The sequence below is a fragment of the Ursus arctos genome, unplaced genomic scaffold (genome assembly GCF_023065955.2).
Source record: "Ursus arctos isolate Adak ecotype North America unplaced genomic scaffold, UrsArc2.0 scaffold_6, whole genome shotgun sequence".
NCBI lineage: Eukaryota > Metazoa > Chordata > Mammalia > Carnivora > Ursidae > Ursus > Ursus arctos.
The window spans coordinates 46,160,092-46,304,270 of record NW_026623078.1 but is presented as its reverse complement, the minus strand read 5'-3'; the positions used below and the strand labels follow the sequence as shown (position 1 = coordinate 46,304,270).

Genomic DNA, 144,179 nt, shown 5'->3' with positions numbered 1-144,179 from the left:
TGAGAGCTTCTGGAGGGACGCTTTGTCATTAATGGTCCAGGGAGCAAATGACTGTGAGCACAGGAGACAGAGGGCAAGGGGACACTCAGGCGAGGGTCATTTCCCTACTTGTCGTTATCAGGGAGGAGGATCTCTCTGTGTAGGAAACCACCTGTCAGAGACATTTGTGTTTTGGTTTTCGATTTTTCATTTTAACAAGTGCCAATTGATCCGATTTGGCTTTTTTGTCTGGAATGCCGGGACCCGAGGCATGTCTCCTGCTCTGGACCACGTGGTATACTGATGCAAGACCTGGAAGTGGGGTAGGCATTTCGGCTCTTGAGGGGGAAATCAGCCCGAAGAGAAGCTGGCAGATAATGCAGGGTAGTGAAAGAGCCTGGCAGAGAACCAGAGCCACAGCCCGATGACAGAGAGGACATGCGAGCCCACCTACGTGGGTGAAGCGCTCTCACCCACATTCTTGAAGCGCCGCCTGGTAATGGGTTAGAAATGCAATGTCTCAGTTATCGCCCTAGACCTGCAGAATCAGAAACTACGGGGTGGGGTCCAGCAGCCTGTGTTTTAACAAGAACTGCGAGTGATTCTGATGTTTATTAAAGTCTGAGAACCAGGTGACACAATAAATCTGCTTCCTACTTTAAGTCAGTCTGAGTGGGATTTTTCTGGTACTTGTGTCACCTGCACTTTGAACCAGTAGGATTCCGGTGGTGTAAAGACAAATGTGACTTCATCTGTGGCCCTCAGTGCCTTGGAAACCTGCTCAGGTCTGGTCAGTCCTTTTGCTAGCTGGGGAAAATTTGGACAAGCCCCATAACTTTTCCATCCCTTTATCTCCTCCCTGGATTTTGTATATTGTGGTAAAATAGGCATAACATAAAATATGCCATTTTAATGATTTGTAGCTGTACAGCTCCGTGGAATTAAGTACATTCACATGGTTGTGCAGCCATCACCACCATATCCCTTCAGAACCTTTCAATTTTCCCATACTGAAACCACATACTCATTAAACACTAACTGTCCAGTCTTTCCACCCCTCCACCCCTGGCAAACACCGTTTTACTTTCTGCTCTGTGATCTGACTACTCTAGGAACCTCATATAGATGGAGTCATACATTTGCCCTTTATGACTGGCTCATTTGTCATTAGCGAAATATCTCAAAGTGTCCCCCATGTGGTAGCATGTGTTAGAATTTTAACTTCCTTTATAAGGTTGAACGATATTTCATTGTATGTATTGGTCACATTTGATTTGTCTGTTCATTGGTCAACAGACACTGGGGTTGCTTCCACCTCTTGACTATTGTGAATAATGCTGCCACAGACCCAGGGTACGAATACCTGTTGGAGTCTCTGCTTTCACTTCAGAGAAATCCTTATCGCAAATCCACTTCGCACATCCTCTCTTACTCTTTACTCTGTCCCATTGGAATGAGGGGATTTTAGTGTCCTGAAATTAGTTTTGGATATTTGGAATGCTTTCTCTTGTATCTCAAAGTCTCAGTGAAAATGTGCAACTCAACCTTCCGTTGTACAATCGAAGACACATGAGCTGTTGCTAATCTCTTGCGAGAGTTCTTTAAATAGGAGTCCTAGCCCAACCCTCAAAGAGAAGACAAAACTCACAAGCATTTAGAGACCACAGCGTGCTGGGCCTCCGGTAGGGCTTTACGTTTTTTTGGTGTTGTTTAATCTGTGTAATAACAACCCTGCCAAATGAGGGGTCTTATCTTCTTTTCAGACGAGGAAGCCCGCTTCAGAGAAGACAGCATGTCTGAGGTCCCAAGGCCAAAAAATGGGGACATAGGTCTGTTGGTCTCCTAGGCGCTTCCATAACGTGTGTATCCTCTAGTTTTACATGTAACTGGAGAAACAAAACTGTGAAGGAGTAAATTATAGAGCACAGATCCTACGTTTAAATTTCAGGAAAGGGAAATAACAGTTCAGGCTATCAGTCTTCAGAGTGGTCTATGTTGAAGATTGAACATGACCAGGACCTTGAAGAATGAGTAACATGTAGACAGACAGAAATTAGAAGGGAGGGCATTCCCGGGGTGAGGACTGTTAGGCAAAGGTGGGGAGGAGGGAGTCAGTGTGGAATATGTGAGGGGCAGAGATGAGACTTTCCTAACTGAGCAGAGGGCTCTGCTGCAGAGCCGGAGGAGGCAAGCTCAGATCTGAAGGGTCCGTGCACATCAGAACAGAACTGGAAACCCAAGCGAGTTTTCAAAAGCAGTATGGCATAACACCTACAGCATGGAGTTAAACTTGGACTTGAATCTCTGCTTTGTCCTCACGTGTAAAATTTTGGGCCATTTAAGTCATTAAAGCACACTGATCCTCAGTTTCCATTCTTGTACAAGGGGGATGATAATACGTCGTTGGTTCAGCCGTCGTAAGAATTAGTGATGCTGTATGTACAGGGTTGGTCCCAGGCCCGGCACAGAGTACACGCTCAGTGTAAGCAGTGGTGCTCATTGCCACACCAGCGCAGCTCTCCTCATCAGTGCGTTAGACAGCAGGCAAGTGCTGGGAGTCCCTGAGCACTGTTGTGGCCGCCGTGCTATTTTAGGGGCTAGTCTAGGAAGACTTGTCCAGCGACAGCATGCAGTCTGGATTGTGGAGGGTCATGCTGGAGGCCAAGAGACTCTAAAAGGTCCCTCTGGTTCCTGGCGTGTGAAACCAGGGGGTAGAGCAGGGTGGGAGGAACTGGAAGGGAGACGGAAGAGTCACCGAGAGGCCCTTTGAAGGAAGAGACGGAAGAGCTTGCAGAAGCTCAGGAGTGAAGTACCAACACCAAGCTGTCTAGTAAGAGTGAGGAGGAGGAGGAAGGGAACACTGGTGTCGTGGACTAAAAATAAGAAGGGGAGCTGACTGGGAATGGAAATGCCAGAGGGAAGCTGCTTACGTCAATGCTGGGTATGCGGAGTTTGAGGTGATGATAGACACTAAAGTAAGACCAAACTATTGGGTTTCCATACATGGACTGAGTGGGACCTAAGACCAGAGAAAGTGGGAAAAACCCAGAATGCCTGAGAGAAAGAGCAAAACAAGAGTAGATTTGGATTGAATGAACTGGCAACAGTAGACTACATACATAGAACTCTTGTTGCCTGGAGCTAGTAACAGAAAAACAGTGTACTTGTTTTCCTGTGGAGGCCGCCACAAACACCCCGGAACCATGAGACCCTGCGTGGCGGTCCTTTGCTTTCCGAGCTTATGGATCCCACAGCTCTGGGCAAGTGCCAAGTGGTCAGCACTTACGGCAGAAGGAGGGAAGACCGTGTCATGGAAATTCGGGCATGCCCACCATGGCGGAACTCTGATCAATGGTCCACGTGTACCTCGTTTCAGTCAGTACAACATAGAGTTAATGCAACAGGACAGACCCTATGGATAGCATCCTGACAGTCAACACATAGTCAATTGGAAATTCCCTTTACACTTCTAGGCTGCTAGGTTATTATTTAGAACCCCTCCAGCACATGTTTCTTAAAAATGTTAATGTGGGTTCCCAATACTTTCACTGTGGCCCATTAGTTTTAGAAACTAAAATGGAATTAACGTAATTTAGCAATGGTCACAAGGTTTTATCCTTCTTAGCTTTTTTTTTTAATCTTATTTTGGCAAAAATTACTTAATGCAAGAGTTGTTCTTGGAGTGAAGGGTTTCTTTTTATTTCAAATTATGTCTGATTTTTTTCTGTATAAATCAGTGTTGATCATTTCTCCAAAGGACAAGAGCATCAGAATGTAGGCATATTTAGTGTTTTCTTGAAACAGCATGAGTCATTAGTTGAATCCTTGATACGGTGCCATCTTATTGCTCTTCTGCATTCAAGCAGATTATAGAAGAAAGTCTTTAAACTTGACAAAAGCAATACAAAGTGCCTTCTGGGTAGGAAGGAGAGCGGAAGGAGATTTTATTCTCGCTTTTGTTGCAGGATTCTCCAGATGCCCCAGGCCAACTTGAGAGTTTCGATGTGCGATGTGCAAAACGGGCAGCAAACCTCAAACGGGAAATTCTCACGCCCCTGGCTTTTCTATTCGGCACAGGTCACATTACCGTGAGCTGGCGGCCCAGGTAACATAGAACACCAACCATACAGAGGAATGTTTTGATTTTTATTTCTAGAATTTAAATAATTAAGATTCACAGATGATGTCCCTCCTTTGTGTCCCCATTTTTCTCCAACATTCTCTAACATAGAAATATTGTGTTGTGTTTATTTAGCTCCTCTTCCATTAAATTGTTGGTTCCATGAGGAAGAGACCACATCCGCCTTGCTCACCAGTATAACCCCAGTGTAATTCCCATGTCAAATTGGAAGATGTGTGCAGTGCTTATTTGAATATCTCAATCCATGAATGATGGTGATAAGCTGGTTCGTTCAGCTAATTATAGGAAATGCTGATATATTTCTAGATTATATTCGAAAAATCTTTTACATAACCTATCGTTTTATCTTCAAATCAGAAACTTATCATTATAAAGACCTTGTGAGTCATTTAGAAGCACATTGGAATCACCTGGGAGCTTCACGAAATACTGAGGCTTGGGTCCCACTCCCAGAGATTCTGACAGGACTGGTCTGGGGTGTGGCCCAAGCGCTGGGAGTCTTACAGTCTCTTCACATGGTTCCACTGCGTAGCCAAACTGAGAAGCACTGATGTATTGCAACGTTTTGTGAAAGTTGAGACCTAGAGAGGTTAATTGACTTGCCACATGTCACACAGCTGGTTAGTGACAACGGACAGAAACCAGCGTTCTGGCTCTCAGACCAGTGTTCTTCCCACCCTACCAGTGTTTTTCAATCTTGACTCATTCACAAACCATTTGCCCTATCATTCAATATTTTCCTTTAAAGTGACTCCCTTTTTAGGATTTTAATTATTGATTTTAAAAGAAAATTTTCTATTAGTTGATAACTGACAAATATTTGACTTGCTATCCACAGACAAGAACTAAAACTAAGAACAATGGTATTAAAACATGACTAAGTTTTAGCTAGATAAAATTGCCCGCTGTAGGGGCGCCAGGTGGTTCAGTCAGTTAAGTGTCTACCTTCCGCTCAGGTCATGATCTCAGGGTCCTGGGATCGAGCCCCACGTCGGGCTTCTTGCTCAGCAGGGAGTCTGCTTCTCCCTCTCCCTCTGTGTGTGTGTCTCTCTGTCAAATAAATACACAAAATCTTTTTTAAAAAATTGTCCACTGAAGATTCTCAGCCTGAAACATGTTCTCTCCTTAAAAAGAACAGAAAGTAATAAAGAAGAATAAACATGTAACTATCATTAAGTTGAGACTTTCTCCTTCACAAGAAGATTGAAAAAGAACTGAAGTGGAGGGACTGTTTCACTATCTGAGTCAAATAATAAATTCTGGAGAAATTAATAAATTATGTTATTGATTCATAAACTCGGTGTGCACATACACGTGTAATTGCCTTGAACGTCACAGCGGTCCGCATCGCGAACTCTAAATACCATGGGGCACACATCGTTGGATTCACTGCCTTCTCTGCGACAGCATCCAATCAGAATGGTTAGAGACCAAAATACGTTAAGGGTAGAATTCTGGCATCAAAAGAACTGTATATCATGGCGAAGCAAAGACAAACACAGAACTTTCTTCTGGTCCACCTTAAGGAAAAGCTCACCAAGAGCTTTCTTTATTGAGTTCACTGCTCTCTACCAATGATTAAGTTACCAGTTTCTGCCGCTGGTGGTAAACAAGTCCACCTTTACTAAGTGCTCTCTCTAGGCCGAAAAGCTCAAACACCAGGCGGAAAAAAGGCAGCGGTTAAGAAGGGGATGGAAGACCCTGCTGGGACTCTGAGCCAAGTCACATTTGATTAGACCACCGTTCCTAATACAGATGTGTATTTTCTGAGACAGACCATGTCAGACATTTCTCCGTGGCCTGGAGCAGGGGTACAGGGCAAATTAGGGGGCACACGAGCCTGATGTGTGTTTACTTCAGCACTATCCCATAACGAGAAAACACTTACTGGAACAATCCTTATACTTTCCGTAACATGCGAACTCACTGGCACTCACTCAGCTTCTTTCTTGGAGGCAATGTTTTTGTCTACTTGGTGCCGTTGAAAAGTCGTCTCATCCATGTTGGCCTGATGCTCCTGTCCTTCCTGCAAAAAAGCCAGCTGGGATCTTTGGTTCTGTCAGGGGGCAAGTTATAACACAGCCACTTTCCTTTCGACACATTGACGAGGAGATCTCCCCTGCCAGGAACTAAAAGGCTTTAATGTTATGAATCATCAAAGCTTTTTTCTATGCATGATGTAGAAAAACCTTTTCTTCAGAAAGTCTAATCCAACAGCCTCCCAGGCCCAGGATGTCACCAAGTGGCATGTGCGTGGTGTGCAGGGAGAACAAAGGAGAAAAGTATTCAGAGCTGAGCTGTATATTGCATAACACCCTGTATGAGAAAATCTCGACCCATAAAACGCTTACCTACTTTGGAGTTTAAATAAAGCAGAATGGTGTTCCTTTTTAAAGAACTGCTTTACAGTTATCTTCCTGTCAGAATTCCAATTATTCTATGACTCAGTGGGTATATGTCTAGCTTTTTAAAAATTCTTTTTTCGGGTAAGAATGTGAAGAAGTTTCTATGAGAAGTTTGTAAAGGAAGGGCTTATATAATAATGCTGAGCCGCAACAAATACAAACGCATTTTATTCCATTACTTGAAATACCGTGTTTCGAAAATAGCGCTTTCAGAATTGAGCCTTACCTGGAAAAGTGATAAACGTTTTCTTTGGTGCCTTTGCAAACGTGGTAATTAACTTCGGCTTAGGAATTAACTGATATTTCTGGCAGGGTTGAGGGGATTCGATATTCACCTCTGTCTGTCTTTTGGAGTAAGACTTTCATCAAAGAAGAAGCAGCAGACTGGAATGTTGTGTGCGAGGGATTAATTTTGCCTGATTTTCACAAAACCTGAGCACAGGCACTTCTACGGCACCTGTCGCAGAGAGCGGCTAGCTGCCTCCGTCCTGCGCACGCGCACAGCTCGGCCGCCCTCCCCAGCCCCTCCCGCGGCCCGGCGCGGCCTCCGGACTGGCTCCGGCCATGGAACGTGCAGGGCGGTGGTGCCCGCGCCTTCAGGCCTGGCCCCCACCACTCTCCACGCCACTCCCATCCCCGGATGGCGACGGTCCGGGCGAGGACGCTGAGGCCACTCGCCAGCCATAAACACCCACAACAGTGAACTTCGAATAAGAAAGAAATAAACGTTCATCGTAGTAAATCACGGAGACTTGAGAGTGTTTGCAATTTGTGTTGTCGCTGTTTTTCCCAGGTGACACTAAACACGTCACTCGTTGTCCTTTCTTCTCTTTCTCAGGCTCCGTCTGCTCGCCTCATTTCCTTCCTCGTATTGTCTCTGTGTATCGTGCGATGAGGTCTTTCTGACTTAACCACCAAACCAAACTGCTTTTACTGGATTCGGGGTGAAGGCCTTCGCAGCGTGGACGTCATAAGCAGACCCAATTCGTGTAATTAGGAGGAAACGTTCGATCGATTCAACTTTTTAAAAAGCTTACCTGTTAGGATAACTTTTATTCAACAACGCTGAGTAAAGAGTCACACTTAGCGAGTTTAGAGGTCACATTAGAGTCTCCCGGTAACTGTGACAAATGTGATTACCTCCGTGGCGGGACCCAGCAGATGTGTACCCAACAACCACCTCTGAGGAGGAAAACCAAGGTGCGTGGACTTGAAAACAGACATTAGTCTAAGCTCTCAGGCAGCTCTCTTGACTCGCATGGCACCACGGCTTCCAGGAGGCAAGTACAGACATTGTACAGTGTCAGGCATCTGTAAGAGCAGGCCAGAAAAAATATTAGTGTTGCATGTGACTGGGTGAGGCTTCCAAAAGAATTAGAGTCTCAAAGTGGCTTTTTACAAAATCCAAAATGAAAATTCCAATCTGATTTTGTATCAGCTGCTTTCTTTCAGACTCAATATGGCGATTCATCCTCTTCCTTCTCTTCCTGCTCTGAGTTGGTGGTTCTCAAGCTGGGCTCGGCTTGAGAGGCCCATTCAGAGGCTGTCTCACGAAGTGGGCTCCAGGCAACTCGCTCCAGATTTGAGAAGAAAAGCTTTCTTTTGATCCGTTTTTGCAATTTGGGCTTCTGCAGAAGCATTTATTTTGGGGTGTGAGTTGGGAAGTTTCCCTCGCTTTATAGGGTTACAAGCCATAGCTTTAGATGTTCGGCCTGGACATCACACCTACTCGAATAGTTTTAGTAACGCAAGTACTCAGTGAGGTCCAAATCTGAGTCTACAGCGCACGTCTTTTCTGGGCCCCCCACTCACAGTCCCACTCGTATTTCACCACCTCCACTCGCTGGATGCCTCATCGCCACCTCTTCACAATATTCCTGAAATAGAATGCATTATCCTGCCTACCCTTCCTCCTGCACTGATGACATCACCATCCACCTGGTGATTCAGAGAAAACTCTGAATCATCCTGACCCTCTTTCCCTTCCATCCCCAAATCCAATCATTTAGTCCAGTTTGTAAACTGTCTTAATTGGCCATTAAATATGTCCTTCCTCCCCACGCTCACTGTCACCGCCTTAGCCGATACCCTTGTCACACTCCTTCATCCAGACCATTACAATCAACCCCAGTGGCTCCCCCACCACTCTATCCCTGACTGCCTTGCTTTTTCTGAAATACAGTAGATATCATAAACATTAATATTTATTTTTAGTTTGACAGTTAACAAGTTGCTTTCATGTACATTTTCATATTTAAGTATCCTAGCATTCCAGCAAGAAGACACTGTTATTCTTAATTTAGAATAGGAATTTGAGGCCTGAGAAATTATCGTGATCAAGGATTCTCAAAAAGTCAAAAAGCAGTTGTTCAAACCTGAGGACTCGAAAGTTTATGCTGATGATGTTAAACCACACTCCCAAACACATGTCAGTCCTTGGTTTTAACACCTTCAGTTCCTCACCACTGGCTACAAGAGAAAGCCCAGACCTTTTCTCACATTGAAAAGGTTCACTGTAATTGTGCCCCCGGGAGCTTTAGGGGTTAATAGTAATAGTTAGCAGTCCAGCTCTGGAGTTAGAACCCACATTCCAGTCTAAACTCATGGATAAGTTACATAATCTCTCTAAACCTCAGTTCCTAACGTGCACACTGAAGCTAATAACCGTTTACCCCACAATGTTGTTGTGGGGCTCAAACAAGATGGCGCACATAATGTGCTTCGCACACGGCTTGTCTAATAGAAAGTGCCTGGTGAATGTCAGCTATGGGCCCTGACTTACCAGCCTCATCTGCAGCATTTGTTTTCCTATCCTTCCACTCTTCAAGCAGCCCACCCACACTCTCTGTTACTTCCTCTATGAAATCCTGAAGATCCTAGTTGGTGATTTCCCTACCACTTTGTACACACCTCTAGAGTTAGATACTCAGTTGGGTTGTACGGCCCTTAAGACCAGCAGTGAAATGTCTCCTGGGAGGGAGGGGTTAGTAGATCTTGGAGAAAGTCTCCACTAGTGAATGCTCTTGCCCCAGCTCTCCCAGGTCTCCTGCCTTAGATCTCTTGTTCCCTTGCTCTGCCTCTCCCGTAACCCCTGCCACGTCTGATGTCACATCTGTCCTCCAGGCTTGCGCTTGCCCTAACTTGACAGCCCTGCTGAAGGCATCTGACCTCAGCTCCATGCCAGCGCTGTGTTCCACTTAAGGGCAAGGTTTTGGCAACTTGTCTGTCTCTCTCTGGCATCTGACCTTGGTCTGTCTCCTGTTTCCAGCTTTTCTGAAGCTGATGGCTCGCAGCGACTGACCAACAACCATTCAGATGGGATGATCACGGATCTTACCAGACTGTTTTGTGTTGTCTTTCTCATCCATCAGACGGCACTCTTCCAAGACGGAGACGTCTTGTCTTTGATCTCAGTAGATCCTCTGTAGTATCTGGTTCAGAATAAACCCTTAATAATTGCTTGTTGATCGAATATTGTTCCCCAAACAAGTGGCTGTGAGTCTTGGGGGCTCCTGCTGTATAAGTTCTTAAGACCACACAGAGGTATCTCACAGTGCACTCAATCTTCTGAAACTCCTCTAATATAACCAGATTCAAGTCAATGAAAAGTACACATTAGCTACATCATCTGGAGGGTTTTTCCCACCAAAATATGGAAGTATTTCACCTATAAAGTGTTTTTTTCTTATTTTTTGCCATTACTTGCTGACAGCATTCTATAAATTTGACTATGTCATCAACAATCTATTTAGCTTCGTCCTATGCATTTTCAAGGTTAACTGTTTGCTCTTTGCTGCATACCCTTACGATTGTACATAAATTTCTTGAAAGAAATCTTGATATAGTTTTTGTTTTTTGGTGGTACCTTGTTGAACAACCTTATACAAAGTGCGTACCACAAAATATTGCTTACATTGAAATATACTGCTGTTTTTGAAGTTTTGCTGCTGAAAAATGATCTCATTTTTGTTTAATTCAACTACCATGGCTTTCATTGGATACATTTTTCTTTAACCACAGGGCTTTATTTTTGTTTTTATCTGTAAAACAACAAGATTGCCTAGATGATCACTGTTTCTTTTCACTTCCAGCCATAGGTACTGTAGAGTTCTGAAATACAATAAAAAACCCTGGTGTCTCCAGGGGCGCCTGGTGGCTCAGTCGGTTAAGCCTCTGCCATCGGGCTCTCTGCTCAGCGGGGAGCCTGCTTCTCCCTCTCGCTCTGCCTGCCACTCTCTCTCTCTTTCTCTGTGTGTGTGTGAAATAAATAAATAAAATCTTTAAAAAACAAAAAAAACCCTGGTGTCTTGTTGTCTCAAATGATCTCAGAATTAATAGACAAAAAAACCTTAAAAATCTATTGATTTACTAGAAAGAAAAATACACTTTGAAATTATTAAAATTTTGAAACACATACCTTAGGGAAATGCAAATTAATGCAACCATGAGAGACCACAAATTGCCTACCAAAGAGAATTGATTATCCCAATGCTTGGGGCATAATTGGACAGCACTGGTGGAAATGTAATTTTGTATAACCTTTATACCAAAAGGGCAATTTGGCAATATTTATATCACCAGACTTAAAAATGCATATTTTAAAATGCATTTGAACCAGAAATTATTCTTCTAGAAGGTTCTCCTAAAGAAATAATCAAGGATAGATGCAAAGCTTCAGCTAAATGGTGGTTCTCAGCATTTAGATTGGAAAAGAAACTCATTAAATGTTTGTGAATTTTAGGAAGTGTCATTTCCCAAACAAGCTGCGCAGTGCTTCAAGGCTCTGTAAAAATTGTGGACTGGGCACACAACAGGGAAGAAACGTCTCATCACTTCTTTCTGGGGCTCCAGTCTTGCAGCTGAATCATTCCGGGATCAAACCAGGCGGGGCGACCTTCCTTTATCTCCTGACAGCTTCAGTACGGGACAAATCAGGGGGAATTGAGCAACTCAAAATCGGAGTCAGAGACAGGAGGAACGAGTAGCTGAACGGGGCAAAGGGGCGGAGGAGAGGTAAAGGCTAGAAGGGAGAAGACAGGGGGCCGTGGGGAGCTCCAGGGCTGGGGGCGGGGTGGGGTCCGAAACACAAGTTGACGGCGGGGGATGAAATAGGAAAGCGCTCTCTTGCGTCACCTTCTGGTATGTGCACCAGATAGACCTTTCCTTCTGCTCCTAAACTCGGCTTCTTTGCTCTTCTAAGTGGTTAGGACATAGTGTTCACGATAGATAATAACCAAAAGGTCTAACAATAGGAGATGGATTAAAAAAATGTTTATAGAAGATTATTGTAAGGGAGGAAAAACAATTTTCCCCTCTCCTCTTTTAAGTTCTTAGCTGAGACCCCGTGATAAAAGACAGATTAACAAGAGAAAAACAATTTTATTAACATTATACCTCATGTATACATGGTAGATACCCAGGGGAAAAAAATGAGTAACTTCCCAAGATGGCTTAGGATTCAGGCTTAATATCAATTTCTGAAGAATATTTAATCACAGGGGAATATGCTTATTCTGTGTACTTTTTTTAAAAAAGCGGGCTACAAAACAATGCACATCCCAGTATGGAAAAAAAAGTGTAAGTATGGTATATATCATCGAAGATGCAAAGAAAAATGTCTGGGGTGACGAGCCAATGCCAAGATAGATTGTGTGGTTATTTCCAGTGATGGAATTACAGATAGCATTTATTTTATTTTCTTCATACTATTCTGTATTGTCCAAAATTTCTACAACGAATGTCTATTATTTTTGTGAAAAAAGGTTTAAATATGTAAGAAGTGTGTGTTAGAGACAGAGAACAGTGTCCTAAGGGTCAGAGGTCACAAAGCATCCTAATAATGTGAAAGAGATACAAGCAGCTATTTGGTAGGCAAAACCCAGATTCAACTCTGAAGCCTGGTTGGGACTCAAGGGCCCATGAGGTTTTACTGTTATTTTTCTATAGCAATTTAAATTGTAATCTTCAGAGCCGTAAAGAAAGCTCTGTTTATCTTTTGATAATACAAACACAAATTTCCCTATTGGCAGATAAGTGTCCCGCATGTAGCTAATAGATATGTGCATATTTTGCATGTCTAATTGTGTCGTTTGCATATAATTGAAACCCATAAGTCATGTTTATAAGAATTCTGAGCCACACTCTTTGCATTCGGCAAGGAGGGTGAACAAATTATGTCCTGTCTCTATTAAACTATGATCATAGCAGCAGTGGAGGAGGTTTTAATCCCAGCTCTCTAGTGAGGGGCTTACCAGTGACCTTGGGCCCACCACAGAACTTCTTAGGGCCTTAATTTTGTGATTCACTAATGAGGGAGGTAAGCTGCTAGTGCTCAGGCCCAGTAACGTCTAGGATTTGAGGATTTCTTTTTCCCCGTCGTAAAACCTGACAGCATCCTAGAAACACAATGAAGACTGAACACTCTTTGAATACTAATAATCCTTATTCCACGTATTTTACTGAAAAGGAACAATTGCTATTTTAAAAAGAAACATCTAAGGCTGCTTCTGCATTCTGGAAGGTGGAAGAGACAAAGCTGGTCTTTTGTTTGAGAAATACCTGGAGGGGGCTTTTGGTTTTAAAAGGTAATTTCTGGGGTGCCTGGGTGGCTCCGACGGTTAAGCATCTGCCTTCGGTTCAGGTCATGATCCCAGGGTTCTGGGATTGAGCCCCACATCCGGCTCCTTGCTCAGCAGGGAGCCTGCTTCTCTCTCTTTCTCTCTATGGCAAATAAGAAATAAAATCTTAAAAAAAAGAAAAAGAAAAAGAAAAGGTGATTTCTGCAAGGCATATTCCAGAAAGAGGTATTTTGATAGAGAGCCAAATTGTTCCGTAGGTAAAAAAGAGAGATTGTATGTTTGCCGTGGTAAAATGAGGGGTGGCCATACCAGTTGAAGTGGCTTTAGCCCTTTCCTCTACCCTGCATTAGACCCCCAACCCACTCCAAGTAACATACGATCCAAGTCAAAGCAGCGTGCTTTCAAACAAAGGAGACTTTGAAATAATGCCTTTACTCCTAACTTCCAATCAGATTGTTCTCCCCAAGACTCTTCATCCATATAAGACGTTTGAGACTCACGCCTGGCAAGAGAACTGTTTGGAAATGCTGAGGACTTCTCAAGAGGAGGCTGGAAGAGAGAAGGGTCAGAGCAGAGGGGAAGGCAGGTCCCAGCTGCGCACAGCAGCCAAGGTGACAGGAAAGACAACGATGTAAATTCCTCACGGGGGACAGTGGGCTGAAGGGCTCCCACAACAGCAAGGCCTGGTATTCACCTTGAAGTTGTTTTCCACCTGTGCCAGGCTGGAGCCCGTCCTCTGTTATTCCGGACCTTCCGCGAAAGCTGACAACATTTCATTGTCTAGTGCTACTCGTTCTTTGAGGGAATGAAGGGGTCCTTTAGGGCCAAAAAGGTAAGAGCAAGAACTGTAGCTGTAGGAGGCGAGACGAGAAACAGAAATATGGCAGAATCAGAGTGAGAGGCCACTTGAAGAGCGTAAGCCACCTCGCCTCCCAAACACTCTGGTCCTCTGCCGTGACATGTGAGCACACACATGCTCGTGCACACGCACACACACACGCGTGCACCCCCAACCAGGAATCTTTAGAAATACTGGAAGGAGGCAGGACTTCTCATAATATACGGGGTGGGGGCTGGAAGTTCATCATTTCTTCTGAATATTAAAGGACAGGGTATTCTCAGAACACTGGAACATTGGTGAATGGTTTTCATTTGAATGTGTGATTTTTTTTTTTTAAGATTTTATTTATTTATCTTCATGCACGCAGGAGCGAGAGAACACCCACATGCAGTGGGAAGGAGCAGAGGGGAGGGAGGGGAAAGGGAGAGAATCCTAAGCAGACTCCCCGCTGAGAGCAAAGCCCCATGTGGGGCTCCATCTCAGGACCCTGAGATTATGACCTGAGCTGAAATCACAAGTTGGACACTTAACCAAACGAGCCATCCAGGCACCCCTTGAATGTGTAATCCTTTTTTTTTTTAAGATTTTATTTTTATTTATTTGACAGAGAGAGTATAAGCAGGGAGTGAAGCAGAGGGAAAGGGAGAAGCAGACTCCCGGCTGAGCAGGGAGCTGGCTCCCAGGACCTGGGATCATGACCTGAGCCCAAGGAAGACACTTAACCGACTGAGCCACCCAGGCAACCCTGAATGTGTAATTCTCAACAGGGAACACATTTTTGTAATATTAGCAAAGTTTAGCCTCAGTTGGCTCAATTTTTTTCTTTAAAAGAGAGTAGCAACCTCCATTGTAGTAGAAATCCCTTCTCCAATTGTTGGCAACATTTTCAGTGTTTGGTTCTATTTTAACCTCTTGCTTAGTCAGCTGAGCTCACTTCACATCTTGTACTTACAAAGGTTCCTTAACCTGGCCATTCCTTCAGCCTCGGGGGCCTCTGTTTCTCCTGGTCCTTCCTGAGATCCTTGCACTTCAGGGACCCGAAGAAGTGCCTGATCCACCCACTCGGGACATCTTCTCTTGTCACTTGGGTTTTTTTCATCTCAGTGACTGAGTTTCAGTAGCAGATGCCGTGTATCTGATATGATTTGGAGTATGTAAAACTAGGGACACTTAACATGTGACCGTAACAGAAGTAAATCTGCCAGATGCGGCTTGGGCTTCGAGCATCTGTTTTTATCCTGATTTACTGTCAGCTTCTGTGGCCACCACAAATTGAAGGAAGGTCCCGACCCTCTGTTTGTATACTCTTACTGCACTATCACTTGTAAAAACAAAGTTTAAAGTCCGAGGTCATGCAATGATTCTGCGAGCCAGAACTTGTTCTAGTTATTCATGAAAATATGCAAGCAAAGGCTTTTGGGGTGTGACGGTAAGTGAAAGAAGATGGCAGACACCTATCCGATTAGCAACTGGTACAAGAATTCCTCCCAGGGAGAGCTTGCCTTCATGAGGAAACACCCTGCCTGCCTGGGGTACAAGCTGGGTCTGCAGAAGCTGGAGTTCGGCTTGTCACACCACAAGGAGCCCCTGGGTGAATCTGGGGGAAGGGGGAGGAGGAGAGAGGGAGAAAGAAAGAGACAAAGTGAGAGAGGAGATGTTGGGAGCTGTGCCATGACTGGGGCCTCCTGAATCTTCAGAAAGTTAAAAATAAAAAATGACAGAATGTTTGGTGTGATTGCCCTCCTTGTGGAAACCTGAAGAGATTCCGAGGAGCCAACCAGCTGGCTAGCTACCTGTACAGTCAGAGAGAGAAGCAGCCTGGGGCTGCACTGGAGGGACCCGGGGAGCTCGGGGGGAGACTGAGGAATGTGAGCCTGAGTCCTCGGAAGTGAACGGGATGGTTAGTGGAGGGTACACACGGAAAGAACAGACAGAGGGGCTCTCACGATTTGGAGGGCAGGCTTGAGTGAGAGAGATCCAAGAAGGCAGCTTGTTTTCTCCAACAGGGACAAAGGAGCCAAATCCTTGCAGGAAAAAGAGAAATATGCTGATGGTCTATTCTTAAATAGAGTGCAGGCATTCCTGGAAACTGCTTCACTAAGGGCACTGCTACAAAATAGAACCAATTCTCCCCCTAGGGAAATTATTATAATGGCATAGCATCCGGACCAAGGACTCAGCATTGCATAAACCATAAATACAACCAACCACATGACATTGAAACAAAGTCGGTATGCACTCATAGGACCACTTACAACTGTGAAAGTATCCATGAGTTCTAGAAAACAGGCATAAATGAAATACGCTCATAATTTTACAAGAGACTCCATCCACTATGCTATAAAGTAAATAGTTGTAAAAGCTAGAGTAATGCATTTAACATGAAATGTGTTAGTTAAGAATTAATTAAACAATTAGTAATATTTTCTTTGTCTTCTTAGCACTGAAATGTAGTTTTATGGGATTAGTATAACTTAAGGGGTTATGCAAGAAACTTTGAGTGAATGCTTTCTTTGCTCTTGTAAAATGTGTCTGAATTAAGCAATGCTGCTGGAAGTCAGTCAATGAATCAAAAGTTGCTCAGGGAACATGGCTGATGCTAACCACCTGTTATTCTTGCTGTCGTTGAGGGTGTTGATAATAATTCTGACACTGAATAGCGTATTTACAAGAAAGAAGCCGAGAGGAAGATACAAGAGGAGGACCCTCTACCATGTCATTGAATCACATCTGGTTACATAGGCAACTACCTCTTATCAGGCAGAACATTCTGGAGGGTATCAAGCAAAATTCACACTCTGGTGTAAACGATGTGGGCTTACTGGGAAGGAGTTGTTTAGGAGTATTTTGTTAGTCAGGGTTGCATTAGGCTGCATGTAATAGATACCTGTCTACAAGTAAGGGTTTATAGTTTCCAGTAATAAGAAGCAGAAGCAGCCCTGGGCTGATAGAGCTGCTTAAGGTAGTCATCAAGGACCCAGTCTTTTGGGGCACCTGGCTAGCTCAGTCGGTAGAGCCTGCGACTCCTGATCTTGATGGGGTTGTAAGTTTGAGCCCTACAGTGGGTGTAGAGATTACTTCAAAACAAAATCTTAAAAAAAAAAAAAAAAAAAAAGGACCCAGTCTTCCATACTGTCCTGCTCTGCATCCTCACGCCCGAGCTCAAGATGGTTTTGCACCTCCAGGTATCATGACCACATTTCAGGAAGAGGGGAAGGACCAAAAGCATGTGCCAGCTAAGTTTTTATGAGGAAGTCAGTAGTCTTTTCAGAAGCCCCGTCTAGTGGACTTCTGCTTGTCATTCACCGACCACCATGAAACATGGCCACTACACAATGGAAGTTGAACACATTCCATCCATCCCAAATGAAACCAGCGTTCTGTGGAAAAGGAGAGGAGAATGGATAGTCTACAAGTGGCTGGCAATGTTCTTCTGAAAGTTGACTTATTTTAGGGTAGTAATTCAGAGCTTTGTGATGGTACACTCTATATTACAGGTCATGTTCAAATGTCAAGGTCATTAACATTTTTTTCACCTGGGTTGTCTGAGTTCAAACTGCTATACTTCTTATAAATCCTGACCACCTGTCCTCTCAAGGTTACTATCTATCATTTAAAAATACACAGATCTCAACTTTAGGTGAAATGACTTGTCCAAGGACAAGTGGACTCAATATGAACATTGTCTTCATCCAACATTTCACGTGTAGAAAGTTATCAACTGTGGATCTTGGAATCAGAGACAGAAGAGGCCCAAGAGATCATTGGGACAGCAAATGATGGGGCAGAAGCCCAGGAACCATACCTGCTTTAGCCAAGGTCTCATTACCAACAGAGATAGGACTAACGCCCAACCTTTTGGCTTCCAGTCCAGTATACTTTCCACTCCTTTCTCAAATCTGCCTAGTAAATATATATCTAAACTTGGACCTCGTTTCTTTCAGGGGGAAGAAGAGTCACAGAGGTTTCACTTGTTCTGCCTGTATTTCAGATTCTTTCCTAAATCACTTCTTATTTACAGGACCCCTCGGGGCAAACCTAATCACAAGGTTTGTCACTTATGGACTTAGACACATACATCATGGAATAAATTGTATTTGCCAAAATGGTAGAACTATATAACTGGAAGCCTGGTATGATTCAGCTGGTCTCTGACACTTGAGTTTATGCTGTGTGCAAGGCAACTTGCTTGAATTATTCTCGTATTTCAGTTCTTAAGGCTCGCCAAAAAGACACCCTTCTTTGATGGCAGATTTTGGCTGGAAAGGTCTTGTGTGCGCACCCAAGTGGCAGACAGGGAAGGAACACATGGAATACATGGAATACATGTATACCCCAAGGCAGGTAACCCACCTCTGTATCCCACACTTATTGCCGTAAGGCATCTGTAGGAAGACCTGAAGGACAAGGAACCACTATTATTTAGGCAGCTCTAAAATACCATAAAGCTCTTCCCTCTCCTAAGCTGAAATCCACTGTTCCTTAGCTTCCATTTATTGATCCTAGTTTGTACATCAGAGCTACATGGATGTTAACTCCATCTTCCATAGGACAAATATTTGAAGAAAGCTGTCATGGTCCTGCTTTATCTTTTCTCCAGTTCCTTCTATTATTCTGCCTGGGGCATCTCTAGATCCTTTACCATCCTGATCACCACCCTCCAAAAACTCCAATTTATCAGGCTCCTTAAAACCAGGTACATCGAGAACTAGACACAATACCATGGATAAGATGTGAGCAGCACATAACAGGGCCATTTCCTCCTTTATTTTGGATACTCAACTAACGGGGCCATAAATTGCATGAACAACCTCATTCCGATGTTGTTCCATATTGAGCTTGTTGGCCAGTTGAAACTATTACTCTTCCTCTGGGACATTATGTTGGGTCAGTTCTCCTCCTCTGGATTTTCCTGTCTACACGTGCCTTGGGTATACTACAGAAGCATTCAAATAAGTAAACATGTCACGTTAAATTGTTTTGTGGTTGTCAAAGTGATAATTCAATCACAATGATGTACTACACTCATTGTACACTTACCTATTCCAGGGAACTGACCAGCATTGTCTCCTTGGAGCCTTCAGTGACCCTCCTGAGACAGATATTGCCCGGGTTTTAGAGATGAAGAACAGGCTCATAGAGGTTGAAGCATCTGGTTACAGTCACACACAAAGGAAATGGAGAATTCATAACCAGATCCCTCAATATTCAAAGCTTCTGCTCTGAGATACAATTCCACTCTGCCTCTTTATCTAATCATGCAAAACAGCAAACAAGCCATTAAATGAAGGCTCTTCCCAGATTGATAATAATTGAGAGCAGACAGACTTGGAAAAATGGGTTTGGGGTTCTGATTTGGTTAGTGTCTAAGATAAATACTCTGGAGCATAAAATCTCATAATCCTTTACCTTCTGAGGGTTAGAGCGAACGTGATCTCGTAACTTACAAAAGTGTCATCGAAAATGCCCAGGTAATGAGTCTCTCTGGCAGCTGGCATTGCTGGGCTCATGATAGAGACAGCTAAAAAGAATACTATGGAATGAAAGGGGATCCCTCCTACATTGTTGGTGGGAATGCAAGTTGGTACAGCCACTCTGGAAAACAGTGTGGAGGTCCCTTAAAAAGTTAAAAATTCAGCTACCCTATGACCCAGCCATTGCACTACTGGGTATTTACCCCAAAGATACAGACGTAGTGAAGAGAAGGGCCATATGCACCCCAATGTTTAGCAGCATTGTCCACAATAGCTAAATCGTGGAAGGAGCCGAGATGCCCTTCAACAGTTGACTGGATTAAGAAGTTGTGGTCCAGGGGCACCTGGGTGGCGCAGTCGTTAAGCGTCTGCCTTCGGCTCAGGGCATGATCCCGGTGCTCTGGGATCGAGCCCCACATCGGGCTCCTCTGCTAAGAGCCTGCTTCTTCCTCTCCCACTCCCCATGCTTCTGTTCCCTCTCTCGCTGGCTGTCTCTGTCAAATAAATAAATAAAATATTAAAAAAAAAAAGAAGTTGTGGTCCATATATACAATGGAATATTACTCAGCTATCAGAAAGAACGAATTCTCAACATTTGCTGCAACATGGACGACACTGGAGGAGATAATGCTAAGTGAAATAAGCCAAGCAGAGATAGACAACTATCATATGATTTCTCTCATCTATGGAACATAAGAACTAGGATGATCGGTAGGGGAAGAAAGGGATAAAGAAAGGGGGGGTAATCAGAAGGGGGAATGAAACATGAGAGACTATGGACTATGAGAAACAAACTGAGGACTTCAGAGGGGAGGGGGGTGGGGGAATGGGATAGACCGGTGATGGGTAGTAAGGAGGGCACGTATTGCATGCTGCACTGGGTGTTATACGCAACTAATGAATCATCAAACTTTACATCGGAAACCGGGGATGTACTATATGGTGACTAACATAATAAAAAATCATAAAAAAAAAAGAATACTATGGAATGACACCCAAATATTTATTAAAATATTCGGAATCAAAGTGCCATGCAAACACTAGGCTACAATTATTTCTGGTCAGAGCAGGCTTGAGGAAAAAGCTCAATAGTGACTGATATAAGGGGGAAAAGAGCTCGATGATTTTTTTTTTTTTACTAATTTTTTTTAATGCCCTGGTCTGCGAACAGCTGTTCTTTCCTGCTGCGTCAGTTCTGCCTCTCAGCAACTCACAACATGAGTGGCTGCGAAAGAAAACTGCCAATGTGAAAACACGATCAGAGTAATGGCCAGCCCCCAGCAAGGAGCAGCCCTTGCCCAAACAGGATGAGGGCATTGGCCTTGGCTTTGTCTTCTGAGCTTGGTGTCTCCTCCGCCTTCTAGGTAACAATCCTTTGAAACTATATGTAACGATGACTTTGAGAGAGACTCCAGAAAATGAGGAATGCTCATTGCATGGAACCAAATTTAGCTAGCTGAAACTAAACACAAAATCTTGCTCTGGTTGCTGCCAAGGGGAAGGCGAAAAATAGGAATTAGACAAAGCAAGCACTTAGCTTTTTTCTTGCTTTGAAATTGTACTTTTTACTCTCAGAAATCCTTTCTTTACAGTCGCTCAGTTCTGTGAAATGGCTGTCCCAGGACCTCTGTAAATGAGGTTGTTCCCACCACAGGACCTTTGAAGATGTTGTTTCTTCTATATGGAAATCTTCATCCTCATTCCCGCCCCATCATCCTGGCTGACTTCTGCTTCTCTCTTATGTCTTGGCTGAAATGTCCTTTCCACAAGGCCTTTCCAGACGACTCAAACTATTTCAGGTATTTTAGGTTTTATATTCCTGTACCCTGTAGATTTTCTTTTTAGTGCTTGTGACAAAATAATGGCCCCCTAAAGATGTCCACATCCTAATTCCCAGAACTTGTAAATACAAAAATCCCTTACACAGTAAAGGGAACTTGGAAGATATGATTAAGGGTTTTGAGTTGGGGATCATCTGGTGGGCCCAGCATAATTACAGGAATCCTCATAAATGAAAGAGAAAGGTATGTATGTAAAGAAAATGTCCCATAGAGTCCCCATTTGGGGAGATTTGTAAAGGGGTATTACATACTCTGGATAGTTTGATTTTTTTAAAAGGATTTTAATATAACTATGTATTTCATTAACATGAGGAGAGGAGGATCCCATAATCATTCAGTAATTAGCTTTTTTTCCCCTTCTTAGGCATGACCTGTTTTGTGACCCTCTCTTTAGGAGACAGATGAAAGTGTATTTCCATTTTCAGCATTCCGTTCCTAAGCCTGAGCTGAAAACCGGAGGCCTCCATCTAGAGCAGTACACGAGATGATCCGCGCTGCCCCACCCTCTGCTGGGACAATGGAAGTGAGGAGTGAAGGGAGGGGAGTGGGAGCAGGGTAGTCTCTGGGCTCCGCAGAAAACCCGCGAAGGTTTAGGGTGCCCTCTGCTGCCATCTGCCGTCACTCTGGCTTCACACACAGAGCAGAGCTGTTTTCATGGTTGACGATACAAAGAAATCCAGTGGAAAGTTACAGATTAAGACTGATGGCCTCCACTTTATATAATAAACGTAGCTCTGAAAGTTCATTTGCTCCATATCCTTAGCAACAATTGGTATTTTAGGTTTTTCAATTGTAGCCATTTTGGTGGTTCTGTGGTGAGGGGTGTCTCCTTGATTTTATTTTGCACTCTCATGATGACTAAGGTGGAGCGCTTTTAAAAATTATTAATTTTTATTAAATACAGGAACTAATCCCCCGTTGGCCTGTTTGGGGATCAAATCTACAGCGTTGGTGCTGTTAGTGGCAACTCTATCCCACTGAGATAACCAGCCACCCAACGGAACACTTTCCATCTGTGCTTAATGACCATTTGGAAATCCTCTTTTCAGAGATGCATTCTTCAGGCTTTTGCCCGTTTTTGTATTGGGTTTGTCTGACTTTTCATTATTGACTTGGTGCGTTCTTTATTCTGGGTGGCAGTGCTTTGTCAGATAACACGTTTCTAAATATTTTTTTTATACTGAGGCTTGCCTTTTCATTCTTACAATGGTATCTTTTGATGAACGGAGTTCATGTAAATTTCAAGTTTACACTTACATTTAATGGAAATAGACATAGTGTAAATTTAATGTAAATTGTAAAGTCCAACTTATCGGTGTTTTCCTTTAAGGTTAGTGTTTTTTGGGTCTTAAGATATCTTGGCCTACCCCAAAGTCATAAATATATTTTCCTGTGTTATCTTCTAGAGCCTTTACTGTTTAACCTTTCACATTTTTATTTACCATTGACCTGAAATTGATATTTGGGTGAGTGCGACATAGGGATTAGGATTCTATTTTTTTCTGTCGTGATATTCAGCTGACCAGTGAAAAACCACACTGTCCTCGCTGCACTGCCTATCACAGATCAAGTAACTGCAGATCTGTGGATCTGTTTCTAGACTTCGTTCCAGTGGTCATTGGTTTAACTTGGGCAGATCCACAGCCATGTCCTTTTTTGTAATGATAATAGATGCAAAGTTTTTTTTTAAGCCCATAGATTGCTTTGTGGTGAGTTTATCCACTCCTACTTCCAGCACTCCCAGCAATGTGACATTGTCTTACGGCTGGCCCCAGAGAGACTAATCTGGGTCTTTCTTTCAGAATTAAATATTAATAGGACTTACTACCGTTACTTCTACTACGGTAACACTTGCATAGTACTAGCTACGTGCCAGGCATTCCTCTAAGCACTGTATGCTCATGAACTCATTCAATCTTCCCCAAAACTCTAAGAGGTAGGTACTACTACTCCCTTTTACAAAGGGGGGAATGTAGTCACAGAGAGCTAAGTAACTTGCTCCGAATCACTCAGCGAGCAAGAGCTGGGAGTTGAATACACCGAGTCTGGCTCCAGATTCTGTATTGCCAACCACCACCCTTTGCTGCCTGTCTTATAGGCAATGCATTTTTTTAAAAAATTTTTTATGAACCATGATACGAAGCCCGGCAACAGAGGGCGGAAGCACCAGTCTCCTATTCCATAGACCACCAATTATTCCAGGGTGATCTGATTGTGGAAGATCCCTTCTTGCCTCCTCTGTCCATTCACTCCCTCTTTGGGGTATTAGTCAGCTGGTACACTTCCCTTGGTTAAACTCTGTATACTCTATGGCTTGATGTAAAAATCTTTAATGATGAAACTCTTTATTTTCCTTTCCAACCTCCTCTCCCTCCAAATCCCCAAATGAACTGTTCTGTGTTCTTTTATGTGACGGTCAGGTGGGGCCACCCAGAGACACAGGAGAGGCTCAGGAAAACAGATGTTTATGATACTCACAGGGTCTAGAAACAAGAGGCAGGCCACGCAGGCACCCACATCACACGGAGCCGCGGGGAAGCACCCAGTGTGGTCAGGAGGCAGAACAGGAGCCAGGGGAGAGCCTAGGTCCCCGCCTTTATAAGTTTCTGCATTTCTGCAGGAAAGGCAAGGCAGGCCAGGGGAAATAGCACTGGCTAGCTTGAATAATGACAGGGGGCTTGAAGCTACAGTGAGCTCTAAGGCGTGGTCCTTAGTTGCCTGGTACCTGGTCCTGGGATGATTTTAAGGCAGAGGGATACGGCTTCCTGGCATGTACGGGCCAGACAGACATATGGATCTGGATCGTTGGTTTGCACGTCAAAAGCATGCTCCTGGCTATGCCCTCTGCTGAAATTCCAATCCCAGCAAAAATGTTTTAAGTCTCCCTAGCCAGAAAAAAATTTTAAGATGTCAAAACATCATAACATACAGCAAATTTTAAAAATCTAAAGAATACATGTTTTCCGTATTCAAACTACCGGTAGTGCCCAACTGCTATATGCTTCGTCTCAGAGTACAGACCGTTTCTTGCTTTGATTGCCCTTGTCTTGTTTATTTATTTTTTAAAAGATTTTATTTATTTGACAGAGAGAGCATACCAGACAGCACAAGCAGGGGGAGGGGCGGAGGGAAAGGGAGAAGCAGGCTCCCCGCTGAGCAGACAGCCTGACAGGGGGCTCAATCCCAGGACCCTGAGATCATGATCTGACCCAAAGGCCAACGCTTAACCGACTGAGCCCCCCAGGCATCCCTGGCCTTGTCTTGTTTAGATCAAATACCACCTTTCTCAGGTCGAAGTCCTAGTGACTGCGCATACACAGTTAAGAGCTTTCCCATCACACGCTGACGGCTGTAGCACTTCTCAGATCGCTGTAATTACTGGTTAATACATCCGCTTCCTCTACCAATCGTAAGACCCTTCTGATAGGCTGTGGAGCGGAAAGAGGTAGAAATACTGTTCGAATGAACAAATGCATGAGTAAATGAAACTCGCCCTTCCAAAGACAATATTCCATTCTCTCCCTTTTTCCTAATTTGTACCACAAACCATGTCTACAACAGCTCCTTCTTGCCTCCTGTCACCGACGGCTGTGACATCTACCAGGGAGGGCCTCTTCCTGGTGAGGATGGGTGGCTGAAGTAGGAGTAAGGCTCAGATTTTTGTTGGTCCGTTAATGAGATCAGTAATCTGGGTTTTAATATTATGGAATTAATTTATTACCAAGATAGAAAATAGATTTGGAGGCAGATGTTTTAAAGTAAAAATTATAAAAATTTTAGTGTTCATAGTTTACTCACTGCTATAAGTTTATCTTCATGAATTAATCCTTATAACAAGTGGTAAACAAAGGGTATTATTTCCATTGTAGAGATGCAGACTAAAGCTCAAAGATGTCGAATGACTTGTTTTAAGGTCCCAAAGCTAGTAAATGACAGGGGCAAAATTCTAATTTGAATCCAGGGCTCCTGTTACTAAATCTGGAGCATTTTCCATTAAGCCACACAGCTCCTTGCCTTATATTTATTTCCCCTCAGCTTTTATTTGTCAATATTTGCAGACAACAAAAAGGATACATATTTCATGCCTGCAAGCACTGAGTTAGTCATTTTGAATGCTTCCCAATCTGGGTAACCAGCGGAGCCTTCTCCAAAGGGGGTGTTAGGACAGCAGTGCCAGAGAAAGAAGCAAATATAAACATCTCATAACACAGACTGATCTGCCAGAATTGTGTTAGGGGCCTATGCATTTCTATGGGGGGCACTAAACACACACCAGCTTATAAACAACCTCTAGGTGAACCGAGAGTTTGCTTCATTATGAAATGATGAGGAGACTTATCAAATGTTTCTAGGTCATCAGTAAAATTGGGGGTATAAGATGCAAAGTACAGTAAATTGGCTCTACAGAAAGACAAAAGATTATGGATCTAATGGAAAATTAGGCACCTGATCATAGAATTTAAATTGTAGCAATGTGAACAAAGGAATCAACAGTGTATGAAAATCTGAACACATTTTTATGTATCTAACCAAAATAAAAGGTGATATTGTAAAAAACTCATGTAGAAGGATTTTTAAAAATGACTTTTCTGTGTGAATTTATTAGGTGAGCCAACTGATCCGATTTTTTGAAAATGCCATTTTCAAACATTCACACTAATATTAACTTCTCATGTGTGGAATGAGGGTTGAATTTCTTTCATATGCTTCTGAGCAAGTGGTTTTATTTTTTTTTTTTTTTTTTTTTTTTTTTTTTTTTTAAAGATTTTATTTATTTATTCGACAGAGAGACAGCCAGCGAGAGAGGGAACACAGCAGGGGGAGTGGGAGAGGAAGAAGCAGGCTCCTAGCGGAGGAGCCTGATGTGGGACCCGATCCCAGAACGCCGGGATCACGCCCTGAGCCGAAGGCAGACGCTTTAACGACTGCGCTACCCAGGCGCCCTGAGCAAGTGGTTTTAAAATCCATACTATTACATTTATTTCTCTTTGCAGCTTTTATAAAGGCATTCCTGTAGTTTGACCCTTCAGAAACTGTAGTTTCAAATACTTGACTTCTTAGCCCTACTTCCTTCTCAGTTATCCTTAAGATTCAAAGAAATGTAAAAGATTCAATTTTGGCAAAGACTGGGGACCCCTGCCGCAATGGTGTTGTTCATTCCTAAATGTTATTTCATGAAATACATATTAATCAAACAGGAAACAGAGACATCAAATGTTTTACTCCATATTTTCAATTCAAAAATATAAACAATGTATTTACATAGCATTACATTTAAGTATTTACACAAGGTTAACAGAAAAGGCAGTAAGAAATGATGGTTTGGGGGTTAATGATCATTATACTTGAAATAGAAGATGCCTTTCAAGTCCATGGTATACAGTGAAAATCATATCATGGAAAATTATTAACTACATGGCTCAGAATTTACACTTTGGATCCTAATATTTTTTCCTTATTTAAAAAAATACAAGGCTACTGACTTATGAGGCCTAAGTTTGTTTTCAGTAAGTCACCTTGTCAATTTAACACAATAAATTTACAGTTCATTATTTATAATTTTTAAACATAACTAAAGAGCAAAACTTTGGGAGTGTTCTTAAAATGTTAAGTAACTTAAAATGTTTGAAAAACTATATTGGGGAAAATGTCATACATTATGGCTTTTTTTTAAATGTAAGTGATATTTAAGATAAATACATGCTTGATGGGAAGGACATATTGACCTAACAATACAGGTATACAAAGGAGTGAATATATACCATTTCAGGAAATGCCTATTAATCCAACAGGGAATTAGTCCATTGCCAAACAGGATGAGCAATTAAAATGAGGCAAATTGAGTTAGCAATATACAATTTCAAATTTCTACGTACTTGAAAACATTTTCCAACATTTATTTATCATAACATATGTAAAAACTAGAAAATACCAGGCTTGAACTTGGAATTAAATAATTTTGTCAATGTGAGAAAATGTAGGCAAATCCCAGTTTATAAAATTATCTACAGAGACCAATGATGGGGACTGTTTTATCATTAAAAAGTGTTCTGCTGGCAGCAACGCTTAGACTTCTTTTGCCCCATTGTCAGTGTATCTAATTTATGAGTTGGTGAATTAAATACCAAAACAAATGGGAAAACAAGATTCTTCATTATATCACATTATATATTCACAAAGAAGTTATGTACCCACAAGTTATAAAAATAAATCTTTCTTTAGATTAGAAAACAAATAAAAATAGAAAAATTTGTATTAAAAGTTTTAAAAACTACGGCAAACTAACCTGATGACTGTTTTTGCCACAACTATATTATCTTTAGGTTATCCGCTCAAAAAATTATATCAAAAATCTTTGATCCACCAATGTTTTGGATGCCAAATTCTTCTGTCCTACTGTATTACGTATAAATCTAAAAATCTGGAAAAAAAGTTAAAACAATTCAGAATGAAAAATAGAGAAAGAAAATTAAATATGCACATCAATTAAAAGATCTAAATTAAACTAGCTAATTCTCTCAGCTATTTACTTTCATGTATCAGGCATCTGTATTCCATGGTGATACACAAAATTATTGCAAGAGTATTTACCAACTTTCATGATATCAAAGAAGTGCATATTCCTATTTAGAATATATTTTGATGAATTAATAATACAAATCCTCTCATGTTCACAGGAATACATTATCAAATATTTTGCAAGGCAACTTACCTCTAGCTCTAAAAGCTATGGAAACATCAAAAGAACTGTTAGGGATAGAATTTGTTTATAATTTTAGATCCCTGTCAAAGACTGATAAATTATATATTACTAATTCATATACTTCCTTGACATAATGGGGGAATATCTGAGTGATATTAATAACATTTCCAGAACAAATTTGTCGTTTTTAAAAAATCTCCACTTCAGTCTCCATCCCCATCCAGCAAGTGTTTTTTATCCACACAGGTAGAAAATGTGCGACAGTTCCAATAAAGGGGCTTCTCTGTGGCTGAGTCCTGAGCTAGAGAGATCTCCCGTGCTCTCTGGAGCTTGCCTTTTTGTTACACTAACATCTGGTGCAGAGGGCGGAGGGAACTCTAATTACTGCTACTTTTTTAAAATTTCAACTTTTTTTTAAGTCTTAGTAAACATATACGGTAAAATTGGTTTCAGTTCTAATCGCTGCTACTTCTGGTATCTAGGAGATCAGCACTTTAAATATCTTCCTACTGGATTCCTTTCACGTTTGCTTAAGCAACGTACGCCCTCCACAATACCCCAGTACTTCAGACCCTGAAGGAGTGTAATTGGTTGAAATGTTTCTTCTTTTGTTCGGTGGGAATAATCATATTCTAAATCTTAACAAATTCCTAGTGAAAGCACATACTGTTATTCTCTGCTATAAAATACCGACCTCCAAAGTATTTTTTTTTTTTAAATCCAGTAAAAATTTTTAAACTTACCTCTTGTTGTAGGTACGTAAGGAAGGCTGCTAGAACAAAATTTTGGCAAGCCAAATCCACAACACAGAAGAACAACAGATCAAAAATAAGAAGAGTGGCTTCATTCCCATAATACAGAACACTGCTGAAAGAATATCCTTCATCTGTTTTTTTAAAAAAGTGATTTATAAGATATAAGTCAGAAATTTTGAAATAGAACAAACTTCTGATAAATTTCCAGTGATAAAATTTGGATATTTAAAAATAGCATAACAGAAACTATTACTTATGATACTTCATGGCTTTCAAAAAAAATAAACAAAGGGGATTAAAATTTGCTAATCTCAAAAGTTAGTCAAGGAATTCTGCTCATAAAAAGTAATTTTAACATTTGTACCAACGGTTGGTAATTGCTAGTAGTGTAAGTATATAGTCAATACCTTTCAAAGACCAGGTAAAATGAATACCCCTTATTTGTTTATATAACTAAAGGCCAAAGAATCTTAGAAAGATTCTCTAAGATAAAGTTAAAAAAAAAAACAAAACCAAGGACTGAAGAGTGCACAGTGAGCTATAATTTGTGTCTTAAATAGTCCTCTACGGTTAATTTCATATTTTGTTTTTTGTTTCCCTTGCCTTAAGAGATGTATCTAGAAACAATGTTGTTCTGTACAAATGTCTTTGCCTCTCTTCCCTTGACCCTCCTGCTTGACAACAGCAACGTTTTTTAAGATGCCGTTCAAACTTTTCCATGCCAACTTTTCCACTTCTTCCCGCTTGACTCTGTGTCTGGTTAGATTTTTCACTCACTATTCTGTACCGAGCCTGTGCCTGCACAGACTTCTACCCCAGCATCACCCCCTCATACATTCAAGATGCCCACTAGTCTGTGCTGTGTGTCCTGGGCCTGGCACGACACACGACACCCAATAATGCAAGAATAGGTGATATGTAGGCCAGGACATAGCTTACATCATTTCCATTCTTACCGACCCATGTAAGAGATTATCAGCCACATTAAAAGTGACATATATACTACCTTTTTAATGATAAGAAACCAGGTTTAGTCACTATTCCTATCACAGATATCTGCAATTTTTAAGGATTTGGATAAAATGAAAAACAGAATGTTAAAGATTAATCACAAATGTTATTCTTCCTTAAGTATTTTATTAGTTTTCCACTGACTGCACATTCCCATAAAATCTGAATTTTATGTTCACTCTCACCCCTTTTATTTAACATACTACTGGACATCCTAGCCACAGCACTCAGACAAGAGAAAGAAATAAAAGGCATCTAAATTGAAAAGGAAGAAGTTAAATGGTCACTATCTGCAGATGACATGATACCATACATAGAAAACCCTAAAGATGCCACCAAAAAACTACCAGAATAAATGAATTCAGTAAAGTTGTAGGATACAAACTTAATACCGAGAAATTAGAAGCATTTCTATACACTAATAACAAAGTAGCAGAAAGAGAAATTAGGAAAACAAGTCCACTTACGATTATACCCCAAATAATAAAATACCTAGGAATTAAATAACCAAGGAAGTGAAAGACCTGTGCTCTGAAAGCAGTAAAACACTGATGAAAGAAACTGAAGATGCCACACACAAATGGCAAGGTATTTCATGCTCCTGGACTGGAAGAATTAATACTATTAAAATGTTCACACTGCCCAAAGTAATCTACAGATTTGACGTAGTCCCTATCAAAATACTAACAGCAATTTTCATAGAACTGGAACAAATAATACTAAAATTTGTTATGGAACCACAAATAGCCAAAGTAATCTTGACAAAGAAAAAACAAAGCTGGAGGTACCACAGCTCCAGATTTTAAGATACACTACAAAACAGTATGGTACTAGTACAAAAACAGACACATAGATCAACAGAACAGACAGTCTAGAAATAAACCTACACTTAAATGGTCAATTAATCTATGACAAAGAAGGCAAGAATATACAATGAGGAAAAGACAATCTCCAATAAATGATGCTGGGAAAACCGGACAGCTACATGCAAAGAATGGAACTGGACCACTTCCTTACACCAAACACAAAAATAAACTCAAAATGTATCAAAGACCTAAATGTGAGACCTGAAATCATAAAACTCCTAGACATACACAGAAATTTCTTTGACATCGGCCATAGCAACATTTTTTCTAGATAGGTCTCTTAAGGCAAGGGAAACAAAAACAAAAATAAACTGTTGGGACTACATCAAAATAAAAAGCTTTACACAGTGAAGGGAACCATCAACAAACCAAAAAGGCAACCTACTGAATGGGAGAAGATATTTGCAAATGATATATCAGAAAAGGGGTTAACATTCAAAATGCATAAAGAACTTACACAACACCAAAAAACAAACAATCCCATTTAAAAATGGACAGAGGACCTGAGAGATATTTTCCCAAAAAAGACATATAATCAAGGCCAAAAGACACAAGAAAAGGTGCCCAACATCACTAATCATCAGGGAACTGCAAATCAAAACCACAATGAAAACCTTAAACCTGTCTGAGTGGCTAAAATAAAAGAGACAAGAAATAACAAGCATTTATGAGGATATGGAGAAAAGGGAACCCTTGTGCATTGTTGGTAGGAATATAAACCGGCACAGCTACTGTGGAAAACAGTATGGAGGTTCCTCAAAAAACTAAAAATAGAAATACCATATGATACAATAATTCCACTATTGGGCATCTACCTGAAGAAAACAGAAACACTAATTCAAAAAGATATATATTCCCCTACATTTATTGCAGCATTATTTATAGTAGCCAAGATATCAAAGCAGCCCAAGTATCCATTCATAGATGAATGGACAAAAAAGAGTTATATATATATTTTCTCTCTCTCTCTCTCTCTCTCTCTCTCTCTCTCACACACACACACACACACACACACACACACACACACACACGGTAGAATATTACTCAGCCACAAAAAAGGATGAGATCTTGCCATCTGCAATAACATGGATAGATCTTGAGGGTGTTATGCTAAGTGAAATAAGTCAGATAGAAAAAGACAAATACAATATGATTTCACTTACATGTGGAATAAAAAACCAAAAATGAATAAACAGACAAAAAGCAGAATCAGACATATTAATACAGAAAACTGATGGTTGGCAGGGGCGGGCAGGAGAAAGGACAAATGGGTGAAGGGGCATGGGAGATACAGGCTTCGTTATGGAATAAATAAGTCATGGGAATAAAAGGTACAGTGTAGGGAATGTAGTCAGTGGTATTATAAAAGCATTTCATGATCTGATGGTAGCTACACTTGTGGGGAGCTGAGCATAACATATAGAGTTGGTGAATCACTATGTTATATACCTGAAACTAGTGTAACATCATCTGTCAATTATATCAAATTAAAAAAAATCTGAATTTTATGTGTTTTTTTTTTTTTAAAGATTTTATTTATTTATTTGACAGAGATAGAGACAGCCAGCGAGAGAGGGAACACAAGCAGGGGGAGCGGGAGAGGAAGAAGCAGGCTCATAGCTGAAGAGCCTGATGTGGGGCTCGATCCTATAACGCCGGGATCACGCCCTGAGCTGAAGGCAGGCGCTTAACCGCTGTGCCACCCAGGCGCCCCCAAATTTTATGTGTTTTATTATCTCTTCCATGTCTACCACTGATTTTGAAATTCAGTTTTTTTACTTTCTTGTGGAATAATTATCTTTTATATTTTTGTTTCCTGCTACATGACATAATGAAATGGAACACGGAAAACTACTATACCATGAAGTTAACTAAGTTCATTATGTTTCCTTTGTTTTTATATAAAATTATAAAATTAGAAGAAAATAGCCGTAAGTACTTTTTTTTTTTCAAACTTTGAAAATAGTAATCAAATTCAGCAAAGGATTTGAAGGATACCATTGTAAAAGATGCTTTTTTCCATTGGTTCCATGAATTCCATTCCAAGAATTCTTTCAAGAAGCAATTTATCTTTTATAAAGTAGTCCATTTCCTTATGAACCTAATATAAAAAGACAACAGTTATTTCAAAAACAGCAGTGAAATAAATGTTTCCCAATTAATGTAAAATCAGAAAGAGAGAAAATGAAAAGTGAATAACACATGAAGAAAATCTGTTCTTTAAAAAGACTGATTTTACTACAATGGGCTTTATAACAAAATTTTCTTTAGAAATGTTAAATTTTTCTTTTTTATTAGAGAGTGAGAGAGCAAGCACACAAGCAGGGGGACTAGCAGGAGGAGGGGGAAGCAGACTCCCTGCTGAGCAAGGAGCCTGATGAGGGACTTGATCCCAAGAACCTGGGATCATGACCCAAGCCAAAGGCAGATGCTTAGCGGACTGAGCCACCCACGCGTCCCAAGAAATGTTTAAAGTTTTAAATGTCTAGGGCTAGATATACTTAAAATTACAAGCTTCTTAGGAATACAACCGTAGCACAGCATATTTCTATAATTAATAAATATAGTAATATTTCAGTAATTAGTTAACAAAATTCCAGTAGACCTACTTTAGGGGAACCATCATTATGCTAATAGATACATAAAATGCATATGCTAGTAGATATACAAAATGTCACCTTAGTTTTACATAACCTAACTCTGTCCTTAAGCCACAGTATTAATTTTGATAGGCAAAAAAAGGGCTCTAAGTCCACTGACTTAGAAATAACTGACATTACTGGTTTTTAAAAATTGTATTTGCTTCTAGTTGAAATATAAATGCTGACATACATACATGATCAATGAAAGAGCCAAGAAATTTGTTCATAGTATGATATGCTTTTATACTCTGCTCAAAAGTACTTGCTGATGAACTCAATAGTCTGGCAGGGCCATTTTTCTGATGTGAAAAAGAAATAAGAATAAATGCAACATGTCTTACGTTCTTGGTTTTTAAATAACATGAAATATTGGCAAAATATACCTGAATTGTACTTTATACAAACCCTTGTTAGTGTCTCATGAATTCTGTCGTAGTGTTGTCTCATCTGGCTAGAAATTGCAATCTGAAAAGTCTGACCATCTGTGTTGGGTACCAAACCTCTCTGGCTACACAAATTTTCCTGAAAAGTTAAAAAAACTTAAATAAAGACCATGAAAATTTTGCCTATTTCAAAAAGAAAATATAACATTTTTGTTTTAGTTGGTATCACAAGATTCAGAGGCTAACTGAAATTTTACTGAAACTATATTTGAGACAGAGATTGACATTAACCAAGGTTGCCACTCCCCTCTGGGTTTTACTAATTTCTATGTTGTCATATGCTCTTTAGGTCTCTATATCATCTCCTTTGCCCTACTTTAAAAAAATCCATACTAAATTCTTTGTATATTGATATTCATAGCTTTACTTATGATTAATTTTATTGCTCTTTAATGCATGCCAAAAAGTCTAGTCTTAGATTTAACTACTTTTATAATTATAGTCTTTTTTGTTTTCTAAAAACTTTTAGAACACTTCTTAATTAAATGCGAAAAAAAGGTAGTGTGATACATGACCAAACAGTTAATGTCACGGACCAGATATCCATTTCAGGTCTCCCTGACACAACTTGAATCCTGACAACCATAAATGATGTAAAATTTTGCCTTACCCCACCCCCTAGCTACTTCCCATCCATGCTCCAAGGTCAGCTCAAGTCCTCCTGCCTCCCTTCTCTTGCTTTATTTGCCTACTTCAGAGTTTAATAATCTCTTTGTCTAAATGTAATCTGCAAACATAATATAACACTTGGTTTTCTACAGACTAAAAAGAAATCTACATGTAGTGAATTTCTCTATTAAAAAAATAATAAAAGCTTTCTTTTTCCCTGGTTAAAAAAGCACATGCTGGGGCGCCTGGGTGGCTCAGTCGTTAAGCGTCTGCCTTCGGCTCAGGGCGTGATCTCGGCGTTATGGGATCGAGCCCCGCATCAGGCTCCTCTGCTGGGAGCCTGCTTCTTCCTCTCCCACTCCCCCTGCTTGTATTCCCCCTCTCACTGTCTGTCTCTCTCTCTGTCAAATAAATAAATAAAATCTTAAAAAAAAAAAAAAGCACATGCTATTGCAGAGAATTTATAAAATACGGAGAGGTACAAAAAAGAAAGAAAAGAAAAAAAAATCACCTATGATCTCAGCACCCAGAGATACAAGTATTTTAAGGTATTTTATTTCCAGTCCTTTGCCCAGGCATATAGATATAGATGGCATAAAACTGGGATCACACTGATTTTTCACCTAACATTATATCCTAGCAATTCTCTATGTCATTAAATATTCTATAAAACATGATTTTTATGTCTACCAAAGAATTTCACTGTGTATGAAAACCAACTGCTTAATGTTCTCTTTTTGCCCTTATAAATAACCCCTGTGATGAAGATCCTGAACCTAATTAGCTATTCACATTGCTAATCATTTCCTGGAGTTAGACTCAAAAAATTAGTGAGTCAAAGATAATGAACTCTTAAAAAGCTCTTGGTATATATATTTCCAAATGCTTTCCAGAAGATTTGCAAATTTATCCTGAGACCAGTAGTTTTATGGGTGCCCATTTCACCATGTCCTTGGTGCTATTAAGTATTAGCTTTTTTAAAAAAACTTGGCTAATTTGAAGAGGGCAAAAATATTATTTTTTATATGTATTTATTTATGAGCTATACATTTTTTAGAGGTTTATTAGTCTCCTCTGTTTCTTATTTAATGTACTTAATAATTATGTTGTCATTTTTCCATTGAGGTTTTAAGGGTCTGCTTAATGATTTGTATGACTTTCAACACTGTTATCAATATCTTTGTCATCCTTGTTATGGGAATTTTAGTCAAATTTGCTGTCTTTCATTTACATGATTGTTGGCTATGTGAATGTTCTCCATTAATAAGGTAAAATCAATTAATATTCCCTTTATGATGCTTTCTATTCTTTATGCTTAAAAAGTCACCTCCCAATCTCAAATATTCTTTTTTTACATGTAACTTTTCAAACCGGGTATAATTTCTAATAGTTAACCAAATAGTTAACCAACCAGTTCATGTATTAAATTTGTTTTTCTCTGAGATGCCATTATCATATATTAAATTCTTAAAAGTCACAGGTATAGTCCTTTAGTCAATAAATCCTCTTGATTTTTCCTCTCAAGTATTTATTTTTCTTTATAAATTTTATTATGGAAGTTTTTTAATGTACACAGTACAGAGAACAGTAAACCATCCATGACCCAACCCCAAATCTGTAAATACTTCTGTATGTATCTCTAACCAATAAGGTCTTAAAAAAAAAAAAACAAAAACCCACCACGCCATTTTCCCATCTAACAAAATTAATCATTCCTTACTATAATTTAATATTTAGTTCTTAAATTAAATCACCCAGATTATTCCCAAGGATTTTTTTTTTTAAATTTTTGGTTTAATCAGGATCCAAAGTCTACACATTGTACTTCGTAGTTTTGTTTCTAAATCTCTCTTCCTATCTAACAGTTCTTTTTTTTTTTTTTTTAAGATTTATTTATTTGACAGAGAGAGAGAGCCAGAGAGGGAACACAAGCAAGGGGAGTGGGAGAGGAAGAAGCAGGCTCCCAGAGGAGCAGGGAGCCCAATGTGGGGCTTGATCCCAGGACCCTGGGATCATGCCCTGAGCCAAAGGCAGACGCTTAATGACTGAGCCACCCAGGCGCCCCTCTATCTAATAGTTCTTCCTCCACCACCACCACCACCCACCCCTCCTCTTCTTTACATGCCTTTGATTTGCTGGAGACGCTGGGTCACCTGTCCTGTGAGACATCCTGCATTCTGGATATGGCTAACTGCTTCCTATGGCATTATTTCATTGATCCCTCTATCTCCTCTACTTCCTATAAATTGGTGGTTAGATCTAGAGGTTTGATTATATTCAGGTTCCATTTTCTCAGGCAGGAATATGTCACAAGTGATGTTATGTACTTCCTACTGCTTCATACGGGAAGTGATTAATGTTGGTTTTCCTAATTTTTACTTGTAGTAAGACTGAGCCAGTGTGTTCAGATTACGTCAACCTGATAACTCATTATAAAGTTCCCTGTCAACCTTCACTTGTTTTAGCATCCACTGATGACTGCAGCCTCTATGCACTAATCCATTAGTCACCACAAAATGATGATTTACTAAATTAGAACTCCTTTCATTTTCTTTTATAAGAACTTCCCCTTCATGAATTATTTGGTTACTCTGAAATACAGTTCATATAGGAACTGTAGGATGAAGTTCGATTCTTTCCCTTTGTCAATGTTCAGGGCAATGAGTTGGTACTCTAGCAACTTTCAAAAGTAATCAATGAGGAATTTTTAAAAATATTATTACAAATCCTAAATTAAGAAAAGAGAACCCATCTCTCAATTAAAACTAAAAGATGTTAAATACATTCATACCGCTTCTCTTTTAAGGTTCATATTCATTTCTTCCATATTAGTATCTGCATGCCCATGTACTGATCTACCATGAATGTAATATCCAAAGCATTTGTGGGATAACAGAAACACTGATATCTATAAAAAGAGAAAAAAGAAGCAATTAGCAACTCATATAGAAAAAGAAAACAATGAAAATTAGGTTTTTCTTAAAATTGCTTCCTTTCTCTCAAAATAAAGAGGGTTGAATTCTTGGAAAATATGTAAATAGGACAAGTAAGTAATAAAGGATAATGTTATTTTTTAAAAGTAGATAGAAAAGAGATTGAAGACATTTTCTAAGAAAGGAAGAAATAGGATTGGTATATGAAAATTTTTCAGGGACTCTGCTAAATGAATTATTTGATGGATAAGGAATTCATAATTAAGAATTGCAAATGAAGAAGAAACTAAGGCAGTAAACATTAACTTGTAGCTCATTATAACTATCTCTGGAATTAACAATCAGTAGCAAATTGGACTAAAAAATTCAATCATACCAAATCACTTTTAAAGCCTCTCTTAATGTACTCGTGACCTTTTAAAAAGGGAAAAATAACAGTTGCAAGATAAAGTCAGAAAGTACTTACATTGCTCATACAGCATAAATCCACAAACTGTCGAATTTTATCTTCTATAAATCTCTCATAAAAGACAGCAAAGAACATGATCTGAAACATTAAGCCAAGTTCATGCTTATTAGCTTTTAAAATTTAATTTGCTTTTATAGCCACAGTATAGTATCTTAAGAAAAAAGAAAGTCCACCCAAGAACACAGTGGCCTCTAAACGGTTCCTATGGGATAAAATCTGACTTATCATTTCCGATTCCTCTGTCAAAGAAATAAGGTTTTGGAATTGTGTTAAGATTTATTGAGGGAACCTATTCTGAATTTAAAAAACTTTTCTGTATCATTAAAACACAATACGACAAACGTGGGGGAAGAAAGAGAGGGGCTTTAAAAAATTTAGCATAAACCAATGTATTAATGGCCAGATTTACGTCTGGTTCTGCAATCCTGCCCATCTCCTAAATTCCAAAGCCATTAGAAAACTTGCTGCTTTTCAAATTAATCTTTCCTGACAGAGTAGCACATAAAAAGCACATATCAAATATTCTATTTCAACTGCAGGTAATACTTTAAATAGTCAAATGGAATGGTTTCAAGTGTTTTCTTAGCTTTTACAATACTGGAAAAGGAAGTTATTTCATAAATCAAAAGAGAAAAGTTTACATCTTAGACCTACTTAGATATATTTCAGAGAAAGATAACATTTCCTAACCACCCAGTTGCAATGTGTCTCCCGATCATAACTCCCACCCGCCTCTTCTCCATTTACTCCCTATCTCATCGCCCTACTGATGCCCTTCACAGCACCTGCCGCAATCTGCAGCTTGTTCTTGTTAAGCATATCCTTGGGCCAGCACAGTGCCTAGAACACAAAATGGACTCATATATGGAGTGAATAAATAAATGAATCTGCAGCAGCTGATTACTAAACACACTTCCCTAACATTTTGTATACGTCTTGTTTTAGATCCCTTTAAAGGACCTGAAAGACAGCAACTTTCAAAGTTTAAAAACTAAAGGATACCACTTAAAAGTTGAAGAAACTAGGTTTAGGGAGATAAAAAGAGTAAACAATACAAGACTAACATTATGAGAATCAAGTCTTTTTTAAAAAGAATTTATTTATTTATTTATTTATTTATTTATTTATTTATATGAGAGGGAGAGAGAGAACGCGCGCGCTCATGTGCGTGTGCACACAAAATACTACCAGAATGATAGCAGAGTGAGAAACAAAGAATGAGGTGAGATGGTGGTGCCCGACATGGCTAGTTACTGCCCCAACAATCCTTTCCCCTTTCTCCTTAGTGACAGACCCCTCCTTGGAGTGGGCACACTGCGGCCCAGCTCAAAGACACCAGTGCAGTGAAGTGTGGCCATGTGCCAAGGACTTCTGGCCAAGGAATGCTGAACAGCACTTCTGAAAAGGCTCTTAAAGAAAAAAGGGTGAACTGTTCTCCCCGACTCCCTCCTTCATCTCCACCAGCCATCACAGACCATGAGGTGACCTGAGAGATGGACGTCCCGAGTGTCAGAGCTTCTGCGTCTCGGCGGCAACATGCAGCCAGCCTGCGCTGCACATCTCTGCCCCCCTTTCTCATGGGAGATAATAGTCACTTTCACTTCAGCCACTGCTATTTTGTTTTTGTTGTACTCAACCAAATATGAAAAGCTTCAGATGCATTCCTTTAAATTCTCTACATCCAGATGAATCCAATATACTCAGAAAAATGTATACTGGCCTATAAAATGAATTCTTTTCTCACTACTATACTGATGATAGACATCAAACCCCATACACTTTTAATCCCATCTCATTTCAAATTCTAATTTGTTTGGCTTTTTTTTTCTGATTATTAAGCTATCCCTCACTGGACCTATCCCTGTAGTTTCTTTTTTTTTTTTTTTTTTTAAAGATTTTATTTTTATTTATGTGACAGAGAGACAACCAGCGAGAGAGGGAACACAGCAGGGGGAGTGGGAGAGGAAGAAGCAGGCTCATAGCAGAGGAGCCCGATGTGGGACTCGATCCCGGTACGCCGGGATCACGCCCTGAGCCGAAGGCAGACGCTTTAACGACTGCGCTACCCAGGCGCCCCATATCCCTGTAGTTTCAAGTTGAAACAAGTCTCACCAATTTAAAATAAACGTAAATTTTAGAAGTCTATTCTCAGGTTATAGAATACCACCTGGAACCAATTCTGTAGGAATTTTTGGATTTAAATCTCAAGCCATGTTTAAAAATAGGCTGTTTTTGGCAGATAATTTGTTTGCCAGGTTAGAGGTAGTTTAACCCGATCTTTCTAGAGGTCCCATGATCATTTGCTGACTTAAAAGTTAAGGGAATTTTTAACCAAACAGAAAGGCTCTTTTCATTCATGGGAGTGTCTGGAAGTAAGAGAAAGAAGTACAGATATTAGAGTTAAGTGCTTTAGCTGATGCTTCTTTTCTTCCTTTCATTCTTTTTTTTTTTTTTTTAACGTCCGAGAAGATAGGGAAATGAGCATAGAAAAGATCTATGGGGCACCCGGGTGGCTCGGTCAGTTAGGGGTTGACTCTTGATTTTGGCTCAGGTCATGATCTCAGGGTTTTGAGACTGAGCCCCATGTAGGGCCCTGTGTCGGGCTCCGTGTTGGTCATGGAGCCTGCTTGGGGTTCTCTCTCTCCCTCTCCCTCTGCCCATCCCCCTGCTTGCCCTGTGCACATAAACACACACGCACACTCTCTCTCAAATAAATAAACAAATCTTAAAAAAAAAAAAAAAAAAAGGGAAACAGGACCTGATGCTGAGAAGATTTATTTTTAGTTTAAGTTTTCTCAATAAATATTTCAACAAAAATTTCACAAGGAGTACCAGCAATCTGAGTGAAATTTAATGATATATAAATAAATGTAGACAATAAATTGTATTTCAAAAAGAAAGAAAGAAAGAAAGAAAGAAAGAAAGAAAGAAAGAAAGAAAGAAAGAAAGAGTAGCTTAGCCATCCCTACAGTTTATATAAACTAAGCCATGGAGTCCATCCTCTGACTAGAAAGCTGCAGGGTCTGAAAGACCCTTCAGAGCCCACTATTGATAAGAATGTGAACTCTGACATCAGATTGCCTGGGTTCAAATTCCAGTTCTGCCAATCTCTAATTGCATGACCTTAGCAAACTATTTAGCATTTCTGTGCCCCAGTGTCCTCATCCTTAAAATGAGGATACTAATTGAACCTATCTCTGAGGGCTACTGTAAAGATCAAGTTAATATGTGCAATGCAATTAATTAACACAGTGCCTAGATTATAACACTAGGTAAGAATTAGCTATTAGCTATTATTGTTGTTCTCGCCATTACCTTCTTTCTGCTGTATAAACCAGGGTGTGGTCAATATTTGAAGATAATTAGTATTAAACATAATTTTAAATATAGAAGGGCAATGTTGCTGAAAAGTATAATCTGTTGTTACCTGTATAATTCCAATGACGAGCCAAAGAGCAGTAGATACCGCATATCTCAAAATGCGGCTGTAAGGAGCTATGTAGCTAGGTGGGCTTCTGGAAAGACTAGAGGATGAGTCCATTAATGCTAAGTTCTTGAATCCCACAACCTGGAGTAAAAAGGCAAAATTTAAACAGACATAAATAAAGAAAATAGCTCTACTCTGAAAATGAGACACTCCTCCCTATTTCTTCCCTTAAAATCGAAAATATTTATAAAAGTTTATATAAACAGGACAAAATCTTGGTAAAATATTATCCAGTATTTTTAATTATAAAGCAAAATATTTAGTTTATTTGGAATTCTCTTCAGTATGACTAAAGGCCAAATATAACCTTATTATTATATACACTAACAAAACGCAAAAATTTGTCAAAAGAATAAAACTTTCTTTAGTAAACTACCAATGAACAACCAGCATTTCACACACTTTTAACATATGCCAGGCACTATGCAAAATACCTTTTTATACTTTTAAACAGTATTTTCCAAAATGTCTTTTAAGGAAGGTACCTTCTTTGATAAAAGGAAGCCATGGTTAAATAAGTGTGGTCTGTACGTTATACTCATGGTCACGCCTTCCACTCTCTTAGAATAAAGGCTCTGGGAAGTTTTACACTGAAGAAATCGACATGACTTTATTGAATCCAGTGTTTCCCAAATGTGCTTAACTAAAAAATTATTTTTCATATGACACCTTTTAAAGCTCTATAAAACTTTTTTTTTTTTTTTAAAGATTTTGCTTATTTATTTGACAGAGAGACAGCCAGCCACAGAGGGAACACAAGCAGGCGGAGTGGGAGAGGAAGAAGCACACTCCCCGCAGAGGAGCCTGATGCGGGGCTCGATCCCAGAACACTGGGATCACGCCGAGCTGAAGGCAGCCGCTTAATGACTGCACTACCCAGGTGCCCCTCTATAAAACACTCTTAATGAACAATCCTATAAACGAATTTTTGAAAAATTGTTCATATGCCTTGGAGACACACATATTCTTCTCTTTGCTTTAAAAAAGGAAAGAAAGGGAAAGGACGGAGAAAGGAAGAAAAGAAGGAAAATGGAAGATAGACATAAGAGTTAATAATTCATATCTAACTTTATATAAGCAGCCAATTCCTAAGAAAAGTTATTCCGCACATAAACGGTTTTCATAGTTCAGGCTTATATTCAGTACAGAATACTTCCTTTAATAGTACCAGCCAGCTCTGGGAGATAACTGTAAAGGTATCATAAGCATGTACCCATTCTCTGTGCATAGTTCAGCTATAGATAGCTCCAGCTCTTAGCACTGAATATAGTCCACAGTAGGCGTTCAGTGATAATCTGTTGAAAAATTTCACCTATAATAGTGGTTCTAATACAGAAATCTAATTCTAATAAGAATGTAAATTAGAAAGGGAGGGAGTTTTTTCAAAACATAGATAACTAGGCTCACCTCAGAGCTACTGAATCAAACATAATCTCTAGTGGTGAGGCCAGGCATAGCAGCTTACAAATGTTTCCCAGGGGATTTTGATACAAATCAGTAGTTTAAAAGCCATTCCTTACCTAGAGTAGTCAAACGGAAAGAGACAGAGTAGAATGGCAGTAATTGCCAGGGGCCAGGAAGGGGGAATGGGACGTTGTTTAATGGGTACAGAGTTTCAGTTGTGCAAAGGAAAAGAGTTCTAGGAGTCGGTGGACAACAATGTGAATGTACCTAACAGGATTGAACTGCATACTTAAAAATGGTTAAGATGGTAAATTTCATATTATGTGTATTTTAACACAATTTTTAAAGCCACTCTTTGTAACAGCTTGATAACTTCAGAAAACTCTTTAGAAAACTCTTCCACTGATGTGAAAATGTAGGTGGAATTATGTGAAATTAATATTTATGAGGTACACAGAAGTTGCACACAATTACAAAAGTTTATACCTCCAAAAAAAAGAGGACAGTAAGTATTTGAAAGAGTGGATTAATTTTTCTCACAGTCTGAATTTCATTCCATTCATTTGCTACAAAATACGTTCTCCATATGCTCACAGGAACCGTGGCACTCCGAACACCACCCTCACCTGGTCAGAGAGATAAAATAAGGAAAAGCGTTTCATCTTTGTTCTGAAAAAGTAGCAAAACAATTTTGGTACAATGGTTATTTCAGTTACCTTCAACAGCTTTAAGAACCTTTCCTTTAGGTCGCTCCCAATCAATAAAGAATATATCTATGGTAATCTGGGATATAAGCTTATGCAAGAATTGCAGAGCCTGAAAATGACAAGCAAAACACTTGAAAGTATCCACATTAAGCCTGCTTATGAAAACAATAATGATTTTTTTAAGAAACAAATATACTGTAATCACAAGAACATACAATTTTCACAAATGACAAATAAAGTTATAGTATCATTAGGGGGTCACTAGAAGCTCATCAAACAACACGGAATCACCAAAGTCACAAAAGTTTCATACACATTAATTTGCCTTCCCTTCTTCTGTCTTTCCTTAAAATAGGGATATGAAAAAAGTAAACATCCTACCTCTTCTTCATATAAGGGTCATACTTCTCTTTCCCAAGGTTTCCAAAAGCATACTTTATTTTCGAGACCATCTGATTTCTTTATAAGTAAAGGTATTTTTCAACTATAATTTGCTGCTTTAATTAAAGCTTTAAGATGCCTTCACTATCTTTTTTTCTATTCCTGGTATCGAGATATTTAATTTTTAAAAATGTGTTGTTGAAACACATCTTTTTCATTTAACAGAAGGAATATGTTTAATCTAGGGTGTTCTTCCTGGTAGATGCATTATTCATCAAAGGCTAAAAGTGTGTGTAAGTATATGATGATTCCTCCCTTCAAAGAGCTCATAGATCAGTGGGAAAAGCAGATACTGAATAATCACAGCACCATGGGATGAGATCTACCAGGGGCATGTTAAGGAGCTTCACATACAGTGACAGAAAAATGAAATAGGGAGATGGGATGCCATGAGAGGAGGAGGAAAGGAATATGGAGACTGAGAAAACAAATTCTGAGACAAATTCAGCATGTTATTCAGGGTGGTACCTTTTACTGTTCACTAAAGAGATAAAATTCATGCCCAAAGCCATTTTATCCCATTGTGAATGCATCATTAGACTTTAAAAAAGAAAGTCATATAATGAATTATCACTTTATCAAATTAGCTATAACTTGTATTAATCCAAAAATACTTCTTATGGCTTCTTAGGAAAATTATTTAAGCTAGATTTTCAGAATGAACTATCTATTATAAAGGTAGACATGCTTGGTAAAATAAAATAATTCATGCTTCCTTTTAAAATCAAACCAAATTTTACACCAAAGATTTTGAAAGCATTTTAATTTTAAAGACTTACGAGCTTATTGAAACTTACCTTCAGAGCAAAAGCACATCCCACATAAGTAACAAGACGTTCTTCCTGAGCTGGCACTGGTAGCAAAACAGAGATAGATTTCTGTGCCTATGATAAAAATTACACTGTTAAATATGACCACACAAGGTTTTTAATAAGCACAATTTATAAACCGAAGAAACATAGAAAAGGAAGGTGATAATAAACAGCACATTCAAGAAATGGTGGTTAAGCACTTGCCTCAATACTCTTGATCAGAAATACCCCCAAATAAAAACAGTTCCTTTATAAAGACAGTTTACCAGTTATTCAGGTATGAACATTTAGGTTAAACTCAGGAACTCACTTACTTTGAAGAAAATAAGCCAATAAAGACCTGTTCCCACAGTGATGATAAAGAAAACATTGGCCAGATCACCAGCATAGTACACCAAGAATTTCATAACCGTCTGCAATTTAAAAAGAGAGTTACAGTTGTTATACTCAATCTATTGATACTACCACTTTCAGTAACATATTCTCTACCCAGTTTCTCAAGCTTGAAGCCTTGTTTCATGTATCTATGGATCACTCAGTTATAAAGACCAACTGTGGCCACCTCCTGGATTCCTTTGGAGCTGTACCTTTCACTATTCCCAAAAGCACCTGTCCTACCCAACCCTTCTCATCTTTCACCATCTAAGAAAGTTACACTGCTTCCTAATTCTTTTCTAGTTTGGAGCCCTCCACCCCAATCAGTCCTTCATACTACCACCAGAGTTAGTTTTCTAAAATGTAAATTGGATTGTGTCATTCCCTTTCCTAAAAATGTACAGTGACTCTTCACTAGAGTATAAATTCCAGACACACACGGTCCTTCAGAACCACAAAATGGACTTTTTAGCCTCATCTGCCAGTTCCAACCACTTACTCCATGGTTAACTTGCATTTCAATTATTTTGTGGAATGAAAGGGGCATTGTTTATTGTTTCATCAAATATTCTTTTCTTCTTCTTTATGATAGGCAAACTCTCATGAGCTCTGACAATAGAGACCAGATCTGTCTTTGCTCACTATCACATCCCCCAGCACCTGGGAGTGTTCTTGGCAATCAGAAAGCAGGTCCTCAGTAACTAGTTGTGGAATGCACAGATAACCCAACCCAGCCTAAAGTTCACTTCTCTGGGAAGCCTTTCTTTCTATTTCGAACAGTAAACCAAGCCCCACCTCCCTCCGATTCCTTGGCACACTGGCTTTGGTGTTAGGAAGATATTCCAGTACAAACAAGTTACTACGTTGCCTTTCTCATGTTCTTCATCAGCAAAATGGAAATAAATAGCATCTATTAGTGATTTGTAAAAATTAAATGAGTAGAGGGGTGCCCAGGTGGCTCAGTTAAGCGTCCAACTCTTGGTTTCGGCTCAAGTCATGATCTCATGGGTCATGAGATCAAGCCCCACATCAGGCTCCACGCTCAGAGGGAGTCTGCTTAGAGAGTCTCTCCCTCTGACCTTCCCACTGCATGCTCTCTCTCTCTCTCTCTCTCAAATAAATAAATCTTTAAAAAAATATATTAAAAAAATTTAAATGAGTAGAAAGTTTATTTTACTTCTGCCTTAATTTCATTCTGTGTAAAATCAGAATGATAATAATAGTATCTAATTTCACAGAGCTATTGTGAGGATTAAATTATATAAATAAAGCTTTAAAAAGTGCCTAGCATACAGCATATATTCAATAAATGTTAGATAAAAATAAAAACAAAGATCAATTTAAAAAAGATTATATGAGAAGTAAAACTATAAAGTTAATAGAATAAAACCTGGGAGGATATCTTTGTGATCTTGAGATTGGGAAGGTTTTCCTAAAAAATATTCTAGACGGATATGAAAAACTAATCAGATGTGACAATATCAAAATTTAGAGTTTCTGTTAAACAAAGTAACACATAGATAAAAATAACAGATGGGTCATATTTGGAGGAGATATTTTAACATCAAAAACCAAAAAGGGATTCATATTTAGAAAACACAAAAAAATCCTTTAAATAAACAAGAGAAACTGGAAACCTAATAGAAAAATTTGCAAGGGGTATAAACAGACAGTTTACAGAAGGGGAAACCCAAATGATTAATAAAGCATATGAAAAGCAGAGAAATGAAAATGAAACCAACAATGATGTACTACTTATACTGCCAGATTGGCAAAAAATGGAAAGGCTGGAAAAATATCAGGCGTTGGTGAGGATGTGTGGAAACCAGAACAGCACTGCTGGTGGGGGTGCAGACTGGCATTCGGCAACGTGGGAGGGGAATAAGGTGTGCATATAACTCTCCTAGTTATATACCCCAGAGAAACTTAAGGCAATTTTTTACTGGTTCCCCAGCTGTATCTTAAAAGAAGGATACAAAGTAGTCAAAGATGAAAATACACTTTAAAAACTCCTGACGCCATACCTGTAAATCAATCATGGGACTCCCAATGCGCCTCTTCCACCCTGCTGTCTTCAGAAGAGATGACAAAACAGCCAGCCCACCCAAAACACCCAAAGCAATCTAGAAAAAAGAACATTTTGGAATATATGTAATTTCCCTCATCAACGTTCAAACACACAAATAGAGGATAAAGATGTGCTCAAAAAATGGTGGAGGGTGTGTTGAGATGACATAGGGGCCAAGTTGAAGGAACTCCCAATGGCTAAATCTAGGACAATTGAGCAAGAAGATACATAGTAATGAATTATAATCACTAGACTAAAATAAATATCCAGGAGTCCATACTGATTTAAAGAAATAATTGAATAAATAAATCTATGTGGGCAAAAGGACAACTACTTATAGAATGCCATTTAACAAATACAGAAGAAATGATAGAAATAGAAAAATCATTATCAGGCCAATGTTACAGTAATACTTTTTATAGACAAGAATCATCACTGGATACTAAAATTATAGACCAAAAGGATAACAGGAAGCAGAATATTTGCATCCTCTCAAAGTATCTCCCCACAAGATACTTAATTACAAATGGAAAAATACAGTGGAGAACTCCACAGACACCACCTTAGGCATATGATCCAAGTTAATATCATTAGTAATAAGACATCCTGACACCATGTACCTTCTGATATGATGCACCGAGAAGGGCACAACATATTGGTGGTATCTGTGTCAAAACTACATGACCTTGATTTAATTATGTGAAAACATCAGATAAACCCAATTGAAGGCCAAAATAATTGACCAGTACTCTTCAAAAGTGTAGGATGTGGTTCTGAAAGAAAGAGAAAGACTGAGCAACTGTCACAGATTAAAGGAGACTAAGGAGACATGACCACGAAAAGCAATATGCGACCTTGGATTGGGTCCTAAAACAGAAAAAGGATAGTGAAAAAACTTGTGAAATTCACAGTATGTACATCAGTTAACAGGATTACATCAGTATCATTTTCCTTATTGTGAACATTGCACTATTGTTATATAAGATGTTAACATTAGGGGAGGCTGGGTGAAGGAAACCCGGCAGAACTATTTTGACAATTCTGTATATCTAAACATTTTTAATTAAGAAATATATCGTAAATATTTTAACAAGTTAAAATAAACTTACATCTGTCTGGACTTGTGCTTCTCCTTGATTCATTTCATAACTGACCGAGAAAGAAACCTGATATTTAAAAGGAAGTAAATTAGCCATACTGAAATTATATAACACAAAGCTACTTTTACCATAAAGATGTATTTATGTATAAATGCCATACTTTTAATCTATCAATATTACTAGAGTTGACCCTTATTTATACATAAATGGAAATACTTTGAGGGATTATTCATGATGCTTTGAATATCCCTTTTGAACACACATTAAAGAAAGAGGGGTTCATTACAAACTCGTTTAGGTTCATTAACAGCAGGCAGGCTAATGATATTTCATTTTCTGATAGGTTTCTATAACTGAGGAATGTGACTAATCTTGTGTATCAAGAATTTAACAACTGGCTCAACAATCACACTCTAAGAGGTTTTCAAAGAAGCAAAATGACTAGAGCCAGACTGCAAATGATGAAGAGTAAACGGTTGGGAAATCAAAGAAAGATACACAATAGCAAGCTAAAAAGCTGGCAGCACTGAGAAAAGATTTTATTGTTTGGTTGTTTTACTTTGTTTTTAAGATGGGACAACTTGATGGTTGTTATCAGCAAAGGAAAGGGACGAGAAGAGGAGCTGGCTGACAAAGGCATTAGGGATGAAACAGGATACGATACTGGAGAAAGTACTACAAACAAGCACAGGTAGAAGATTAATTTAAGAAAAGAAGAAGGGCCCTTTGTTCTTAAAAATCAGAACAAGAGACGGAAGGATAATGAAACAGAGATAAGTATTAAAGAGGAAATCTGAGGGAATTCATCCGAGGGGAAATTTGAAGGATGGTCTTGATCTGCTCAGAAAATATGAGGGAAAGTTATTTGCTGTTGGTGAGAGAGCAGAGATGTAGGTGAATGCTTAATTAATGTAGAACTTTTACAACAACTGTCATAGAAAATTAAGAAATGATGAAAGAACTGTACATTCTACACTTAGAATGAATCTGAGGTGGACTTCATCAGTATTGTTTCATGACTCTCTCAATTCCTTTTCCATCTATTATTTTCCAATTTATCAAGACCACCATTGGAATATTTTTTTTTTAAGATTTTATTTATTTATTTGACAGAGAGAAAGATAGCCAGCGAGAGAGGGACCACAAGCAGGGGGAATGGGAGAGGAAGAAGCAGGCTCCCAGCGGAAGAGCCTGATGTGGGGCTCGATCCCAGAATGCCGGGATCACGCCCTGAGCCAAAGGCAGACGCCCAACAACTGAGCCACCCAGGCGCCCCAAACCATTGGAATATTTTCAACAGCAACAACAAAAATAGTTAAAGAAAAGACCCAGAAGTGTTTTACCTTAAAATAAATATACTCTCGGTTACCTGGGAAATTTTAAACCAGCCAATCTTTTGTTGTTACTAAGCCCGTTTCTAGATTTTCCTATTCTCCTATTACGGTGCATAAAAGCTCGGGCAATGGAAACTAATTTTAACATCCAATTAGGTCACACAGATGAGGATGTAAAATCTTTTAGAGAACAGTCATCCTACCTGCCTACCTTTGCTTCATGAAAGCCTGATTCCAGCAGCAGCTGAGTACAATCAAGCACAACAGAGAAGCCAAAAGTACTGGCTGTAGGAACTAGAACATTAAAATTTAGAAAAGTAAAATAGTGGAAATTAAAAGCTATTAGCGAGGTTTGGAGGTAGGGAATGCTTAAACATCTCTCACGTTTCCAGAGAGGGAAGGGAATATCCATTTAATCTCTCTGAGGAAAAAGTATAGAAAGATTACCTCTGGTTTTGATCTCTATCCCTCTGTCATGAACCCCTCCCTCAAAGGAGAGAGGCTTTATCTGACTGGTGAGGTTGGGAGAAGAAATTCAGCATGTGTGCTCAGCCTTTTCCAGGCTCATTCCCTTTGGTGTGGCCCATCTGCAGGGTGTACAAGGTCCCTCCTCCATACAGGACTTCCCAGGCAAGGGAGGCCTTTAGTTCTGCACTTAACGTTGAGTTGGAGAAGCAGCAGGATGTCCACGTGGCTGCAGGTCCAAACAGTATTCTCTACTTCACCTTAGCACTAGTTATAAACTACAGATAATTTGAACTCTTTCTACCTGTTGAAGTGAGTAAGCCTGGTGAGAAGAGACCACTCGTGCCTGCTGAAAGTTTGAGTTTCTGGTTTAATTAACCAAGGAAACAAAACCTTAGTGCAAGCAAGTTGACCAAAGAAAGAGGACAAGGGCAGACACTGCATATCTCAGCATACCCGAATAGGGATGCCTGACTGCTGTGACTTAATTCTTGTTTTTTACCTGAAGGATCCACAAGAACTCACCTTTATCATTACTAGTAAAAAGTAATTAAGACTTGATTATATTAAGTGCAGTGTTTATTTAAAACTTGAAAAAGGACTAATAGCCTTTGAACATAACGTAAACAGCACCAGTATTATTTAACACATACAGAGGCACTGACCAGCATGGGACTCACCTTCACAGACTGGCTGTTGGGATCTGTGATATCAATGTCACTGTACGCGATGGTAATTAAAGGAGGGTAAATGTTTCCATTTTTTGTGTTGGGTACAAGGTGGATGCTGTTTATGAGAAAATACATTTCTAGTTATAAATATATTTAAGTCCTTAAACATACAGTTAACTTATTGTTTTGTTTTAATATGGACAGTCTTGGCGATCTCAGAACCAACCAGTTAATAAGGACTAGGGAAGGTCAAACATACCATACCAAACTAATGGTACCAACACAAGCTATCTTAAGTAGTCAAAACTTTAATATTAAAATATACCACCTGAGACAAATTAGAAACTCTTCTTGATCTAGGTCTTATGAAGTTTACAAATGAAATCACTGAAGTACTGTGAACCATCTCTGAGGACTAGTCAAAAGTGAAGTGTTAAAGCCTAGAAAAAGGCGGGTAACATCCCGATTTTCAAAAGAGAAAGGTGAATTCTTAAAATAATGTGTGTCACGTCTAGTACTGTTTATGGCACATAGTGGAGTGTATTTTGCTGAATTCAATGCATGGGTATAATCTGTAAATAAAAAAGGAAAGTGCCAAACACTAGGGACCAGCATGGTTCCACCATGATCGAGTCAGACCTGACTAGGTCCAATTTCATTTTTACTAGTGGCACTACATTAGTAAATTGAGGGAATGCTAAAAACAGTACATTTGGGACTTCAGCATGACATACAATAAAGCTTCTGTACTGCTTATACCCCATAAGACTGATATGAAAATCAAAATGAAATAACAATGGAAAAAAGGTATATTGAAGTGCTTCAAAGTGCCAGACTCATGTAAGATGATGGTGTGGATTTTCACCAGTGCTCAAGGTACACATCAAAAAATACTGGAGTGGGAAAGTCGGTTATGATCTAGAGGTAATAATCTCACACTGAAAACAAACAAGAGCTGCCTGGCACTGTGTTAAGGTGGGGTCATCGTTAGGATTTCCTAAGAAGAGGGAGGCGCTGACAGTTAATCTGGGCCAACCTAGACCAGTAAGCCATGAACGGAGGTGAAAACACAAAGGAGGACTACCCACTGCAAACACTGGGCAGGCTCTTTCTAACATTCCCATTTCAGACCACTGCCATTCAACTCCCCTCCACCTCTCAACCCATTCTAATTCAGCAGGGCCAGAGTGTGAATTCAGACAAAACTCCTCAGGTTCTTCTCATAATTCTTCCCTTGGAGCTCCTCACTTCTACTGGTGTATACCAATCTACACAGGTATCTAAAAAACCTTACGTGTTGTTCCAATTCAGTTGTCCTTACTGTTTTCCTCAGATTTACTAGTAAACACTTTCATTATAACTTTTTTCCGTGCACTCCAAACTTAATTTAGTACAACAGATGTTTGTTTACCTCAGTGATATTTGGGTAGCAATTCGAATTAATCTTGGCTGACTTCCTAAGTCATTTTCTCGTCCACTTAGCGCATCTACTAAGAAAATGCGCCGAGTCAGAAGCCACTTGCTAGAGCTACTGTCTATTATCATAAAAAGAAAGAAAAAAAAGATGGCATTAAAAAAATACCTTCAAGTTGTTCAAGATGGCTCTCGAGAAGTTTACTGAATAAATTTAAAACACAAAATTAGTACATTCTGTTTTAGATAAGATGGCTGCACAAACAACTATTGCTGTAAGAAATTCCTGGTAATAGCTTTTCCTACCTCCCTTGATTATCTTCTGAGTTTTTAGAAGATATTTTCCCTGCAAATTACCTAATAAGAAGGATTTTATGATACGAGAACAAAATAAATGAATTTATCGGAAAAGCAGCTTGAGAACAGCCTGAAGAAGCGCAGCTCCAATTTACAGTTCTACTAATTTTTCTCAGCTTATACTTAAGCAATAATATTAATTTCTTAACAATAAGCCTGACACGTTTGATGAAAATGTCTAAATATACCAGCAGTCTTATTGTTTTACTTTTTGGCAGACTACATAAGACCATACAATGAGATAAAATGCATGCCGTTTTTTATAACCCATGATTTACTAAATTATCATGTTGGTTGGCTTCTTTATTGGTTTTTAGCTCAGAGAAAGCGTGTACAGATGTCTTACCTTGGTTCACAAATATTTTATTGTATTGAAGATTTAGGTTTAACACAGGCACAGCCCAAATATATTGGTGTTGATTTTCATCAGTATATTGAAGGTACACATCATAAAATATAGGAGTGGGAAAGTCGGTTAAGATCTTAGATAGAGATATCTCACACTGGAAAATAAAATAAAAAATAAAAGCACTGAAAATTAGAAAGCATATTTAGTATCTTTTCAAGTGTTTTTTAATTTTGTAAAATAAAACATCTTTAAACTATCTTTTTTATATTTATTTCCATGTACCTTCCAAAACATGAATACTGTAAACATGATTCTTTTTAAGGGCTGAAAAAACTAAGAGTAAAAAACTGCCTGGTTCTTGTCCTACAACACAGCTGGAGAGGGTATCCCTTCATTCTCAACATTAAGTGTACATCAGTAAAAAAGTTTAAAAAACTACTGTCCTACGGGAGGAGGTCTGAATTCTTTCTCCTGATGTATAATGTTGTCTATGATTCGGCTTCCCTTAACAGAGTCAGGTTTATCTCCCACTGCTCTCTGCCAGTCTATGGTCCATTCATACTTGCAGTTCCTAAATACACTATGCTATTCTATGTCTCTCTGACATTGCAAATGTTCCTGCCTGACATTCCCTTCCCCACTGTGTTTCCCTGGTAAACTCATATTCGTTCTATAAGACCAAATGTCACTCATTCTGAGAAGCCTTTTAGTACTTCCCCAGGAATTGCTGATGACTCTTCTGTATCAATATGATACCTTGTACACACCACATTCCACATTCTTTGCAATTTTTTGTCTATATAGCTGTTTTCTCTAGTAGCCTGTGAACTACTTCAGAGGCAGCCAGGATCAATGGAAAAACTAGGGATTTGAAGCCTAATAGAACACTGGTTCCACAATTTACCTGAGGCAAGATCTTAAGTCAATTACCTAATCTCACTAAGCACCATCTCCTCATCTCTGAATCACAGGTAATGATATGTATCTCACAGTTATTTCGCAGATCAAAGGAGATAACAAGGATAAAATGCTGAACATCTAGGAGCAGGCATTTAACCAGGGTTGATTCTCCTGGGTCATGGTAAACACATATTATTCCTTTTTTCTTTTTAAAATAACATATAAGTCATTTATGATAATAAAAGTAAATTCATGTTCATGATAAAGGATTTAGAAAATATAAAAAATGAATAAATAAATCACTTGTAATCCCACCATCCAGAGATAACCACTGTTAAAAATGTTTATTGTCTTCCAATCTGGTTTCCATGATGACACTTTTCATTGTAGTTTTAACAAAACAGAAATCACGGTTTTGTTCTATGGTGTGTGTGTATATGCATTTTATCAAGAAGTATTTTTGTAGACAAGTGAATGGCTTTCAAAAGTTTAATGGTTCATAATATTCCTTTGTACCATACTGTAATTTCAAAAATGGGTTTCCATAGGAAGGAAGGTCAGGGAGGGAAGAAGGGAAAAAAAATATGGAAAGAGAAAAAGAAGCATTTTTACTTATTAGCTAGGGAGGAGCGGTAGAGAGAGGAGAGAGTAACATTTTTATTAGTCACTAAAAATAATATTTTCTCTTTATTCTAAAACGCTCAGGAATAGGGCACCTGGGTGGCTCAGTCGGTTAAGCATCTGCCTTCAGCTCAGATCGATCTCAGGGTGCTGGGATCGAGTCCCGAGCTGGGCTCCCTGCTCAGCAGACAGTCTGTTTCACCCTCTACCCCTCCCGCCTGCTTGTGATCTCTCTCTCTCTCTCTCTCACGCTCTCTCTCTCAAATAAATAAATAAAATCTTAAAAAATAAATAAGATGCTCAGAAATAAATATTATTTTTAAAACTTATATGCCTAAGAGTAAATAAACAATAATTATGAAAATCTTACATTATATGATGTTTAAACTCTATAGATAACAAGGTAAGATTTTCTGCACTCAAATAATAAAAAATTTTAACAGTGAAATTATTCATTACTATTAAAAACGTTTTGAAAATTCAAAGATCATTCCAATGATTGTTGATGTGAAAAATGAAGATAAGATATAGACTAGTATAGTTGAAACTTACATTTTGTTGATAGGTTGTTCCAAAAGAATAAGCAGCATTCAGTCTTGTCTCTGTGTCTGGACAAAGCTATAGCACAAGAATACAATTGATAAATATTTCAGAATGATGTTTTCTTTGCTAATTAGTCATTAAGTCATTAAGAGTTCTTAAACTCCGACATAACATATGCTTTACATAATACTACTTAAAGTAGTTTTAAGAAATTCCCATTTAAAGCACAAGAAAAAAATCAATTGTAGCAAGCAAGTGATGCTCTAATCTAGAAAATATCTAGTCTTTTCCTCGTTTTTAGCCTGAGGCAAAAACGAGGCATATTAGTAATTCTTTAACTAGAAGCATGCTCACCTGTAAAACACCTCCTTCTAAAGTTTGCCACTTGAGAAAATTTCCTCTTACATCATAGGAAGCAGCAACAAACTTCAGTTTTCTATTCTGATCAAATAAAAACAAGAACAAAATAATGTCACATACTCTAGAAGCAAGGCAATATTCTATAAAGAAACATTCATTGTTGACTGATCCTTTCTTTTCCCAAAGATCAAATATTCAACTACTTTTACTTTGAAGCAAAATTAATATAAGTATCTTTATGATTAAACACACCTAAAATAAATGAACTGGTTTTTTTGCATTAAAACTATTATTCCAGAATTGAGAGGCAATGCTAGTGACAGATAACCTCCTTTCAAACCTGTTAAGAGTGTGTATGTGTGTGTGTACGTGTGTGTACACGCATGCACATGTATAGAAGAGTTAGGGAGTTAACAGGAGGGAGAATAATCTATTCCAACATTCTAGAAGGTCAAAAAGCTGAAGGTAAAAACTTGGATCTGTGAAGTGCTAAGGAATGGCACAGAGTCCCAATCAACCTTTGGAAGCACTTCTTAAAAATGCAGAGATACAGGGGCGCCTGGGTGGCTCAGTTGGTTAAGTGACTGCCTTTGGCTGGGGTCATGATCCCAGGGTTCTGGGATCAAGCCCCGCATCAGGCTCCCTGCTAAACAGGGAGCCTCCATCAGGGGGCCTGCTTTTCCCTCTCCCTCTGCTGCTCCCCCTGCTTGTGCTCTCCTGTTCTATCAAATAAATAAATAAATAAATAAATAAATAAATAAATAAATAAAATCTTTAAAAAAAATGCAAAAATACAGAAGGACTGAGTCTGCCTGGCATTTGGTGATATAAACTACCTTCCCAGTCCCACGACTGCTACTTGCCACCACAACCACATAATCCAGAGGTATCCATAGACTCAGGTAAGACTGCTAAATACTATATTGTTTAATTCCTATAAGCAGCTGATATTTAGGGTTTAGTTTAGTAATCAAATATTTAGAAACAACCTAAAGAATCAAGAATTATGACTAATAACATTCTTACTACCTTTTAAAATTGTAAATCGAAATACAGTTATTCTTCAATAATCTAGTGATTTATACCTGGTTTTCCCCTTTAAAACTGAAATTTGTAGGAAGAGGTGTGGTACTGAGTACTTGCGGTGCTAATCCTAGCTGGTCTCCATAGAACAGCCATGGAAGATTCTCTCTCCTGTAAACAATTACAGTTGTTTTAGTAATGGGGTACCAATATTAATACTTGTGAAAGTAACTGCACTGAATTTGGTTAAAATGACAGTTCATCAATCAGGATATCTTTACCAAAATGAAATGGAATGCACAGTGCGCAGTCCAGCAGTATTTTCAAAGATAAACTGAAACAGTCGGCATGCATCAAAAGTGGTAGAGTCAAAAGAATTCATGTTCATCACACATATATTTCCGAGAGCTTGGCAAGATGTTAGATTGGCATATACCTACAAGAAAACCATGGCAAAGAAATGTAACATGGACTTTAATAACTTTAATAACTATATTTGAAAGAAAACTAATTTGTTGAGTTTGCCTCTCAAACATCTCAGTTTTCCCTATCAGGAAGAGGCAACTCTGTTTTTATAGTTATTCAAATCAAACATTGCAGTGATCTTCTTCCTTTCCCTTCCCATACCCAACTCCTCAGTAAATCCTGTTGGCTCAATCTTCACCGTATATCTAGAAACTGAACTTCTCTCATTTCCATGCTACCACTCTTGGCTATGGGTCCACCATCTTTCACTCGGATTGCTGTTAATACTCTGCTGACTGATCTCCCTGCTTCTGCCCAATCTCCTCTCCATGCTGGTGATCCTTTCAAAACCTGGAGTTCAATCATATTTTCCTTTGCATAAAATCCTTCTATCCCCTTGCAGTAAACTCCAGGTCCTCGCCATAGCCACCTCCTTCCACTCTCTATGTTCTTTATACTGCTTTGTCTTCATAGCACTTAGAACCACCTGCATTTACTCAGAATAAAATTCCATGAGGGATTTTTTTCCTGTCTTTTCCTGAAATATACAACCTGATTAGAGAACAGGGCCTGGCACACAGTAGGTTCATTAATAAACATTTATTAAATGAATAGTATGAATCACTTTCCCCTAACACTCAATTCCAGCTGAACAAGCTTGAAGACATTCAATTTTGTGTATTTTCTTTCCACTAGAAATGGCTTATTTTTCTCATAGAATATGACCAAGGAGACATACCTACTTAGAAGACTTTTATTATCTGGGGAAAAAACGGTGGCACAAATCTTCAAAATGAAATAAAATTACTTTTAAAAAATTCACACTTACCCGGCAAGCAGCTGCTGATGACTGCAAATACTTTGCAAACCATTCTGAAGTGAAAGACATGCCCTGTTCACAAAAAGATAAGTTTTAGTTTTAAGCTCAAATGCAAATTTCTTACCTACATTTCTAGGAAAACATTAATATGCATATTTTCCAATGGGAAATGGGTACTATTACTTTCTCAATGTTATCAGAAAATAGTTTTCATGGGAATATAAGAATTACTTCTAACCAAACTCCGTTATTACAAATACGGACTGTACTGCAAAATCATGTCACTTAGGCAAAAGATATAAGGAAACAAATGTCTATAATCCAAAAAAACTAGTATGCCCATTTTAGTAATACAAAAAAACAAAGAAAAAAATGGCAAAAGATAAAAAGAAAACCTGGATACCGATTTAGTATTTCATTGTTAACATTTGCTGATTTAGGATTATTATATACGCATTAAATTGGCAAGTAATAAAGGAGAAATATTTATGAATGATTTCTCAGCAACAGGAAATTGGGAATATACAGAGTAACTAACATTTAAAATCTCCAACCTGGTGATTCTCAAACAACGATGAACATCAGAATCACCTGTGGGCTTTCCTAAGAACAGAAAATGCCTGGCTGCTTTCCAAATCAATCTCCAGGAGGAACCAAGGCATGCATGTGTTCCAAAAGCTGCAGATACAAATCTCTGGCTAAGAACCACTGCTTTAGAGCTTATGTGCACATCCTGCTAAAAAATGACACACTGAGAAACACCATTCAGGGTAATTTACTGGACATGTACAGAGAAGATAAAGCCAAATTATATGGAACATGGCACCACGGCTACCAAAAAATCTAAAATAAAATTATAAGTCACTGTTTTCATCTCTTTAAGGAGCAAAAATTCTCCCTTTTTAAGAAAAAAACCCACATCTGTGTATAAGATTGAAGATCACACTAAAAAAAAACCTAGTTTTTTAAGTAAAAAAATGGAAAGCAAAGACAATGGTGCTTGGAAATTCATGCAAAATAAACCCACAGACAATTCTAGTGGCAGTGTTAAAGCTGCATGATCCTTTCATAAAATAATATCTACACATTTTAAACCAGGAATTTAGAAACACTTAGGAAATTTATCTTAAGGAAATAATCTCTCCAAAAGGAAAAACATATTTATTTGCATAAAATCATTGACAGCAATATTATTAATAACAGAAAACTTAAATATTCAAAGGCACTACAACTATATAAATTTCAGTGCATTAATAAGAGAGTTAGGTAGCTATTAAAAATTATATTGGTTGAGCCTGGAACGTGGTATAGAGAAACCAAGGAAGTGCAAAAGGACTGATGCAGACATGTCAAAATAACACAGGAGCTTATTTCAAAATTTGGGACAATTTGAGCTTTGAAAAGAAAAATAATAGTAAACCATTATAACACACTGAATAAACAAAGATTTCATGAGTTCGGGGCGCCTGGGTGGCTCAGTCGTTAAGCGTCTGCCTTCTGCTCAGGTCATGATCCCAACGTTCTGGGATTGTGCCCCGCATCAGGCTCCCTGCTCAGCAGGAAGCCTGCTTCTCCCTCTTCCACTCCCCCTGCTTGTGTTCCCTCTCTCGCTGGCTCTCTGTCAAATAAATAAATAAAATCTTTAAAAAAAAAAAAGAAAAGATTTCATGAGTTCACATAAAAGTAAAAACAAAAAAAGCACAGAGAGAAAGGAAAGCACTCTTTACAGAAGATTGCTAGCTCATAAATGTAGACAGAATAAGAGAACTGTGAAATTATTTTGAAATGACCAATTTAAAACTTGATTCAGGCAAGGCTGGTTCATCAGTGGCCACTAAAATGGATATTTACATAGTCTCAAAGCAAAATCTCAGACTAAGTTATTAATCACAGTACCTTTACAATGAAGAGAAGTGGCCGATTCCACAGTGACCAGGCAATCAAATTTAGCATCACCAGTCACTGGACCACCTAACATGTGCTCTCTGTTATGATGCAATGGCTGCACACAACACTGTATCATCGTCTTGCAAATAGATGTTTCAGAGTCTAATCATGAGAAAACAATCAGAAAAGTCCACATTGTGGGACACTCTACAAGAGAGTTGGCCTTGACTCTGCGTGCCAATGGCATAAAAGCAAAAACAGCAAAAACAACAAAAACCCATAAAAGCAAAACAGAGTAGAGTCTAGATTAAAGAAAACTAAAAGACTGATTGCAGTGTGGGATCCTTAAATGGATCCTTAGATTCTCGCTTCCCCTCCCCTGCCCCTGCAAAAAGTGGGGGGTGGGGGGGAGGGGGCATAAAGGACATTATTGGAACAAGAGGGAAAATCTGGAAATGAACAGTGTATCAGGTAATTCTATTACATTAATTTTAAATTTCTTTGGTGTGATACCAGGAAAAACCCCCTGTTCTTAGGAGCTACATAACAAAATATTTAGGAGTGAAGTATCATACATCTACAACTTATTTTCAAGTGGCTCAGAAAAAAAAAGGGTGTGTATGCACGCATTTTATATACACATGGAAAGATAAAGCAAATGCAGCAAGACATGAACGGTTGGTTAACCTAGGTGAAAGAGACATATACAGTCATGGTCTTGTATTTTTAACTTTTCCGTAATTTTGAAATTTTCAAAATAAAAGTTTAGAAAAACGTAAAACCAAGATGCTAGATCACTATTACTATCTTTGGGGAAAGATAATGGGAAGACACTGACTCATGTAGACAGAAATTCTTTACTGACTGGCAGGTATAAATGCCTCTCATAAAATTATACAAAACTAATTATGTTCTAATTCTGTATTACTCAAAAAAATATTTGATATGCCATGTTCTAAGCACACTTTTCTAATTACGAAGAGTGTAAATTATCAAGTTAATACAAGTACTTTACTCTAGCTGCCAATTATAGTGTCAACATAAACTAATAAACATGCATTCTGGTTTATCAATCCATCTAGTCTCTTGTGGGTTTAATTATTTTGTACTGGTCCCTTAGGCCCTCACTGACCTCTAGGTGCACTGCTAAAACTGAGTTCTTATACCTGCCAGGCTGAGGACTGGGCCAAGAGAGTCACATAATCTTAACTACATTTGTTTGCATGTCTCATACAAATACACAGAACCTGTCTCAACACGTTATAAAATGATTTAAAATCAAGCTTTCTAAACTTGTCCTTAGGAAAGCATCAGTGTCCAAGACTGATACGTTTAAATGAAATGCATTAACTGAATCAGATTAACTTTAAAAACGGAATTGCCTTTCTCTGTCCACCTTTTCTTAACAGAGAAGTCTGCAATGGACCTACTGCACAGTGGTATGAGGAAGGGAGGATGGGGAGGTGGATGGAAGAGAGCAGTGTGGTTCAAAGACCGTTACACTGAGCAAACGTGTTAAGTGAGGATGAGACCCAGATTTCTCACCACTAGAGAAGGTACTTAAAATCTGTCAAAAGGGAAGGTTAGAAGGAACGCTGAGGAATTGCTCTAGAACTGAAAGTATCAGTATGAACTCATTTACTTCAATATATATACAAAATTAAAAAATAGTTATAAATATGTGTATATATACATAAGTGTGTGTGTGTGTGTGTGTGTGTGTGTGTATTTTAGCTATGTCTCCTAAAAGAAAAAACTAAGTGCGGTAATCTTGGTTTCTAATATTATCCTCCACAAATTCTTAGAAAAATGGCTGATTCCAGGAATGAGGTAGGAAAAGTACAAGATGAATCTGGAAATCTTCTTGTGCCAGAAAGAAAAGAAATGCTCAACAAATGATGGAGACATATCAAAAAGGCATAGGAGCCAACCTGAAGGGGCTTCAATGGCTAAATCTAGGAAAATTTGAACATCAAAACAAATAATCCAGTATTGGATTATAACCAACTGAATAAAAAAGGAACCCACTAATCTATACTGACATTAATAAACAAATAAATACATAAATGGCAAGAAGGGGAAAGTCTTCCTTACAGTAGAAGGTTAACTAATAAATGTAGAAAGGACGATGGAAACATTTGGCAACCTCATAACAGTGGTTGATAAAGGCAAGCATCACCAATGGAGACTAAAGCTTACTGTTACTTAACTTATTGTTAATGTTTGGTGAAGATGAAGCATAATCTTGAGAATTCTCCTCACAAAATCCCAATTACAAAGGGAAAAATGGTACCCTTATAGCAGACATGGGTGACTTTTGTAACAGGTGATCAAAGTTAGCATCACCAGTGATAGGACATATGAATGCTGCATGCCTTCTGTTATGGTACACTGCACTGAGGAAAGCAAGACATCTTTTGTGGTTTCCTGCCAAGCATGTTGTGATTATGAGGAAAAACTGGATGACCCAGTCAAGGGTCATCCTATGGACTGTAAGGCCTATAACCTTCAAAGCTGTTGAGTTCATGAAAGGCAGGAAAAGATTAAGGACCTGTTCCAGGTCGGAGACTGAAAAGAGACGGGAGCTCTATACGACTGATCTGACAACAAAGAGGAAAAGGAAATTTATTGGTACTTTCGGCAAAATTATTTTAAAAAGGAAAAAAGAAGAAAAAAATAAAAATAAAGCCCTGCAAATTTGACAATGGTATACAGAAGGTCACTATAACTTGAGAATGGGGAAGAACACTCCAGAAGATATCCATCTTATTGCTAAGGAGCTAATTTTGGGGTGATCTCCAAACTCCATATCTATACCCCCGTCTCAGTATTTATTTTGTTGTTTTGCAAATATTTGGTACTTGCCTATCACGCTGATAAGACAATACTGGAGAAGAGGAATTTTTGCTTTATTCGTCAAGAGCCCAGATTCTACCTTCATCATGGTTGTCCTCCAATCCCTCCTAATCACTCTCACTAATCTGAGGATGATTTGAGCAACCAGATCCTAGTCTGTCCACCCCAACTCTGCTGGCATACTGGGTATTTTCCGTGCTCATTAACTAACTCCTAGTTAGTCATCTAACTCCTATTCTATTGGATTCATGATCTCTTCAGTTCCAATTCATCCACTTTCTTCCTATTTTACATAGCAGACATTGTCAGACCAGCAACTCTTACAAAGGCTCTAAAACTAGACCTCCATGCTCTCAAGTACAAAATAAGGAACCTGGCCAGATACGAATAACCCTCATTTCTCCAGTGACTACCATGTACAGGCACTGTGAGGTAAGTATTATTACTATGTCCAATGTACAGACAATAAAACTGAAGATTAGAAATATTAAGTAAGTCCAAGCATATATAATTAATGACTGGCAAATCCAGGGTTCAAGTCAGAGTCTCTGGTGCTCTTAACACATAATGCTGCATATTTTTATAGGATTTATAAAAGAACTTACCAGCTTAAACATTCAGAGATCAATGAAAAAGGATGAGCCAAGGTAGAGAAGAAAGTAACTGTACTTATAAATAATAATGCTGAGTTGTTAATCTTTCTCAGATTGATCATTTCTGTTTTAAAATACTTACACAGAACTGCTTCTCATTTTAGTCCCAGACTAATGAGCAAAGGAAGTAATGCAACAAGAATAGAACAAAAAAACTGAAACATACTCACAAGATCTCCATAACGGGCAGATGAAATTACACGTGAAGGAAAATTCCCTGTGCTGCTGAAACATAATCCCCCTGTCTTCATAAATAAAAAAATAAAAAATAAACAGTTTATGGAAAAGTATAAGCAAGTTAATTCTCAAATATATACTTCATTAATTTGATTAGCCTTACTAAAATGTTCGGTGCTGAACATGTACAGGACCTGCTGGTATTGATGAATGTTGGTTCACATCGGACACATCTGTCAACATAACAGAAACATTTTTAAATGTTAATGGATTATGCTAGACCTAATTTCATCATACACTTGTCTTCCTAAATGCTTATTAGAATAGATTCATTCAGCTAAGTAAGTAATTGTAATAAAGTAAACAAATTAAAAATATTAACACTGATTTGATTAGTTTTATACCACTCCTTCCATTACAAAGCAAGGTACAAATAAATAAATAAATAATATTAACCAATAATAGGACAGCATTCTTCTGAAACTACATGAAGTGTGTAACATAAATAATACTGAAAATAATACTGAATAGCAGAGATGGCTCAGTCACTCAATTAAGAGCCCAAAAAACTCATATAAATAAAACCCGATCTATTTTCAAATGTAGTTCTATCAAATCTACTTTCCTTATTTTGTCTGTCACAAAGCAAAAAGGAAACATATGCTGAAAAAGATATGTGTATCTATCCCTTCATCAAACCTACAACAAACACTGTTAAAGTCTACTCATTATCCTTATTTATTTTAGGAAAATACTTTATATTTTTCATTAATGTATGATATACAGGGAGGAAGAGCATCCACCAGAGTAGTGGGGACAGTGAAGAGTTTGTTGTATTCACTACTTGTAAGACAAAGCAGGTAGGAGGGGATGGGGCATGGCACAGAACTAGGCTTGAGGTGGTACTGGAAGGGAGGCCTCGGGATCAGCCCAGTAGTCATTATTTGGACACTACAACCCACATCAGCCTAAGAGAAGCAGTGCTCCAATACTAAGTATCCCCAGGAGAAGCTACTCAAATACTTTCTATTTTAAACTTGGGAACTAAAGAGAAAACTGTGCTTACAGGGAAGTCATCATGTAGCCCTCTAAAAAAATTAGAAGAAGCTGAAATAGGGATACTATGTTTGAATTAGGCAGGGGTGTGTGTGTGTGTGTGTGTGTGTGTGTGTGTGTGTGGCGTGCACATACGCACACATGAAGGGGAAACAAGAAGTGATACAGAATAGGGCTATAAATCAGGGTTCTTGGGTTCTATAATTATCATTTACTTATTAATATGTTTTTTATATAACTTTATTATAACACACAGTTCCTGGCACATAGTAAGTATGCTGCAAATAGAAGTTAATATTTATATGCTATACATCATATTATAGATTATGTACAAATTACATAATAACAAACAAAAACAGCTACCTTTTACTAAGTATTTATTCTAATGCACTATGCTAAGAATTCACATATTCATTTCTGAACTGTGATAAAAGTCTATCAAGTGGGTGGTATATCTCCATTCTAAAGACAAGAAGACTGACTAAGCTTACCACGGTCAAACAACTGATAAGAGACTGAGCCAAGCTCTGACCTCTAATCAGTCTCATTCTCTGGGATTCAGCTTCTTTATGTGTTAATGTCTACTTCTATATTGTGAGGAAAAGTGATATAGGAAGTATTTTTAAAAGGTACAGATTCCATATAAATGTAAGATGATATTTAAAAAGTCAGCACCCAGCATATGGCTTACCTGTTTCCTAAAGCATTTGGTACCGTAAAAGAGTTTTCATTTTCATCACAGAGCTTACAAGTTGCTTGGGACAACAATGTTCCATTAACATCTCTTTCCACTAAACGATTTAGAAACAAAATTAAGATGTAACTCAAAGTCAGCATATAAGCTTCTTTATACTTTGTAGAGTCCACTCTTAATTATTATTCTAATAATTCGCAAAATACCTGATTTGCAGAAGAGGCTTGTCAAACACCACCAAAACAAGGTATAGAAAAGTGAAGACTTCCTCATTCCCACATAAAAAAATACAAAAACTAATTTTCCAAATCATAATAATAAATTAGTGTTTTTTCCTCAAGTCTTTTTTTTTTTTTTTTTTTTACTTTTTACCCGTATGTTCCTGGATATGCAGAAACAAGTAATTTCATAGACAGCTGACATGTTTCTACAACTTACAGAGTTTTTGGCAGCACCTATTAAAATTAAATTCACATACCCTTCAACAGTACAATTTCATTTTTAGATACCTAACCTACAGAAATACTCGTACATGTGTATAAGGGTATTTACTGAAGCATTACTTGTTTGAAAACCTAAATATTCACAATAGCAAAATGATGCCATATTCAACCTATGAAATACTATGGGGTAGATTAAATAAAATGAGGTAATCTAATAGATCATGCTGGCAACTGAAAAAAGTATGCTGTAGAACAATATTTTTGGTATGAAACATTTATATAAAAATAATAGTTATATTTCCTAATGGCTATAATGTATACTTTAAAAACAGGAAAAAAAAAGGTTCCAGAAGGAAAAAGACATGCAAACATGTATGTGAACTCACATCAAAATGATAACAATTACTTTAGGGCTAAGGGAATTAACAGAGGACCAGCATTGGGAAAATGGGTCAAAGACCATATGATATTTTAGAATTTATATTTAGTCAAATATACCAATGTTTCCTTCTGTAGGTTCTGGGTTTCTCCTCATACTTAGGCCTATTCCATTCCAAGACTAGAAAAATTTTGCCTATTTTTTATGATCTTTTATAGAATCATATTTAATATTTAAATATTTGATTAACCTGAAATTTTTCTTTAAGAAATAAGTTAGAAACCCAACTTAGTATTTTCCAAGTTTCCGCAACACCATCTATTAAACAGTCTTTTCTCCACTGACATGAAATGCCACTTTTATCACATATCACATTCCATTTGAAATTGGATCTATTTTGATTCTCTGCTTTAAGTTCCATTCATCAGTATGTGTAATCCATATGCCAGCCATACATGTTATTACAGTGGCTATAAAATGTGCATAATACCTGATAGGGTTATTTCCTCTCTCCTTTTTCATCATTTTCTTGGTTTTTCACATTTTTTCCAGAAAAGCTTTAGAATTAGTTGTGTAGTCTCTAAAAGAGACAAACAATATCCTAGTAGAATTTATGAGGGATCCATTAAATGTATAGACTGGTATTGGAAGAGCTGACATCTTTGTAATATTTAATTTTCCTCTCCAAGAACATGGTATGTAATTCACTTATTAAAGCCTACTTTTGTATCCTGCAGGAGCATTCTAAGGTTTCTTCGATTTATCTTATACATTTCTTCTGAAGTTTATGCCTTGGCATTTTTTTCTTTTTGTTGTTACTGCAGATGAGATCTTTTTCTTCCTTCATACATTCTAAAGAAGTGTTGTTTAGATAGAAGAAGGCTACTAATTTTTGGAAAATAATTTTGTATCCAAACCCTTTATTGTTTATAATTTTTAGTAATTCCCTTGGGTTTTCTAACCATATAATCAAATCAAAAACCAATTTTTAATGATTTTTACCTCCTTTTTAATTACTCTACCACCTATTTCTTTCATTTACCTAAGTGCACAGTTTACATCTTTATCTGGGTCCTAACATTAATAGAAATGCTTATCATTTCTCCCTATTAAGCATCATGTTGGCTTTTGAGCTGAAACATATATACACTTTATCATGTTATTTTAAGGAAGTATCAATCTAATCATACATTATAAAGAATGTTTTTTTTATTTTTTTTAAGATTTTATTTATTCACTTTTCAGAGAAAGAGAGAGAAAGAGCACAAGCAGGGGTAGTAGCAGGCAGAGGGAGAAGCAGGCTCCCCACTGAGCAAGGAGACCAAGGCAGGACTTGATCCTAGGACCCCAGGGAACACGACCTGAGCCAAAGGCAGACACTTAAATGACTGAGCCACCCAGGCGTCCTGAGAAAAAATTTTTTTTAATCAGGTGGAGCTTTTTATTCTCTTCCCAATGCCTGCTTTTGTCTTAAATATCATTAAATTTTGGATAATATAAATACTGTTCACCTAGCTATTTCGATTAATGTCCTTATCAAAAACAGCATAAGTGAAGATTCATTACTTTTTCATAAAGAAGCTACTTCTTACCTAAAATATGGCCAGTGGGACAGTGGCATTTTCCTTCTGCAGTTAAACCACCAGGGCAAGAGATGCAATTCCAGCCATCTTCAGTAACACCTTTCTAAATTAAAACAAAACAAAACTAAACTAAATTAAATTATATTAAATTAAATTTCTCCTTCTTAATTGGTGATGTAAATCCAAAAAGCCACAACAGGATATAATTTGTAGTCAATATTCAAATAAATCATGCACATATGAGCCACATAAAAATTTCCTGGATAGCCAAACTGTCCTTACGTTCCAAAATTAAGTTATACATTATCACTATGAACTGACTACTGTTAACTCTGGGCAACAGTTCTTTCTTCTTCATGATTTTCAGTTCAAATGAGTCCTTACTTTCAAAGTTAATACTGTCATTCAGTTTTTCCATTTACAAAGATAAAACACAACCAAATTCAATAGGATTTAATCAACAGATAGCCAAGTAATAGTTTGGTTTTACCTGTTCTAACATATTCTAATTTTTTTAATCCAAATACATTAGCTTTTAAAAATTAAGCTATGATTCAAAATGGGTGAATTTTATGGTATATGAATAACATGTAAATAAAGTTGTTAAAGTTAAATTATAAAGATATTTCTTTCTATCCATTGTTTGTATTAATAAAGTTTTTGATAAAATATGACATCATTCAAAATTGGACTTATTATATCATATGGTTTTTCCTAAACCTGGGGCAAAAACAAATATGGATGTAACCAAAATGAATAGAGAACAAATGGTAATAACAAAACAATAAGAAATTATTTTTAATTTTGATTGAAAAGACTGGCTATATCAAGAAATGCTCTTATATTTGGCAGTACATTATAGAGGACTATTTAAAAATTACGATCATTTTGTAATTTCACTGAAAAATAAATTTGCTTTGCAGCCATTTCATATTAGCAGCTTTTTATCATTGATAATTCAGCAATGGTCAATATTTCCAAAAGTATAAAATAAGTATTAAAGTAATAATCAAACTTATAAATTAAATCAAATTAGCCAGAAATTAGGACAACTGGTAAATTAAACTATTAACTTAATAGTAATTAAGTTAATAGTAATTTAAACTATTAAATTGCAAGATTCAATTTTTTTATCTAGATAATAAGACGAAAAAGTACTATAAAAGAACTGCCTCACAAAGACTCCTCTATTTTTTTTTTTGAAGACTATATTTATTTGACACAAAGAAAGAGAGTTAGCACAAGGAGGGGGACCAGCAGGCAGAGGGAGGAGAAGCAAGCTTCCCACTAAGCAGAGAGCCTGACATGGGGCTCAATCCCAGGACCCTGGGAACATGACCTGAGCTGAAGGCAAGACGCTTATCCGACTAAGCCACCCCATAAGCCACCCAAGTACCCCAAAGACTCCTAATTATTGAAGATGATTAGAAAATGTATTTCTGTTAATTAAGAATCATGATATATAGTAATTAATTTGCTAATTTTCCAAAAATTATGATATAATGACTAACAAAACAGCAATAGATAATATTTAACCCATTTAATGATGCAATTGGCATTTCGTGAACTTATCACAACTTAGGTATCATTATGAACGTGAATTGTTATAAAACTGTTCACACAACAGGTCCAAGACACAGAACTCAATCTGTACCAGTCAAAATATACAGACATCGCAACTTGCTCTTTATATTATCGTTATAAAAACACTGAGTTACTCTATGAGAAAATATAAAGACACAAATTTTCACAGCTTTGTGTTTTTTTAAATTTCAGATTTTAAAAACTAAGGCAATACATTTGTTTTTCCAAGTTTGCATAAAATTTCACTGATCACTCAAAATTTACTCTAGTAAAAACAAAATTAATAGTTTTAAAGTTTGGGAACATATTAGAGTACAGCATTAAAACATAGTTTAAAAAATAAAGACATTTAAGGGGTGCCTGGGTGGCTCATTTGGTTAAGCGGCCGGCTCTTGATTTCAGTTCAGGTTATGATCCAGGGTACTGAGATTGAACCCTGCGTGAGGTCCCACACTCAGCAGGGAGTCTGCTCAAGGATTCTCTCTCCCTCTCCCTCTGCCCATCCCCTGACTTGTGCTTTCTCTAAAATGAAAAAATAAAATATTTAAAATAAATAAAGACATTCAATTTACTACCTTTTACAGTAAAATTATTTTAAAGTAAATATTTGGTACCATGTTTTCTGGGCACTTTTTACAAATAAAATCAGGTCCTCCGTTATTAGAGATCATCTGAAATCCTGGTAGACACATACATGAAGTTCCTAAAAAGAAAAGAGCCAATTTTGACCTTAGTAAATAAAAATAAAACTCCAAGATAGGGAAACTTTCAATATTCTTAAGATCTTGAAAAGCAGTATATCTGTTAAGAGCAAATCCAGAAACATTCTATGTGGGTTCCAATCTTAATTCTGCTATTTAACTGTGTGACCTTGAGCAAGTTACTGAACTCTGTGCCTAGGTTTCCACTTCGCCAAAATGGGGACAATAACAGTACTTACCTCATAGGGTTGGTATGAGTATTAAACGAGTTGTTATATGGAAAGGTCTTAGAATGTGTATGGCACACAGTAGGTATTCTGTTTGCTACCACTTTAATTGCAGGCGTAACTGAACTATTAAAGTACTGAACTTTAATTTTAATAATCAAACTATTCATTAACTGTTACGGGAAGTTTTACAGTTCTATTTCATCCAACCATACACATATTCAATGACTTCAAATTTACTTTGTCAAAACAAAACCTTATTAGCAAAGTTACCTTGATTCAAATAAATCACTGTTTTCCTCTGGACAGACAGTAGATGTTATAAGATAACCATTATTCAACTTACTGGATAGGTAAGGACAACATTTTCTAAGGAGACATCAAGTGGAAACAGATCCCACAGGAATCTATGTGGTAGAATGCATGTGATATTTGGGTTCATAAGTATGAAGCTAAGACCTTACACTTTAAGAGTGTGAAGCGCCTTCTCATTCATATTTCCTCACCTGAGGAGCCTGACCAGTCTTATGTGATGGCTTAAATGAGGATATACCAGATTTGAAGATGGCAGAAAGTTAACAAATCAAGATTGAAAACATCCTAGACTTTAGAATATGGAAAAAGTCTTATTCTGAGCAGTTTCAGTGAGAACTAGGACCACATAATGGAAGTTTCAAGAAAAAAGAAATAAGCTTAATCTAAAGAGACTTCAAGGGCAATTAGTAATATTCAATAATAAAGGGGATAAGTCCTAAGGAAATCTGTATTAAGGACACACGATATAGCGGAAACACGCGGGTCGAAACTGAGGACAAACAGACACCAATTCTTCCAATCCACAATTTAGGTGACAAAGAAGATATTACAACATCAACTGGGCTTCTATTTCCTTATCTGTAAAATGAGAAGACTGGACCTGATCCTGGTTAAGGTCCCTTCTAGCTCTAGGTTTCTGTGATTTGAAAAGCTAGATAAAGAGCTAACAAAGTTTATAAGCGTTCATTTCATTCCCTCCCCAACCTGTCCTGTGACCTACTCCTCTACACTGCGTTACTTCTCTATTTCTTTTCTGTCTTTGGTAGGCGACTTTCCAGGTGCCTCCCGAAAGACCCCTCTGATGAGAAGTAGGAGACTGGCGCGGAGAAATTCAGTATTGACTCTTGGCTCACCCGGTAGCTTACTCTGGGTTCCCCAACCTCATCTGTGTGCAAGCTGCAATCCTCCAAGGAAACCCATCTCTCAGGCACTGGCGGTTAACTTTCCTGAAACATTTCTTCCCGCAGACGAAAAGGTGTTTCAGAGACGCCGGGGACTGGGGGCAGCAACAGGGCTGGAGTGTTGGAACTTTAGCTAAGGCCCACCCTGAACCGTCTCACCTCCGGCGTCCCGCCTCTGGTTGGCTCCGCACGGGACACAGGACAGCGCGGAGATATCGAAGTACTGGCTGTGGCCGCACGACTCCGGCTGCAGGAATGGAAAGGAGAAGGTCTGGGCACGTGAGACTCGAGGAAAGACCCACAGGAGGAATACATTCACGGCCGCCGCGGATAAGACAGACCAAGCCGCCATGGCCATCCTGGCCCCACCGCCGCCCGTCACCATGGTGCAGACGCCGGCCGCCGCGCAGCCTCTGGCGCCCCATCAGTCGCTGCGGCGAATCTGTAGAGCCGATTGGACAACTCCACCTGGGGTTCCGGAAGTGTCTGCGTCGCTGCCTGGTTGCTAGGTGAGCAAAGCCGCGGAAGCTGGCTGGTCTGGGAAAGGGTGGGTTAGGGAGGTAAGCCAACCCTGTAGGCTGGCGGGTGCAACTAGCTGTTTAAAATGTGTTTCAAACGCTGAGACGCGACGCATTACCGGGATGTGATATCAGTTTAGGGGGTCGGAAAAGAGAACACCACAGCAAAGACAGTATCTGATTGTATCACACAAGTTAAGAGTAAGTTGTTTCATTACGCTTTTGAATGATGTTTACGTCAGAATATACTCAGATCAGGCCATTTTCGCGTTAAAGGAGTCATTCCAACAATGTATTTGTCAAAATACGTTTGTCAAAAAAGTAGAAAAAAGCCCGCTGATTTGAAATCTGCAATGCTAGAAGACTAGCTTAAACACTCAAAAAAGATCTTTCCTGGCAGATCTTTTCTTTGGGTTTCTAGTTTCCTTGTTGTGGATAAAGGAAATCATGCATATATAATGAGATTGTCTTTTGTGAATAATGAAGGAAGCTACTTTTTAACCAAATTTACGCATATATTAATGCTGCCTTTCAAAGCAAGCACCCTTGCAGGCTGTTATCTTCAAAACATTTTAGAATTACCTTTAGAGCCAGTTTATAGATCTTAAAAGAAAATTTTATGCTTTAATATTTAAATCTCACTTCTGTTTTTTTTTTTTTTTTACTGTTTTATTTTGTTCTCACACCTTCACTCTCCCAATACAATTACCCAGCATAATTTTTAGCCACCTTATTATTCATCAGTAATAGCTTGAAACAACTTTTGGCTTTCTCAAAAAATTTTTTCGTAATAAAAATGATTTGTCACTATTAAGGAAAATACATACGTGCGCGCGCACACACACACACACACACACACTTCTTAATGCATATGGAAAATGCATCTAAGTTAAATTAGATGGCTTAGTATACTAGAGGCCTAGTATTTCTCATGTGGCCTTCCCAGCATTCACTCAAGTCACTAATATCTATGATACAGGACACAGGAGAAATAGGTTCTGAAAACTCTTCCTTAAAGATGAATTCTAAAAAGTGTTTTTGAGTAACTATGCATTGTTGCAGTGTCTAGTTGGTAGTGAAAATCACGAATAAGATTTAAAAAAATACATGTGACTATACAAATGTTAATGGGTACTCAGAAAGGGTATGGTCAGAATTATTGAGATTAATCTGCAAAAGCTTTGTATGGGTGATTTTTAATTCTAGTCTTCTTTAATTAAGTGCATACTGTTATATGCTCTGTGGAAGGGATATTTGCTCATTGCCTACTATGTAATTAAAGCAATAAAAGAGCTCCCTTTCATGATGGTTTTCCTTGTGTCCCACACCATGTACTATACTAAGTTCTTGGCAGCATTCATCTTAATTCTTCATTACAGTCCTTTGAGGGAATTGTATCCTTTTTTTATCCTTTAACCAAAAAAAAAAAAAAAAAGGAGAAGAAGAACAACAACAACAACAACGCCTTGAGGATGAAGAAAGTTACATTTTAGGAAGTGGTGGGACTAGAATTTATCTCCATCTGGCCAACTCCACAACCTGCTATCTTTTCAATTTATTAAGTGGCTTCTTTGTAGAATAGACAGAGAAAGATTCTGGCATTCCACATGTAGGACAAACCTATTGCCTTTAGTTAACAAGATGATGCTGACATTGTATACCACAGACAGTGAAACTATGATTGTCTAAGACCTTTGGGCACTTTACCTGACAAAACTGCTCCAAAGAGCTAAATAAAACGCTTAGTTGTAGTGAAAGGATTCAAAATACAGTTAGGTTTGCCATAACTGTAGATACTGTGGGTTCATCTGTATAAACTGCTTACAAGGATAGCAGAAAGAATGTTAGCTAAAACTGTTAAGAGTAAATTGACACTGTATCATGAGGGATATTTTTGCTGCAAGTAAATAGATCAGGTAGTTTAAGCCAGTTCACAATGGCTTAAACAGAAACAAACATGAGAAGTCTAGATATAGGTGGTCACTGGTCTTCATTCAATGATGTCAGACAGTCATCGCTGTAGTTTTCTTGGCTTTTCCCTCTTAGTTGCAGTGTGCTTCCCTTACACCAGATATCAACATTCAGATTTAAGACAGGAAGAAGAAAATGAGCTGAACCAGAGATATTTCCACTGTTTCTTTAAAAAAATGAAAGCAAATGCTTTCTCTGTGTCATGTATTATGCTAAACCTCTTACATGCATTATTTCAATCTTTTTAAAGCCCTATGAATAGACAGTGCATTTATCAGGCTCAAAGACATACCCAGTATCACCCAGCTAAAATCTGAGAGAATTATCCTTAGAAGTGGATGGACTAGGAGAACATGGTTTAATGTCAGCTTATGGAGTGTACCAAAAACCATGAGAGGATGCGTTCAAAGAGTATACAAATGCTTATTGAACACCTACAGTGAGATAGATACTGCGCCATGTCTTACCTACATTAACAAAATTAGGGCAATGGAAGAAGGGAGAGGCAGGAGAGGATGAATGGAAGAGCTGTATAGGAGGAATAATCACGAGAATGTTATGACTTGGACAAAGAAACAAAAGAGAAGAAACAAAAACAAGGATCACTCAGTTTCTGACCTTGGTGGCTAGGTGGATTGTGACAGTATAGGAAGATAGGAAATGTCTGGGAACAGATAAAAGCTTCTTATTGAATACAGAAAAAAATTAAAGGTAGAAATTAAAGGTATAGGAATTGGGGCACCTGGGTAGCTCAGTTGGTTGAGTGTCTGCCTTTGGCTCGGGTCATGATCCCAGGGTTCTGGGATCAAGTCCCTCAGCGGGCTCCCTGCATGGGAGGGAGTCGCTTCTCCCTCTCCCTCTGCCCTTCCCCACCCCTGCTCGTTCTCTCTGTCACTCACTCTCTCTCTGTCTCTCAAATAAATGAATAAAATCTTTAAAAAAAGTTATAGGAATTACCTGTTTGTGGGAGTTGAGACCATATAATAATTTAAATAATTGATATTAATTGCTTGTTTTCATGTGTCAGGCACTGCAGTATCTCATTTAACAAGATTGGGATCATTATAATCACTTCTACTTTACAGATGAGAAAACCAAGACTTAGAAAGCAATATATGACTTCTTAAGGTCATGCTCAGATCATGATTCTAACTCTGGTAGTTTGATACCAGAGCGCAAACTTTTGACCCTGATTCTTTACTGCTGCTCTTGAATCCCTGGCTGTGCTTTCCTGGGCATGAATAAAGAAAAGGGAAAGGCAAGTAAGCCCATGAGGGGGATTAATTAATTAAAATGTTACAAAGAATGTGATAAAAAAAATGCAAAGTGCAGAAATGGAGGTTGTGGTCAGAAAAGGGAATTAGTGAGATCAAGATCTTACGGTCAGGGCACTTTGTGTGGTAAGCCCTGCTCTCTTTCCCAATCTTCAGACTCTTGGTGTTACTCTAGTTCCTACTAGAACTGCTGCATCACATTCAATATGTTCTATGCTGAACTTGGCTTCCATGATGGAACATTCTCCCAGTTTTTCTCCAGGTTATTTCTAGAATAAATTTTCTGGTTATTCCTGCTCTTTGCCCTTTGTTGGCTCAGCTTCCTTTACCTAACTATTATATGAAGAATCCCTGAAGGCTCAGTCCTATGTCTCTTCACATACTTTGGTTTCCCTGTGGATGATGTCAACCATGTCCTTGACATCATTGACCACTTTTTGCAGATGACTCACGTATTTATTTATATCCAAGCCAAGTATCTTTCCTGAGCTCTGAACAGAACTTCCACTGCTTGCTCAAAAACTCCATTTGGGTGGAATGAAGCATCTTTAATTCAAGGTGTCCAAAAATAACCCATGAACTCCATCTCTCCCCCACCTCCAACCTTGTCTTCTTCCAGTGTTTTATATTTCAGTTAATGGCAACATCATCCCACCTATAATACAGACCAAAAATCTAAGAGTCGCTTTTGATGCTTTTCTTCATCTTCCCATTTCAGTCTAAACTTCTTGATTTTTTTATCTTCTAAATAGCTCTTGAATTAATTGCCCAAATATCTCTTGAATTCTTTTACTTTTCTTAACTTCTACATCACTATCATCCTAAAGTGCTACCTTCACCCATATGAATTACAGCAATGACCTATTTTAAACCTTAATTTTTCAATGTTATCAATTATTTTGCTTTTTTATTTAGGTATAATTGATATATAACATTATATTAGTTTCCAGTGTACAACATGATTCAGTATTTGTATATATTGAGAAATGATCATAACAGTAAGTCTAGTTAACATCCATCACCATATAGTCACAAAATTTTTTTCTTGTAATGAGAACTTTTAAGATCTACTCTTAGCAACTTGCAAATATGCAATACAGTTTTATTAACTATAGTCACCATGCTGTGACTTAATTATTCTAGTTTATACTTTTTCACTTTCTTCACCCATTTCACCTACTCTCTACCCCCCACGTCTGAAAACCACCAATCTGTTCTCAGTATCTATGTTTGGGGCTTTTGGGGTCATTTTTTATTTATTTATTTATTTTTTTAAAAGATTTTATTTATTTATTCGACAGAGATAGAGACAGCCAGCAAGAGAGGGAACACAAGCAGGAGGAGTGGGAGAGGAAGAAGCAGGCTCACAGCAGAGGAGCCCGATGTGGGGCTCGATCCCACAACGCCAGGATCACGCCCTGAGCCGAAGGCAGACGCTTAACCGCTGTGCCACCCAGGCGCCCCTAGGTCATTTTTTAGATAGATTCCACGAGTGAGATCATATAGTATTTGTCTTTCTCTGTCAGACTTAACTTTACTTAGCATAATGCCTCAAGGTCCATCCATATTGTTGCAAATGGCAAGATTGTATTCTTTTTTATGATTGAATAATATTCTTATATATGTATGTATAATCACATTTTCTTTATTCATTCATCCATCATTGGGCACTTAGGTTGTTTCCAATGTTTCCATATCTTGGTTACTGTAATGTTACAATGAGTGTGAGGGTGCATATATCTTTTTGAGTTACTGTTTCCATCTTCTTCAGATAAATACCCAGAAGTAGAATTGCTGGATCATATAATAGTTCTCTTTTTAATTTTTAGAGAAACCTTCATAGAGGGTTCCATGATGGCTGTACCAATTTAAATTCTCACCAACAGCACACAGAGGTTTCCTTTTCTCTACATCCTCACCAAAATTTGTTTCCTTTTTTATAATAACCAGTCTAACAGGTGTGAGGTAATATTTCACTGTTTTTTTTTCTTTAGATTTTATCCATTTATTTGACAGAGAGAGTGAGAGAGAAAATAAGCCGGGGGAGTGGCAGGCAGAGGGAGAGGGAGAAGCAGACTCCCACTGAGCAGGGAGCCTGACATGGGGCTCGATCCTAGGACCCTGAAATCATGACCTGAGCTGAAGGCAGATGCTTAACTGACCCAGGCCCGCCTCAGGCATCTATGTTCTTAAGCACTGTTATGTGGCCTCTAAAGGACATAAACCAAGAATGAAAAGACAATGCAATCTATTAAACTGGAAGAGGAAAGTGGAGTGATGTTCAAGAGAGATCTCAAGTTATGTGTACTGCATATTCTCTTCTTTCTTGGTTTACTTCCTTCTTTGGATAGAGTAAATACTTCATCAGCTTCCTGATAAAATATGTATAAGATGTAAATTTTTGAGACCTGCATATCTGCAAATATCTTTATTCTTCCTTCACAGTTACTTAATAGTTTACTTGGGTATGAAGTTCTATTTTGGAAAAATTCCCTCAGAACTTTGGAGGCACTGCTTCCTTTTCTTTTGGTTTCTAACATCGCTGTTGAAAAATCTGCCATTTTGATTCTTAGTATTTTGTGTTTAAATTTGTTTTTACCTTCTGGAAGTCTTGAGGATGTTCCTCTGTCCTCATTTTTCTTAATTTTACAGTGATGTGTCTTGGGGTATTTCATTGTATTTTTTTAAAAGGATTTTATTTATTTGAGAGAGAGAGAGCAATTGCGAGAGAGAAAGCACGTGCATGAGTTGGGGGCAGAGGGGGACTATCTCAAGCAGACTCCAGTGTGGGGCTCTGTCTCACAAACCTGAGATCATGACCTGAGCTGAAACCAAGAGTCAGACTCGACTGAGCCACCCAGGCGCCCCAGGGGAATTTCATTGTCTTTTTTTGTGTTGAACACTTGTTGGATTTTAATTGTTCCTCTGAATATCTTTCATTTTTTCCTATTCTCTCTTTCTGGATACCCTATTTTCAGATATTGGACCTCCTAGACTGTTTCTCTAATTTTCTTATATTATTTTTTCCATTTTATTTTGTTTTGCTCTGCTTTCTGGAAAATTTTCAAACATTCCCTTGAATTTTTCATTTCCACTATATTAATTCAATTTCTAAGAGCTCTTTTTTATTTTCTGACTATATCTCATTTATAACATTCTGGTATTCTTTCATGAATGCAATATTTTATTTCTTTGAGTATATTAAATGATAGTGTTTCAAAGTTTTCTTCTGTCTGCACAATCTCTGTTTTTTCAAAGTTATGTTTTGTATGAGAGCATTTACTCATAAATCTGGTGACCCTTTGTTATTTATGTGTATTATATTATGTGTATTATATCTATGTATATGTATGTTTATATATGTAATGTATGCATATTAGACTGGGGCACACTAAAAAGCTAATAGGAAGCTCTACAAGGACAGTTGGGAATCACTTTTGGCTAAGATCAAGGGAAGGACAAGTGGGGCTTCTTCACTGGGCTACAATGTGTAGGGTGATTTGCCTGGGCTGTTTCTTTGGGCATTCACCCATGTCAGTATTTTTTCTTTCTTGTCTCTTGTTGTGCTGATCAGATTCTCCAGAAAGAACCTTCTTCCTGGAGAATTTAAGCCTGGCTGCCCAGTTTAGTGGGGAAAGAGGGTGTGAGTTTCATAATTCAGTTTCATCATTAACATACTATCCTTCTTTTATATAATAGAACCCTTGATCTCATTTGTACCCATTGTCCCCCAGTCATACTCTTTCCAGAGAATAAACTTTCAGTCTTCTGCTGTAGTGGGGGATAGAGAGGTTTCTTGGTACTGGAAAGAAGGAGTCTTAAGTGAGGGTCTTTAGGGCTTTACAAATTAATGTTCAACCAACTGTTTTCACCTCCTTCCCCAACAGAAGATATTGAGGACTTCTAAGGCTTTTAGGACTTATTTATATCAGGTTGCTTCTTAGCTTTTCTGTCAATTTAGGAGTCAGCCCTCCTGGATTCACAAAAGACCTATCCATCTGTTTCCTGCTCAAAAAGTTTTATCGTTGTTGCCTTCTACTCTAGTATCTGCATTCGTGTCAGTTTTTGCTTCTTTCAGAAGTTCCTTTTCTATTATTTTATTAGGATTTCTGGAAGGAGTGGAAGTAAATACCTGTGTTCAAACTGTCACCTTAAACTGGAAATAAAAAAAACCTGTTAACCTGTCCTCATACACATACTCTTGCCACCTTCTAATCCATTCTACATACCTCAGCTGCAGTAATCTTTTGAAATGCAAGTCTAGTATGTCACCTCTCTGCTTAAATTGTTTTTTTCCAGGGGGAAGCTCAAAGTCTTGAGCATGAACCCCAACTCCCAGCAGGGTCTGACTTCTTCCTGTATCCTTTCATTGTCCTGTGCACTCCTGTGCATTCTACCTGCATTGGTCTTCTTTCAGCTCTCTAAATGCTGCTAAGCCTGTGTACCTCTTTGCATGGACCACCCCTCTTTCCTCCCCCTCCCTGGAAATTTCCATTTACTTCATTAACTCTCCCCTTTCCCTCCAGCTCATCTGCCACTTCTTTAAGAAACTCCTCCTGCCTTTTGTAATCAGGCCAGGCCCTTCTGTGAAATACTCTCACGGCATCATGTATTTCCCTTTTATAGCTCTTGTCCCTGCTGTAAATTTACATTTAGTTGAATAATTCTTTTGCTAGTTTTCCTGTCCTCTCCTGTATGACAAGATTTATGAGAGTAAGGATCATGTCCAATTTTGTTCCCCATTGTCTCCTTAGTACTTGGAGTTGTGCATAATACATTTAATACACATTTGTTGCAGTGGAAAAACGTGCTACATTCCTTCATTCTCTAGTTTATTATCATCTTCTAAACTCTAAGGGGATCTCAATGCTGTCTCCTCTCATTTCATCCCTGGGAAGGGGGCAGAGGACCAATGTGGATTAAGCCTGGAGTAGGCTCTAGCCAGTCATAAGAGACAGAATTTTTTTGTGTCCACAAAATTTTTGTGTTACATGCACCAGTAACCAGTCTCAGGGGAGGACTCCAAACATTTCTGCCCGTTGCATCTTGGTTTTGGAGTCACCAAGGGAAATAAAATGTAGTCAAACACTGGATGGACCACACTTTACTTACATAGGGAAGGGATAGAGCAGGATCAGTTTCAATCGTGGTGTCAGTCCCTCATGGCCAATGGGTCTCTCCTGGCCACTGACACAAGGCAAATGGCCTATGTGCCACACCCCTCTCATGCTGCAGTGGAAGCAACCTGGCCTCTCTCCTCAGGGGACAGATATAACAGTGGGTTAACCAAGTGACACATAATGTACATACTTGAAACACAGACAAGAGTAGTTAGTGAGCCCAAAACAAGGAAGGATAACCCTACAGAAGGTGACAGGCCAGGAGCAGTCTGTGTGGGGTCTTTAACTCTTGGCAAAGAAGTGTTCCAGACCCAAAGCTCATTCTTATGCAGCTGAGAGGGGGCTGAAAGACTACATGCAGGATACTGCCTCCTCCAACACAAAGTCTTCTAGATTTTATTTTATTATTTTATATCATATCATATATCATATCATATAATATCATATCATATCATATATTATATTTTTGGCTTTCTCCTTACATTCTGTCTTTGAAATTATAAGCACTGTATCATTTAGTCCTCAAAAATGGCCCTGAATGGTGATTACTGTTATCTTCACCCTACAAATGGAGAAGTTTAAGGATAAGGAAATTGTTCACAGTCATGAAGTGGCAGAGCTGGGATTTAAACTTGGATCTGCCTGATTCAAGAGCCCAGTCTTAATCTCCATGCTCTATATGCCCTCCTGTGTGTGATGGCATGTGCCCTGTCTCTTCTGCTATAGTATAAGCTTCTTGAGGAAAGGGGACTGTGAGTTCTTCACCCCAGTCTTTCAGGAGCCTTGGCAAGGTGCTTTACACACAGTCTGTGCTCAATAAATGCCAGCTGAATTGAACGGAAGTCAAAGTGTGCAAGAGGAATAAAGGTCTTTGCAGTTGAGAAAATCAAGGAATCTTTAAGACCAAGTGACGAAAGGCTGTTCTTGTAGTTGTTGAAGAGCTTGGAAGGGCTGCTAAAAACGGATACCAAAATCATTCAGGAGGGTAGGGGGTGATGTAGATGTAAAAAGCTTGGAGAGGCTAGATGCCCAGGCAGAGCCATGGAATGCTCATGGCTCAGTGCTGTTACCATATTTTAGGATATAGTCTTCTGTTTTGTTGTTCCAGAAACTTACTTTTCTTTCTGTTCTCTAAAATGATTAGGTTTCCATGTTGACATACTAAAGGTTCAAGAAACTATCCAATAACCAGAATGCCATGTAATTAAACCCAATTACCTCAACTGGAATTTTCTGGTTTTGACTGTAATGGTATTATCTGAGAAAGGCAGAAGGCAGACTAGAAAAGACAGGCATTCACTATAGTGTCCTCTTTGTGGAGAAAAGTATGTGTGTGTAGAAGGGAATAGTCATCCCCAAAGAGTAAAAGAGGCTGACAATACCTAAGCTTGTCCAAAAGAGAGAGTCTGACCTAGCACACTTGTTCAGATTAGCTTTATAGTAAGCACTCAATAAATGATAGCTATTATTTTTGTTAACACAGGTGAGAATGCTTCCAAGTACCATTTAACTGAGAACCACTTTTTGAGATTAGGTACCTCCTCATTCCATTTCCATGTTTAGCAAACAACCCTCTGAGCATTTAATTTCATATGGAGAGCATATACAGGCCAGGAAAAGTGCTGGTCAGCCAGAGTTGATCTCAGGTCCACTTTACCAGTGTTTCTTCTTGTGAATTAATATTGACAATATTGACATTCTGGAGTGTTGGTTCTGTGTGCTTGTTTAAAGGGAGTCTGCCTCAAAGGACAGAATCCTCCCCCTGTGGCCTCTGGGGGCAAATGACCAGGGTTCAATTCTTGGCTTTACCTTGCACTATCTCTGTAGCTTTGAGCAAGCTGTGCAATCCTTTATGTTCCAGTTTCCCTTATCTGTAAAATAGGAAAAATAATAGTACCTACTTCTGAAAGTGGTTGTAAGAATACAATGAGATAATGCACAGGGCTTGCCACATAGTAAGCCCTCTATAAATTTTAGCTTTTGAGGTCAGGTTCCCCTAGGACCAAACTGGACTATGAGAAATAATCAAGATAAATGCTATCTACTCAGTGAGCCTAGCTTTCCAAAGTGCTATCCTTTGCTTGTATATGGATCACCTTGACATTTGAAACAAGCCACTAATACTTGCCTAGTCTCGGGTTTTACATATGTTAACTCATTTAATATTTATGGCAACCCCATGGGGTAGAGGCTATTATCCCCATTTTACAGATGAGGAAACTGAGGCATGGCGAGGCTAAATAATTTGCTCAAGTGAGTAAATGGTGGCTCTCATTCCGTGAACTACCTTTTATTCACTCGTTAGACTATCTCTTCTTTCTCACAATCCTATCAGAGAGATTGAAGACTCATTTTTTTCATCTCCAACAGTGTTGTAAAGATATAGTTTCTGCTTTCTTAGTGAGCTTTGACTCCACTCACAAATACATCATGTAGTTATAAAATTGGTGGGCTGCACAAGCTGCACAAACCAATATCCACATCACCTATTACGTGGCCGGCATCACAGAACATCCCTGTTCTCTAATTGTGCTTTTCACTTACCATTTTTTCAAGTTTGGTCTATCTGCTCTCATGTTTCAAAAAATTAGAAAGTAGAAACAACAAACGTAAAAAATTGCTCCATAAAATTATTAGTATCTATAGGCATGCATTTATTAAGCCCCCTGTGTGTTAGCATCGTACCTGCCGAACATCTAAGGCAGTAAAACTAACATTTTTGTGTCCTTTTAGTAAAGAGCCTTTCAGAAGATGCTTACATTACACAATAACCGCAGAGGTGAAGAGAGAAAGAAATCGTCAGCTTTTCTCTGTTTTTGCATCTCTTTCCTTAACTCCTGGAAATCTCGAACGTTTGTCCAACGTACCTCAGCAATTATTTATTGAAGCTTCTCATTACCACAACGAATTGGCCCCGAACTTTGTCTAGGAATCTCTCCTCTCTTTGGCGGAGGCTCCCGGATTGGCTGGAATCTGAACATGCGCAGGGCGGGATGGTGCACTCGCGGGCACCGCCTCTCTTCCCCTGACAACGGGAAGCGGGTGAGCGTCAAGACGCCTGCGCAAACGTGGCCGGGGCGCCGGGGTGGTGGGTTACGCCTGGAGAGCGCATGGGCAGACAAACTGTACGTCCGTTTGTCCGGAGCGGAGGGGAGAGTGGGCGCCATCTTCTTCTAGGTTCCCTGAGGTCTCCACCTGTACTGGGCAGGCTGCTGCGACGAGGAGTGCCCCCCCCGCCCCCGGCCTTGTGTGTCCGACTCGGCAGCAGTGGTGTGTGTTTATTGCCAAGTGCGAAGCAGTTACCCTTGGGGCGTCGGGGGTGGGGAGGGGTTGGCGATGGGGACGGAAGAACAGGGAAAGGCGGGGCCGGCAGCCGCGCCAGGAGCTAGCGTAGCTTCTGCCGTTAGGGCACCCTCATTCCTTGCTAAACACCGACTCTCCCGTCAGCCTCCATGTGGTGTTGTGTGTGCGCTGCCCAGTTTTCTTAAGAGTGAAGATCTCGAAGGATTTCATAGGTATTTTTTTTTTCTTTGCTATGTCATCGTAGTCAGTGGTGGCAGAAAAGCGTTGAAGGCCCGGCTCGTTAGGCGTGAGAGCGGCCAAAGTGTTTGAGTTAGGTATGGGGCAGTTCACCCCGTGGCGAGTTAGGGTGGAATGTTTGCCCTTGGGACGGCGTAACGGAAAGGCACGGAGGTTGGGCGGTCCAGGTTAATTTGAAGGCTGATTTTGGCTGAAGGTCTGGCGACAGCATCGGATCCCACGTAGCAACTTTGGCCTGGCGCGAAAGAAGGAAGCTCTGACCCCCGGGAGTATGGACAAAGGCTTTGGGCTATAGAAGCAATGCCTTCGGATGATCCCCATTTGAGGATGATGGATGTTATGGGAAATCCTGTGCCGTGTGGATTCGTCTTCATTTACAGTTCCTGTTAAGGACTATGGGTCTGTGTCGTCATGCCTTTGGTTTTTATTTTAACCATCTACATTATAAAAGGATAAAAGGCCTATCTTCATAAAGAATAATTGTGGACTGGGCTAGATTATTTTCTGCAGGGGAAACTCCTGCATTTAGAATTTCGTCATAACTGGGTTTTAAGGAATAGTCATTTTCTTTCCCCTTTCATATCTGGAAAATGACTTAAAATCAGATAGAACTGAGATAATACCTATTTAAGTTTAATCTCGTTTCCCTATCGGGCTTGATTAGAAGATGCACATTTCGTATTGTTTAGTGATAATGGTGATCAAGTGGGATGAATCCTCGGTAAAATCAGCAAAATTATTTAAAACGAACTTACTAATTTCAGTGACTTGCCCTTAAAGGAGCTTTTAAGGACTCACTTCCATCTTTTCATAGGTTAGAAGTTCTAACAGATCACACACTTTAAATCAACACAGACACAAAAATACTTGTGTTGCATTCATAAGTAGAAAAAATTTAAGTGCAGTGTACTTAGGGTATTTTGTGTATTTCGATTTTTGTGTAATGTTCTAAGAGTTGAATTTCTGGGGAGTTTGCTTAAGGAAATAACATGGGAACCACAGGAAAAGTGCTCATTTTGGGAACTGGTCTCGTACAGGTGGTCTCTTAGGTGTGTCATTGTTGAGAGATAGAAGTGGTACATTTCCCTACCATCTAAAGGGCAGAAAAGTTAAGAGTTAGGAAAGACAAAATGGCGTGTATCTTTCTAAAATATTTTGAAAGTAAAGGAGCTAAGTCAGTTTGCATAGGAAGGAATCTTGCAACTTTAGTGGGGACTATTCCAGAAGCCATTTATAGTTTTTTAAATGTTGGTGTGGATATTGGTTTGTTGAAGGAACCAGACTTGTACTCACTTTTTATTTTTGGTACTGTGCGGATTTTTTTTAAGAGCAGTGTTTTAGGTTTACAGCAATATGGAGCAGAAGATACAGAGATTTCCTGTATTACCCCTGTCCCCACACATGTACCATGTAAATATTTTAATAAGAAATGTCATTATTAATATTTTCAGCATCAATTTGGCATTGATAATTCAGATGTAGAATATGCCAAGTAATTTCTTGATATCTTTGTTAGTTTAGTGTGTAGTTTAAAAAGTTTAATCAGTGGACCATTTTCAAAGCAAAATAAATCTTGCAAACCTCAAAGAATATGTCTTTAGACCACACCTTGTGGAAGAATGGTACTTAAGTGTAAATACTGAATTAAAGCAGTGTTTATTGGCACATTAAAAACATAAATTTATAATTATTAATTTAGCAGCTCATAAAAACTTAGTAAAACTACATTAAATACTGTTACTTCGGGTATCTCTGAAAATATTAGATATAAATTTCCTTAAGGAAATATTAAGATTTTTCAGCAGTTAATACTGATAATTGCTAAACATTTTAAATAAATGTGCTTTTATTCTATTTTCTACGTTGTCGTTGGGTTTTCTCCATGCAGGACAGTTTGAAATGGAATAAAGTTGTTAGCATAATAAGATTCTATATTTGAACATTTTCTATTTGGCTTAAGATGAACTTTAATAGTAATTGTTTTAGGAGTTTAAAGTGAGTATTAGAGATTTTTTGATTTTAGAGGCATTTTATTTTATTTTTTAAAAGATTTTTATTTGAGAGAGAGAGAGAGTGCACGCACATGCAGTGGGAAGAGGCAGAGGGAGAGAGAATCCAAGCAAACTGTGCGAGCATGGAGCCCAAAGAGGGCCTTGATCTCATGAACCTGAGATCATGACCTGAGCTGAAATCAAGCGTCAGATCCTTAACCGACTGAGCCACCCAGGCACTCCAATTTTAGTGGTATTTTAGTATTTGCCTTAATTATATTAGAATCAGGAAACTTGGTGCCATGTTTGGAAGTGTGATTTGTATGTGTAGAACTTAAAATTGTATCCAAAGGGGTAGTCATTGGTTTGGATTTACTGCTTTTAAAAATTGGTCTTTGAATTCAAAACATTAGTGTCTTGTTCATTTATTGTATCATTTTGAATCATTGCCTTATTAGTTTGATTTGGTCTTATGTTTTAAAAGGGAGGAAAATTGCAAGAGAGTTGGACTTAATGAGCTAGGTGTTTGGTCTTTTCATGAGTGGAAGTGATAGGCTTTTGGGGAATTTTTGGTGTTTTTAAATAGTCATTTTGTAGAACAGCTGTCTTTTTTTTTTAAGTGGATGTAAAATTTACATACAGTGAAATGCACAGACCTTAAGGATTGTATTCATTTAGTCTTCATAAGTTTATGCACTCACATAACCAACACTCTCATCAAAATGTATAACATTTCTATCAGCCTTTTCCTCGTGCCACTTCCAATCAAGGAGCCGTTTAATTTCCAGAAGTTTTTTTTTGTTTTAAAATAATTTGCAGATGTCTACTTGGAACTTGGAATTTGTACTTGTTTTTGCTGAAGAATGATTAATTTCCCCTTGGAACAGAGAAGACCGTTTTGTAATGCCCATAGTTGTGGTTCCTTATATCGCTTCACTTTTAGTAGGTACTTCTGAAGTGAATATCCTAATCTGGCGTTGTTTAAGATCAGTTACGGGGTCCGCGGATTAATTATATTTCATTTTCTTTCCACAGTTAAGTTGCTTTTACAGAATTAACAGGTCTCCAAGAAATTTTAAAAAGGTAAGATATCCAGAGCTTAAGGCTTTTCACAGAAGCTTGACAAAAAAATGTAAAATAGAATAGGACATGTAGGTACACCTGGTTTCTGTACTTTACCTCTGGCCAGTGATGCACTGGTGGTAGACCGTTTATTATCATAAGCAAAAATTATATACTGACCATAGATGGCTTTTCAAATATGTAAAACTCATCGTGGTTGGTAAAATTCTTTAACCCACAAAGCTCTCTCTCATGTTTCCGTAGAAGATATGTTTCTAAGTGAGTCTGAAAATAGTTTGGTCTTGTCGTGAAGTAGTGCTTGGCAGACTTACAAAGAAGATTTGATATTTTTGATGCTCATATTGTATAGGATAGGTGATACGAAATATTTCTTTGAAATAGTTGATTTGTATGCTTAGATGGGAGAAGGTTTATTCTTTAAGAATTTAGATACAGTCAGTATTTTTTGTGAACTCATACCTTATTTTCATTTATAAATGCTGAAGAAGGTAAGAACCACGTAATTACTAAGTTTAGTTTGGGATAAGGTACTTCAAAAATAAGACTTGCTATTATGTGTACCTTTCTGTCTGCAGGTCATTATTGCTGTGGTTTGAGCTCAGCATGGCTGTAGTCATCCGTTTACTGGGGCTTCCTTTTATTGCGGGGCCTGTGGATATTCGTCACTTCTTCACGGGATTGACTATTCCTGATGGAGGAGTGCATATAATTGGAGGGGAAATTGGGGAGGCTTTTATTATTTTTGCAACAGATGAAGATGCAAGACGTGCCATAAGTCGTTCAGGAGGGTTTATCAAGGATTCGTCTGTAGAGCTGTTTCTTAGCAGTAAGGCAGAAATGCAGAAGACTATAGAAATGAAAAGAACTGATCGCATAGGAAGAGAGCGACCAGGATCTGGGGCGTCAGGGGCTGGCAGCTTGTCTAACTTTGTTGAGGCTATTAAAGAAGAAACAAGTAATTCTGGATATGGCTCTCCAATTAATCAAGATGCTGGGTTTCATACTAATGGTACAGGACATGGTGATTTAAGGCCAAGAAAGACACGGCCATTGAAGGCAGAGAATCCTTACTTGTTTCTGCGAGGTTTGCCTTACTTAGTAAATGAAGATGATGTACGTGTCTTTTTCTCTGGTTTGTGTGTGGATGGCGTAATTTTCTTGAAACATCATGATGGCCGAAATAATGGTGATGCCATAGTAAAATTTGCTTCATGTATTGATGCATCAGGAGGTCTTAAATGTCATAGAAGTTTTATGGGTTCAAGATTCATAGAAGTAATGCAAGGCTCAGAACAACAGTGGATTGAGTTTGGTGGTAATGCAGTTAAGGAGGTTGACATTCCTATGAGAACTGAAGAACATTCTCCACCAAGAGGAATTAATGATCGACATTTTCGAAAACGATCTCATTCAAAATCTCCCAGAAGAACACGTTCTCGTTCTCCTCTTGGATTTTACGTTCACTTAAAAAATCTGTCCCTGAGTATTAACAAGAGAGATTTAAGAAATTTCTTTAGAGATACTGATCTGACCAATGAACAGATTAGGTTTTTATATAAAGATGAAAGAAGAACAAGATACGCCTTTGTGACGTTCAAAACTCTGAAAGACTATAACATTGCTTTGGGGTTACATAAGACTGTTTTACAATATCGTCCAGTTCATATTGATCCTGTTTCTAAAAAACAAATGCTAAAGTTCATTGAATGTTATGAAAAGAAAAGGCCAGTGTCAGTAGAGAAAGAGAGGCTTGGACACATTTCACAAAAATACTCTCAAGAAGGCTACCCTGGCCAGAAACTGTGTATATATATAAGAAATTTTCCTTTTGATGTTACAAAAGTTGAAGTGCAAAAGTTCTTTGCAGACTTTTCTCTTGCGGAAGATGACATTTACTTACTTTATGATGACAAAGGAGTTGGTCTCGGAGAAGCATTGGTGAAATTCAAAACAGAAGAACAGGCCATGAAAGCTGAACGTTTAAACCGACGGAGATTCTTGGGGACAGAGGTATTGTTAAGACTTATATCTGAGGCACAAATGCGGGAGTTTGGTGTAAATTTTTCCTTGATGCCCACTGAGAGTATGCAAGACCATTCACAGTCATGTGGTAGAGATGACCGTTCCCATTTGTTTGACTCAGGTGATCCACCAATATACTCAGTTGGCCCATCTGAAAACTTTAGGCATCAGCAAGAGGACTTGAGGCAACTGGACAGTTTCAAGGAAACGCAGGCGGGTTTCCGACAGCTTGATAGGAGCCTTCCAGAAGACTTTAGGCATTCCCCAGAGGACTTTAGGCGCTCCCCAGAAGACTTTAGGCGCCCTCGGGAGGAACACTTCAGGAGAGCTCTTGAGGAGGATTTCAGGCACCCTTGGGAGGAGGACTTCAGGTACCCTCGGGAGGAGGACTTCAGGTACCCTAGAGAGGAGGACTGGAGGCGGCCACCCGAGGAGGATTTCAGACGGCCTCCCAAGGAGGACTTCAGGCGACCCCCCGAGGAGGACTGGAGGCGGCTCCCCGAGGAGGACTGGAGGAGGCCCCCGGAGGGAGACTTTAGACGGCCACCTGAGGAGGATTGGAGGCGACCTCCTGAGGATGACTTCAGGCGGCTTCCACAAGGGGAATGGAGGCGACCACCTGAGGAGGACTTCAGGCGACCACCCGAGGAGGATTTCAGGCGGCCCCCAGAGGAGGATTTCAGGCGGCCCCCCGAGGAGGATTTCAGGCGACCTCCCGAGGAGGATTTTAGGCGTTCTCCTGAAGAGGATTTCAGGCGTTCTCCAGAGGAGGATTTCAGGCGACCACCCCCGGAACACTTCAGGCGGCCGCCCCCGGAGCACCTCAGGAGGCCACCCCCGGAGCATTTCAGGCGGCCGCCTCCGGAGCACTTCAGGCGGCCCCCTCAGGAGCACTTCCGCCGGCCGCCCCAGGAACATTTCCGCCGGCCGCCCCAGGAGCATTTCCGGCGGCCACCGCAGGAACATTTCAGGCGCCCCCGAGAGGAAGATTTCAGGCACCCACCGGATGAAGACTTCGGAGGCCCCCCTGATGAAGACTTTCGGCATCCTCCTGACGAGGACTTCAGGAGCCCCCAGGAGGAAGATTTTAGATGCCCTTCTGATGAGGACTTCAGGAGGCTCCCGGAGGAAGACCTCAGGGAACCTCCAGAGGAGGACCCTAGACTTCCTGACAGTTTTAGACCTCCTGGTGAGGAGTTCAGGAACCCACCTGATGACTTTAGAAGTCATCGCCCTTTTGTGAATTTTGGTCGCCCAGAAGGTGGCAAGTTTGATTTTGGAAAGCGCAGTATGGGAAATTTTCCTGAGGGGAGATTTATGCCTGATCCAAAATTAAATTGTAGTTCAGGTAGAGTAACACCTATTAAGATAATGAATCTTCCATTTAAAGCTAATGTTAATGAAATTCTAGACTTTTTCCATGGTTATAGAATCATACCTGATTCAGTTTCAATACAGTATAATGAGCAAGGATTGCCTACAGGGGAAGCCATTGTTGCTATGATAAACTATAATGAAGCTATGGCTGCTATTAAAGATCTAAATGATAGGCCAGTTGGCCCTCGCAAAGTTAAGTTAATGTTGCTCTAGAGAGCATATCTTAATTCAGTTACCTCCCCACAGTATTGATGCAGTAAAATGCATTTGTTTTTTTAAAGTGTTTATTTTTAATGATCTATTGAAAAGAAACATTTTAATTCTGACTTGTGAATAGAACAAATGTAAATATTAGAATGTGAATCTGGTTTTCTTTTGCTTGCAAATTGCCATTCACTTTTTCTAATTTAAAATTATATCTGCCTTTTTTTTTTTTTTTTTTTTGGACAGTGGGGGAGAAAATTCCGAGTACATTAATTTTTGTTGATGTCATGGGTAAACCTCAAGGCTTGTATAATAGAGCTGTATTTGGGGAAGATAAATTTTATATTCACTTTTGTTTCCAGTCTGTAGTCTACATCTTATACTGTAAGGAAATGGTCAGTGAATGATTGTTCAGGTTTAGCATTTTTATTGCTAACTGCCTGCAGAATTAATGCCCTCTTCTTTGTCTGAGATATTACTGTGTTAAGCCTCCCGTTAATTATAAATAGTTCAAAATGGACAGACTGTGAATTTGAAGTTTACTTATGTAAAAAGCTTAGGAGATTCTTGAAGTTTCCATGTTCATAACTTTGCAAAGTTTTATAAAAATAAAAAAAATTGCAACTGAATAGACCAACTAATTAACTTTACTTGTATTTGTATATAAAGAAAAAAAAGAATTACAGCTTCTTCTGTGAAGTTTTCAACAGCTACCTTAGTATTTATGATAGGACGGACCAAACATAATAATAGCATAGAGTGCCATGTGTAGTTCTATGGTTTCCTTCACATTTCATCAACCAAACTGATAAGATTAACTCAAAATACTTAAAGACAAAAAGTAACTATAGCTACAAAGGACATTCAGGCTTCTGCTGGGAAGAATCTGATAAATGGATATAGTTTGTTTTTAGGAAGAATTTAGTGATGATTCATTTAAGTTGTAGTTTTTATTAGCTTTTCATTTTTAAATTTCAAGACTTTGTATCCAAAGATTCAATAACTAAATATAATCAGACTTTTATGAGATTGAATTTTGACTTCTTTGATACTTAGTGTGGGCATTTTATAAACACTGGATTTATTTTTTTTATACCCATAATAATATTAATGGTTAACATTTACTGGGCACTTACTGTGTGCTAGGCATTAAAAGTGCTTTACATGCATAATCTCAATTTAAATACTCCCAAAGAAGTATGGAATATATTAACTTATGTCTATTTCAACAAGTGAGATAATGAAGTTTAGAGGTTAAGTAACTTTGCCTAAAGTCATAGCTAGTAAGTCATGGAGCCAATTTCAGCGCAGACAGACCACTGACTCCTGTTCATGCTCTTTAACACTTTTGCCTACTAACTTTAAGTGGTACTTCTAATTTTAGTAAGATCATGCTAAAAATATTTTGAAGAGTAAACTGATATTTTCTTTACACATTGCTGCTTTAAAAATAGCGTTAAAAACAAAATTAGTATGCTCATCGTTCATAAAAGACAAATTAACTTTAAAAGTTTTTATATATCCAGGGATTCTCTTGGATACTAACATTACAAATTGACTTCTAATTAAAAATTATTTATCGAATATGATTTGACTTTGGTTGACCTTTTTGTTTTCATAAAACCAGGTTAATTTTTCTCAATTCTGTGATCCAGGTTTCCTGTATTGAACAGATAAGAATAAAATTTAAATATATATATGGTAGTTTAGTCATTTAATAATAGGATATTGCAGAAGTAGAATACTTTGTCAGTATTTAGCCATTTACTACCATTTTATATGAATCTTCAGTGATTTAAGAAGTCTAAGAGAAACCAACTTTTTCTGTGTGTTTAATTATAGTGAATATAATTGCTAGTAGAATAAACTGGTAATTTGGTTTGAAAAAGCACATCAATATGGCTCTTTAGTAAGCTTATAAATAGCTAAGGAGAATGATAAATTAATAACCAAACATGATGAACAAAATAGGAAGAAAAGATATTTTTGAATGCTAAAAGATTATATAGATGGTTCATTCGGTCTGTCTTGAGGAACGTACGGAAGACTAAAACATTTCTCAAATGCATATCAATAAGAGCTAAGGTGAAGCCTAAAAGTGAAATGCCACATAATGTGGAACTTTTTCTCAAAATGGGAACATAATAGGTCTAGTGGTCCCCTTAGAAGCCTGAGTGAGAAAACTTGAGGCTAGTTCTGGCTTTGTTACTTGCCTAGTTTTTGTTTTCTGTTTTTTGTTTTTTTTTTTAAAGATTTTATTTATATGAGAGAGAGCACAAGCAGGGAGGAAGGGGAGAGAGGGAGAGGGAGAAGCAGACTCCTTGCTGTGCAGGGAGCCCGACATGGGACTCGATCCCAGCCCCTGGGATCATGACCTGAGCCGAAGGCAGACGCTTAACCCACTGAGCCTCCCAGGCACCCTAGAATTTTCTTTGAAGTAGGCAGAGCATTCATTTTATATCAGAACTATTTGCTGACTGCTTTATATATCAGGCACTGTTTTAACTTTATAGATAGGGCAACTAATGCTTAAGAGAAGTGAGTTACTATTATAAACAAGAGAAATACTATAACTCTTTTTTTTCCCCCTCCCAGCTACAACACCACAGTTAAGTACCAAAAAATAAAAATGCAATACCTTCAGTGTCTTAATTCATTTAGGATTTTAAAACATTTCAAATGTTTTGTTTAAAAAGTACTGAAGTAATTTTATCACTTAGGACTATTCTCAGGAAAGCAATGTTTTGTTAAGAACAGAACCATGAATAACAAAGTCAAAAAGCTTTCTATAAAGTCTTTATTTGTCTGTTACGAATAATTGTTTTTTGTGGTTATCCCAGATGATTTTATAAATGTCATAATTTTTATATGCCTGACTGGTATCCATGAAATATCAAAAGTACAATCCCCATCCAAAGAAACAGAAGTACTGGACATACTGAAAGGCTCTGATTAAATTGATTCTTTTCAGGAACAAAAGTAACTATATCCTCTTTCATTAATTTGATGGTGGTTTGGTAAAATTTTTATACTTGTAATGATTTTTGGTTTTCCATGTTTTCTTAGGCAACATTCCACCAAATTACAGCTTTCCAAAAGTTGTAGTTTTGTGTATAATTCTTTAGTATGATAGCATTTTCATTTTAAAACCAGAATCAGGCTGAATGTAGCTTTCTTTTTGAATCTAAAATTTATGGTAAATTTTAATCTAAAATTTAAGACACTGCTACCCTAGTGTCCCATTAACGTTTAATCAGAAGTAATAACACTTGTTGAAAAGTAAATTACCAAACAATGAAACTTAAGGTTGTAGTAAAAGTGAAAAAAAGGAAAGGGAAAAAAAACCCTTGTCTTTATTAAGGCTTTATGGAATAGAATTTGTATTTAATCAGAATGACTAAAGACCTTTTTTGGCAATGAAAGCAAAAGAAGTCGAATTGTTAGATCTCTTGTTTTCTGTCATCTACGTATATTGCGACCTCAACTATGTATAGTGCATTTATATGAAATACTTTTGAAATAATTTTTTTTAAAATGTAACCTATACAAAAATCACATACTGTTGGATAGGATGTTGAAATGACTGGTGTGTAATATTTTTTAAAACCTTCGTTTTTGGTCAGCACAAATTTCCTTTAATTTTCATTTTCAGTAGGATTTCATTTTGAGGTTTAACGTGTATGCAGCCAGTATAAAGTTTTACAGTGTAGTAATTCTGGATTCCAAGTCACTTAAGATGAAAACTGAAAGGTTTACTTAAGAAAATTAATTTTCTTCTTCTGTAACATCTAAGTCTTCATCCTCTTCATTATCATCTTCTGCCTGTTGATCCTTTCTTAGTCGACAGGAGGGTACCTGTTAAAAGTTAACACATTAAAAAAATATATTAACTTAAAATATTTTTACATGCTTGGTATCTTTTTAATATGCCCTTATAGAGAAGAGCACATAGAACATTTATTTCAGGAAGATGATAATTTTTAATAATGAAACTTCCCTATGAATTATTGTATTCTAAGGCTGAAAAGAGTTTTTTCATTCATTTATCATGTTATTTTTGAGCAAAAATATGAAATTAATCATTTGATTCCAGTTGGATACCAGCACTTCAATAACATAAAATACTTCAGAGGAAAATACAGATTGAGGATATTATGTCAAATATATTTTAGGTTAAGTAGTTCTTGGGTCACAAAAATAGGCATTTCAGTGGAATCATCAAAGGGATAGCAAAAACTCCCAAGAATATTTCAACTAGGCAGCTGAAATACTAAAATTTAATACTGTGATTTAAATGGAATGAGTTGAGAATCTAAATTCACTACTTGGCTTTAAGTCCTGACCATTGCCACTTGGGTCGTCTTGCCCTTTCTGAGGGCCATCTGGTAATGTCTGGAGACATTGTTGTCACATCTGGGGAGGGGTGTTTGTGTGTGTGACTGGCATCTTGTGGGTAGAAGCTAATGATGCTGCTGAACATGTTTAGAATGCACAGGATATTACTCCCCATTCCCTTGCCAGATTATCTGGCTCAAAGTCAAGGTGGAGGTCAAGAAACCTAGAATGATGTAATTTTAAAGTACTACACAGATGTTAGCTAATTTTGGTAACATTATTAGCTCAAAATAGAAACAAACTTTGTATGTACTGTGATACTAGATCTATGGGACTTACGTGTAAGGCACTTTATGCTGGAATAATAAAAATTAAGTTTGTTGCGGGAGTGAGGCATACATATAATGAAGTAAATAAATGCTTAGAGGAGAACCAAATGAAAATAGAAGGTATTGGGTCACATTTACCTAAAAGTTAAATTTTGAAAATATTTTGCTCAATTTTAAATTCTGAATGCTGGATATGAAAAAGGGTATAGATCTCTAGATCAGAAGTCGGCAAGCTATACCCCAGTTTGCCTCCTGTTTTTGTAAATAAAGTTTTTACTATAACAGCCAAATTGACTTGTTAATGTATTGTTTATGGCTGCCTTTACTTGGGACATAAGACCATATGGCCCATTTTTCCTATGGCTTCTTGGAGAACAAGGTTGTTCACCCTTCCCAGTTCTAGACACCAGGTAAAACTCAGGCTTTCTGGATGTGGAAGAAATGAGAAAATTGACTCTTACCTAAAGATGCGTGCTTCTGTATCTAAGATAATATTCAGCAAAAGATCTTTTTTAGATATAATTTTCAGTAAGTCATGATAGTGGAATTTTTAAACCCTAAGCAGTTTGATTTCAGAATCTGTGCTCTTCATATTATACTGCAGAACAAATCTTCTAGATTGGCATTTTCCTGTCCTTTCCACCTCTGCTCTCAAATGTTCTGCTTTCGAGAGTATTATGTGCTGTAGTATATAAGAGATAATAGAGTTGCACCTAGTGTAACCTTCCATCATTTTATGTATGAAGGTGGGAGGGTAAGTTATATGAAGTCAGGACTTAAGGGAAACATTTTTAGTACCGAACAACACTGAAGGCAGCTGCTGAAATTCCTTTAAATTATGTATGGTTTCTAGCTTACCTGTCCTGTTCCAGAGATACACTTAGCTGAGAGTGATCTTTGAAGAGGTGACTTTGAATTTGCTCTTACGATATCCAAACGGGATGAATAATCTGGCGGATACAGAGAATTTCGGAAAACCTGTTGGAACAATAAAGCAACATTATAAAGTAGATATCAAACACTGGAAATCTAGAAAGCCATATTAAGTTCCTCTTAGTTAAGATTTTTTTAAAGCAATCACATTCACCCACCCACCTCCACCTCCTAGGACAAAATTTCTATTACTGTTAATTAAAAAAAATTAAATATAAGAAATACATATTTTTAAACATTTTATTTATTTGAGAGAGAGAGTACATGCACAAGCAAGGGAGGGGCAGAGAGAGGGAATCCTAAGCAGACTTCATGCCCAGCGAGGAGCCTACTCGGGGACCCTACTTGGGGCTCTGTCTCTTGACCCTGAGATCATGACCTGAGCTGAAATCAAGGGTCAGATGCTTAACTGAATGAGTCATCCAGATGCCCCAATACAAACAGTATTTTAAGTTGTAAAGATGGAAGCTAAAATTTATTTGAGCCAGGTAAGGTGATGATGGGTCCTCAAACCATCACATGAGAGCTTTTGCTAAGGAAGTGTGTAAGCTGCTACTCTCAAAGAGGATGCTTGCCAGTAGGGAGGCTGCAAGTCAGTCATACCTTTGATTCTTTGTCTTCTGCCTATCTCAACTCTTAGCAATTTAGCTTCATTGCAGTACTCTTGATAGTACATCACATAAGAGTAAGTTGAAGCCAGTATAATTTATGCATTCCAATTTCACTAGGATATGGAATACTTCTGTCAGTTTTTTTTCCTTCAAAGCAACAGTTCCAAATACTACTCTCTCAAGCCTGTCTATATCTTTGTTTCCCCCATTTCTCAAAGGTAAGGTTATCAGATGTGAATTTCTTCAACTTCACTCCCTTTTTCCTCAACTCTTCACCCTCTCCCCAACCCCCCTTTTAAGCAAATGTCATTCTGATTCTTTCCAAGGTGCGTATTTCCTATATCCAAAACTTGAAACCAAAAAACAAAAGCTTGCTTTCTCCAGTTTCCTTCCCCCAGCAAACAAGCTCAAGATCAGTCTTTTCTAAATTACTTCAAGATACAACTTTACTCCTTAAAAAACTTCTTAAATATTCTACTTCATCTCTATTTGTCAAAAAAATACACTGAGATTGCTCTTGCCAAAAATCAACATCTTTCTGTCTTGGTCTTTACTGACCTTGTTATGAAACTTCTTTTCCATGCATACCGTCTCTAAACCCTTAATGTGCTAGCTGCCCCATTTCTTCATATCATCTTTTCTACTGCTTATACTACTTAAATTTATTTTTAAAGGTTTTCCCTTAGGCCATGGTTTTTTTTTTTTTTTTTTTACACCTTTCTCTGAAAGAGCTTATCGATACAGTGTTTAATGCCTACCTTTCAGTGAATTCTCTGTAGGCTCTCTCCTGATAGCCATACTTACGATGTGCCCAACTACCTTCTGTTCTCCAACACCAACACCGTCTAGAACTTTCTGAGATGGAAATGCTTGCTATTTTGTGCCGTCCAGAAGGGCTACATGTGGTTACCAAGCCCTTGAAATGTGGTTCATATGAATAAGGAACTGAATTTTTAACTTTAGACACATACGCTTAGTGGCTACTGTGCTGGACAGTGTAGCTCTACACTGACCTTTACAATGAAAGATGTTACCATACATTTATTAGACCAAACTAAAACCTTGGCCATTGTCCCTCAGTTTCTTATCTGAGGTACTTCTATTTTAATTTATTGACTCTACACATCTTTCTTTGTAGCTAACTTAGAATTATCTTACTGAAGACCAAAATGTATTACTTAAAACCTTTCTGGCTCCTGACTAGCCAGGGTCCAAATTCCTTACGTGACATCCAAGGCTTAATATCATTCAAACCTATCACTCTTCATTTCTAGCCTATGTACCTATATGTACATCATCTTATACTCTGCCTTTGCAATGCTGGTTCCTCAGCCCAGAATTCCAGTAAACTCATCATTCAAGAACCAAGTCAAATACCATTTTCTGCTTTCTCCTATTCTCTAGTCAGTCTATTTCTCCTATTCTTCTATTCTCTAGCTCCTATTGTTCACACTCTCAATACAGCTTTCATTTCATTGTTCTTTTTTTTTAATATTTTTTTATTATATTATGTTAGTCACCATACAGTACATCCCTGGTTTCCGATGTAAAGTTCGATGATTCATTAGTTGCGTATAACAGCCAGTGCACCATGCAGTACGTGCCCTCCTTACTACCCATCACCAGTCTATAATTACATACCTCTCCTACTATTTTAAGTTCCTCTAGAGCAAAGAGCCCTGTTTTATCTTTTCAGCTCCTCCCAGCTTAAGACAATAACATGATAAATGAATGATGTGAACATGACCTTAATCCCCATGTTTTGGGGAAAAAAAGACTCGTGTAGCTACACATTTCTTTAAACCTTACAGAAGTGCAAGACACCAAAGAAATCTATGAAACTTAGCCCCACAGGTGAGACTTGTGTTTTAGGGCATTTCAGGCATGCTGATTAGATTATTTAACATGTTACTGAGGACTGATTAATATTTTGGTGCCAGATAAGGAACACTGGCACCCTGGTATGATATAAAAACTAGATGACTCATTAATCAACTGGTATTTGGAATGGATATATTTTTGTTAGAACAACATTCCTTTTTTAACTGTTCCAGCAAAGATGAGGTTAAAAGTGGGAAATGGAAGACAGTATACACCCATGAGATAAAAGTCTAAACCAGTTAAATATTAAAATTAATCTCAATGCAAAACAACAGATTTACAGAAATATTTACTGGCAATAATGCATTTCCCAATATGGTCCAAGATCTCTTCTAGGAGTGAGTCTCAAGATGTTCTGAAGTGACTGCACAGAGGTGAACTTTTGAAGGGGGACATGAGCCCGACAATGCTTTTTTATGTGAAGAACAAATAAGGTAAGATGGTTTGCAATATAACTAGATGCCTAACTGCAAAAAAATTAGCTGCTGCCAGAAGTCGTCTCAGCAGTTCTCGTAAGGCATGGACTACCTAAGAAGAGTAGCAGTTCTTTCTCTGTTCCTCACTACATATTTTCTCTATTTGTTTCCAAGAAACCCTGTATTTAAAGGATCCTTTTTCTTCTTGGTACCTGTTTGATACCATTTTACTTGCCCTGGTCCCGCAGCTGTCCCTAGACTCCTCTCTCCCCACAATCTCTATATGGCATAATAGTAATAGCATATGCCTGTAGTTTGTTATATCTAACTGTATCCTTTGCCTGAAAGGTGTTGCCAGGGGTTCTCTTACACATCCCTCAAACTTCTCATTAAGAAATCATTCTTTGATTTCTCCAGACTATTTAGAATCATCCATCACATATACTTACAGCACACTGTATTTTTTATGAGACTGGTCATGTTATAAAACTTAAACAGTTATATAGTACAGACACACCTGGTTTTATTGCATTTCACTTTATTGTGCTTCACAGATACTCTGTTTTTTACAAATGGAAGGTTTGTGGCAACCCTGCTTCAAGCAAGTCTATCGGTGCCGTTTTCCCCACAGCGTTTGCTCACTTCATGTCTCTGTCACATTTTGGTAATTATTGCAATAGTTTAAACTTTGTCATTATTATTATTACTATATGTGTTATGGTGACCTGTCATCAGTGATTATGACTCACTGAAAGCTCAGATGATGGTTAGCATTTTTTAGCAATAAAATATTTAATTTAGGTATGTATACTTTTTTAAAGATCTAATGCTGCTGCATACTTAAGAGACTATAGTATACAACACTGTATATTAACTATACTAGAATTAAAATTAAAAACTTAAAAAAATAGACTACCGTATAGTATAAACGTAACTTTTATATGCACTGGGAAACCAAAAACTTCATTTGACTTGCTTTGCTGTGATATTCCTTTTGTTGCAGAGTTCTGGACTGCTGCAAGCTCTGTGAGGTATGCCCGTGTATGTTTTTAATGTCTGAACTCCATGGTAGATTTTTAAGTTTTTGCTTTGACAACTCAGACCATTTCTAACCTACAATGCTAAATCCTCAGAAATAAGAATGCTGCCTGGCATATAACAGGTGCTCAATTAACAGTTGCTGAATGAACATTTAATGAAGTAAATACTGTATCTCCATTTTAGGGATAAGGAAGCTGAAATATGAAGAACTTGCTCAATATTGCCCCACTACAAAGTGGGGAAGTTGATACTTTGTCAAAAACATAGCTACCACACAGCCTTGAGATCTTTAGTTTTTTATGACCCTCTCCTCTCACGAGCTACCTAGCTAGCTGATTGAGAACAGTAGTAAGAGAAGTGGTAGGACAAAAAGAACCTAGATAGGACCTCTAGGATGAGAAGAAAAATCTTGGGGTCCAAAGGAATTGAAGGAACTTTAGTGACTGTTAACAAATGGCATGTCAAGGGCATTAGAAAAAGGAGAATGAAAATACTTGTAAAGAGGACTCCAGTGTTGTAGGAAAAGTGAGGGATCAATTCTGAACCTGCCACTCAATGCAGTGTTGTTTCTTGTAGGGAATGGTGCACCTCACTCACCAAGAAGCACACTTTTCGCAGGACAGAGAGGACACAAACACAGTGTCAGTAGTCAGACTTCTGGGTTTGGCTCCCAGCTATATTACTTATTAGTTATGGGACCCTCATTCTGACTCAGTTTTCTCTTCCATAGAAATGAGGATGATAAGTACTTCTATCTAAGTTGGCGGGAGAATTAAAATAGAATTAAAATGTGTAGATCAGTAGCCGTCCAAAGTAATCACTATGTAAACATTTGCTATTTTATTATTTTACAAATGACATAAAAGCTTGATCTATTTTTTTAAAAAATAGGACATGAAAGGAGTGTAAATTAAGAAACTGTAGCTTTAATACTTGGAAGGAATGGACCCTTAGGAAGCCATCTATGGATAAACAATAAACAAATATGATCATATATGCATAACTGATATAAAACTGGGAGATGAGATTTTGGCATTGGAAAACATACACACATATATTAAAACATGTGCCTTTCTTCATTTTAGTCAAGCTGTAATCTGATTTTACTGAATTAAGTTTCCTGGAACCAATGGAGTAGTGAGAAGAGAAGGCACAGGTGATTGTTTTATGATGGATAGTTAATATAATAACCAACTTGGGGAATCTTCACAATTGTCAAATGCAGACACTCCCAAATTCTATCACTTATTAATACAGAATTCTGGTTATATCTTGAAATTACCTGGCCTTTTTTACTTCTGCTACGGAGATGAAATACGGACAAAGTATGTCTCCAATATTTTATGTTTTTGCAAAAATACTTTTATGCCTTTTTTCTTCCCTCTTAGAAGGTAGGAGGGTAGGATATTTACTCTTCCGATGTGCTTGTTGAAGCCAGGCTTTGATATTTAGATATCTAACATTAGTTGGCCAATTGGATTTGCACTGAAATCTCAGTACAAAGCAAGCCTTATTGTAAATCTACATTTATTTCATAGCATACTGATTAAGTCACACAAAACTGCTGAGAATCCTGATTCTGCTATGTATAGCTAAGTGGCTATGGTCAAGTTAAGTTACTTAAAGCCTCTAAACCTGTTCTTGTAGTTGTAAAATGAGAATAGTAACAGCACCTATGTTACAGGATTGTGTGAGGAGTGAATGAGAAAATGCATGTGAAGCTTTAGGTGTTCTGCATAGCCTAAGCACTCAGACGTTAGCACAAATCAATGATATGGTTAGTATACTTAAGTGATTTACATCACCAGTCGAAATGATACGTTATTTCACATAATGGCCTTATTAACTAGCTATTAATAAATTAACTTTTAGAACTTTACCATGGTTAATTTGAAAAGTTAAAAATACATACTTAGAAAATCATAGAAGTTCAGCTATTTGGGACTGCACTGTAGTGTTCAAATTTAAGATATTTTTACCCACACAACCTAATGCTTTCTTTTAAATATTTCCATCTTAATAGAAGAACTGAACTTGGATAGACATAGTCCTACCTCCAAATCCTCTTCTTCATCAATCTTTTGTATGTTTTGGTAGGCAGCTGTGTAGACCTCTAAAGCTTTGCCATGAAATAACATTTCAATAGTGATAAATTCTGAAAATATAGTCTAAAAAAAAAAAAACAAAAAAACAACACCGAAGATTTGAATTTAAACAATCATATGAATTTGTGAATTTAGTATATTTATTCCTTACCATAGTCTTGGCATTTTATGAAATACAGAGGTATCTCTTTTTCCACAGGGCAAAGGAAGTACAAAAGATAACAGGAGTAAAAACAGTTGCAAAGACCTTTTACAACACAACCTTGAAATTATACAAAATATTTCCTATCTCACCATTTACTTCCCTCTTACTTTTTAAGTTAGTGTTTTGTATACCTTGTAATTGACCTTTGTGATAAAAAAAAATCTGACTAAAATGTATATACCATTATGTGCTCTGTTACCATATGTCTATTAAGTATTAGATAAAGCAGGTCAGTTCTAAACCTGGTATTTTATAATTCCAACTGATGCTTAAATAATAGAATGTTTTTCAGACAGGAATTATATCCCATCATGTTTCTATGTGTTCTTGTTCTCTAACCACAAAGGAATTACTTGGTAATTATATTGTTACCACTGATAATAGTGTCGTTCATTTGCATAGAGCCTTCCAGTTTACAAATATATGACTTGCCTAATGTTACTCACAGCTAGAATGTTAAAACTTGGGTCTGATTCTTCAAAGGTTACAGCTCTTGCTTACTGTACTGTGCTATTCTTGCTGGAATCAATCATTTCTTTCACAAATAAACTTCATGTAAACCTTATGAGCCTGATAACAACTTATGACAAGGAAGATGATGCGCTAAGAGAATGAATGAAGATGTACACGTTGATCTAAGCAGGGGTGAGATAATCAGTAGGAAAGGAAAGGATACAAACCAGACAAGTTTTCAGTAACATAGGATCCTATCCTTTTGTTATCTTGTCCCTTATCAAAATAAAAAATCAGAACTTTTGTTAAAGTAGGAGTGGGCAGAGTAAGAACAAGGTAGAAAATACTCAAGCATTGTCCTTAAAGGGGCAAGAGAGAAGAGATGGGTTATAGAAGACAAGAGTCAGATACCCTTTTCTCATCATTCCTGCTCTCCTGTGTTCACCACCCAGCTAGGAGTGGTCCTGCACTTTGAAGACAGTGTTACAGGTATCCCTTCGTGTCCTGTAATTTCCCCCCACCCTTCTCCATTCTTTCTTAAGGATCAGAAGAATATTTAAGGGAGTACTAATAGGCTTCTGATCACTACTTAATGTAAACAGATCTGTAGTTGAAAAGTATCCGTTCTGGTCTGCAAAGATTGGGCTCTGGGATAAGACAAAACTATGACTCAACAGTGACCCTTTCACACAGGTCACAGAGGATTCTGGTATACTGCAGTGGCAACTAATAAGCAGCATTATGTCCAAGAATCTCCAGATACCCAGGAAATACCTTCAAAGTGAATTGGCTTTTGATTAGGACTGGGACTTACTCACTTAGGTGTCAGTCTTCCTAAGATAGCTGCCTAGCTTAGAAGTGCCCTTTAGGAGTGTGGAAACTCTCAGAGGGAAAACAGCACAATGAGGAGTCAGTGATAAGCCAAAACACTGGAAGACTCCTACTTGGTTCTTGGTCTGCAGCTGATTTTAGGTAATGGGAACAATCAAGCACAGGCTTACATCTTTCCTTCTGAATCTTAAATTTAGAGATTTTCTACATTTAGTAAATAAAGAACTATATAAGAATATATAGACATAGTCTGACTTTATTTTTATTCAAGGCTGGAACAGAAAATTTTTTCATTTATTTAAGCTTAGAATTATACAATAAACCCTTAAACTTGTTTCAGGTAAGTACAGAGGGAGGTGGAAAAGCACATCTTACAATGTTATATAGTCAACTCTCTGTTTTAGTTTTTTTTTGGATATTTACTTACGTGGAGAGAGAAGAGAAGGTATTTACCTTATGCTATAAAGTACCTGAGAAATAAAATAGCCTCAAATAAGGGATTAAGCTTAATCACTCAAGTGAGTTAGGTGTTACTCTTATTTTTACATATTTCCACAAATGGATGTTCTAAATCTTTAATAGACTGTCACACTATTTAGTAACTAGTGAAATCCAAACATTTACGACCTTATTACACCTAAATTTGTAGTTTAGGCTTAATTCAAATCTATTCCACTGTGGTACCTTTGTGGAATATGTGACTATTTTAAAATATTTTTCAAATGTGTGAATATGCTTATTAAATTTCTGATGGTCAAAATCTCTGACTCTGTCATCTCTGAAATAACAATTACTCAATACTAGCATTTTATAGGATTTATATTCCCCTTAGCTCATAAGCCCTGAAAAATATATAGATATGTCTGTCTGTCAATACACTCTTTTTCTTTATTCATATCCTCTGATAAGAGAAATTACTACATTCTCATTTTAAGACACTGATCAACTTTTAGTCTGTTACCATTTTCCAATCTCAAAATTTAGTTTTAATTAGTGGTAAGTACTTTACAAACTATCTTTATAAACGGCTATTATTTACTAGTTGGAAGGTGGGGGGAATCACTCTCAAGTTCTGTGATACTTTGGTTTAAGCCTCTGTGGTTTGAACTTTTATTTCTTGACAAAATCTCTATTAGAACACCTGAATAAGAGGAGAATGGACCTATTGATTTTTTTATACTGTTTTTTTTTTTTTTTTTTTTTTCTGTCAGAAACAGTAATGAGAAATCAGTAGTACTGGTAATTTACTATCCCAGACTTGGAATTTTTGACCAAGAGTCATGAAGCCTAAAGATTATCACAGAGTAGAGTTATATCCCTGAGTAGAGTCAGAAGAAATCCTACCAATTATACTCTTTCTAGTTAGAATTTCATAAAATATCCAAAAATAGGCAGAAGAAAGAATAATAGCAAAGAACATAAAAGTTAGATGACAACTAATATAAGAAAGAATATAAAAGGCACGTTTTTGAAATAAAATATTTTCAGTGAATGATCAGAAGGGTGGTGGAACTTTCTAGGAACCAGTCATATTTAGAAATAATTTTCTTCAAATAAATACAGCTAACCTTCAGTGATCTCATGTAATCTTATCTGGAATGGGTCAGTATGATCAGAGACAGAAGCATGAATGAATTTTTCCCCCCTTTCCAATTTTATTTTGTGTCACTAGAAGGCAAATTGGGCACATACCTAATTTTTATGGGTGGGGTATGGGTGAGCTAATCTGAAATTCTTACCTGTTGGCAAGTATTCTGTAAAGCAGGAGAGTATAGTAGTTAAGAATATGGGGTCTGGATTAAGATAAATCTGGGTTCCAATCATGACAAACATAACAGCTATATAATATTAAGCAGTTTATCTGTTCTTCTGCCTAGTTTTTTTCGTCTGTACAATGGGGATAACAACAGTATCAACCTCATAGGTTTTGGGGTTAAGGATTAAATGAGATAATCCAAGAAAAGGTATGGTAACTGGTTTAGAGTTAGTGCTCAACACAAGTTAGCTATTTTTATTACTCAAGAAGTACACTTGCTAAGTCAGAAAATGTTCTTTTTCCTAATATTAAAGCCTCCATCTGATTTAATTAGCAAGCAAGACTTTTAACAAAAATGTCATAAAAGGTCTTACTAATATTTTGGCAAATAAAGGGGAAATAATGGTTCTCCAGAATACAGGTTATTCAATAAATGATGTCAAGAGAAATTTTATCTACTTGAAAAGAATGAAATTAGAATCTACCTCATACCATATGCAACACACAACTACCAGATAAAATGCTTAAATATTTAAAATTTTTTTAGATATCACAAATACTAGAAGAAAATATAAGCAAGTATTTATACAATCTTAAGGATGAAAACAACCTTTCTAAGCATGACACCATGTCAGAAACCAAAAAGGAGAAGACCCAACAGATCTGGCAACAAAAATAAAACTTTAAGGCAAAAACACACCATAAACAACAAAATGGGAAAATACATTTGCAACATATCTTCTCTTTAATATAAGGGGTTAATTTTCTCAATCTAAAGACTTTTTACAAATTCATAAGAAAACTACCAATATTCAATAAAAATACAGGCTAAGGAAAAGTGTGGGTAATTTACTAAAGAAGAAATAAATGTGTCATTAAATGTATGAAAATATTACGTCTTAGTAGTAACTGCAAATTAAGATGACACTGATTCTTTCACCTGTCAGATTAGTTATTATTAAAAACACTGGCACTCTTCATTGGTACACTGGGTTGCTCATGCAAGGTTTTGTAGAAATGCTACTTAAAATTTTGTGGATGGAAGTTTAAAGCTTTGTGGACAAACAGTATCAAAAGTTAAAGGGTATATGCTCTTTGAGTCAGAAATGCCACTCTGGTAATTTATCTCAGAAGAATAAATGGATCAACAAAAAGGCCAATGTTTAATGATGCAATGAGACTTCTAACTGCAAAACTAACCAATAATCCACCAATTAGGACTGGTTAGTTGAAGTAATATATCCACAGAAAATACTCTGAGGATACCAGAAAGGATGATATGCATCTCTTGTTTCATAGCAAATATGTCCATGATACATTAAATTTTAAAAAGACCTGCTACATACAGTGTGGTCTACTTAACTATAACTGTATGTATAGGGGTAATGATATTCTCCTCATAAGGACGTTGTGAGGAGTAAATGAGTTTATTCACAGAAAATGCACAGAATATGTGACATAGTCAAAACCTGAGAAAATCTGTTATATCTCTTGTACATATGTGCACAGAAAAAAAGCTGGAATGATATGAACCAGAATGGTAACTGATTATTTGAGTTGTAGGATTATTACATTTTTCTCAATAATTTTATGAAAAAAAATTATGGTGATTTTATATTTAGTTGTAAGAAAAATAAAGCTTTTAAAAATTAAATTTAGAAGATGTCTTGCTCATGTTAGCTACTTTACCACATACTGCATTCCTGTCCCTCTGTTCCAGGAGTGACCCCTGGTCAAATTCCCTTGACATTCACCATATAACTGATGATTTTTCCAATTACCTGGGAAACAAATGGGATTGTGATTTGTTTCTTAAGAGAGAAAGAAAGAGAGAAGGAGGAATGAACAGGGGGAGGAGCGGAGAGAGAGAGAATTTTAAGCAGGCTCTATGCCCAGCATGGAGCCTGGTGTGGGGCTCCATCTCATGGCCCTGGGATCATGACCTTAGCCAAAATCAAGAGTCCGGATTTTTAACCACTTAACTAAGCCACTCAGGCACCCCAGGGATTGTGATTTTTTTCATTCACATTGTGTGCGGTAAGTTCCATAACAACTGTTCTCAGAAAGACAAATTTTTTGCAAGCCTCCTATGAAAATTATCTAAAAACTGTGCTACCTTGCTGATTAATGCTGCTACCAAAATTCAGATGGGCTTGTAAATTAAACCCACCTCAGTACAGTAGTACAGTTATCAGCAGTGCTCACTCATTTCTGCCCCCAGGGAGGTTAAAGAAGGAGCCAGAAGCTCTATCCCCATCTGTAGCAGTAGCCTGATAACAGGTAAGAATAAGAATGTTCTAGGTTTCTCTCTAAATTATGAATGGCATCAACGATTTTTACTTTTCCAAGAATTTTCTCATAAACGGAAATGTGAGACATGCTAACATCAACATAGTGGGGCAATAATGAAACTCTTTCTGACTTGTCTTTGAGGCTTCTGGTATGGGATTTGTGCACTCCTTTTCATCATAAAAGATCTCAAATGAGGCCTGACTTGGAAAAGAAACTATCTGATACTGAGGAGGAAGGATGTATAAAATGGAGATTCAGAACTGTAACAGAGTTTAATACTGACCTCTGGAAACCATTTCCGGAAGTTTGCTAGATCATGGGGGTCTGCATTTAAAGTGTAGGTTGTCACAGATCTTGTATGTAGAAAATCCCAAGGAATCTACTAAAAAACTGTCAGTGCTAATAAATGAGTTCTGCAAGGCTGCAGAATATAAGATGAATGTGCAAAAATAAATTATTTCTGTGTGCATTTGCAATGAACAATCCAAAAATGAAATTAAACAGATCCATTTACGATAGCATCAAGAATTGTAAAATACTTAGGAAAAAGTTTAAGAAAAGAAGCACAACAAAACTTATACTCTGAAAACTACAAACATGGTTAAAATAAATTAAGGAATATTTAAATAAATGGAAAAATGTCCCATGTTCATGGATCGGAAAAATTAATTTTAACACGCCAATACTCCTCAAACTGATTTACAGATTTGATGCAATCCCTACCAGAATCCCACCTGACTTCTTCATAGAAACTGACAAGCTGATTTTAAAATTCATACAGAATTACAACAGATCCAGAATAGCAAAACAGTCTTTAAAAAGAACAAAGGAGAACTCACATACCCTGATTTTAAAATTCATTATAAAGCAATGCTAATGAAGATAGTGTGGTACTGGCATAAGGAGAGATCTATAGATCAATGAAAGACAAAGTCTAGAAACAAAACCACGTCCACTGATGTTCAACAAGACTATTCAATGGGAAAGAATAGCTTCTTCAACAAATGGTGCTTGGGCAACCAGACATGCAAAAAGATGAAGTTTAACCTTCGGTTCACACCATACATAAAACTTAACTCAAATGGATCAAAAGCTTAAATGAACCATGAAAACTATACAACTATTAGAAGAAAACAGAGATAAATTTTCAAGATCTCAGATTCGGCAATGATTGTTAGATATGACACTAAAAACATAAGCAACAAAAGAAACATACTGGATTTCATTAAAATTACAAATTTTCTGCTTCAAGGAACATCAAGATATTGAAAAGAACCCTAAGAATGGGAGAAAAAATTTTCAAATCATAGATCTGAAAAGGGACTTGTATCCAGAATAGATAAAGAACTTTTACCACTCAATAATAAAAAGACAACCCAATTAAAATACGGGCAAAGGATCTGAAGAGACATTTCTTCAAGGAAGATATACAAATGGTCATTAAGCATTAGCAGGGAAATGCAACTCAAAGCCACAATGAGATACAATTTTACACCCACTAGGATGTCTGTAATGAAAAAGTCTGATCAACAGCAAGTATTGGTGAGGATGCAGAGAAATCTGAACCCTCGTATGTTACTGGTGGGTATGTACAATGATGCATTCTCAATGCATTGAGAATGGTGCATTCTCAAATGATTAAAGATAGGGCTACCATATGATCCAGCAATTTGATTAGATATATACATAAGAAAAATGAAAATGTATGTCCATACAAAAATTTGTACATGAATGTATCATTAATCACAATAGCCCAAAAGCAGAAACATCCCAAATGTCCATCAACTGATAAACGGATAAACAAAATGTGGTTATATCCATATAATGGAATATTTGGCTATAAAAAGGAATGGATTACGAATACATGCTATGATACAAAAGCATGTATATAGCTAACATACATATAACATATGTTATATATAGCTAATAATGAAAGCATTATGCTAAGTGAAAGAAGCCAGTTAAAAAAACCATGTTATGATTCCATTCACATGAAATGGCCAGAACAGCCAAATCCACAGAGACTTCAGATTAGTGGTGGTTGCTTAGGGCTGGGGGTGGGAGGTAGGGGTACATGTAGGAAGCAGCAAAGTACTAGGTCTTTGAGGTGATAACAGTGTTCTAAAATTGAGTGGTAACGGTTGCACATATTGGAACACACTAAAAACCACAGGGCTGTACATTTTAAATGGGTGAACTGTATGGTGTATGACTTCTATCTCAATTTATTAAAAAGGTTTCTTCTTATACTTTTGGTGACCACCAAGAGACTTCCTTCCAGGGGCATAATACAGTAGGCAAAGAGAAAAGCTTGAAAGCCCTTTTCTTTGTGCACCCTCCACTCTGCAGCCCCTCTGTCCTAATGCTTCAGGAAATCCCAGGTCGTAGGAATTGCAGTTGGGAATTCTGCACTCACTCTCTCTGCCTGTTTTGTAACTGGTGGTTGCTCAGGGAATTAAAGAGGTAGTCTGAACCCGAAGTGAGCCCAAAGATCAGAGACAGACTGCCATGTGTAAAAGCAAATTTTGCAGGCGTGAGGAGCAGTGCTGCAGTGAGGAATCAGACTGCCATCACTAATGAAGCCCTTAGTGGCAATGGAGTCAACATACCTCACAAGTCTCCATTCTCATCGTTCAGGTGAGAGCTAATTATTTTAATAACCTTACTTCCTCTCTCCCTCAATTTAAGAGATGATGTCATCAAGTATAAAACATTATTCCTGCCCACACACTCCCACCTCAGGAAATGGAGTTTGTCTCAGGGCAGCTTTCTGAGATGCTCTTCATGCATTACCCAGCAGAGTGTAAAGTAATTGAGAGGCTTCAAAAAAAGGTTTGTGGTCTTCAGGACCAAACCAGAGACCTTGAAGCATGGCTATCAGAAAAATCAAAGTTCTGAAATCCTTTGAAACTATGATGGGGGGGGGGAGGTGCAAATGAATGTTGATTCATGGACTGTAAAAAGGAATGATGATTATTAAGTGGCAGATGGTGCTTATTTTATTGATAAGAACATAACTTTTGTTAATAGTTATAAAATGACAAAAATATTTTTCTTTAAAGCTTGATCCCGGAAAATTTGCAGGGAGCCAAAACACATCCCAGATGACTTGTTTTAAAGGACTTTCTAAGGTCACAAGCAATCCTCCAAATCTGTCCAGGCGCCTATGAAAAAGTCACTAAAGACCTTCTGAAGTCCATGATCCCAAAGGTGTCAAATCTACTGGCTTTTTACAATAAAATAAGGCAATTCTTGTGATACCACATTGTGATGGATGCAACTTTATGTGGTTGGCTACTCTTACCGATTCATTCATTAGATAAGATGCAGTGACTAGAGAGCATTTAATGAGAGTGTATTGTAATGGAAAGCACAGATTTTTAAAAATACATAATTGGTTTATAGTTCAGATTTTTGGCTATGATACTTTGGGGATTACTTTATATCTCTGCTTAAATTTCGTAAAAGATATGGATAACACCACCTCATGCTTACGAGGTTGCTATAAAGATTAAAAGATTATATATATATAGTGCCTGTAACAGCACTGGATGCACAAAAACATAAGAAATGTTAATTTCCTTTGATTAAATAGTACTTATGATAATAAGTTGAATATCTGAGGAAATGGGAAAATAACATTTGATATTTTTATTAGTATCTTTATATATAGTATGCTATATTTTATAGTATCTTATTCATATAGACTATGGCCTAAAAAAATCAGTGATTTAAATTTTTCATACATTAAAATAAAACAAAAAATAGGATTAGAAAACATGTTTCAAACTTTAACAGTTACTTTACCTTTATATCCTTTATTTTCTGCTTTTCAAAATTGTCAATAGTTTCCTCCAGATGATGAGTTGTTCGGGTAGCATCCATTGTAGCTCTCTGCAATTCAGTTTCTGCCTGCAAAAGAATTCCCCAACCAAAGATATAAAAAAATTCAAGTCAGAACCCATTCAATTGAATCTATTTGTAAATGTTACCATTGCATTATTGGCTTTTTGGCATAACAACTGTAAATTGTTCAGTAATATATTTCACCATATAAAATAAGAAGATGCAGAATAAAGAACTTAAATCTATTAAGAAACATGATTCCTGACCTCAAACAAAAGAAAAACAAAACTCCTTCCCTTTCTTCCTACAAAATAATTTTTTCTATATATCACCCTTGGATTATTAACTGTAAAACAATTTTCTATATTTTCTACTGCTTTCACCTATTTCACTGTCTATGCCATTTATCATTCTATTTTTCTTCTCATTCTTTCCCCTTAACCCTTTCTCTCCAAAAAAGGACCTGTGACTTAAGTATTTTCAATTTTCTAGTTCTCCAAATGCATTAAATGTTTCTAATCTTATAATATCCTAATCAGATATCGTAGAATATACACTACAAATATTTATTTCAGCATGGGGTGTATTTGTATATTCTTCTTAGAAGCTAACAATATTACACTGTTACCATTTAGTTAGTGCTTAGTACAAAAAATATATATGCCAGTAACAAATTAGATGGCACGTCTAATGCTTTGCTTCATATATTGTAATGACAAGCACTCATACTACCCCAGATCTGTGTTGTATAATCAGTATGGTGGCCATAGCCACATGTGGCTATTTACATTAAGATAAAATGAAAATTTATGTCCTCATTTACTCATTCCATTTCAAGAGCTCAAGAGCCATATATTGCTAGTGGCTACAGTAAAGGGCAGAACATTTCCAATCTACTCATGTATTTCTCTTAAAAAAGTATCTCTTACTTTAGAACAACTGTTGCCCAAAACTATTTAAAATATTTTGTTAAACAGCAAAGGTTTTAAAAAAATAGCCTAGGGGCGCCTGGGTGGCACAGCGGTTCAGCGTCTGCCGTCTGCCTTCGGCTCAGGGCGTGATCCCGGCGTTCTGGGATCGAGCCCCACATCAGGCTCCTCCGCTATGAGCCTGCTTCTTCCTCTCCCACTCCCCCTGCTTGTGTTCCCTCTCTCGCTGGCTGTCTCTATCTCTGTTGAATAAATAAATAAAATCTTTAAAAAAATAAATAAAAAATAAAAATAAAAAATAGCCTAATTTTCTGATTAAATTCTTTCTAATAGTTTTGTTTTCTATACTAATGTAGTATATTTATTCAAAAGTATCAAATATCATCATTTAATAATTAATCCATGGGAAAAATGTGACACATATTATTCTGACATTTAGCCCTTGCTTTCAAGAAAATATATAAATTGAAATAAGTAAAAGAGTTTTTACTATAAGGATCCATTTCTTGACACACCACTTTATTACCCACCTGTGCCTGAAATTTTTCATAAAGGAAAAAATACATTTCAAAGAGAACAATTTTTAAAAATAAATTAAAATCATATGCTCGTAGAATTATATAATCTTGCAATTAGATTATACATTAATTATAACTTCATAGTGATTATGTACTCTTATATTTAGATTAACTCAAATACACGATTTTAAGATACTAAGTGTAAAAAAATATTGTTATATGTGTATGTGTGTGTACATTTGCCATATAGGGTGTAAAGTTTCTTAAAACCATATAAACTTTTAACTTTTAATCATACCTAGTAATCAAAAATAATTTTCTATATTACTGGGCTTGAGATTTAAAAATATAACTTCATCACAGGAAATTCAAAAGTGACGTAGAGCTCCTTTATAGATTCGTATGAAACATTTCTAACAGTTATTTGATGCACGTTAGCCTACTAACGAGAATACTCAAGCAGACTAATTCCTTAATACTATTGCATGTGACCCATACGTTCTTTACTTGTGACTACTTCCTTTTGACTTATGTCTTTGTCCTCCCCATTTTACTGATAGTTTCAAATTTAAAAAAAGTTTTAAAATTTAGACGGGTGGGTAGAATTGTTTAAACCAGGGGAGGGTGGTGAAGCAGAAGCTACAGCTGGGACATCTTAACCTTCACCACCCTCCAGCAACTACTATTCATCTCTGGAAGTCTCAAATCCTTTTACTTAGGCACAGCAACTCACCCCAAATTACACAGCTATTTTTACCAAAGAGGATATAGGTTTCTATTTCTTCTTTTTTCTGAAAATTCTTCAAAATCCTATGATGGATCAAGTTGAGTAGGAAATGCTTTTGATTAAGATATTATGAGTAGAGGTATCAGTGTATTTCATGAAATTAGTCCTGAATGCAAAATGGCTTCTGAAATGGTGAACCAGAGCCCCGAGATTCTTCTTTGCCCCATCCTCTTGCATCAGTGCTACTCCATGTTCTTTGGCATACTGAACTTTAACACGCTTCTTTTGAATTGTCAGATGAATTTTAAGGGTCCATCCTGGTAAATACTCTGTAACGCTATGAGTAAATATTTTTATATTTATATTGAATACATTTATAGCTAGATTGTCCTTTATTTTCTCGTCTTAGGTTGTCAAAATCCACTCACTTTCCCAGTAAGCACAGCAGTTCACCTCCAGCAATAATCTATTCCTGTGTCACATTTATTTCCCCCATGTGAACTCAAGTCCAGTTTCATCTACAGTATAAGACTACCTCCTCCATAGCAGTGTTCACAACAGACTATCTAAGTCAGAAACATCTTTGTCTTAGGAATATTCATTTCTGTGCTGTCTCCATACCAATACCCCTGATTCAATCCTACCAACCGCTCAGGATTCCAGATATGACATTTTTCCTGAATTATGTATTTTCCTCCAAAACAAAACAGTAAAAGTTTGACCTCTGGCTTACTTCTTAAAAACTGGTGACAACCTGGTCTCTCCCTTAGTCCCTAGTCATCAGTCATAAATTTTCCAGCTTTCTCTGATTTGCCTGACTTGCTGAAAACCCAGACTGCGTAATCTAGTTGTACATCAACGAGATGCTCCTATCCCAGCCTCCAATGGGCACTCCTAAGCCCTATGGCTGCCCATTTTTTATTTTTATTGCAAGGTTGGGCGTATGTACCTTTGGTCCAAAGGAAGGAGGACCAGGCAATTGCTGCAGCCCCAAATCACTGCTCAAGGGATTCCCCTCAGGAATGGAGGTGTTCTGGAACCTCAAATGCCCCCATAGAGCCACTCCTCATGTGGTTTCTGGCTGAGCTGGGCAGTAAAAACCTTCAGGAAGTAGGAAGGAGACATAAGAAGGAATGGGAGAAAGAGGCAGCGGGATAAAGTAGTACTTTCTATATAATTGCACTTATCCCAATTGCTGGCAATTAGCCAGGCACTATTTTCTATTCTTTTGTTTAGTCACGAACAAGGCACATTCTAGCTTAAGTAAGTCATTCTTAAAAGAAGAACCTTGTTATAGTAGACAGCCCTATCTAGATCCTTTTGTGTCCAGGTATGGACCTCAATTTTACTCTAGAATCTCCTGAGGGTCTTTGGATGCTAGTCATAATTGTGGTTTCACGTTGTTGTTTTTAAAGGTGAAGGGAATTCTGGGGAAAAATCATTCTTTCTTTTCTCAAAAGTGGGGCAGACAGGGCACTGATATATTAGGATTCATGATAGATCTTTAAGTTAATTTTATAATTAATATTCAGTCATCATGTGAAAAAAAACCCAGAATTTTGAACTTACTTTTTATAAACACATCAACGTTTTTAAGTGTTTTATTTTTTTAATATCTATTATGGAAAACAGTAGGAGGGGATTGAATTAGGTGGTGTATTCTCTTTAAAATTAGTTTATTTCTATAATGAGAATTATAAATGCACATGTTTCTTTCAACCTTTATATTCGAATTTTCTGCACACTTAAAAGTAGAAATGTGTAATTCCCATCTATATTCACTTTTGTACGGCATACCTTACAAAACATTTTTTTAAAGATCAAAAGTCAAAGGATACAATAACATGTCGATCAGATGGGTTTCGCTGACGTGTTCTTTCTAACTGAGTTAACTGTTTAGCTTCTCGATTCCTTGCTGTTAATGTTGCTTTGAGGTCATCCTGAAAATAAGCATTTTTGATTAATGAAAATTTCTGACTGAAGAAATAAAAGACATACACTCTGTTTTAAAAATGGGAGAACACTCCTTGTTTGGTCCAGGTATTATTACCACAGGAATTATTACTACTGCAAAATTAGTATGTGTCTTTGTGTGAGAGTGTGCATATGTGTGTTTCTTTAAAATCCTCTCAAATAATGACATGGACAAGATAATTTCAATGCAAACTTTTAACCACATATATAATTTTATATACATATATATATAATTTTGATTATGGTGGTAGTTATATGTGTATACACATTTGTCAAAACTCCATGAATACTTAAAACAGGAGAATTTTATTGCCTATAAATTATACCTCAAAGTTGGTTGAAAAAACAGAACTTGGGGTAGAAACATACAGTGTGGTGAGGTGAGTATAGTTACTAACACTGTATTGCATATTTGAAAGTTGTTAAGAGAACATTTTAAAAGTTGTCGTCAAAAGAAAAAAATGTCTAACTAGGTAGTGATGGATGTTAACTAGACTTGTGGTGGTGGTCATTTCACAATATATACAACTATTGAATCATTATGTTGTACAATTGAAACTAATATGTCACTTATACCTCAATAAAAAAATAGAACTTTGTCGCATTCACCTTTAGTCTACATGTTATTGCCTGTTTAAAATGAAAAATAAAAACATATTCATTTACTAAAGTAAGTTCTTCATGACTATAAAGATTAATATTTTAAAGTTTCTGTAATAAAGTATTGCTTCATGTTGCTATGGTTTACTTAGTAATAAGCTCACTGAAAATATTTCATTACTCTCAAAGTTCTAAGAAATGGTGCTTTATACAGAGTGTGTAAAAAAACTGTAACACTACGTTGTACTTTTTATTAAGAGGACAGTTATTGGAAACCTCATACTCTGCCATAATAGTTAATAATAGTAGGAAAAATGAATTTACTTACTCGTTTCATTTTTACAATGGTTCCATAAGCTTTCAAAGGTTCAACTACTTTGGCTTCAAGTCTTTCAACCTATTGAAAATTATTATAAAATATAACTGAAAAGAAACATAGACATAACAAAATTTAAATTCCGAAATAAAACCTGGGCTATTTAACCTGAACATAATTACTACACAGAATAATGTTTTAAATTGTTTAAAATGTCTGTTTATAAGTAAAAGAATAATCATCGAAATTGATAAAACTCAGAATCTAAACTCAAACAATAAAAGCTGTAAAGATGTAGAGTAACAATGAAAGCAGAAAAGTACCTAGTACGCAATACGACAAGAAAACATCTCAGGTTTCTAAGAAGCTTATCTCTGCCACGTGATCTCTGTATTATTTTTCTTCATTATAGTAGCTTTTGGGTAAGTGTCAAGACATCTCAAATTTTAGTACAGTTACCACTTTCAGTGTGTTTAGCGCGGTGTCAGGTATTTTACACATATTATCTCTGAAATGTAACAGTCCAACTTTCCAGATAAGAAAATTGAAGCTGAAAGATACAGCATATTGGAAAAATTTAAAGCGACACAATCCTCAAAAGCAAAAAAAAAAACAAAAACAAAAAAAACAAAAACTTAAAGACCACTGTATTAGCTGCAATTCTTTTCTGGGAAGCCAGAAAAGAAGCTTGGAGAAAAAGATAAATGGTCTCAGTGTTGCTGAGCTGTCAAACTCCATGGTTGATCTTTTATATAGAATTAAATTGTTTTTCTTAAACATTACAATTTTTATCACTTTGAGTAATTACTTCCTTTAATTAATAGCAAGAGTGGAAGGCACTGAAGAAACGGGTTTTTTAAAGGCAAATACAGCATAAGAAAAATAACTCCTGGACATGAAAATTTTCTTTATCAGGACAGGTAATACAAGATGACATCATTTAACTGTTTAAAATGAACATGTATTTTTGCAGCAGGAAGAAGGCTTTTTTTAATGATACATGTTTATATAGCACATTTCATTTCATATTGATTTTTCTATAAACAAAATGTATATGAATGTTTCACTTTAAAAGATTTTAGGAAAATGAAAAAAATTAAGTTCTCATTGAGTATTTAAATATCCTAGGAATTTTAGGAATCCTAAAATCAAAACCATGAACACTCAGGATAGTTTAGTCTACACCATTTCAAATAATCCATACGCTGATTATTCAGTGCAAGGATTATCCAAGTCTCTTTTCCTGTTCTCCTTTTTGTCGCCTACCTTTTGTTCATTGTTCATTAGCACCTCCACCATTTGGTAAGCAAGGGAAATAAAAAAGGAGAACAAATGGAAATCAATTCACTTTGCTATTTGATAAATAGCATAAAGATTTTCTAGAAAGGGCCATTGAAATTATTGTCTTAACATGGGGTTTTAGGGTTATCAGTGAGTATAAATTATTTTTGAAGTCCCCAGTTAATGTGTTAACTGAGAGTTGCTTGTTTATTGTAGATTATCATATGACAATAACTCGACTTTTCCCCAAAAGTACCCCCAAATGTAATTACTACTCAAATTTCTGTATGGACAGCAAGTACAGGTTCAAAGATCATTATCTTCACTTTGTTTTTGTGAGGTGTTTTTGATGACTGAAATTTCTGTATTAGGCTTTTAAAAAGCACCAAAAGCACTGACGAGAGGAGTACAAGAGAAGCAACGAAACTTCCAACTGGGCAACTTCTAACATTTAACCTTGAAACCTAAAATAAATATAAGTGAAGGTGCTTATGAGGTATTAAGAGTAAAAATGAGCTTTTAGAAAGAAAACAATTACAACACCTTCTTCCCTCCCTTCCAAAACAAAAAAACAAAACCACACCACAAAGTCTCACTAGTATATATGATAAAAATCAGTAAATCAATGCTGCTTTTCTTTTTGTCAATGAAATACTGGTCAGCTTTCCAGAGCACTGAAGCATGGACAAAGATCTCTTGTCCCTTTATTATTCACTCATATTACCACTCAACACCTTCCATCTCCAGACATACTTTAAAATATACTTACGTGCACACAAGACACAAGTCATGCTCCTTTTCTTCCCCATAGGTACTATGTTAACTACCCCCTGTAAATAGCCACCCCTTGGCCAAAAGCTGGCAAATGAAGTGGGGGAAATTCAGGACTTCAGGACACCCTAAAGTTTAGTTTGAAAACGGTAAGATCACGAATTACAGGAAGCTTCCCTTTAACAGACTCACACCATGTTACATGAAAATGCACGTTTATCGAGTGTGCGTTCGCCACTGCAGTTAGGCGGGTTACAAGTGCAATCTTCACGGGTCCTTCATCCACTACTTCAGGGCTCATTCATAACAATGACGCTGTGACCTCCATACCTCTGCTTGTCGATAATCCTGAAGTTTGGCAAACTCATCAGCAAAGTTTTTCAGGCCCTGCTTTAAATTCGGGGTCTCTGTAGAGGCATACACGTTAATTTCATTCACCAGTAGGTCTGCTTTGTCTCGCAGTCTGGCAGTTTTCCGCACATAAGCAGCAAAGATTTGGCACAGCTCTCCGAAATGCTTCTCCACATTTGTGACAGCATCTTGCAGTTGTCTGGTTTGAGCGTCCCTAGAGAAAAAGATGACACAAACCGCAAATCATTCTCATTAGAGATGAGATGGCTTTATCTCCACGTTACTTTGATATGCAAACATTCCCGGGCAATTTGCAGCTTCCAAGGCACAAACCATCAAGGATCCCACCACCTCCGAGAGCGGATTCTGGTCCTCTAAGTCCCCTTTCGAGGCCTGGCCTCAATACACCGACAGCGTAGGCGCACGAAGAGGCCGGGCTCTGGGCAGCGGCGCCGCTACGGGGTGGCCGCTGCTAGGGCTGCTCGGCGCGGCCTGGGCGCCCGGCTGCCTCCCAGCCGTCTGCACAGCCCGCGGCAGTGCGGGGCCCGCGGAGCATGACTCCGAGATCGCCCATCCCAGCCCTGGCCTCCGGGGCTCGCTGCAGCCCGGGGAGGTAGGCCCCAGAGAGCAGCGGGCTCCGTCCAGACCCAAACCCAGGGTCGGAATTCGGCACGGAGGCCCCACGGAGAGAGCTCCACTTCCCCCACCCGAGCCCTTCAGTGCGGGGGGGGGGAGGTCTGGCCAGCGGAGGCCCCGGGGCTGTTACCGGTTTTCCAAGCTGCGCCTCAACATCTCGCCTGGCGCACGGCCGGGGGCCCTGGGCTGGGCCCAACGACCTGGGCTCGGAGGGGCCCGAGCGTGCGCCTGGGCGCGAGCCACCGCCTCCTGGAGCCTGAAAGCCCGCCCCGCGCGCCGCCGCGCCGGCCCCGGCGTTTCTACGGCAACGCGGCGCGTCCCCGCGCTCAAAGGCCGGAGTCGGCGGGAGTGCGGCGAGGGAAAGCCGGGGGCCGCGGCGCCCACCCCGAGACCCGCCGGCGCGTTCGCCTCGCGCGTGCTTTCCTGCCCAGTGTGCCCGCTGCCGGGCCCTTCATCCTCGTGGAGAGCCGCTCTGACCGAACGCCGCCTGCAGTCAGTCCTTCCAGCCTGGACTGTGAGCCAAGGAGGCGAGAAGCCAATCAACCAGTATCTAGGAGGGAAACGTAAAACTAAAGGCCAGTGGGGGCAAGAACTGCTGCGGCGCCCGCCGTTTAGCCGGGGGACGTCTGCTCAACCTGTCCGCCTCCCTGTGTTGAATCCGAAAACGTGGGCTCTTTGGCAGCTGCCTTTGGTAGGAGCAATGCTTACTGTCTCATCTTTAACTTTTCATTTTTTCAGCAAATATTTGTTGAGTTCCTATTTTCTGGAAAAATCGTGTTAAGACACTGGACTCACACAAAGATAAGAAGAAAGGACCTTCTTCATCCTGAGGGACCTCAGAGTTGGATGAGGTGACAAACCACTTACACTGTTGAACAGTGTGCCCTGATATAAATATCAAACAGGAGACTTTTCTTTTGCCTTTGAACCCATGTTCTTTGGGCTCTTTTGGCCTAGCCTGGTGCTGCTCTTCCAGGTGAACACTGTTAGTACTCAATTCAAGCTTTCTCTCTCTCAAGAAACCTCTCGACAACTCTCACATTGCTGTCTTCCTGACAGCGTTAGGGGCCTCTTCCTTGGTAGCGTATTTTCCCGATTTTGTACTGACGCCCCTAGTCTAGACCAAGCTCTTGGAGGGAGAGGAAATGTAAATTGGTCTTGTATTCCCCAATGCCTTATGCTGATGAAAGTTTGTTCTGGACAAACGGATGTCCCCTGCCCTGTGTTACCTGTCTTAGAGAACTCCCTATTCTCTTAGGTTACAGTGTATTCCTCTCTTCTTCCCCTTGCATTCATTCAGCAAGTTACCTATTGAATGCCTGTTGTATTCCAGGTGTTACGCTGGGCTCTGAGCATGGAGTGGTAAACTAAAATCGGAAGAGTCTTTGCTCTGGTAGAGCTCACAGTCTTCTCAGAGGGATAGACACTAATCAAACACGTGAAATTATAATTGAGGTATGTGCTGCTGTATCTACGTTGGCTATGTAACAAACCATGGCAAAACCTAGTGGCTTGTAACAGTCCTTTAGCTAACTCATGACTCTGTGAGTGGGCTGAGTGGCTCTCAGGTTTTGGTCTGCTCAAATGGGCTCTTTTGTATCTTTCTGGTCCACTGTGGGTCAGCTGGTGGCCGAAGGAGCTAAGATGGCCTCGCTCACAAATCTAGGGGTGGGAAGGCTGTCAGCAAGGGCAACAGAGGCAACAGGGTAGTGACCACTTTTGCGGTGTAACACAGGTACTAAGGAGAAGCACATGGTGCCAAGATAGCATATACTTAATATAGAAGTTTGGTTTGAAGTAGTTGGGGAAAGTACTTCATTGAGAAAGTGACATTTGATCGGAGATCCAACGATTGGGGAGGGGTTAACTAGGTGAAGAAGGAGGGAAAACCAGTCCAGAGAGAGGGACAGTATGGGCAAATTCCTGCCCTCCCACCCCCAACCCCATTCCCATCTACCCTAACTTCCATGTCTCAGAAAATGGAACGACCCTCCAGCTGATTATTCAAGTCAAAAACCTTGGAATCATCCTTTCCTTTCCCCAGGCACACTGACAGTTTCCATCTGTTCCACGTCCAAAACATATCCTGAATTGTTCCGTTTTCATTTCTTCTGCATCACCGTAATCCAGGCTACTATCATCATTCACCTTTACTGCAAACCCTCCTAGTTGGTCTCTCACATCCACAGTTACACATTGCAATGCAAAATAAAAAATGTAGATCAGAGCATGCCAGCCTTTCAAAGCCTCTCCTGAATCATCTGAATGTTTACGTCTCCCCAAAATTTATATGTTGAAGGCCTACCCCCTGATGTGATGGAATTAGGAGGTGGGGCCTTGCGGGGGGGGGGGGGGGTACTTTCTTAGTAAGAGGCTCTCACTGGACCCTGAATCAGCTACCACCTTCAGAAGTGTTTTTTTATAAGCTACCCGGTTTATGGTAGTGTTTTGTTTTGTTTTGTTTTGTTTTTTGTTCTTGTGGGGTTTTGTTTGCTATAGTAGCTTAAATGGATCTAGACAGACTCCCACTATGCTTAAATTTTAAATCTTTACTCTGGCCGTGAAGGCTGTATCTCATTCTTGCCTACCCATCCACTTTCACTGCCCCACTATGTTACAGGTACAATATCTTTCTTTCTCTTCCTAGCATGTATCAGGCTCATTTTAGAATCCGTCTTGTGTTTATTATTTTCTTTACCTAGAACACTTTTCCCTCAGATCTACACATGGTTGGCCCCTTCTTATCCCATAGAATTCTGCAGGCATGGAGTGAGGTTTTCTCTGATCACATAATTATTAGCATATCATTCTGTTTTGTTTCCTTTGAAGCACATATCACTCCCTGAAGTTAACCTATTTGTTGATAGACTATTTCTGTCTCCCATGACTAGAATATATTCTGCATGAAACTAGGCACTTTGCTATCTTGTTCACATTATATTCTCCGCAGCACCAAAGTCTTTGATTCATAGTAGGAACTCAGTAATTAGTTGAATTTGTCAATGAAAAAATGAGTGAGTAAAAACCCCATGACAGCGAGAGCATGGTATGTTTGAGGAAATGGAAGAAAATCAGTGACGCTGGAGTGGAGGTGGTGGGCATCATATGTGATGTAGTTGAAGTCGTAGGGAGAGGTCAGGTCATGTTAGGCATTTTAGCCATGCTAAGTATTTGGTCGTTGCATTAGAATTTTTCAGAGAAACAGAATGACTAGTGTATATGTATATATACTAATATAGTGTGTGTGTGTGTGTGTGTGTGTGTGTGTGTATACACACGTTTTTATTATCTATCCATCCATATGGTTTATTATAAAGAATTGGCTCATGTGATAATGGAGGCCAAATCCCGAGATATGCAGTCAGCAAGCTGGAGACCCAGGAGAGCCGATGGTATGAATTCCAGTCCAAAAGCTGGCAGACGCAAGATGCAAGAAGAGCTGGTGTTTCTGGCTGAGTCTAAAGGCTGGGAAAAAAGCAATATACCAGCAATATACTTCTCCCTCAGATTGTTTGTTCTTGTCAGGTCTTAGATTGATGGGATGAGGCTTATCTACAGTCAGGAGGACAATCTGTTTTACTCAGTCGGCAATTCAAATGTTAATCTCATTCTAAAGCGTCCTCACAAACACACCCAGCGTAATGTTTGGCCAAAGTCTGGGCATCCCATGGCCCAGTCAAGCTGATACAAATAAAGGATCACAATCCTTATCTTAGTATTGATGTGAAGATATTTATATAGCAACAACTATTTATTCATCATATACATTTTAAATCTTTTAGCAAATGCCTCTTGTAAAATTTTTGAACAAATATGTATTGAATTGTACTGTTTCAGCCTCCACCTAACGTATGGAATGAATATGTTCTAGGAACCCTCCTCCTGAGCCCTGGGCCCTTCTTTGGTCTTACTCTCTTGTTAACAGACATTTCAAAACATGTATCGACATAATTGTTGTTAAATCTTTTCACTGCCTGGAGGTACTTTTGCATAGGCTATACTTTCTCCTAGTATACATCATCCCATAGAAGAGGAGCTGGGGGCCTGAGAAGGCCAACTGCTTTGGCCATGGTCACATGATGAAATAATAGAGGAGCTGGAATTAAGTCTTTCGTCTTCTCTTTCCAGGGCTCTTTCCACTGTGCCAGGATCTCTCTCTCTAGACATAGATAGATCTCTTTCTTACACACACACGCCGCATACATTATGATTTTTTGGAAAGTTCTTAAACAAATGGAAACATTAAATAAATTACTTTAAGTAGTCAATGAATGCCATTCCATATTTGGAATAAGGAGAGTGTGTGTCAGTGATCAGTCAGTCATAGGTGTAGCATTCCAGAATCTCTGGGAATTATTGTTCCAGGCTACAAGCAGTACAACCTGACTTTTCACTGACTTTTCCTAAACTACTATGTATTTGTATCTTTATACTGAAAATGGCAAATCTTGGTTTGCATAACATTGAATGACTTCCGATTTATTTAGGTTGGTTTAAGAAAGGTCCAGTGGAGGCAAAGAGTTCCATTAACTTCCTTCACTCATTTACTCAGCACACTTTGCTGAGAACTTGTCACGTAGCACGTGCTGGATGGATTCTATAACCCAAGTGCCCTGCATAAGGTAGAAGGAGCCAGCTATACACATAGCTGGATTGGTTTTTGAGGTGATGATATAGTTTAAATTAGATTACTTTATTTATGTTATTTTGTTTTAAATATGAACATCCATATGTGTTTTTTTTAAATATTTTATTTATTTATTTATTTATTTATTTATTTATTTATTTATTTGTCAGAGAGAGAGAGAGAGAACACAAGCAGGGGGAGCAGCAGGCAGGAGAAGCAGGCTCCCCGCTGACCGGGAACCTGATGCAGGACTCAATCCCAGGACCCTGGGATCATGACCTGAGCCGAAGGCAGACAGACGCTTAACCAACTGAGCCACCCAGACATCAAATGTTATTCTTTTCTTAATCTTAGCTTTCTCCACCCCCCCCCCACCCCGTCCCATTTTAGAAATGAAGAAAGTTGTTAAGTGAACAACCATGATATATTGTATTTATTTGCCATTGTTTATGGCTAAACAATATAACTTCAGATGTAGCTGTTCCATGTTAGTTTTAGCAAATTGTTTTAATGCTGATACACAGATAAAAACAACAATCCCTCTCTCTAGCAAAGGGTTTTGTTTATTATTTGATTTTGTGTATTTTCTACTTTGTAATTCAATATTTGAGGGGATATAAGGACTCCCTCTAGTGGTATATTTAGAACTTAAAATTATTTGGTCAAGCGCTACAAGCCAAGGGGGATAGGATGGAACTGCCCCAGACTCCTATGTCTTTTATGATCGGTTTTTGAGAACTCACCTATAACTGGCTTTCTTTGTATATTAAGGAGGGAGTATCATTAAGTGATGAAGCACATGGGCTTTGGTGGGCTCTGAGGTTTCACATCTAAATTTAAAGCCCAGCTTAACCACACTCTTGAGGGTTGGCGTGCATCAGAGTCACCTAGAGGGCACGTGAAGACATGGCTTTCTAGGCCCCAGCCCGAGTTTCTGATTCAGGAAGTCTGGAGTGAGAGGCAAGAACATACATTTATAACAAATTCTCTGGAGATACTGATGCTGCTGATCTAGGGACTGTAGCCAGGGCCCGAGGATGCAGGAGCAGGTGACTCCAGGGCTCCCACGCGGACCAGGTTCAGCCACTCACCGCTAGCAGTGGCTAGAGAGAGTCCAGTGGCAGAGAGAGGCGGTGAGACAAGAAAGGGGTGTATCACTGAGGTGGGCACCCGGAAGACAGCAGACTAATACCCCAAAGAGTGTCTCCAAAGTGCTGAAAATACTGTTAGGTTTATGTAAGGAAATGTGGGACAAAGGTCGGTGGGTATGTGTGGGTGGGCTGTACACGGTCAGGTCAATCGTCGTCTTAGAGTTGTCCGTGGCGGGTCTTGCTGGCATCTGGGCAGTCCTTACTGCTTAAGGGGTGGTTTCGGTTCCCATCAGGGGATGCTTTGCCTGCCGGGTCTTTTGCCTGAGTTAAAAGATAAGTCAGGAGGAACTTAGACTAAGGTAAAAATGGAAGTCAAGTCCTCTTTCAAAGCCGCACTTTGAGAAGCACTATCCTTGACTCCTAGAGTGATGAAACTAAGCCTTATGTTCTTCAGGGGTTAGCCACAGGGTCGTCGTGAGGATTAATGGAGCAGTACATGTTAGGTGCTTAGCAGGATACCTGACATAGTGAGTGCTCCACAAAGGCTAGCTCCTATTAATATCATAGATCAGTCAATGGTTTCTAATTTGGAAAATTCAAAAAATAAGGTAGGACTTTTTAATAATATTACTGAGCTAATATTCTCACCAAGGTATATCAGTAATTTTGCTTATGAATAAGGTCTTTGTGCTCAATACTGTACTAAGCACTATTTTTTTTTAAAACGTTTTATCTATTTATTTGAGAGAGTAAGAGAGCAAGTGAACAAGCAGGGGGAGTGGTAGGCAGAGGGAGAGGGAGAACTAGGTTCCCTGCGGAGCAAGGAGCCCAGTGCGGAGCTTGATCCCAGGACCCTGAGATCATGACCGGAGCCAAAGGCAGGTGCTTAACCGACTGAGCCACTCAGGCACCCCAGTACTAAGCACTATTAATAGATCTATTAACATCTCTCTCATTATTAATATATTAACCTTTTTGCATATTGCTTTGAAAAATTGATAACAAAACAAAACAAAAAACACACACTGAAGGGAGGTATGTCAGATGAACACAGGGACCAATTGAAACAGCTTCCAGTGGTCAAAGCTGGAAAAATTTGAGCAATAAAATACAGTAGTAATGGATTATAACCTGAGGTGAAAAACAAATGTCCCTGAGTCCATGCTGAGATCAACAATTGAGTGAATGAAGAACTTTATAGTGGAGAAACATGACAAACACCACCTCAACCAGGTGATTAAGGTCAGTATCAACAGTGATAAGTTATGTTACAAGTATGTACCTTTTATGGGATGTAATGATCATGGTAACTTACCGTCTTCCTCCTCAAAATCCGTAAGCCTAGGGTGATCGTGAGATACACATCAGAGATACACACAGGGACATTTTACAAAGTATCTGACCAGTACTCCTCAAAACTGTCAAAGTCATCAAAAATAGGAAAGTCTGAAAACTGTCACAGCCAAGAGGATCTTAAGGAGACATGACAACTAAATGGAATGTGGTATCCTGGATGGGATCCTGGAACAGGAAATGGACATTAGGTAAAGAGTAAAAATTAAGGAAATCTGAATAAAATATGGAAAAAAATAAAGCAAAGTTCTTTGACTTCTAGAAAAAAAAAATGAATACATATTCGTTATTAGAAGTTCCATCAAAACTTGAGAAGTATAATAAAAAAAAATGCCAGTGTTATATGATAAAATGTGTTAATATTAGGTGAACATTTTCTAGGTCTATTTTTCTAGATTATCTATTTAGCTATCTGATAGGTAGAGGTAGAACGCATATATATATATATATATATATATATATATATATATATACATTTACATGTATAGTAGACATGAAGACAAATAATCTTATAAAAATAGAATCTTTGTGTGTCTTAAATTTTTAATTTGGGCACTATTTAATTTTTTTTTTACATTATGAAATATATCAAACATACAGAAAATAATTAACTGACCCCTGTATATTCATTGAGCAGATTTTACCATATTTGCTTCAAATTTTTTTTACTAAACAAAAGTTCCAGGTAAGTTAAAGCCCTACCCCTCCATCTTGTTCCCTCTTTCCCTTTTTCTCATGATAATCACTATCTTCAAAATGGTACATATTCTTTTTGTGTCTGTTTATATACTTCTACTTTGTATGTATTCATTAATGATATATTTTTTATGTTTTTAAACTTTTTATAATTGGTATAATATTTACATACCTTTTTGAAATTTACTTTTTAGCACAACATTATGTTTTAGAGGTTTATCCATATTGCTATATTTAGCGCTTGTGTAGATTTCTGTTGCATGAATAAACTACAGTGTTTGTATTCTTCTGATGAATATTGGTTGTTTCCAATTTTTTATATTATAAAATATGCTGGAGTGTATATGTGCTTTATTTTCTCTAGAGTATCTATAAAGAGATGGCTTATCTTTTCATGTTGCTTGTAATAACTTTTGCAGAACAAAAGTTTTTAATATTAGGCCTTTAATCTAGTTGGAATCTGTATTTGTATGTACTAGAAGGGAAGGATCTAATTTTATTTTCTTCCATATGGATAACTACATTAATTTATTGAATTATTCATCCCCTTCCCCTATCCCAACTGATTTTTATTACTACTTGTATCACATGCCAAGTTCCCATACACAGTTTGGCTTTTAATAGGCATTCTATTCATTGGCCTATTTGGTTATAGCTGGGCCAACTCTAAACCATTTTATTTAGGGATATTTTGAATGGATCAAATTACTTGAAACCGAGAAACTTGCCTATAGATTTGTAAGACAGATGAGGTTGGCATTAATGTGAAAAAATTTTTTTAATGGATATGACTACAATTTATTTTCCTAATCCTCCTTTTTTAGATAGCTTTAATGGGATATAATTTACATACCATATAATTCACCTATTTAAAGTGTGCAATTCAGTCATTTTTAGTATATTCACAGATTTGTGGAGTCATTACCACAATCAATTCTAGAGCATTTTTATCACCCCAAAAAGAAACTCCGTGCACATTAGCAGTCACTCTCCATTTCTTCTCAATCCCCCCAGCCCTCGGCAATCAGTCATCTACTTTCTGTCTCCATAGACTTGCCTTGTCTCAACATGTCATATAAATGGAATCATGCAATGTGTGGTCTTTTGTGATTGACCTTTCACTTAGCATAATGTTTTCAAGGTTCATTCATGTTGTAACCTGTATTAGTATTTTATTCTTTTTATTGCTGAGTAATAGTCCATTGTGTGGATCTACCAATTTGATTTACCCATTCATCAATTGATAGACATTTGGGTTATTTCCACTTTTTGGCTATTATGAATAATGCTCCTTTAAACATTTCTGTACAAATTTTTGTGTAGACATCTGTTTGTATTTCTCCTGAGTATACACCTAGGAGTTGAATTGCTGCATCATATTCTAACAGTATGTTTAAACTTTTGGAGAACTTCCACACTATTTTGCAAAGTGGCTATACCATTTTACATTCCCACTAACAGTGTATTAGGACTTCAGTATCTCCACATCCTTTGCCACATTTGTTATTTTCTTATTTCTGTTTAAGATTTTATTTATTGAGAGAGTCGGGGGAGGGGCGGGGGGGGAGCAGACTCCGCGCTGAGCAGGGAGCACCACTCAGTTGGTCCCAGGGCCCTGGGATCATGACCTGAGCCAAAGGCAGACGCTTAACCAGCTAAGCCACCTAGGCGCCCCACAACATTTGTTATTTTCTGACTTTATTGATTTTAGCCATCCTAGTGGGAAAAAAATGATAGCTTATAGGGGTTTTGATTTCCATTTGCCTGATTGCTAATAATGAGCATCTTTTCATGTTCTTATTGGCCATTTGTCTTTTTTTCTGTATTTTTTAAAACTGAAGTATAATTAACATGTAGTATTATATTTGTTTCAGGTGTATAATATAATGATTCAGCAATTCTATACATTACTCGGTGCTCATCGCAAAACTGTACTCTTAATCCCCTTTATCTGTTTCACTCATCTGTCCACCCACTTCCTCCTGGCATCCACCAGTTTGTTCTCTGTATTTGAGTCTGTTTTTGTTTGTTTGCTTGTCTCTTTTTTCTTTGTTCATTTGTTTTGTCTCTTAAATTCCACATATGAGTGAAATCATATGGTATTGGGGCACCTGGGGTGGCTTGGTTGGTTAAGTGTCTGCCTTCTGCTTAGGTCATGATCCCAGGGTCCTGGGATCAAATCCTGCATCAGGCTCCCTGCTCAGTGGGGAGTCTGCTTCTCCCTCTGCTCCTCCCTCAACTCATGCTTGTGCTCCTTCTCTCTCTCTGAAATAAATAAATAAAATCTTTAAAAAAAATCATATGGTATTTGTCTTTGTCTGACTTATTTCATTTAGCATTATACCCTCTATGTCCATCCATGTTGTTAGAAATGGCAAGATCCCAGTTCTTTCTTATGGCTGAATAATATTACATTATATATATATATATATATATATATATATATATATATATATATATATACACACACACACAGACACACACAGACACACACCTATATATATTCTCATAGAATATATGTGATATATATATATGGATATATATTATATATATGTGTGTGTATATATATATAGATAGATAGATAGATATAGATATAGATGGACACTTGGGTTGCTTCCATATCTTGGCTGTTATAAATATGCTGCAATAAACATAAGGGTGTGTATATCTTTTTGAATTTGTGTTTTCATTTTTGGGGGGGGTAGATACCCAGTAGTGGAATTATTGGATCATATGGTAATTCTATTTTTAATATTTGGGAGAATCTCCATACTATTTTCCACAGTGGTTGCACCAATTTGCATTCCCACCAATAGTGCACAAGGGTTCCTTCCCCCCCCCCCCCATCCTCACCAACACTTATATCTTGTCTTTTTGATATTAGCCACTCTGACAGGTGTAAGGTGATATCTCACTGTGGTTTTGATTTGCATTTCCCAGATGATTAGTGCTGTTGAGCATTTCTCATATGTCTGTTGGCCATTTGTATGTCTTCTTTGGGAAAATGTCTGTTCAGGTCCTCTGCTCATTTTTAATTGGATTATTTGGTTTTGTTGTTTTGTTTTTTGGCATTGAGTTGTATAAGTTCTTCATCTATTTTGGATATTAACCCCTTATTGGATATCTTATTGGCCATTTGCATTTCTTCTTTGAAGAAATATCTATGTAGATTCTTTGCCTATTTTTAAAATTGGTTATTAGTCTTTTTATTACTTGGTTATGAAATTTCTTTATATATTCTATATATAAGTCCCTTATCAGATATACAATTTGTAAATATTTTCTCCCATTATAGACTGTGTTTTCACTTTCTTGATGGTATTTAGAAGTACATAAGTCTTTAATTTTGATGAAATCCAATTTATCTAATTTTTTTTTTGTTGCCTGTGTTTTTTAGACATAGACAGCTTTGTTTAACCTAAAGTCGTAAAGAATCACTCCTATATTTTCTTCTAAGAGTTTTGTAGTTTTGGCACCACATTTCTGTCTATGGTCAATTTTGAGTTATCTTTTAATGTATGTATTTTTATGTATGGTGTACGGAAGGTGTTGAATTTTATTCTTTTGCATGTGAATATCCAGTTGTCTGAGAACATCATTGAAGAATCTATTTTTTTCCCCACTGAACTATTTTGGCACCCTCTTGAAAATCAACTGACTATTAGTATAAGGGTTTATTTCTGGATCTTAGCTCTTTTCCATTTATTTTTATATTGATTTATATGATTTATACCTTGATCCCTATGCCAGTACTAGGCTGTCTTGATTACTATAATTTTGTAGTGAGTTTTGTGGTTGTAGGTTTAGAGACTAGGGGAAAAAAGGATATTTTTAAGATATGGTTTTAAATAAAAATAACTGTAATTTTATTGAACTTAATGAGAGAGGAAAAATAGAGCATAAGGACGTCTTGAAATTTAGAAAATAAGTTTCCCACCCCACAAGATGTTAGCTTTTAAAAGATCTAAGATTTAAAGAAGGGAATATTACAGAAGTCATTAAGAATTGAAGTTTTTATATTTTCTAAACATGTCGTTCAGTTTCAGATTCTGTGATTAACTCTTCTATAAAAATAAGGAAATTAGCATCTTTATACTTTCTATCACTTCCCTTTCCTCACATTTTGTTTTTATTAGTGATACTATTTTTTATATTATCAGCATTACTAACAATATGTTTGAAACTATAACCCACACAGTGGTTTAGTCTTGGTTGAACATTTACATTGACTCAATGCTCCCTATAAGTCCATTTCATCTAAGTTATTGACTCTGTAAGCTCACAGTTGTATGTCATATTCCATTATCAGTATTTTAACATCTGTGGGACCAGTAACAATGGTCCTTCTTTCATTTATGAGATTTGTAATTTATGTCTTCTCTTTTTTTTTTCTTTTTTTTTTTTAAAGATTTTATTTTATTTATTTGACAGAGACAGCCAGCGAGAGAGGGAACACAAGCAGGGGGAGTGGGAGAGGAAGAAGCAGGCTCCCAGCGGAGGAGCCTGACGTGGGGCTCGATCCCAGAACGCCGGGATCATGCCCTGAGCCGAAGGCAGACGCTTAACGACTGAGCCACCCAGGCGCCTCTCTCTTTTTTTTTTCTTGATTAGTCTGGCTAGAGGTTTATCAATTTTAATGATCTTTTCAAAGAACTAGCTTTTGGTTCCATTTGGTTTCTTTTCTCTCTCTTCCTTTCCCTCTCCCTTTCTTTTTTTACTTTCTACGTCCTACTTGTTATAGGGTTAATTTGCTCTTCCTTTTTTCCCTAGTTTCTTAAGATGGAAGCTTAGATCATGGTATTTAGACCTTTGTTCTTTCCTAATATATGAATTTAATGATATATAAATGCTATGCACTTTTCTCAAGTGCTGCTTTTGCTGCATCCACAAATTTGAATATGTTGTTTTTCTTTTATTCAATTAACAATATTTTCTAATTTCCCTTGTGGATCCCTCTTTGACTCTTGGGTTATTTAGAGGTATGTTGCTTAATTTTCAAATTTTCAAATTTTACAGATCTGTTTCTCTTACTGATTTTTAGTTAAATTATGTTATGACCAGAGAATGCATATTTTATGATTTTGGTTCTTTTAAATTTGTTGAAGGATTTTTTTTTAAAGTTATTTCTATCTCTGTGCACAACATGGGGCTTGAACTCATGATACAGAGATTAAGAGTCGCATGTTTTACTGACTGAGCCAGCCAAGCACACCTGAAGGATTTTTTTTTTTAAGATTTTTTATTTATTTATGTGACAGACAGCCAGCGAGAGAGGGAACACAGAGAGAGGAGCCCGATGTAGGACTAGATCCCGGAATGCCGGGATCACGCCCTGGGCCGAAGGCAGACGCCTAATGACTGTGCTACCCAGGCGCCCCCTGAAGGATTTTTTAATGGCTCAGAATATTATCTATTTTACCACCTCACACCAGTCAGGATAGCTAAAATTAACAAGTCAGGAAATGACAGATGTTGGCAAGGATGCAGAGAAAGGGGAACCCTCCTACACTGTTGGTGGGAATGCAAGTTGGTGAAGCCACTCTGGAAAACAGTGTGGAGTTTCCTCAAATAGTTGAAAATAGAGTTTACCCTATGACCCAGCAATTGCACTACTGGGTATTTACCCCAAAGATACAAAGGTAGTGATCTACAGGGGCACCTGCACCCCAATGTTTATAGCAGCAATATCCACAATAGCCAAACTATGGAAAGAGCCCAGATGTCCATTGACAGATGAATAGATAAAGAAGATGTGGTATATATATATACACAATGGAATATTATGCTGCCATCAAAAAATGAAATCTTGCCATTTGCAGCAATGTGGATGGAACTAGAGGGTATTATGTGAAGTGAAATAAGTCAATCAGAGAAAGACAATTATCATATGATCTCACTGATATGTGGAATTTAAGAAGCAAGGCATAGGATCATAGGGGAAGAGAGAAAAAAATGAAACAAGATGAAACCAGAGAGGGAGACAAACCATAAGAGACTCCAAATCTTAGGAAACACACTGAGGGTTGCTGGAGGGAAGGAGGGTGGGTGGTTGGGGTAACTGGGTGATGGACATTGGGGAGGATATGTATTGTATGTAATGAGCACTGGGTATTATGTAAGACTGATGAATCACAGACCTGTGCCCTTGAAACAAATAATACATTATATGTTAATTAATTGAATTTAAATTTTAAAAATAAATTTAAAGAAAATTAAAATTAAAATAAAGAATATTATCTATTTTGGTGAATGTTTCATATACTTTTGAAAATAATTTGTACTCTGCTGTTGAGTTGAATGTTATATAAATGTTAATTAGGTCAAATGATTGGTAGCATTGTATTACAGATTTTCTATAACTTTACTGAATTTCTTTCTACCTCCTCTGCCCTTTATTGAAATAAGAATGTTGAAGTCTCCAACTGTAATTATAGATTGTCTTTTTCTCCTATCAGTTCCATCAGATTTTGTTCATTCATTTTGAATTTGTGTTGTTAGTTTCATATATATTTAGGTTATGTAACATATTGATATATCTTCTTGATGAAATGACCCATTAATGATTGTGTAATATTGTTCTTTATCTCGTACTATTCCTTAATCTGATGACTATTTTGTCTGATATTAATATACTTTTCATTAGTGTTAATGTAGTATAACCTTTCCCTTCCTTTTACTTTTAACTTATCTATGTTTTTTTTTTTTTTTTTAAGATTTTATTTATTTATTCGACAGAGATAGAGACAGCCAGCGAGAGAGGGAACACAAGCAGGGGGAGTGGGAGAGGAAGAAGCAGGCTCATAGCAGAAGAGCCTGATGTGGGGCTCGATCCCAGATCACCGGGATCACGCCCTGAGCCGAAGGCAGACGCCAAACCGCTGTGCCACCCAGGCGCCCCTTAACTTATCTATGTTTTTATATTTAAAATGGGTTTATTTTATATAGTTAGGTTTTGATTTATCCACCTGATAATTTCTGTCTTTAATTGATTTGTTAGACCATTTACATTAATGTAATACTTGATATAGTAATATTAAAATCTACCATTTGCTAGTTGTTTTTTTATATAGTCTATATTTCCTCTATTGGAAGACCTAGGTCCTATTATGTTTTGATGTCTTTGTGAATATCCTGTGTCAGGGCTTGTTGGTGTAATTGCAGTAGATCCTATGCCTATCGTGGGGGATATCTGCTAGCTCCAATTCAGCATGTGGCCACGGGATGCAGTTACTTCAAGAGGTTGCACTAGTGTAGTGGTGCTCAGCTCTGGATGCATGTTAGAAATACCTGACGGGCTTTAAAATAAACCAATGCCTGTGTCCTGCCAATAAAAATCATAACTTAATTTATCTGGAATGTAGCCTGGAACTGATAATTTTAAAAAGCTTCCCAGGTGATTCTAATGTGATTTAGGTTGCAGATCCTGGGAAGATCTTGAATGAAAAGTAGCAAATTCTACTCTCATTGATTTTCCTTGATGCTTCTCTGAGCTGCCTACTTACTCTTTTTTCTCACTTCTCTAAAAATTTGGGGATAAAAGGGAGAATTCCCAGGATTTAGTTGAAGTCAGTATTTTCCCTTGTAACTATTCCTTGGAAGAAGATTTGGGATTATAATCCCGTCATGGCTGAAACTTTTCAAGGTTTATGACATGATTTAATATCCTTTACTGTGGGGCACCTGGGTGGCACAGCAGTTAAGCATCTGCCTTCGGCTCAGGGCGTGATCCCCATGTGATGGGATCGAGCCCCACATCAGGCTCCTCCGCTATGAGCCTGCTTCTTCCTCTCCCACTCCCCCTGCTTGTGTTCCCTCTCTCGCTGGCTGTCTCTATCTCTGTCGAATAAATAAATAAAATCTTAAAAAAAAAATATCCTTTACTGTGTTTTACTTTTCTTGTAGTTTTTTGGCTAGTTGTTGCAATCTTTATTTGCTTATTTTGTCAGGTATTGGAGGGAGAGGATTCTGTGATTCAACTTTATTCTATCACCTTTACCTGGAAGTCCCTACATTTTTTATTGTATTATACTATTTTCTCCAATCTTCACAATGACCTTTTGAAGTAGTTATTGCAACAACAACTACTACTATTACTATGGTAGTTATAAATTTCCTCATTTTACAGATTCTTAGGCTTTTCATCTGCACAAAGGTGACAATAATGGGGTCCACCTCATATATTGCTGTGGAGAGTAAATGAAAGAATGTAAGACATTTGCACAATGCCTAGAAAGCAGCAAGTGTTCAATGACTGTTAACTAATAATAATTGTTCCACCTTAAATATCACCCATGAATATGAAGACAATAGTTACATTGTACTCATGACCCATTAATTTCATGTCTTGGTCCTATTAACTTTTTAAAAGGATGAAAATAAATATAAATGACCATTTTCTTCCTGACAGAAATTTAAAAATTTTCAAACTACTATATTTTGGGCATACTTTATAACTTTTTTTTGGTGTCCTTTAGATTGGAAGATTATCTTTCTCAGCTATAGAAGCATGTGTTAGCAACCAGTGTATTTCATGTATTAGCTTCATAGTTCTGTTCATATGAATTTTTTTCTTTATTGGTTCTTAGTGTTGATATTGGCTTTTTCGAGTCTTCACAGATATTTTTAGTGAGCAGTTGGATTTTACTTTGTCAAGGTATTACGGTGATTGCAGCCATTATTCTTTTTGATGTTCCAATTACCCAAGGTTTGGCCAGTGGGAGCCTTTCCAGCTGGCTTCTGTGTTTGACATGTGCCCACTCTTCTTAAATGTGTCCTGGGTTCTGGCACAAGATGTCCCAGACTCACCTTGTGGCTACTCTTCTCAAGACTTGGACTTGGCCAGTTCTCCAAGGAACAGCTACATATCACTTGAAACTGAAAACTCCAAATTTCCTATTGAAGCATTTTCTTGACATTGTTTTGGGAATAGCTAGCCTGCTGAGCAAAGAGTTGAGAGCATCTATTTTGACTGTTAGCTGTAATGGGCACTGAAACAATATGTTTATCTTTTTAACAAAGAACATCACAGTCAAAATCTGGGTTGAATCATAGCTCATTGTGCTCTTTTACTTTCAACCTACAGAAGCAAAATTTTAAAATAGTCTTTTTGAGACTATATTTGTATCAGAGACAGTTTTGTGCAGTTTAACATACTTGTAGGCTTAGCCTAATGGAATGAAAGAGTAATGTTTCTTCAGATCACCAGTTTTTGGAAATCCTTCTCATTCTGATAATTAGCAGAATCTAATGAATACAGTGTTTGTGATAAATACCATGGAGCGAAAAGTTCAGTCATTTATCAGAATATGTCTAGATCTATATTCCAAAAGTAACTGAAGCATTGAAATAATTTTCAGAAACATTTCCTTTTTATCTAGATAATATTATAGAAAAATGTATTTTTTATTATTAGAAAGGAGGGTACCTCAAACTTTTATTGTCTTTTAAAATTCTCACATATTTATTGCTTTGTTATTATTATAGAAATTACAGTATTTTTTTTTCTTTTTAGATAGCCTGCAAGATGCAGAATCACTTCTCCATTTGCTACATCTCCTACTTCTCCTCTGTAGCACCGATCACCATCGTAAGTACACACTTGACTGGGTAATGAGTACTACTTGTGTCTGCCTCTCCTGCTCGCTTGTAGACTCCATGTGCGCAGACGCCCTGCTACGTACGTCATTCACCACTGCATGCCCAGGAGTTACGGTAGTGTCTTACAGGTAAGAGACGGTCAATAAATTTTTGTTGAACAAATGTATTTGCTGAAAACATTTTTCTCTAATTTGTGACTTGCCTCTTAAGTTTCTGCTTTACAACAAACATAATTACATTTATGTGGTCCATTTTAACAGTATTTATCTTTGTAATTTGCTTTTATATTTTGAAAGCCTTTTCCCAATTTGAGATCAATTAAATATTCACCTTTTCTTCCTCATAGCTTTTATAAGGTTTCATCTTATGTAATTAACTTTTGAGTCCTTTAAACGTTTATTTAATTCTGAGCTGTGCGGCAACAGTGTTAAATGGCCAGTATGGCCGATATACCTAATTAGCCATTTTCCCCAGTACCATTGGTTTAAAAATACATTCCTTCTCTGATAATTTGGGGCTCCATGTATTTCTTTTCTTCTTATTGGTCTCAAGGAAGCTTCTCTAAAATACGTGCCTAGGAATGGAACCAGGATTCTAAATCACAAAAGTGTTCTTGACCCTATCCCTGCTCTTCGCGTTTGCACATTTTGCTCCAGAAATGCTGAATTTGCCCGGAACAGTGGGAATAATCATTGAGCTTTGGGCCACGTTTGAACTCCCAGCTAGCTCTGTGTTGCCAAGTCTGCCTTATGAAAACAGTTTCAATTAAAAAATATACATGTATTCTGGCAATTTGCTTTGGGAATTGCATTAAGCAGCAGGCAACAGGGGTGAGGGTGACTTACACAAGATAGAAATTAATTTTTCTCTCACATAAAAGAAGTACCAATGTAGGCAGTCTATGGCTTGTCTGGAGGATAAATTAAGTTATCTGGAATATAGATGTCTTTCTTTCTTTGCAATAAGTCGTTATATACAGTTTTTGGCTTCCAACAACTTTTGGAAAGGCTGAAGGGCAAAAACGCTTTCCCTAAAGGTTTGTTCCCCTTTTAAGGAGCTTTGTAAAAGCCCCACATGTCCATGTATATATGTGCAGCTGTGGTAATTATCCCATCTAAAACTCTAGCCAACAGAAAAGAAATGCATATAGATTTTCTATTAGTAGAAAAACATACAATGACATAAATTAATTTTTAAATTAAAAATGTGAGAGACAGTATTAGGTTTTTATACCCTTGCTTTAAAATTTTTGCCAATAGTGAATAATGCTTTCTCATTGTTTTAATTTGTGTTCCTTTGAATCGTAGTGAAGTTGAGCATTTTTTTAAATACATATTTTTTTCATCTTTTAAAAAAATGCTTCATTTGGAAATAATTTCAAAGCTGGAAATACAGAAACAGTACAAGGAACATATGATCCTCTTCACCCAGGTTCATCTATTGCTAACATTTGATTCCGTTTGCTTTGGCGTTTGCTCTGTGTATGTTTGCATGTGTGTGCATTTGTATGTGTATGTGTACTTTTTTACTGAACCATTTGAAGTTACATATATGTAGCATATATGTTATATATTATTATATTATTATATCATATATGTTGTTATTATTATTCTTAAATATTTCCATGTATATTTCCTAGGAATAGGGGTACTTTTTTATGGAACCACATGAAGTTATCAAATTGATAAATTAACACTGATGTAATACTTCATCATTTATATTCCAATTTTGTTCATTGACCTAATAATGTCCTTGATAGCGTTTTTTGTGCTCCAATAAAAGATCCAGTCTAGGGTAAGGTATTGCATTTAACTGCCATGTCTCTTTAGCCTTCTTTAATATGGAACATTTCCACAGCCTGCCTTTGTCTTTTAGGACATTGACATTTGGTGAGAGTGTAATCCTCCCATGTCCCACATCCTTAGCAGAATGTTCATCATTTTGTACTTGTCTGATGTTTCCTCATGAAAGACTGAGGTTATGCATTCTTGGCAAAAATGCTGCATTGTAGATGGTGTGTTCTTCTCAGAGTATCGCATCTGGGGCCCTTGTTCATCTCTTCCTTATCGGTGATGGTAATGGTCATCTGCCAAGTCTTCAGTGTGCCTCTCTTGTAGGTTAAGTATTGGGTTCGAAGATGAATAAGGTAATTTCTCTGTCAAGGAGATTACAGTCTAAGAAGGAAACAGAAATGTAAACAGAAAAAGGACAGTGTGCTGTAAGAGTGGAGTAATTAAATCTACTTCAGGCGTAACTCTGGCCACGGAAGCTGGAAAACTTCACAGAGATGTTACTTGGGAACAGGGCCTATGCTTATGGATGTTTGTTTCCTTTAGAGCATCTTGCCTTATACTCATTAAATAAGTATTAAATAAATACATGAAAAAAAATCGATGTACCTCAAAATAAAACTGTCAAAACAGAGTACATAAATATATGATTTTATCTCTCTTTTTAGTTCACCATTGATTACAGAATTGAATGTTTTAGACACTAAGGAAATATATTTACATGCTGAGAGAAAATGCTCAGAGTAAATTATGTGCAAAAATGTGGGTTATAAATTTATAAGATAAGCTTTTCTTATATCCAGTTGGAGACCTTGATTACAAAATTGAAATATGTACAGAATCATAGATCTTGATGCAGAAAAGTGCTCCGTAGCCACATGTGGCCAGTGGTTACCATATGGTCCAGTACGCACAATACAGTGTGTGTGTTGGACAGTACAGATCTAGAATGACCCTTGGTAATCTGCCTTTATGTTTTGCATTACCTAATTCCAGCTGCCGAAGGACAGATGTCCCAAAGAAGGGTTTCTTCTCTCACCAGACTCGACTTTGACATAATCTCAGGGTCGTTTGTGTAGATTCTTATGTAATTCTTTCAGAGAATTGCAGAATTTTGGAGAGGGACAAGACGATATAGTAGTACTTTAATAAAAACGTAAACACAACCACATTTTTCATGCTTCCGGTATTAACAGCTACTTGTGATGTTTTCAGAATTTGATCATGGATAATGTGGTTATCAAAATTGATCTCCATGTCCCTTTTATAGATTGATACATCACAGCATCAAGATAAAATTGCTTACTTTAAGATTTATGGGGAGAAAGAGAAGGCAGCTTTTATGAAAATGACATTCAGATTTTAAAATCTTTATTTCATATATTGATAGGAAACATTTTTCTTGGTTCCTATTAATGGCAGAAGCCTTTAATAAGATAACATTTCAAATTAGTGGGTAAAGATAATGTTCATAAATCATCTTGGGACAACGGGGCACACATTCGTAGAATTGGAAAATACTAAAGTTGGATCCCAATTTACTTCTATAGCAATATAATTCTATGTGAAACTGAGACATTTTGCCTCATATACTGTTGGTGAAGTGCAAGATTGGAGGGCAATTTGGCAATCTCAATTTAAATTGTATGCTTCCACCTCTAGGAATTTATCCAACACATACATTCACATGTACAAAGAAGTATGTAATATAAATAATTGCTGTAGTGAATTATATAACTGCAAAACACAACTAAAATGTCTACCAATATAGGATTGGCTAAATAAATTATGATACATTCAGAGAGTACCTTATAATATATTCTTTTAAAAACGAGATCTCTTTAACGTCCTTACACAGAATTCACTCTAAGATATATTGTAAACAGGGGCGCCTGGGTGGCACAGAGGTTAAGCGTCTGCCTTCGGCTCAGGGTGTGATCCCCGGCGTTATGGGATTGAGCCTCACAACAGGCTCCTCTGCTATGACCCTGCTTCTTCCTCTCCCACTCCCCCTGCTTGTGTTCCCTCTCTTGCTGGCTGTCTCTATCTCTGTCAAATAAATAAATTAAACCTTTAAAAAAAAAAAAGATATATTGTAAAGAGAGAAACAAGCTACAGAACTGCATTTAGATCAGGGGTCAGCAAACAATCCATCTTGCGGCCTGTTTGGTAAATAAAGTTTTCCTGAAACACAGCCTCTCCCGGTTATTTACATATTGTCTGTGGCTGCTTTTGTGATACAAAGGCAGAAGCTCGTCCTTGCTACTGAGACCATATGGGCTGAAAAGCAGAAAATATTTACTCTCCGCCCTCTAGAAGAAGTCTTTTTGAGCCCTGTGTATTACTATCTGTGTTATACGGCTTTTACTAAATACAAAAAAAGACTATAGTAATCTCCTTATCTGTGGTTTCACTTTTCAGGATTTCAGTGACCCGTGGTCACCTCTGCTCAGCCCTGGTTTGGAAGCAGGTGATCCTCTTCCTGATGGGTTGCGAGAAGGCCAATAGAAGGCTAATGCGACGTCATAGTATTTACGTCATTCACCTCACTTCATCTCATCACGTAGGCATTGTATCATCTCACATCATCACAAGAAGGGTGAATACAGTACAGGAAGATATTTTGTGAGAGAGAGAAACCATATTCACATAATTTTTATTACAGTATACTGTTACAATTGTTCTACTTTATTTTTAGTTATTGTTGTTAATCTCTTCCTATGCCCAATGTACAAATTAAGCTTTATCGTAAGTATACATATACTCAAGAAAAAAACAGTATATATAGGATTTGGTACTAAGTGTGGTTTCAGGCATCCATTGGGGGTCTTGGAACATATCCCCTGCAAATAAGGGGATTCTACTGTATAAAATAATGGGGAGTATTCCCACCTCCAACATTTTGCAGTTGTAAACCTGAAAATATTCTCAATGTCATGTTTGTTGAAATTCCCTGCTTTTAAGGAGGTTGCGGTAAAAGTCATCAGGGATACATTTTTAAGTGATTTTTAATAGAATCAATCCATAGAAAGAAATTCCATTTCTTTATGATGGGATCTATACTGTGCCAAGAAGAGCAATTAAAAGGTGGAAAAATTCAATCAGTTCATCACTTTGTGCACAGAATAACTGGTTTGAAGGCTTTTTCTTTCCTTCCTGAAGTCCCTGTAACAACCGCCTCTCCTGGAAACAAGTTGGCAGAGTAGTGTGAGTTACTGGCTAGCTGTGGAACTAACACCAAAGGTTCTGTGGCCCAAGGAGAAGTGCTTTTCTTTTGCCATCCTAGTTCTGGCCAGCTCCCCTCCACAGCGGGTGCTGGTTGTCCTGACACACGGTGCACACACAGAACAGAACCATGGTTCTCCTTGATGGCGGTCCATGACTTCCTTTGACTCTCATTTCTCTGTAGTTCTGGTTCCGTGCTTGCTCTGATCCTGGATTCTCTACCTGTAACAACCTGGATTTTATCTGCCTACGGCAACTTGGCCTCAGCTAGCCTGGTCTCCACCCCTGCTTGGTACCCTCCCTCTCAGTTTGTAGCTTTTGCCTGGTTTAAACCAGCCCAAACCAAACCTAAAACTCTGTCAACCCCCATAATCACAACAGGGCCCTTCATGCCCCTGAGGGCATGTCAGCCAAGTACTAATCACCTTCCCCCATCCCAAGCTACCTATGTTCCTCTCTGTGCCCCAGATGCACAGTGCTCTGCCAGGGTTCTGTTTCAAGCTGCTCCTGTGCTCTCTGCCCAGAATGCATCTCTCATCCTCTGCAGTTGTCTCTGACTCCCTGGAGACATTTACACTCTCTGGTTTTCAATCCTCAACATTTTATTCTTATTACAGTGTTGAGATTGTATCGTAATTATTTGTTTTTGTGCTTGTTTGCTCCTCAATGGCAAATTGTGCAATAGATATTTTGTATACTGTGCCCCTTTTACAGTATCAGCCACAGAGTAAGTCTGTCACAAAAGGCTGATGAACGAAGGTGCTGGTCTTGAAAACTCCTTGCAACCTTAAGAGCCTCGGGTTCTATGACTACTGACAAAATTACAGCAGCAGATTTATTCAATAGCAAATATGCATGAAGTACTTAATATGTGCCAGACTATGACATGGCGCTAGGCATGCGTCAGAGAACAAAGCGAAGATTCCCTTGGAGTTCACATGGTGATGAGGTGCGGGCCAAGAATAGATGTCTTAAGTTCTCCAGTTCTACAGTATGTTAGAAGGTGGTAAGTGCTACAACAAAAGGAGGGGGGTCAGAGATTTGCAGTGTTGGTGTCGCAGTGGACAGTTTTCCAGTTCCCCACTGTTGCTTTTAGGCAACAAACAGTTGGAGCACTGTGTATGAGCTCATTGATTTCTCACACTAGCTATATGAGGTAGGTATTATTTTTCTTATTATTTTCATTAATATTGAGTGAGGCACAGGCAGGGCTAGGTAGGGGGAGATAGGGGCTTCAGGATCAGGCTCACAGAAATCCCCAAAATGAGGAGGTGGAAGGAAACCAGAGGTAAGAGAACAAATCAGACCACCCTGCCCTAGGTGTCAGAGGTGGGGTCTTGTTAAAACATTCACTTGTGACCAACAAAGAATCACCTGACCCTTACAAGGAAGTAAGCCCTCGAAGTTGTTATCAGTAGTCCTTACTCGTGGTGCTATCGGTAGAGATGTTAAAAGGATTTAAGTTCCCTGGTTAGCCTTCAATAAAAGACCAACCGTAAAAGCCATCAGTGGCAATAGTGTTGGGACCTCTCTTGCTCTTGAGAGCTATTTCTGTATCCTTGCTTAATAAAACGCTGTTGCTTTACTCACTCTCTTATGCCCGAGAGGTTCCTTCTTTGACTCCGTGAGACAAAAACCTCACTCTCCCGCTTCAATACTGATTTAGGAAATGAAGAGAGAAGCTCAGTAATTTGTCTAAGACCACACAGCTCGTACATGGCAGAATGGGATTTGAATCCAGTCGGTCTGATGTAAAAGTTCAAATTATTAATCAGTATTAATTAGTACCCTTGTATCTGTGGGAGATGATACATTTCTTAAATTCTCCACTACACTCTTTCAATTTACAGTAATTTTTTTCTTTTAATGACAGTAGTTTCATGGAAAGATAAGGAATTTCTTTACAGCCAGGGGGCAGCAAATGATTGCTTTTGAACTATGTATAGGGCAGATGAAAAAAATACAGAGATCCGTTTGAACCGTTTAATTGTAGTTAACAAGCCTCAAGATAAGTAAATGGAAGTCTTCCTTGCACTTTTCTTTAACCTTTGAGAATAAAATAACTTTCATGTTAAAAGTAACATTTAAAAATATTTTTTAAAATGATAAATTTACAGAAAGATCTGAATCTTGATCTAAATATCAGTATCTCTTAATAGAGTTCCACTTCGGCTTTATAATATTTTAAGTTGCCAGGGATGTGTATTCTTTACAATTAAACTGAATCGCTGTTTTCACACCTAAAGCATGGAATAAAATGGGTATTTATGCTCACTTAGTCTTCATTAGAAATGGAATTTAAAATTCATGTATATAAAATATTTTTTAAAGAATAAAAAAGGTGAAACAGTGGTGTGGAAAGATGACTAACTTAAATAATTCAGGTTTCCTGAGTTGTAAGAGGTATACTGTTGACCCTTGAACAACACAGGGGTTAAGCACTGACCCTGTGCAGTAAAAAAATCCACAGATACTTTTGAATCTCCCCATACTTGGGGTGCTTGCGTAGCTCAGTCAGTTAAGCGTCCGCCGTCAGCTCAGATCATGATCCCAGGGTCCTGCGATCCAGCCCCCAGTAGGTTGGGCTCCCTGCTCAGCAGGGAGTCTGCTTCTCCCTCTCCCTCAGCCCCTACCCCCTGCTCATGTGCAGTCTCTCTCTTTCGCTCTCTCAAATAAATAAATAAGATCTTCGAAAAAAAAA

General features: G+C 37.9%; 3 protein-coding genes and 1 long non-coding RNA gene across 19 annotated transcripts; 1 reads left to right on the top strand and 3 right to left on the bottom strand.

Annotated features, from left to right (window-relative positions):
- Nucleotides 1–3,656: 3,656 nt before the first annotated feature.
- Nucleotides 3,657–6,959, bottom strand: LOC130542945 (uncharacterized). The gene is made up of 3 exons (XR_008957873.1): nucleotides 6,752–6,959; nucleotides 6,009–6,146; nucleotides 3,657–5,170 (listed from the first exon to the last, which is right to left on the bottom strand). It is a non-coding gene; the product is annotated as an uncharacterized LOC130542945 (long non-coding RNA).
- A 17,338-nt stretch (nucleotides 6,960–24,297) lies between these two features.
- On the bottom strand, nucleotides 24,298–82,699 carry TMEM67 (transmembrane protein 67). 3 transcript variants are annotated; one of them, XR_008957730.1, is made up of 29 exons: nucleotides 71,022–71,280; nucleotides 69,332–69,420; nucleotides 67,143–67,236; nucleotides 64,726–64,825; nucleotides 63,142–63,211; nucleotides 62,972–63,046; nucleotides 57,415–57,477; nucleotides 56,402–56,556; nucleotides 56,183–56,291; nucleotides 55,092–55,178; nucleotides 54,747–54,812; nucleotides 52,671–52,827; nucleotides 51,966–52,089; nucleotides 50,564–50,669; nucleotides 48,094–48,150; nucleotides 46,941–47,039; nucleotides 44,856–44,954; nucleotides 44,527–44,613; nucleotides 43,298–43,397; nucleotides 43,068–43,207; nucleotides 41,118–41,258; nucleotides 37,688–37,768; nucleotides 37,080–37,196; nucleotides 33,642–33,758; nucleotides 33,431–33,535; nucleotides 32,593–32,695; nucleotides 28,706–28,848; nucleotides 27,546–27,680; nucleotides 24,298–24,687 (listed from the first exon to the last, which is right to left on the bottom strand). XR_008957730.1 is itself a non-coding variant. In XM_057307717.1 (28 exons), exons 3-28 carry the CDS (start codon nucleotides 69,407–69,409, stop codon nucleotides 28,613–28,615), a joined length of 2,766 nt encoding a protein of 921 aa, XP_057163700.1. In that variant the 5' UTR covers nucleotides 69,410–69,420; nucleotides 71,022–71,109; nucleotides 82,613–82,699; the 3' UTR covers nucleotides 26,462–28,612. The 3 variants fall into 3 exon arrangements, 2 of the variants coding, with proteins under 2 accessions (XP_057163700.1, XP_026351517.2); XM_057307717.1 differs by lacking the exon at nucleotides 24,298–24,687 and adding an exon at nucleotides 82,613–82,699 and having other exon boundaries at nucleotides 26,462–28,848; nucleotides 71,022–71,109; XM_026495732.4 differs by lacking the exon at nucleotides 24,298–24,687 and having other exon boundaries at nucleotides 26,462–27,680; nucleotides 71,022–71,261.
- A 35-nt stretch (nucleotides 82,700–82,734) lies between these two features.
- RBM12B (RNA binding motif protein 12B) lies at nucleotides 82,735–108,343 on the top strand. 13 transcript variants are annotated; one of them, XR_008957728.1, is made up of 7 exons: nucleotides 82,795–83,015; nucleotides 86,312–86,359; nucleotides 98,377–98,485; nucleotides 99,022–99,131; nucleotides 99,471–99,498; nucleotides 100,594–100,664; nucleotides 101,813–108,343. XR_008957728.1 is itself a non-coding variant. In XM_026495733.4 (3 exons), the coding sequence occupies exon 3, from the start codon at nucleotides 86,963–86,965 to the stop codon at nucleotides 89,969–89,971; it is 3,009 nt and encodes a 1,002-aa protein (XP_026351518.1). In that variant the 5' UTR covers nucleotides 82,735–83,684; nucleotides 86,312–86,359; nucleotides 86,935–86,962; the 3' UTR covers nucleotides 89,972–90,591. The 13 variants fall into 13 exon arrangements, 5 of the variants coding, with proteins under 5 accessions (XP_026351518.1, XP_026351522.1, XP_026351521.1 ...); XR_008957726.1 differs by lacking the exon at nucleotides 100,594–100,664 and having other exon boundaries at nucleotides 82,797–83,015; XR_008957727.1 differs by having other exon boundaries at nucleotides 82,795–83,260; nucleotides 99,471–108,343.
- Nucleotides 92,746–119,362, bottom strand: CIBAR1 (CBY1 interacting BAR domain containing 1). 2 transcript variants are annotated; one of them, XM_057307718.1, is made up of 9 exons: nucleotides 119,230–119,362; nucleotides 118,443–118,677; nucleotides 116,073–116,141; nucleotides 115,009–115,110; nucleotides 112,951–112,956; nucleotides 110,958–111,062; nucleotides 101,563–101,676; nucleotides 95,485–95,604; nucleotides 92,746–93,817 (listed from the first exon to the last, which is right to left on the bottom strand). In XM_057307718.1, exons 1-9 carry the CDS (start codon nucleotides 119,253–119,255, stop codon nucleotides 93,728–93,730), a joined length of 867 nt encoding a protein of 288 aa, XP_057163701.1. In that variant the 5' UTR covers nucleotides 119,256–119,362; the 3' UTR covers nucleotides 92,746–93,727. The 2 variants fall into 2 exon arrangements, with proteins under 2 accessions (XP_057163701.1, XP_057163702.1); XM_057307719.1 differs by lacking the exon at nucleotides 101,563–101,676.
- Nucleotides 119,363–144,179: the final 24,817 nt, after the last annotated feature.

Coding starts and splice junctions, on each gene's coding strand:
- TMEM67 (XM_026495732.4), bottom strand. CDS start 71,247: ATGGTGACGGGCGGCGGTGGGGCCAGGATGGCCATGGCGGCTTGGTCT. Junction 28,849..32,592: donor AAAAAGCATCTTTTACAATG/GTATCCTTCAAA, acceptor TTAAAAAAACAG/ATGAAGGATATTCTTTCAGC. Junction 27,681..28,705: donor TTACGTACCTACAACAAGAG/GTAAGTTTAAAA, acceptor CTTTTTTTCCAG/ATTTTTAGATTTATACGTAA.
- RBM12B (XM_026495733.4), top strand. CDS start 86,963: ATGGCTGTAGTCATCCGTTTACTGGGGCTTCCTTTTATTGCGGGGCCT.
- CIBAR1 (XM_057307718.1), bottom strand. CDS start 119,255: ATGTTGAGGCGCAGCTTGGAAAACCG. Junction 115,111..116,072: donor CCATTGTAAAAATGAAACGA/GTAAGTAAATTC, acceptor GCTTATTTTCAG/GATGACCTCAAAGCAACATT. Junction 93,818..95,484: donor GTATCTCTGGAACAGGACAG/GTAAGCTAGAAA, acceptor AACTTTTAACAG/GTACCCTCCTGTCGACTAAG.